Genomic DNA, 140,620 nt, shown 5'->3' with positions numbered 1-140,620 from the left:
TCTACTCAAAAAAGTTTTTTAGTTTTACTCATTGATTCTACTTTATTTTACTTGTTGATCTGTTTTATTATTGTTTAAATGTTATATGTGTTACGTTTGTAGAATAGAACTGCAAATGGATGTTATATTCTTACCGCTTTACATGAACAATTGTACCTTGTGTTCACAATGTCAGTCCATATCCAATTTTAGTGCATATCCGATTTGACAGATTCACTGTCCATATTGTGCATCCTTTAGCATTCTGTCGTGTTGCGGATTATCTGCACTCTTTCTATGGCAATGACATCGAGCTGGCACAACAATCTGCCTCAACGTGACATTGTAAAAACTATATTTCCAATACATGGACTTTCCCAAACACCCCTATCATTTCGTCAGAAATGGACTGTTCCAGAGTTCGCGCTGGGGTTGCGTTTACCAACCCAGTCTCACCCCATGGCGTCAATATTTGACGACACTTGACCATGCGTCAATATGTTGACGCGGAGGGTATACCTTTCGCGTCATTTTTTGACGAACTGGGGACTTCAATACTATTACGTCCGTTGCATTATCTTTCCTATTTTCTTACCATTTTCGCGTCGGTTTAGGGTTAGATTTACATCCCTACCCAAACCTAACTCTAACCCCAACGCCAGGTGACAACTGTTTAATTTTGCGTACCTAACTCTAACCCCAACGCCAGGTGACAACTGTTTAATTTCGCGTACACTGTTTAATTTTGCGTAATCTAACCCTAAACCGACGCGAAAATGGTAAGAAAATAGGAAAGAGAATGCAACGGACGTAATAGTATTGAAGTCTCCAGTTCGTCAAAAAATGACGCGAAAGGTATACCCTCCGCGTCAACATATTGACGCATGGTCAAGTGTCGTCAAATATTGACGCCATGGGGTGAGACTGTGTTACGTTTGATATAACAAAAAACTTCACAAATTCAATCAAAGCAGTCAGACTTGCAGTCAGAAATAAAATTTGAAACAGATTTCAAACCACCTCTGGATGTAGCCTGAGAAAAAAAAGGGATTAGAAAAAAACGGATTTCATGCAGTTTTTGGCCGTTCACAAGTTCCAAATGTGATTGGATTCCAATCAGATATGCACCAAAATCGGATTTGGATTGACAGTGTGAACAAGGTCTTGGGCAGTGCAAACTCATCTGGATATGACAGACGTGCAGTTTTATAATAAAAGCATATTTTTTCTACAGTCGTCCCACAAAATATAGTATTCATTTTTCTAGAGCATTTATATCAAATCTAAACCCTTTGACCTTTGTAGTGATATATAGAATGATATGTTTAATGCCCTTCTTTATAAATATAATACATGGTAAACTTAATAAATAAAAACAAGTTGGCTAAACAGGTTAATATATGAGTCCGATTCTGGATCCACAGACAAAATTAAACTTGAGATTAAACATTTGGAAGATAAACACCGGATGACTTTATCAGATGAAAATTCTCTCTTTCTCTCTCTCTCTCTCTCTCTCTCACACACACACACACACACACACACACACACACACACAAAACACAATGTATCCCTGTACACCAGCATAACAATGATCCAGCTATTCTCCAACAAATGCTTCACATTTATTATTAATAGAAACATGAAAGAGGTGAATTATTCACTGTGATTTTTCTGTAGATAACAATTACTTTAAATGTATAACTTCCTTGGTCTGACAAAATGCACGCTTACTGAAAAGCCATTAATAGAAGTGATGCTGGCTGTATTATTTTGTATTATTTCTGACGCATTTGCAGCCATTCTGCCTTGTCTCAGTATACTCAACACATTTTCCTCAGAGACCTTGAAACAGGAAAACACTTAACCAATTGTGAAAATCTGTACATCCTCCCTCCAGATGGAAAAAGTGTCCGTTAATTGGACGGTAAACATTTCACAAGCTACTTAGTCAGACAGAAAGGCGAACATGCGCAGCTTAAAGATAATTTGACAAAAAAATCCATCCACAGATGGAAGAAGACATGCCGTTTAATTGGGCAGTAAACATTTCACTATGTGGAAAAGTTGAGCTGTAGGCGTGAGCAGCAAACTGTAGCATACAACGTGATGTCTGGACTTGGTGATGCATTCGAAATAATTTGAAGAATTCGAAGAGGACCCTTCCTGTGCCCAGCGGGCGACATCCACCCTGTGGATCAGTACGCCCACTTAAGAAAGAGACCGGCTGGGCACAAACACGCCCCAGGATGAGCATTGTAGGTTGAAGCTGGTTATCTCAGCTACAGTGTTGATCAAGAGGAGAGGGCTGTTAAATAATGCATGCTGAACCAGACAAGATCAAACGTGGGTCCAAGACCAAACTTGGCTCAGTCAGCCTGGCTACTGGATCGATGAACTAACACATTTATGCACACACAGGTGAGGTATACGTTTTTTACAGATTAACACAAAAAGTCTTTGATCCCTGTCTAGATAAACCTGTGTGTATCATGTACACATCCACAGGCCATGGTGAATCTAACATAAGAAGTAAAAAAAGATTTTTTTTTTATTTGCAACACTTATTATATCTATTAGGAAATAAAAATCTTTAAATAATTAAAAGAAAAAAACCATAAGATTAGAGACACAATAACCGTTCTAAAAGATGTTGATCTTAAATGACAAACACAATTTCATGGCAATGCGTATGCATTCTATGGGGTGGGGTATGAATTCATATAATCAAATTTTTTTGTACAATTCGCTTTCGCCCCTGTGATGCTGGTTTAGGTGGGCGTTTTATTTAGTGGCCGATATGTTTTTTTTTTTCAATGGCTGATGCCGATTCCGATATTAAGAAAGTTGTATGGCCGATATGATGCTGATATAGGGGTCAGTGGCAAAAACGGTTTGGCAAGATGAGAAATTCAAAAATCTTAATAAAAAAAAACTTGTTTTAAAAGCATGCATTAGGTTTATTTTAAATGCAAATAGTGTATATTATTAGTGCAATAAAAAATTAGTTAGGACTGAATGGACCTGAAAATGTCAAATGGTGTAACCGCCAATAGGCTTTATGCCCAGCTGCACTACTTCCTGAACTTTCCTGTCTGCCATTATTGGACAAACTGATTAATCCAGGTGTGCCTGACCTCAGCAGTCACAACAACAATAATCAGACACACCTGGATTAATCAGTTTGGCCAATAATGGCAGACAGGAAACAAGGAGCTGGCTGAAGTTCAGGAAGTAGTGCAGCTGGGCATAAAGCCTATTGCGCCAAAGAATGAGAAATATAAAATATTTTATCCACCTTGATGGCATGTAAGCGTAATCATCAAAAAAATTATAATTTTAAAATATAATTTTATTAGTTATTTCTAAATAAAAAATTTAATGCGCTTAGGTAATATTTGTCCTGACATACGCTGAAAACAGCTCTGTTTTCTAAATAATCTTTGACAAATTATGTAAAAAGTATGTAAAAAAATCGTATTACACTAAACTAGATGATTATATATTATTCCACATTTTTAATAAATATATTTATAATAGAATTTCATTTAAAAAATACTAGTTACACCACATTGACATTTTTGCAATTATTCCCCAAATATTCTGTCAAAATGAAATAAAACCAGAAATGTTTGACTTGATCCTCAAAAAAGAGAATGTATGCAAGTAATCTGCAAATTTATTTTGAAATTTTAACCCTTTTAGATTTAACCATACGGACACAAAATAATTAGTGTCACTTCACTGACCCACAACACAAATGTTATTACAGTAAATAAGAGACAAACAGAAAAATACATTTGTTGTGCATAACATTTATAAATATACTATTTTAAAGTAAGATATTTACAAGACATAATTAATGTGGATCTGATATCTCACGGATAAGTGTGTTAAACTACACTAACATCATGTTAAAAAGTTAATAATGATTGGTCATTGTACCATCTATCAGACCTTGGGTTTACATTGAGTGACACTGAGTGTCTTTTTAATTACAAAGATCAAATTTAAGTAATAGAGAAATGTATTGGCCAATTGAAAAACAATTATCAGCTGACGCCAATAACAAAAACAGTCCAAATATCGTCCGATATACCGGCATCTGCAATATATTGTCCTATTATCACTAGTTTTATAAAAAAAATTATTAATGTTTTATTCATTAAATTTTTTTACGATTCACTTCGTATAAATTCATACAAATTTGCCATCTCATAAAATATGGAAGGTATTTTTGGACTTTTTTTAATTAATTAATTACATTTTAAAATAAAAAATAAAATCGCAAAATATGTCCCAAATTTGAAAATGAAATGCTAAAATAAAAATTAAAACATTACTGAACTTTACATTTTAATATTGTCCCTATTATTGCTTGGGCATGAATAAAAAGCCTTTTAAAAAAATTATTTACAGATTCCTTTTCAAGCTTGCCTTTTTATTTTAATATTGTCAGTCTTGACTCAAGATTATATTGAAAATGAAATGTCAAATCATCAATTTAATTTAATTTTTCAATTTGGCTGGAATGATGCTTCATCATTTAAAAAATGATGAATGATGATGCTTCATCATGTTAAAAATGAAATAATTTAATATAATGTTTTAATTTTTATTTTAGCATTTCATTTTCAAATTTGGGACATATTTTGCGATTTTATTTTTTATTTTATAATTTAATTAATTATTTTATAATTTAATTAATTAATTTAAAAAAGTCCAAAAAAACCTTCCATAATAAGATACATATGATAGGTCAAGTTAAAGGGACCTGTGATTATTACAAACTCCCTTAAATACAGAAGAAAAAAAGAGGTGCGCAAACCTACGGACCACATCTGAAACACAAACATCAGACCTCGTTCCTTTGCCAAGCTTGAAACCTTCAGCGTTTCATCTGCATTGTCAAAGAACATCACAGGGGTTGGGAGTGAGAAGTCTGATGGTTTCTGTCTGTTTGTGTATGTTAGGATGGTGTGGTAGAGCGAGAGAAAGAGACAGACAGAGACGAAGGCAAGAAATCCTAAACCAGTCTTTCATTCAATCAACTAAACAGGGCTCCAAGGCAAGCTGAAGCGATGTCTGCGATTCAAATTTTCAGCAATCAAAAGACACAAAGAGGGAAAAGCACATTTGCATGTCCTAAAGGAAATACCACTGCTTGCAATGCAGCAGATGAATGGTGTAAAGCTTTATGTAAGCTTCAGCATTTAGTTCAATGTAAATAAAATGTCACATCAGAGCTGCTTTGCTGTTTTCATGAGACTTAGCACGCATCTTTCTTTTACAAAATGCTAAAATGTCTTTAGCATCTTTGTTAGAGCATCGGCTAGCATACTGGACCCATCACTGGTTCGTGAAGGACTCATGATTGTTAAAGCAATAATTTACATACAGGTAGGCAACTTTATCAAAAGTGACTTATTTTTATCAGTATGTGTGATCTTTGGGATCGAACCCATTGTATTTTTATGGGTTTTTATTATTATTCTGCCGTAAAACGAATCGTGCAGACCAAACCGTAAGACCTAGAGACTTGAAACTTGGCCAAATGGTAGGTCTCAATTTGGGGAGAGGTTGACAGAGTATGACCCCAATCGGCCTATGGGGGTGTTACAGCGATGGCAAACGCGTTGATGCTCATTACTCCCACAATTCTTGTCCAAAGAAATATTGTCTGGAGAAATCTGAGATATACGTTTTGTTTGTCTTGATCCAAGGATTCCAGGGATATAAGGCACTTGACATATCCCTGGAATCCTTGGATCAAGATGTATATCGTATATCTCCGATTTCCCTGATTATAACAAACTAGTCCAAGGTTTTTCAGCAGGTCGGAACCATTCCAGTGCTAAAATGATCCTTGGAGTTCGAATATCAATAATTATATAAAATAAGTTGAACTTTCGACTCACGGTTGACATGCCATGCCCAAACGTTTGAAGTGTGGGCAGCCACTTGGACTTTATTGGCTATAACTGGGGACAGGAATGAAGTATCAACAAGACACTTGGTTCTTGTGATGAGAGTCATGACCTGAGGTTGCATGCATAATTTCGTCTCAGCGCCACCTAGTGTCAGACAAATCATTTAAATATTTATAACTTAGGCTGAGTTTGACATATTTTCATGCGACTTTTTCCTGATATGTTGCCGAGTTCAACGATACCAAACATGCCAGGTTTCGCCTTACGGTTAGTTCTGCACAGCAAAAGAGCGCTTAAAAAACAAGCGTAAATAACTCCGCGAGGATTATTCCGATCGACTCAAAAGGACCATAGGAAGAACAATACATTACCTTCTGAACAAAAAACTCTATTTGCGTTATGTTTAAATTTCCATCAGAAATGGCCAAAAATTAAAAAAAAAACTAAAAATTACATTAAAGGTGCAGTGTGTAAATTTTAGTGGTTTCTAGTGGGGAGGTTGCAAATTGCAACCAACGGCTGACTCCTCGCTTTTGAAATGCATAGAGAAGCTACGGTAGATGCCACATGACAAAAATGTCTACATCAGAGGCAACTTATTAAACAAAGTTTGTCCGTCAAGGGATTCTGTAAAAACATGGTGACACAAAATGGGGACCCGCAGTGTATGTAGATAAAAACTTATTATGCTTTGGAAATCAAAACATATTTGTTCATTATTTGAGGTCTTTATACACCCCTGATAATACAGTTACGTAGATTATATTGCATTTCTGTCAAGAGATTCTTCTAAAAGTTACACACTGCACCTTTAATTTTTTGTGTTTTTTTACATAAATGGTTATAACTCCGCAACGAAATGACAGTTTTTCACCAGATATGAGACGTTGATGTCTGAGGCAATACAAAAAAAATTGTATGCCTGCACTACTAGTTGGCCTCATAATTGAACAAAACCTTTGACATTGAGCAAGCCCAATGGTCATACAACTGTTTCTTCACTAAACTTAAGTGTATAGCCAGAATACTAGCTAGATGTAACACAGTCATGACCTGAAATTGCATGCACGAGTTTGTCATAGCGCCACCTAGTGGTTATTTTAACTTAAAAATAATGCAACCTTACATCTAAAATCATGAGTCATCATGGATTATTCCTTTCATTGCTTTGAGTATAATCATTGGTGGATTGAAATTCACTCCCTAGCAACCAATGAGAATACCCTAGTAACCGTTTTGCAAGAGGTATATCTCTATCAGAACATCGTAGAGACATGGGGTTCGACTCTTTTGACTCATTAACACGATTCTAGCATTTTGTGACCCGAGTTTTACCACTGCAAGCACCACTCACATTTCCTTCAGTGGTCTATTTGTCAATGCTTCGTGAAAAGAGAGGGAGAGATTTCACTGAATGAGAGCAGGTTTTTTGCTGATAACTTTGAAAACGTGTGTGTCTGGTAGCTTATTTTTCATCATGTATTTTGAACAATGCTGAATATCTACACGGGCATGACCTTAAAGGTCTTGTAGTCCAAAAGGATTGAACCCCGGTAATCGCTGCTTGCAGCTATATTTAATATTGTTTTTTTTATGCAACATAATGATTCAAAGTTTTGCTCGCTCCATCTCAACACACTACACAACATAACAACAAAATAAATGTGGGAGGGGCAAGGAAAAAGGTTGGGAAGCACTCATCGATATCAAATGCAGAAAAAGAAAAGGCACTTGACTGTGCCAAAGTTATCATCTCATTGCTAGGGTTTTACAATAGGATGGTCAGCATCTTTACAAAGAATTGCTGTAAGGTTGTCAGGTTGCTACTTGTTGACCCATTTCATCATTACCCAGGCAACCAATCAAATAAATATCCTAAAAAATATTATTTTGTACCATAAGGGATGTGCAAAAACATTAATACTTCAAACTTTTAAGACTGGACTTGTAATGTATCTGTTAAAGTAAAGTACGCCAAAGCCAGCACATCTAAAAGAAAAATGCAAAACTAAAGAAGAAAAGCAATCAACACCATTTGCACAAATAGTCTCCACACATACTGTACGACAGCACAATAGCACAACAACTCCTCATTAGTGTCTTAGTAAATAGCTTCCTTGTGGCATTTCCAAGAAAAAGCATCAATAGCCGGTCTTATAAAACCAGCGCTCCATTTCTGAGAAGTGTTTTTAAAACACTTCAGCCTGGTCTACTCTTCCTGTCGTCATATGTAACAATTTTGTGTGACAAATGGTGAGATAAAAAAGATTAAACCACGCATTTACATCAATGTGGCGGCCTGAGGGACAGAGAGAAACAATAAAAGAAAAGTATGTTACAGAGACATTAAAAAAGCAAGAAAACTGTCAAAGGTCTGTCAGTCTGCCACTTGAAGACCAAGAACACCTGATTGATGGTCTCTCTCTCTCTCTCTCTCTCTCTCTCTCTCTCTCTCTCTCTCTCTCTCTCTCTCTCGTCTCCAGAAAGACAACTGCATTATTCAAACAAACTAATACAATCATTACCTCGACAGCCTTTTGACCACTACCGAGACTTCAACAGCATGTTAATGGACCCACAGCCAGACAAACCCCACACATACATTGTGAATGCCAAACACCTCCAGGTCGGCAGGCTGGCACCAGTGAATCGGGGGAAAGCCCGGCACATCTGCACCTGGAATCTTTCAAAGGCTGATAACAATTAGAACCTGTTGGCAATGGCATCCATCCATCGCTGCGCCTAGCCAGCTGGCATGTGAGCTTGCACACAAACAAACAAACAAAAGTCCTGCTCAGGTCAGATGCAGGGCGGTATGAGCACACATGAGAGAAGATGCAATTTTTACTTTGCTTCCCATGAGACATTACTTTCAAAGACAAAACTGCTCAAAACAACAACTCTTGTTTGGATTTAGGCATTCGGCAGATGATTTTATTCAGTATGTTTATTCCTTGTAATCAAACACACAACCTTTGTGCTCTCAGAAATAAATGTACTAACTGTAAAGCTGTAACTGGGACGGTACCCTTCAAAAAGGTCCTAATGTGCACCATTTAGGGACAGATATGTAGACATTTGGTACGAATATGTATCTTTGAGGTACTAATATGAACTCTTTGGGGCGGTTTCCCAGACAGGGATTAGACTAGTCCTAGACTAAAATAAATGTAAGAGCTGTCCAAACTGAAAACAACTTGCACTGCCATATCTTAAAATACATCCGTGCGCTTTGTTTTGCCTCAAAATGCACACAAGTTATGTTTTTAGTAAGGTATGTTTGTTAAAACTAGTTGTATTTCCTAATTAAACTAAGATCTAGTCCTGGCTTAAAGGGACACTCGACTAGGGTGGTCATTCGATCCAGTTCTGCGCGACAGGTCCCGAACATGTTTTCTGGTGCGTTCTCCGGAAGTCGCATTGCCTGACCGCATACGTCATCGAGGTTCTCACATTTCAGTTAAAATACATAAGAAAATTAAGATTTTTTCTTTTAAGACATATAATCATTGTAGTTTCATTCTTACCCTGAAATGTAACGGTTGCTTTTCTGAAATTGAACCCGAAAATTACACCTTGATGATGTATGCGGTCAACCAACGTGACTTCCGGAGAACGCACCCGAAAACATGTTCGGGACGTGTCCGGCGGAACTGGCACCAATGGCCACCCTACACTCAACCTTTTTGAAAAATGCTAATTTTCCAGCTCCCCTAGAGTTAAACATTTGATATTTACCGTTTTGGAATCCATTCAGCTGATCTCCGGGTCTGGTGGTACAATTTTAGCAAAGCTTAGCATAATCCATTGAATCTGATTAGACCATTAGCATCGCACTTAAAACAACCAAATCACAGGCACAATGATATTACGCACTGCCCGAAAATAGTCCCCTTGGTTACTTACAAAAGCAGGGGACTATTTTCAGGTGCTGCGTAATATCATTGCGCCTCCTGCAGCCATGTTACAGCAGCAAAGTCCTTGATTATTACGCCAGAATGAGAGAATAGTTCCTAGCCATATCTGCCTAGAAAATTGCAACTTTTAATTTTCCGTCGGTCTTTGTACACAATGTAATCACAGAAGAGTTGAATTTTAAATAGGAAAAATATTGAAACTCTTTGGTTATTTTTTAGCGCGATGCTAATGGTCTAATCAGATTCAATGGATTATGCTAAGCTATGCTAAAAGTGGTACCGCCAGACCTGGAGATCGGCTGAATAGATTCCAAAACGATAAAAATCAAATGTTTAACTCTAGGGGAGCTGGAAAATGAGCATTTTTCAAAAAAAGTGGAGTGTCCCTTTAAACTAATCCCTGTCTGGGAAACCACCCCTTTAGGAAAATCTTTACTTAACACTGCACCCGTGACAGCTTTTGTACCTTTATTCTTAAGAACGTCTCAACTAAGCTTGTTTACATCTTTTTTATGTTGGAGATGATAACTCGCATCATCGTTTACTTTGGGATTTGTACCTTTGCATATTGTTAACATGTACTTAAACACACTTACACACCAAAGGAAATGTAAAATGGTTATTCGGATGCTCTTTAAAAAAGAAAAAAACTTGGCAAACACAAAACATGACAAACATTCAAGGTTTCGCTTCACTGCTTGCTCTAGGGGTGTTTACTCTGTGATTATTAAATAATAAAAAACTGTAATACATTAATTTACAATAGAACAGACCTACAGACCACATCTGTTGTTTACAATAAGAAAGCATGCATGTAGTGTAACTGTCCATTAGTCAGTTTGTTTATACGAGGAATACGTTTATGGAAAAGTTTTGTCTTACCTCAAGAGCTGCGGCTCGCTTCTTTAAAAAGTTCTCGATATTCCTTGCTGCCGATTCCACGAGCAGTGCTGCATTATTGGATTCCACAGTGAAATAATTTTGATTCTTTTCAAAGATCTGCAATAACAAAGGCCGAACTCATTAGAGAGTAACAAAAATAAAAGTTTAATGCCAAATGATTGTTTTGCAGGATATTTCGATAGTTAAGTTGAGTTTCATTAAATTTCATTTCATTTAAGCATCTGGCAGACACTTTTATCCATAACGACTTGCGGTGTATTCAAGATATACATTTTATATCAGTAGCGAGTTCCATTTCAATCAAACCCATGACCTTTTGAACGGCTAACACAATCCTTTACCAACTGAGCTAGAGGATACACATCAATACATGCATATATCAATATATTCAAACAGTGGGTGTGATGAGGTGTAAATGCGGATTGACCTCTGACCTGTGTTAGATCGCTCCCAGCGCTGGCCGTGCCCACTAAAGATACCAGCTCTTGCTGATGTTGATCAACCCAGTCTTTAATCCTGCAAACACAAACATATTAAATATACAAATTCAATCTGTACGCATACTTAGGGGTCGCTAAATATGATTTCCCATAAGCAATAATGTCTTTGTGAAATAACTAATCATCGTAATGAGGGCAGCTCGCAAGTCAACCACATTATATTAAATGGCAGTGTGTGCCAATGACAGGTGCTTTTGATATATAATGTTTAAAAATAGCATGAAGCAACAGAGTTTCAAATATAATAGCCTGTTCCCAAAGTGCAAACCATATCTGTTGAATAAAATAACCTGGTGAGCTCACCAAATCTAACTTAGGAAAATACAGGTTGTTTGTTTGCTAGAAAGAGTTTTGGGGATTATTACGTGGATTTGTTTCCTTTCATTTTTAAGTTTTTCTAACAAGCCATGAATTATATTCAGAAATTATTTTTTTCTTCAATATTTGATAAAACACAAGTACGCAGACAACTCAAACAAGACAGTACAGCTTGTCTACCGTAACAGCATTAGACAAAAGACAAGAAACATGAGAGGTAAAATACACACCTGGAAAATATCAGTCATCAAAGCAAAGAAAAAAACTATCAACATAGAATTTCAAAATAAAAGCATAACTGGAACAAGTATTTCACAGTAGGTTAACAAAACCACATGAAAAAAATGATGAATAATACCAACAATTTAAAACAACATTTCACATCAATATTTAAGATTGTAAACACTATAAAAAGTGAAATGTTTGATCAACTTAAAAAAAACTCATACATTTTTCACCTAAAGTCAAACTAAATTTAATTTAAAAAATCCAGTTTAAGTGATTTTTTACAGTGCATGCACACAAAACATGACTGGGTAATTTGTATGCCATGCTGGGTAAATATTGGACAGAACACACCACTGGGTGGAAATTGATGCAATGCTGGGTTGTTTTAACCCAACTGCTGCATTATTATAACCCATGGTTGCAAACAACAACCCAGCATTGGGTTATTTTAACCCAGTATGTGTTAATTTTTTAACCAGATTGTATTCTGTCAAATATTTATGGGTTAAAAACAACCCTGTGTGTTTGACAAAAGCCAAAACAGGGGCCGGTTGCATAAACCTTTAAGACTAGTCTTAAATAGTCATACATTTTTTTTCTTCAAGACTGATCATAACTGTTTTAACTATGTTACATAGAAAGGTAGATTGGTCTAATTTAAATCCAAATAATAAGACTGATTAGCCCTAACTAATTGCTAGAATCATTCTTAAGATGCGGTCTTAAAGTCACAGCTATGTTTATGCAACCGGCCAGAGTTGTTAAACCTACAACACCTCCTGCTAATTGGTAATTAAAGGGTGGATACAGATAAACTACAGGTATGTAAAGTCACTCGATCCAATGCCTCAGCATAGCCAATTAAAAAATTAAATTGAATGCTAATGTCCTGTACAAGACCTCCTTGGGTGGAAACACTGTTCAATCCTCATCACCCTTTGAAGTCACCATATGTGCTGTAACAGTGACTTCATGAATACCAGGATGAAGTCACATGGCTTTCATGGCCTTTGTGATCATCACACATCTAAAATTATCCAAAGCAAGAAATTCAAGGAGGGGTGTGAAGTCCATCAAAGCAATAGAGGAAAACTTCTTGAGGAATGAATAGATATTAATGGACACTTGTGACCCTTTATTAAACAATAATTATTATTTACAGTAATGATCTTTATTATTGACAGTAATACTGTACATTATTTACAGTAATATTGACAATACATCAGTGTGCATTATATCAGGTCCTAAATCAAGCAAGACATGGGAGAAAAATGCAGCTGAAAGTAAGTTCTTGATATTTCAAATATTTATCAAGATAAAAATTTTATATAAAAGCAATCAATACTTATAATACCCACAATGCATTATTTAAGATAATATGGTTTTTTTTGCAAGTCTCTAGTTCAGTGTGTTTAAAATGGCGTATCCCTTAAACAATAAACAGCCTTTGTGTACCCCTGTGTCTCTCTGTGGACTAACACACATACAGAACAAAGTACACTGTATTGATATACAGTAGCATATAATCGTACAACATTATAAATAGTGTAACATGCAGTTTTTTGTATAAAAAAAAGTCTTATATAAAAGCAATTTTGCATTACGGAAATTAATGGGGTCCACGAACGGTTTGGTTACAAACATTTCTCAAAATATCTTCCTTTGTGTTCATCATAACAAAGAAATGTATACAGGTTTGTAACAACAATATAAAATGTTCAATTTTTGGTTAACTATCCCTTCAATGGGAATGGGCTGGTTGAAGAGACTTGCATAACTTTCTGATGTTTGTTGATGTGTTGGAGAGTTTGAGTGATTTTATATACTGTATGTATTCTTCCCTTTCAGGGTATAGTTAATAAAGTCAGTAATGTTTTTACAACACCATTTGCCAAAACACATAACTCAGATTTGCTGAAGTCACATGAGTCGATTTTCAAAAAGTTGCTTGTAGAAATGTCAATAGCTATGTGTTTCATTGGCACGTTTCAAGCGAAGGTAAGCAAGTTTATTACCTCTTTATTGGGTTTAAACAGACAACTAATCATTGCTATGCATTACGTTACAGTAATATGTTGGATGTTGTTAAGTTAACCATAAAATAATGGCAAACTTTTAGGACAAAATTAAATTATTTGCTCAATACTCCATCGTATTTGAATAAACTATGGCAAGTCGGATCATTCAACTAATAAAAAATATCAACAATGTCAAGGAGGACTTTGTTTTAAACAAACGCATAATAAATGACCGCACCTGATGTTCTTATTTGATAAAAAAGGATCTTCGTAATGAGCAGATGAGTTTGCCTATTAAAGGGCACCTATGGTTCGATTCATGATTTCCTTTGGTGTGTAAGTGTGTATTAATACATGTTAACGATATGCAAAAGGTACAAACCCCAAGGTAAACGATGACATGAGTTATCGTCTCCAACATAAATCTCTTTTCTTGAACTACAACAAACACACGGATTGTAGGCAACAGTTTACTTCCTGGGATTGGTGACGTAGACAAGACCGACATTATCATAATTCCTCCCGCTTCATGAATGTAAGTTAACTCCTGTTAGCATTGCATTGTGACCGAATCTTTTAAACATAGTAAGGAGCGTCACATTTACGGCTGACGTCAGAGGTATTTAGGCCAATCAACACATACAGATTAGCTGGCCAATCAGGGACACAGCATATTTCAAATCGATGAGTTTTGTACAAAATCTGTGCCTTTCAGGAAGAGAGGGAAATCTGGAGTTACAAAAATGTACGGTATGTGGAAAATAATGTGTTTTTTAACCACAAACCACGCGAACATATTGTATTATACCAAATACACAAAATAACGTTGTTTTTAGCAATTAAATAGGTGCTCTTTAAGTGACATGTGACAATAACGTAATTCCTGGCAGTGACTAGAGAATAGCATTTTCAAATCAATACGGCAATGAATGTAAATTAGCGCAGTGCTCTCGAAGTGGATTGTGGGATTGACAACTCCCTAAAGTAATGCTTTTTCGTAGCCTAGAAATCTAGACGCACCCTAGCGGCCGCAAAATATATTTGCTGCCAGGGTTTAGTCTAGGCACTCACAATACACTTAACAGCTCCAAAAACCAAAATTTGGTCAGGCCAATCACATCGTGTGTAGCGTCTGTGGGGCGGGCTTAACATGATGACGACAGAGCTGCGACGGTTCCTACTTGAAAACTTCGTTCTTCGTTGCTCTGATTGGTCATAGCGCTATCCTATTGCGTGCAGAGGTATTTGAGGGACAACCTTATATCCCGCCCCTTGCATTGAGCCGTTTGTGTGAAGAGTTGCCAGACCTTACATCTTGATGTAGGTCTGGCTAACCAGGCTAGCTTTTTCGCATTGTGAGTGACATTTCTTCCGCTTCAGTTGAAACAAACCATAGACTTTCTCGGTACAGAAATTGGCAAGTGATGTGCAGGTGTTCGACCATGTATATAAAACTGTACATGTATGTAACAGTTAATTACACATTAAAGCTATTGACTGGCTAATTTCATTTATCATTAAAATATGTATGGCATCAAAAGTCTTCTCAGATTAGTTTTTGTGCTACCCATCATGATTTGCAAGTATAATTGAACAATCTAGTTGAATCGTATTGGAGGCAGAACTGAATTTGAAAAAGCGAGTAAAAATGATGGTGCGCAGAAGAGTTGTGAATTTAATATCGGCTCTTCCATTCCCCTCCAGTCTACATCCTATTCTTTCTTCAGCCTGTTTTGTCCTCAGGGACTAAAAACACAGATGTAGGTTGCAATGAGACAATCTGTTGGCCGAGGTGGTTTCTAATGAGCAGTGGTAGACAGATCTGATCATACCAGCTCACTTTGTGCTATAAGTCTTCTGAGTCAAAATATCCTGATTGCAAGTAGATGCCTCCAGCAATGAGAAATCTCACACGCTTTTTAAAATCCAGTATGAATAAGTCATTACCAGTCAGGCTACTTTCACTTACACAGATTTTGCTGGCTCACAGGATGTTACACACTACCCTGTAAAAAATGTTGCTGTAGGAGATGCAAAGTTTCTCATTTCCAGTTTCATGTCTTCCAGACATTTGTATAATGCATTATAAAGGAATACACATATTACACCTATATTAATAAATAAAAAGATTGATTTATTTTATAATGTAAGAAGATAGCGCCTGGCTGAGCTGCTTATAGGACAATTGTTCAATTATGACCAAGTACGTATAAAATCACCTGGGTGCTAGTATGCATTATGTATTACAGTAAAGTATGCTTCAAATTCATTAGATCTAAAAGGCTTCAAGTAAAGAGTTCCCCTACTCTTCATTTATATTTCATTATTTTAAACTTTATCATAAAAGATTATTAAAAGATGTCAGACTATCAGAGAAGTCGTCAAAGTGGAAATGCTTACAGCTCTATAAATGAATTGACTGAAATGGTAATTTGTCTATGATCATAATATGTTTCATTTTTTCCAGTAAATGTAAGATTTCATTTACATCCATTTTTCAGGTCCATTCGGAGCTTTCCCTCCGCTCCTCTATAATAAGCTACTTAATCCCTTTAACAGGCTAAGGATTAGAGCTCTGCTGACAGGAGAACAGTGTTGTTACTCCAGACTTTTTAAAAAGAAATCTTGTCTAAGCTCCATTACACTGTACACTAAACGCTGGAGCAGAATGGTTTATGGTCCTATGAGGCCCTGGGCACCTCATCAGTTCTCCTTTATTTATCACCTGTATTATATATCACCTTTGTTATTTGATTTCATAATCCACATTTCATTGTTGTAAATGTGATATTATGTTTTGTATATGCAGATGGTGCCAGATCAAAAAGATTTATACAATGAATGGTACACCTAAAATAAAAGCCATAGGCAAGTTTGCACTACAACAATGTAGTGAAAAATGAAAGGTTTTCATTTGTATTCATGAAAAGTTCACGTACACATAACAAAGATGACTAAATCTGCTGTATTACGTGTGCCAGGCCAGTAGATGGCAATGTTACCTTGTAAAGAAACGCTACACGGCTGTGCACATACACATTCTTCTACAGAGCCTTAAATACAAACAATCAGCTTTCTGTAGACCGACGATGGTAGGTTTTAATACTAGACATGAACCGGGACTATAAAAAGGCAAAATTTTGGCCATCCATCGTTCTTTTGGTGATAATCGCGCATACCTATAGACATTTTTTATCGGACACATGTGCGTTGTCGTGGTAACGGGTCAAGGCAGAAAGGTACATTCACATTATAAGCGACTTTGTCGCTGTGTGTCTCTCGTCTTTTGCAAAAGAGGCGTTTCTAAATCTAGTTGTCATAAACACATGAGTACTGTCCACTCCAATAACTGATGAGAGACGGATGAAGTGAACTCCACTGCTTCGTTCTCATTGGTGGGCGCTACGGAAAGTCGCTCATAATTTGCAGGACTGGACACGCCCCATCCAGTCGCCAACGGTCACTGTCGCTCGAGTTGCCGGAAGTCGCCAAGGTTCCATTGAAATCAATGAGATTGCGTCGCTCTGCTACTGCTAGTCGCTGCTAGTCTGAATGCAGCTGAACTTAACTTCAGGTCTCTGTTTGTTTAATGGTATGACTGGTGGCTAAACTAAACTCTGGAACAAATAGCTCATTGAAAATAACAAATGTTTTGGTTTCCTAAAGACGAGGGGAGATGGCGAACATGGATCACCGCTATGTAAAGGGAGGTTTGGCAGCCGATCTTTAGTTAACATTGTATACATTACATTATATAGTACACATTTACAAAGTAATGTTAGCTCAGTGTAGTTTTTGATACGCTTTAGCTATGATTTGAACTAAGGTAATCTACTTGTTATTAATTTAGCTTGTTATTAGAAATAAACTACTTTAAAAGCCCCCTATTGTTATTGATTCTTTGCAGAGTTTCCCAGAAGTTACATTGTGTTCTACAAAAGCTGTTTGTTTATGTTGTTACGTCTGAAAACGTCTTTGGGCTGTTTCTTAATCCGAAGTCTTATTTTATAATATTAATATTAAACATTACAAGCTGACTATTATTCTAACTAAATTGTAAATTGTTGTAATATGCTTATGAGTTGCAAATGTTATGCTCATTAAACTTAAAGGTCACGTTCTTCCTGATCCCATTTTTTAAACCCTAGTAAGCGTGTTATGTTGCTGTAATAGCATAAAAAATAATAGTAAAATGATAAAGCTAAAAGTTCAAAGCCAGGCGATATATTTTTTAACAGAATTTGCCTTTCAAAGTCTACAGCGAATGGCCGGTTTGGACTACAGCACTTCCAGGTTTCTGGGTTTATGACTTCAAATTAAGAAGTTTTAACTAAACTCCGCCCACATTCATAATATTTTTTGGATTGGTTGAGTAGGGTTTGATTGTGTGTTATGTTGTTTTATAATATTTTATTATCATGATATATTTGCTAGTTATTGTGATTGTAATTACTGGATGTTGTATGTATACATAAGTCGCCAGCTAAGCTAACAGCAAGCTAAGCTGCTGTCGAATCACAACACACTAAACAAGCTACACAATCAAAACTCGCTACGTATTTCTAAAGGAGGGACTTCATTGAACAAGGAAAGCATCAGCCCGTTTTGAAGAAAGTAAAAACAGCGGTATAGAGATAAGTAAATTGTGTGGAAAAAAGGTTTCGCCTTTTTTTACACGTGAAACATGAACACGTGTTATATTGAGCACTGTAAACACAATCAAAGCTTCAAAAATACAGAAAGAATGGGACCTTTAAATAAACCAGGCTTGATAACGTATGCAGCTTGCATACGCGACCTCCGAAGGCTGCAGCCCTTTCAGAAACAGCTGTAACTTAATTAGCACATGCACATGATGTCACCATTATCACAGATTTGTGCTTACATAGTTTACATGGAGACGTAAAAGTTTTTTTATCAAAAACTTTGCATTTTCAGGGCCACAATACGGTGTTGTCTTGTAAACAAACAACCAAACCACATAAAAACGTTCCTGTTTACGGTGTAATCTATTAATTCTATAATAAAACTGTTAACATGTTTTCATGTTGTTTTTAAAAACTGAGGGACGAATCAATATTACGATGCGGGAAGCAGCAGTGTTGAATGTTACCCCACATAATGTAGATCAAGTCACATGAATGGGTATAAAGTAGTTGTAATTATTGTGGGAAAATATTTGTTTAGTTAGAAATGGCTGTAATATTGCTTTTAATTTAAAGGTACTCCTACATATTTGCTCAAATGCCCGCTTACCCAAGCTCTCCCATACTGACTTATGGTGACCGGTCCATTAAACAGATTAAAGGTCGCCAACCATCTTGTGTACATACAGCACCTAACAAAATTTTAAACCGATTGGAATTTTTACAAATCCTACTTTAACATAATAATTCAACTAAATTTTGGGAGGTGAACAATCCCTTCAAGATGCCACATATTGGACTCCACAACTGCATGTATGTGGACCTTCTAAAACATACAGCCTAGCCTATTAAAGCACATTGTGTATTTTTTCTCTATATACAGGTGAGACGTGTGGCATCTCTGTGCCAGTAAATGGGCCAGTGTGATACTAAGGGGCAGGTGTTTCTGACTGTCAGACGGAAACACTGATCACCTGCGTCATATCTCTATAGGGGTCCTATCCTACTGTACATTAGATCTCACTTGAAAAAATGTTCCGGTGCACTAACTAGTGACTGAAAAAAAGCACAACAAAGTGTCTTATGCTGCTAAAACTGAATGAATTAGGTCACTTCCTTTTTAAGTATCTTTTAGAGTAAATGGACGGGATGGGCAATGCTGTTCCAGCGGTAGCATTATGCCCATTAAATATCCCAAGGGCAAAATATATTTGTATCTAAAAATGTTATTCAGAATGCAAATAAATAAAACAGACTTTAAAATACAATGCTTTACACTGTAAGTTAGTTACAGTGTACAACTTTTTTTTGCTCTGTATTTAAGGCACAAGCCTACCAGAAGAAAATGCTTTGGGTGATTTTTTTCATTACTTTCATTACCTTTCTATTATTTAAAAAAGGACAAAGTCATGTAATGGTTTCTACCACCATAAAAACCATTATTGACTCAAACTCTCAGAAAACCAGCGGAAGAGGCAATTTATCAAAAACACGTTTATAAGTCCATTACAAATGGATCAATCTACGTTACCCACCACCCTAAAGTATTATTAATTCTTACTAAATGCATGTTTTAACAAACAGGTGGTCAGATCAAAAGGATAAACTTAACTTACATCAATTTAAAAAAAACAGAATTTAAGTGCTTTAAAAAATAATCAATTTTGTGCTTTTCTAAACCCACGTGACTTCATTTCTTCCACAGAACACAAAAGAAGATGATAGAGATAAGTAGATTGTTTGTGACTGACAACTTCAGTCCCCATTCACCTTCATTGTACTGTATGGTGAGTGTTCGGAGGACGATATGCATTATTGTCAAATGAGACATAAAATATATCACAATGCATGCAACACTAAGAAATACAGCACACATGTGTGTAATGCTTGTAGCAGTGGCATATATCCATTTAGGCATACATTATGTTAAACCCAACTGTTCAATAGGTGCAATTCATCCCTGTATTGACACAAACAACCTGGGAAACTGTGAAGGACTTAACTAGGATATTATACTGCAGTCAACTGAAAATCAGTATTCAATATGAATCCATGAGCTGAAAAGCATTTCCTATATTTTAAGATAAAAAAAGCTAAATGATCCACCATCTGCCCAGACACACACAATAAATGCACAACCAAAAATCTGGACACCTGTAAACAATGACGGATTATATTTGTATTTTTTGCTTGTGTCCCTTGTACCAGGTGAAGAAATAAAACCTGTTACATACATAAAAGTTACATACAGTGATAATGAAATGGAAACCACTACTTGGTAAAAAAAATGCATGAAGCAAAATACTGTCAAAAGAAGAATTTGTCATTAAAAAAAAAAATCTGGGAAAAACTCCAAATGTGTCAATGCAGAAAATAAATTGCATCCAGATTATATCTCATTTTATGTGCGTTATGATTATGCATAGTAGAAAATGAAGTAATATGCCATATTTATAAACATTAAATAGACCAATATAGTCTGCATTGTGCATACAGCAAATCTTACGCACTCAGAAAAACTTGCGCGTAAACATTCACACATCCTGAATGAAATAAAGGTTTATTGGAATCGATCGTTTTAAACACTGGGGCTTTACTACACGCCCATAAACAAACAACAACATTACTGTACTTACATGAGTGGACTGGGAAACTGCGATGGGCTCGATATATGAAGAGATGAAACGATGAAAAGCATCAAAACGGACCTTCCGTACCGATTCATGATCAGACCTCCTGATCCCAGGCGCACCTTCATTGATAAATCCACAGCAGATCCAGGAACAGTTACTTTTCTCCACAAATACAATGTGTTGCTGGGCTGTCCTGCTGGCTAATCTGATTATTAGTCGTCATCAGGTTAGAGACAGAGACGGATGGGATTGGTGATAGGTGTCCAGTTGGAAATCTCGGTACGCATGGCACAAGCGCGTGTCGCTCTTCTGTATGATCCTGCGCGCTCTCTTATCAAACTACTGACCCAGTGTGTAAATGGGAGGGAGAGATCAATAAAGCCGAAACAGCGACATTGTGCCCCCACCCCTCTCTCTTACCATCTCATGGCAAAAGCCTGCTATCTTTCATCTGATCGGTGCAATGCAAACCCCCCCCCCCGTCTCTCTCTCTCTCTCTCTCTCTCTCTCTCTCTCTCTCTCTCTCTCATGCTTCCTTAAAACATTAAAAACAAAGGGCATTTTACACTTTAGTTATTATTATATTCCTAACGGAAATGACCATGGTAGTAACTGCAGTTTAACTTTAGCATTTCTAGTTAAATCACCACATTTCTCTATTGTCTGAAACACAGTTTTACCATGGTATAGGATAATAGAAATGGCAACCATACTTTTGATATAATGAAATTATTGATCGTTAGGAATCTTTACAAATACGTATACTAATTTTACACATTTTAATACAAATAATGTGATTAGTAGCGGGTAGGCATCTGGGCGGAATTTAACTTCCGTCTCTCTTTTTTTACGTGAACGTCTGACTGGCTAAACTGAACTCTGGAACAAATACCTTGTCGAAAATAACTAATGTTTTGGTTTCCTAAGGAGGGTGGACGGAGATCAAGGATCACCGCTATAACATATGTAAAGTTGGCAGCTGTAGATTGCTAGTATTTTACACGTGAATGTTTGCTCAGTGTAGTTTTTGTTACACTTTAGCTATGATTTAGAATAAAATAACGTTAATCTACATGTTGTTTCATTTGGTTGTAATCAGTAATAAAATACTTTAAAAGGACTCTGTTGTTATTGAGTCTTTGCGGAGTTTCCTTTTACCGGAAGTAACGTTTGTTCCACGAAAGTCGTTTGTTTGTTATTATTGCTGAAACCGTCTATAATACTATAATATAACAAAAGTAGCCTAGTCGAAAATCGTGGGGTGAAATATGATGCACTGTTGTACTTTTGTTTACACATGATCAATAACTTAGCAAATTACACCAGTTCGTTTTTTTCTCGTGCATTATTCATTTACCACGTCACTGAATGATGCATCACAAACACGTGCACCCCCCAGCCTTTACATCACGTTTTCTATTATTCAACGACTTTCTCTCACAACAAAAAAGCTGAATTTTAACGGTGTAGCTACGTTTCTTTTTTAATATCTAGGCAACGGTGCAAACACTGTAAATGTGCGTGCTTTCACACCATCCGTTCGTTCAAAATGAGATACTTTTTCCTTCGAGATGACATAAAACTTAATAAGCACGCGAGCAGGGATGAGGCAGGTCGGGCCGGTTACCCAGGGATTTCGGCTTTCACCCGTCGCCTAGCAACCGCGCTCTCCGCGGCAACGGCTCGAGTGGCGCGTGCAACAGGGCGCGAGCTCTATAACATGAGTAGCGCGCGGCGTTCTCTAGCTTTGGCCTTGTCCTTTTGTTGCCTGGTCTGTATGCATGTCCATTAGCACGCATCCATCGAACCGTCGGTCCAATAAAGCCTCGAGGAGGTTTCTTTTCAACGATGCACCACCACCAAAGAGGAGCAGCAGATCCTCTGATGCAAAAGAGATACAGCATGACCCTGTGGTTGCATGAAGAGCACTATGCTCTAGACCAGGATAAAAGCGCCGCTCGGCTAAATAAAAGAAGGGGTACCATCATCAAAAAACACACTCTCTCATTAAAATCCCCCATGGATCTTAAATAGAGAGTACTGCTGTGACCTCTTTACTTTTCAACATGGCCCAAACTGATGATTAAAGGATGCTGGGAAAGCTGAGTTCATGTGCACTTTGCTTGGATCCGGTTTAATGCGTATACCCAACTCTTTTCAACAACTCGGCATATGCAGGGTCACACGAGAGACCCTGACAGCGTGTTAGACATCGATGTGCATTAAAACATATTACGAGGACCTTCGAGGCCCATTTGCTACTGACGCTCTTTATGTGAATGTGTGTTGAAGCAATGCTGTGTTTGCGCCTGTGGCCTGGCCCTGAGACGTTCAGTAAAAGCTAATGACCAAGCTCATTAAACGTCTGTGAGTCTCTAGCTGTCCATCTAGACTCGGAGACCGAAGCTTTACTGTGCATATTTATTCATAGTAGATTTGTTTCGATTACTTTACCCATGACGTTGATTAAGCAAGAAACAAATAACGCTGTGCCTCTAGGGACAAGTTATGAGGAAGCTAATTTACTTCAGATATACATTTGTCATCCCTGAAAAACAGTACAGCGACGCCTATAGGAACCAAGTTTGCTTTTAGCTACTGTATATGGAAGGGAGGGATGCTCAATTTAGAGGAAAGCGTTTTCATTTACAGAATATTAACAAGTGATGTTGGCTGATGGGAGGCATCGAAAACAAAAATGTATCATGCTCCATGGAACTGAGGATGAGGGGTATCACATACTCTCCAGCACATCCTGCTCTCCAAGCTACATGGCTCCCCTGGGCCCTCCTACCCCTGTATCCATGGTCTCCATGGCAACTCGCCCTGCCTCACATCACCAGAGAAAGAATGTATGTTCATAAACACTCCTCTCGTAGTCTGTTTGTGGGCTCTTAAAGCAAGCCTTACTGGTATTTGGGTATGGTATAAAGCTGGAAGCATTTGGTTTGGATAACTCAGCTTCTGGGCTTTAATTTAGCCCTGACAAAGTACTGGAAAAATATGAGATGAGGATGAGTCACAGATTTTTTTTTATTGGCTTTTTAGAAAATGTGGATGTTTGCTGCAGTTCCTTGATAAATGGTTCATAGTTAACTATTCAATTAATTGATGCTTTATCCTGTCTGACAATCATTTTGATCAGATGTACACAGTCAGAATTTTTCTCCAGAAATTGTCCCTAGCTTTCATTGGTGTGGTACCCTTTCATGCACCTAGGGAGTTCAGTTTAATACTTTAGAGACATGGTACCAAAGGGTGGATATAAGGTACATATTGGTACAAATGTATACATATCATATTAGGAACTTTTTAAGGGTACTGCCCAAGTGACAGCTTGGGATCATTTTTTTTCTGACAGTGTAATAGAAAGTTTTGAACTGTTAAATTTGTATATGACCAGTGCCTTTATTTCCTTTGTGTAGACACTAGCTCCCTCTGGTGGCCAATTAATGCAAATACATTGAGTACATTTTAACACTTGATTTTCACCTAAAAAAAATTAAGACATTATTCACTAATTGAAGAAACTGACTATTAGCTATTATGGTAACACTTTACAATTAGGTTCATTAATTTAGTTAGTTTACTACATTAGTTAACATGAACTAATAAGGAACTGCACTTATAAAGCATTTTTTAAATCTTTGTTAATGTTAATTTGAACATTTACTAATACATTATTAAAATCTTGTTATCATGAATAAACTATGAACAGCTGTATTTTTATTAACTAACGTTAACAAAGATTAACAAATACAGTAACGAATGTACTGCTCATGGTTAGTTCATGTTAGTTAATACATTAACTAATGTTAACAAATGAGACCTTGTTTTAAAGTGTTACCGCTATTACTGACATTAGCAAAGCCCCAGACTTTACTCATTACTGTTATGTCAAATAAAAAAATGGTAGTTTTGTACACTGCAAAAAAAAAAAAAAATTTAAAGAAAAGAATTCTTAGTATTTTTGTCTTGTTTTCAGTAAAAAAAATATAAAAAAAATTCTTAAATTAGGATGCTTTTTCTTGATGAGCGAAACAACCCAAGAAAATTAGTCTAGTTTTTAGACCAAAAATGTCCAATTTAATTGATTGTGTGCATAAAACAAGCAAAAAAAATCTGCCAAAGGGGTAAGCAAAAAAATCTTGAACATTTTTCTCAAACACAAAATTCAAGAAAAAATTGGTAGATATTTTTGCTTGTTTTATGCACAAAATCACTTAAATTTGATATTTTTGGTCTAAAAACAAGAGTTATTTTATTGGGTTGTTTCCCTCCAAAAGCATCTTAATTTAAGAATATATTTTTTATATTTTTACTGAAAACAAGGCAAAAATACTAAAAATTATTTTCTTGAAAATCATTTTTGCGGTGTAATATATGCACTGCAAAAAATGATTTTTAAGAAAAAAAATTCTTATTAATTCTTGTTTTAAGTAAAAAAATAAATAAATTAAGATGCTTTTTCTTGATGGGCAAAAAGACCCAAGAAAATAAGTCTAGTTTTTAGACCAAAAATATCAAATTTAAGTGATTTTTGGCATAAAACAAGCAAAAAAAAAAAAAAAAATCTGCCAATGGGCTAAGCAAAAAATCTTGAAATTTTTTATTAAACCCTAAATTCAAGAAAAATTCTAGAAAAATTAGCTTACCCCATTGGCAGATTGTTTTGCTTGTTTTATGCACAAAATAACTTAAATGTGATATTTTTGGTCTATAAACTAGACTTATTTTCTTGAGTCGGTTCGCTCATCAAGAAAAAGCATCTTAATTTAAGAATTTTTAGATAATTCTACTGAAATACTAAGAATTTTTTTCTTGAAAATTATTTTTGCACAGTGTGCAGAAAAAATATGTACGTTTTATTAAGTTTGGTTTTATACAACAATACGTAGATTAGATAAAAAAACATCCTATATGTAAATGTATGTATAATCTCCTTCAAATTGCAAACAGATCAACAGTTCAAAATAAAAACGTCACACATTTTCACATTTGAAATAGAATCTATTCTTTATTATTTAGACGCAGGGATAAAGTTTTTATTTATTTCTTAGTCTTCATATATTATTTTCCTCTACTGCACAATTTGCATAATTTCATGACATCCTGTGGACAACCACAAAACCATAACATTATTTTTTTTCTTTTTTACACGAAGTGAAAAACAAGACTCATATTACAAGCATTTTTACAGTCCGCATACAATTTCAGATGACGTGTTCAAAATTTCTCTCTTTTTTAACCCAATCCGGAGTCAAAATATATCAACAGACATCTAGCGAAACATGCAACATCTATGTAAAAACATAGAAACTGTTTGACAACCATTCAATTTGAAAGGAATTTTTCTTTTGTCTTTTTCGCATTTTTTTTTAAACCTTGGCATTCTGAGAGATGTTGCTGATTTTGACAAACATATTGAAATGGGTTGATTGAACACTTGTTTGCACCAATCGAGTTATTACTTTCTTCCACATATAAACAAATACAACATATGTACAGACAGAGTTTGATCTCGTGATTACAATCACATGCTCAGACCAAATTAATATTCAGACATCTTGTAGAAAATATATACATTTACAAAATCAACAAAAATAACCAAATCACATTCACACACCTAATCTCATCCCCAAACTAAAAACAATGGGGTCATAATAAACTGCAATAGAAGTTTCGATAGCTGTCAAATAGATGTGCTTTTATAAAGGGAACAACAAAAACTCTCTCATAATATAATATAATATAATGCTCTGGGTGAAAACACTTATAATTGGCCATCATCATAGTTATTTTATTATATATTATTGTTTTGCAGAACTTTGCCAACATTTTAGTATTTTATGCAGCAGTGACACTAAAAGATAATACACAATTGATGATGGTATTTGGAAATCTACAGTATGAAAACAACAACCTAAAGTGCATATTTACTGTACCATAAAAGAGGAGTAAAAAATAAATAAAAATAAACACTATACAATATACTTAATTTCATTTTTTTCAACATATACATGTATTCATACTCTCTATGTTATATGTTAAGGTATATGCATTCAAAGAACATAATCCATGTTGCATAGATTACCCAAACTGAACCAGTGGATTTGGTTAAAACATCAGGTTGGCACACAATAGTTTATCTTACCTTTTATTAAGATACCTCCATGCACGACTGTGCAAGGTAAAGATTAAACAAGAAAACCTTGTGTGTATTCGATTTGCAAAACGTTATAAGTAAGATGTCCACTGATATTGATAAGACAGACAACAAATGTGTGCCTTTATTTTTCAATGGCACATTGTGTAACTCTACACTGATATGGTGAAGGGTTAAAGAGGCAGTGTTTATGTAGAGATAATGAGTTAACCGAGTTATCCTTTATGACTGATCGGATCAAACATTACAGCGGATGAAACATTTTTTGTGCACCACTATGAAACAGAGTAACACATGACAGAGGACAGACACTTGCACCAAAATAAACACGAACGTTACATCCGGATTTCGACCTATCGTGTCAGTTGAGCCAGAGGCCTCGCCCAATAGGACTCTCAAATTTCTCAAATGTACATTAGTTATTATTTTTTCTCATTGCATATTTGTATTCCACACAGAACGTCACACATAACAGAGACTATTAATGACGACATTTGACCACCGACATGACATGACAGTTACTTCAAAATGCTGCTGGAAACAAACACATTGTGGACATACATCACACAGTAGACAATTTCGAGGGCTCGAGATGCTAAACACAAAATACGGCCTCTTTTATTGTCCATGCTATTGTCCGTAATATTGTTATCGAATGATATTCATCAGTTACGTCCTCTCCAAATCCAGTCGAAAGAACCAGACGTTTCAACATTCAGCATTAAGGACAAAAACAAACTGGTGCATTCAACAAAGACAGCGGGACCCATTGCATTTAAGATTGTCTTACTTTCTCAATTCAGTGCATATGGTACATTATGTATCAAATGATTGTGTCATTTGTGTATCTTTTAAATAATGCTGTTTTTCTGACAAATACACATATAGGTACGTAACATTGGAAATGGGATAGAAACAGCAATTAAATTCTCAAGTAATAAATGACGTACGTCTAGATATTGTAGATTCAGTATGCGATGGACCAACGGGAATGATGTTGCAGAAATGATCAAATAGATCATAACAGCGTTATGCATTTATCATCCTTTTGGACTGGTTTGGTGAATCATCTTAAATACACTTTTGGGAGGACCCGGATACATGATTCAGTTCAGACTAGACGCACCTGTCAGTCTTTCCAAATTCACAAACCCACCTTTGTTTCACTTTGATGGGTGATGAGTTCTGATTGGTTGATTATGGTTGAGTTTGATTGGTGGTGGCGACCAGTTTGTGCCAGCTGACGGCACGTTTACGCATGTCTACTTTGTCCAGCCAGATGTAGGCTTCACCAATCAGGGTCTTCTTCACGAACTTTCCTCCATTTGATACCAGGAACAGCTGTAAGAAAGAAGACAAAGAGAGAGAGAGAGAGGATGTGAATACTATTAATGTATTACATCTTGTGTAAAACCTTTAATTTGTATGAATTTCTAGTCTCTAACCTGAATAGAGTGGCCAACTGGATTGAGGTTAAAGCGAAAGGTCTCATTGAAGGATGGCTCTCTGTCATGACGACACACTCTCGTCTTCTTCTTTATGATTTTCTTCTGAGTTGCCACATTCACCACGTAGAGTTTTACATAAAGGTCTAGAAGAACAGATAAAAACATATAACACCTCAAACTCAAACAACAACTTAAAGGAGACATTTCACAAGAGTTTTTTTAAGATATCAAATAAATCGTCGGTGCCCCCAGATTACATATGTGAAGTTTTAGCTCAAAAAACCATATATATAATTTATTATAGCATGTTAAAATTGCCACTTTGTATATGTGAACAAAAATGTGTCCGTTTTTATATACAAATGAGCTGATTGGTGCAGATTAAGGTGCAGTATTATCCCCTTCTGACATCACAAGGAGAGCCAAATTTCTATGACCTATTTTTTTCACATGCTTGCCGAGAATGGTTTACCAAAACTAAGTTACTGGGTTGATCTTTTTTATATTTTCTAGGTTGATAGGAGCACTGGGGACCCATTTATAGCACTTAAACATGGAAAAAGTCAGATTTTCCCCTTTAAGGTTTTGTGCATCAGCATCATTGTTTTTCCACAGCACTACTACAGTACTACTTGTTATTTTGTATGCATTTGGCAAATTATTTTATCAAAAGTAACTTAAAGGAAAACACCACCATTTTCAATATTTTACTATGTTCTTGCCTCAACTTAGACAAATTAATACATACCTCTCTTTTTTAATGCGTGCACTAGTGTTGGGCGATATGCCCTATTTTCAGATCGTCCTATCGTCAGCCTGTGAGATCGGCGATACACGATATTATCGGGGGGCGGGGCAGACGTTTACTCATTTTTTTATTTGTTAATTTTTTACTCATAACAAGTCACTTGATGGGTGGACAAAAAAAACAAGAGCAACAGCGTCATGACCGCAACCTTCTTAAACCTAATGCCATTAATGCGAGCGCGTCATTAAAACCCTATCATGATTACTTAACTGTAAAAACATGCATCTGCGCGCGCACACACACACACACACACACACACACACACACACACACACACACACACACACGTGCGCGCACATACAAACAATTCAATGCATTGGTTTAGTGCTGTTGCAGAAAACTACACGTGTGAAGCAGTGGTGCTCTCATGAGGTGCCTTTTTAAACGCATCGGTCCAGCGGAACGCGATCATATCTTAAACACAATCATATATTAAACACGAGGGACGTGTTGCTACAACTCCTTGAAATGCATATCATAAACAGGATTAATACCTAGTGATCTGACTTCGGACAGAGCGCAGCTTTCAGCACGTACACGAGAGTGAGAGAGAGGCGCTAATATGCAGCGGGTCATATTTTAAACAAAAAGTAAAGTTTGCCTCAGCTCGCATGAAACGCATTAAACTGAACAAATACATAAGGATTACTACTTTAGTTTATGTTTAGACTTCGGACAGACGCGAGAGCGCGTGCACGTGTGACAGAGAGAAGCCCAGCTGCTAATGACGGGGCGCGCTGGATTTAGTGGAAGAAGGAGACCAAGACGCGCGCATTAAGTGCAGGTACGTGCAAGAAGGAATTCTCTCTTTACAAGCTCTCCACGTAAAGTGAAGCCCACAAACCCTCATGTGAGGAAAAGCATGAATTGTGGGTGTTAATATAAAACTATGATGATAATAATAATAATAATAATAATAATAATAATAACCATTCGCCAACTATCGTCATGACTATCGCCATGAAAGCCTGCCATTGCCGATATGTCTGAAGATCGTCCATACACGATACTATCGTCTATCGGCACAACCCTAGCGTGCACTTAATCTTTTTATAGAACCTTGTGAATGTGTTAGCATTTAGCCTAGCCCCATTCGTTCCTATGGCTCCAAACAGGGATGAATTTAAAAGCCACCAAACACTTCCATGTCTTCCCTTTTTAAAGACTGTTACATGAGCAGTTACACAAGTAAGTTAGGTGGCACAAAATAAAACGTTTTTTGGAGCCCTAGTAATGAATGGGGCTAGGCTAAATGCTAACACATTCAAGAAGCACTGTACAAAGATTAAAAGTGCACGCATTGATGATAGGTATGTATTAATTAATCTAAGTTGAGGTAAGAACATAGTAACATTTTAAAAAATGGTGGTGGTGTTTTCCTTTAAAGTGCATTTAAAGCCATTTTTCATGTTTATCAGTTTGTGTGTTCCCTGCGGTTCGAACCCATGACCTTTGTGTTGGTAACGCAACACTGTAACAAACTAATCTACAAGAATGGTACTTCTGGTATTTAAAAAACGAAAATACTGAGGATGATAACATTACCAGGTAGATGGTCTGGAGATTTGAACTTGTAGGTAATATTCCTGCACTGCAGAACCTCAAGAACCAGCTGTTCTCCTTCAGTCTTCATCTCCTTCTTCAAAGCCACCTTGATCTCACCCATCATCTTACCTGCAGCACACAAGTAAGTCAAGGACATATAGGAAATGTCTTTGCCCTGTTAACTGTAGTCAAAACAAGAAATACATTTTTTATTTTCTCTAAGATGGGCCCAGTTGTTTAGGAATGATCCTGATTTGGAAATCCCATAATTTGCTATCCAGGATCAGGTGATTCATCTTACATTTCGTCATACATTCAGTTTCACTATTTAAGCAATATTGTACTGGATCAATCTTAATCCAGATACACACTTTTTCAGATCACCATTCATTCAGTGCTCTAAATGAATACATTGGTGATATACTGTATTCAATGTGTGGGCACTAAGTGTTTTTACTTGAGCAGACAATAAAATAATACAATTTCATTTTAACATTCAGACCATTCATCTGACCCACAAAATAAAAAATAAAAATATGAATTATACACAAATACATTGCAACATGCATTTTACTCTACATTTGACTGGTTGATCTCTGATTATAATTAGCATAATGACAAATTATTTAAATTATATTTTTGCTATTGACAGCTATTTATGGAATTCACTGGGAGTGTAGGGCCTATAACAACTAAACGCAACTAATCGACTAATCGTTTACAGAATAAAAGTTTTTTTTACAACATGTGTGTGTATTGTGTATAATATATATATATATATATATATATATATATATATATATATATATATATATATATATATATATATATATATATATATATATATATATATATATATATATATATATATATATATAAATACACACACATGCATGTAAAATTTTAAGAAAAAAATATTTGTATATATTAAGTATAAAAATGTATATACACATGTTAATATTTCTTATATATATATATATATATATATATATATATATATATATATATATATATATATATATATATATTTTTTTTTTTTTTTTTTTTTTTTAGAAATATTAACATGTGTATATACATTTTTTGTATATAATATTTTTTTATATAATATTATACACACACACATATATGATGTAAACAAAAACTTTTATTCTGCAAATATAACGGTTAAACTAATTAAGAGCAAAAACGTAAATATAAATCTGTGTATATTACATGATAGAAATAGTGCATTTTTGATTAATTTGTAAAGTTTCATTACATTTTTGTTCTTGAAATCCACCCTTCTGTTTGGGATCAGAAAATGCTATTGTTTTGGATCAAATATATCCCAAACTAAAACATTTTGCACCCCAACTGATGATTTGATCTGGTTCCAAACCTAAATAGGATTTTGTTATCTAATGCGAATTCAGAATCATCCTATATTCTTTAATTTAACAATTCATTTTGAATATTTGAGCTAATACTTTTGAACAACTGGGCCCTGAATACTAATGTAAATAGACTGAAAAATATTATGGAAAATGGCGACCCCTAATGGACAAATGGCTAATAGCAACATACAATAATTTGAGGTGAAAAGAAAAAGCTTTCATAAATGCTAAAGATGCAAAATTGAAGAAATTCTTCTCTTGTAAAATGTTCTGTTATTTATTAAATTATATTCACACAACATAGAAACAGATCAATATCCTTAAATATATTCAAAAGGGTCTGTCAAACAATAAATGTATTGCAGTATTGATTTTATAAACTGTGTCAGGGTTACATTCCAATTCTCGGTTATTTTTTGTTGCACTCGCATCTATCCACTTTGACAGCGAAAAAAACACAAGCTCACAAGCACACAAACACACCGTCCGCTATGATGAATTATTCAGCAGTGTATAGCTGTGACACAGTGGCACGTCTCGTGTACAACAGAAGGGTATGACTGCTGTTTTCCTGTCTAACAGCTTTCTGACATGTGCTAATTCAGCCTCATGTGTGAACACGACCCCATTGACTCCTCTGTACACCACAGAAAAAAGGCTATTATTACTCACAGTTTGGTGTGTGATTGATACGGTTTACCGCTATGAGACTGAAAAGTCTGGAACCTAACTGTGTGCATGTGATCCCAATGAACTGAAACTGGAGTACAAAACTGACTCTTACCCTCCGAGTCAGACCGGTTCACAGATGATTCAAGTCCTCTGCATTTATCTGTTCCATTAGGGATGTTTTTCCTGATGGAAATACAAACATTTATTTGATTTTTGCTTATTCTGACAGTCTCAAAGCCTCGAATATTCATCAAAAGTACACTTTAGTTTTAAGTAACATTCCTAGATACTATGGTGTACCTTACCATAGTAAATATTAAAGTATACTACAGTACTTACTGCAATGTATCAATATACTAGAATTAATACTACAGAATACTATAGTATACATGAACAAACTATTTAAATTACTATAAATCAGTACAATACAATTTACTATAGTAAAACGTAAGGTATAAAGTATTTTAGTGTCACCACCAATATAACAATAAAGATACAGGTGAACAACATTATTGGTATCACTTTCCAGCTGTAGAACAACAAAACATTGACAGCCAATCAAAATTGTGCATTTAAAATGTGAAACTGCAGCATGCATGCTTAAGAAACATCAATGTTATTATTAAAGGCAGGGTGCATGATTTTTGAAAAACACTTTGGAAAAGGGAGTCAAGCCGAGTACCAAAAACACACTTGTAGCCAATCAGCAGTAGGGGGTGTGTCTACTAAATGACATCAGTGCCTGTGTTGCGTATGTGTTGGGCAGGTCTATCAAAAGAAGGTCCAGATTCTATTGGGGTAGGGGCGTGTTTGTTTAAATGATTCCAAATGTCAACATTGGCTTTCAGAGATCATGCACCCCTCCTTTAATTGATGTGGATGTTAGTTATCATCTTAGTGAGCTTTATAGTTATCTTTTTTTTCTGAATTTCTCTTCTTGTTCTTCAAAAAAAACAGAAAGTCATACAGGTTTGGAAAAACAGCATTTTAATTTTTGGGTAAATTCTCTTTTTAAATATTAACTTACACAATATTATCTCAGAATTTGTTCAGATTTGTTTAGGGAGAGAATGATTAAAAAGCTGAATAAAGGCAGGCAGTACTTACAGCTGAGGAACCTGAAAGATGGCACTGTCCAATGCATTAGGACCTGTACCGTCCTCACTCTCCAGAGTGTATTCAACACCATCAGCCATTCTGTGATTTGTTTTGTCTGTAGACATGCACAAACACATCCATACACACAAACACAATACAGCAATTAAACACAGCCATATTTAGCAACCCACGTGAAGAAAAACTGTAGTATTCTTTAGCATTTACTATAGTAAACGGTAATAATATTCGTAGATACTATAGTCTACCTCAAAGTTACCATAGTAAATATTAAAATATACTACTAAAGTATTTACTATAGTTTATCAATTTATTATAGTTAATACTACACTGTAAAAATTCCTTGTTGCACTTACATTTTTTAAGTTTAATCAGTTTGAAACTACAATTGTTGATGAATAGTTATAAATGATAAAAATCAAGTTGAAATAACTTAAGCTAATTTAACTTTATTTTAAGATACAGCAACTCTTAAAACAAATAGTACGTTAAAATGACTTGTAAATTAACACTAAGTGCAACATAATAAGACTTTACTTAACAGTAATTATTACTGTATAATATAATACCTTATACTTAAATTTACTACAGTTTAGTATAGTAAATACTAAACTATACTTAGTGAATGTTACACTGTAATTTGTTTTGTACTTACAATTTAAAGTACAGTATAATCAACTTTTATTTACAAGTTATTTTAACTTTTTATCTTGACTAGTGATGAGTTGCTGTAACTTAAATAAAGCTGAATTAACTTATTATTTTAACTCATTCCCTGCCAGTCTGTTTTGTAATTTTCACAAAAGTAAAAAAAAACTTCCAGGAAAAATTTCTTCTAAAAATATGTAAACATAAAAATATATCAAATAAAATAACAGACCCTCTGCTATCAAACAACAAACAAACAAAACAGGGAAAAAAAAATTCATCATATCTATATATTTTTTCTCTGCTTATAAACAATTAAATATGGGTATTTTTCTTAAAAAAATATTTTTTTCTAGCAAAAAGCTGAAATAATTGCATTTTGTGAAGGAATTTTGTTCAGAGATCAGATTCAGAATGATTATCAAAACATAAAAAACACAGTGTAAAATTCATAAATAATGTTTTGCTTCATGTTTTGTAATAATCACGGTATTACAGATTACCCTAAAAACTCATCAGGAACATGTTTTTTTCATGCAAATGTTTTCCCATGCAAATAGCAGGGAAAGAGTTAACTTTATAAGTTATAACAACTCATTGATAGACAATATATATAAAAAATGATTTGTAAATCCAAACTAAACATACTTAAAAATTTAATGTGAGAAGAAGTGACACATTGTTTTCAAATTATACTAACATCAACAATATACATCACTTCAACATAAACTTCAAACATAAAGTCATATAAGAACAGGAAAAAAATCAAGTGAGAAACAAAAACAAAATAGCACAGTGAAATGAAGGACGAAAATAACATTTTGCTTTAGGGTCTCTATCAAATTTTAATGCAAATATCATGACTTTATTAACTTTGAAAACACATTTTGCTCTCGTGCTTTTATAATAGATGCGTGCTGATTTTGGGTCTTATATTTAGAGAGAGGGAGGAGTCACATGCCTCTCACCTCCTCTAGCAGAGATCCCTCCATGAAGGTCATCTGACTCGATACTTTTCTCTCATTGGCCAGAAGGTGGGACCAGTTCTGCCTCTACACGAACTCCCTCACATGAAACCAGCTCATGATATTTACAAACCACAATCATGCGGACATAGATATGGGTTTGACCTGGGGTAAAGGCCTGGGGTTTTACTGGCGAGGGGGGAATGAAGTACAGTAATAGAGGACCATCATGCTCTGTGGGGTTTCCGGGTAGATGTGTGTAGATATTTCACGTGACTTCTTAAACTACAATTTGGCATTAAGTAGCCTATCAATTGTGTTTGTAGGACTATGACAGATTGCTTTTTTTGGAAAATCTATTTAGGTGATGTGCGTCTAGGGATTTATTCATGCAGATAATGTGATTTCTGCTGCAGGATTACCCTTTGATTTTTGCCTGAATGTCCGCCACATTAATTTTGCATGCATAATAAAACGTACTACTGCCTCACCTTGGTTTTATCTAGGCTTTATGCAAAATTGTGATTGTAGATTTATGAACAAAAGTTAGAAGTTAAACAAACGTTTACTCAGTGTTTTACAGCATTTGTGAAGAATTACATTTCATTTCTATTTCATAATATAAATTGTGGTTTTAAAGTAAAACCAAAGTATACTGTAGGTCATTTAAACACTAGGTTTTAAAAAGCACTTGCTATTTTATGGCCTATTATGTAAATGTTTTTGATTTGTGATAAATCAGTTAGCGACACTTTAGGTGTAACATAAACAGAAACAATGAAAACAACAACAAAAAAAGATGACAGAAAGGGGAAATTGAAAGGAAATGGAAACAAAGAGTTTAAGAATGAAGATAGGAAGACAGAAAGAAAGCAGGACAGATTAACAGATGCTGTGAGCTCATGTGAAGTAGTAAAGATTACTTGGCTGGAATCGAGCCTGATGAACGGCGGCTTCGGCCGCAGCGATGGCGTTCCCGGCCTCTTCCAGATGAGCCTGGGTTATGCTGCCTTTACTTTGACTGCGTGAAGGGCCGTGGGAGCGTAAGTGACCCTCAGAGGAGGATTTAGAGCTGCCGGGACTACTGTGAGACTTTTCTATGGTAGAGACCTGTGTGTCTAAAAACATACAGTAGGTGCTTTGGATTAATACAGCCATGAAATGAAACATATATACATTTATAAAATTAAATCTGAAAAATCACAAGAATGTTTTTACCACAACTGTACCATTTTATGTGATTTTATTAGTCAGATAAATAAAAAAGACATAAAGGCGATGTGCACGATATCTGAAAAAACGCTTCGGAAAAGAGAGTCGGGCCGAATACCAAAACACACTTGTAGCCAATCAGCAGTAAGGGACGTGTATACTTACCGACATCGTTGCGTATGTGTGGGGTGGGTCTATCAAATGAAGGTCCAGATACTATTGGGGTAGGGGCGTGTTTGTTTAGGTGATTTCAAATGTCAACATTGGATTTCAGAGATCTTGCACCCCGCCTTTAAAGGGATCATATGATATTGCTAAAAAGAACATTATTTGGTGTTATGCAATGTATTTACACAGTTTAAAGTCAAAATGAAATTGAAATGAAGAACTGTCATTTTTTTCAGAATTACCTGTGAGCTTCATTATTTTAAAAAAACAATCATCTCCCTTATAATTTTTTATCAAAAACACAAATGTCCTCGCAGACCTACTTTTTTAATTTCAGAAGCGATATACGTCACCACGGGGAAAATAAGACAATCGCTACTTACGTTTCATGGCGACTTTAAGGTAAAAAAAGCTTTACAAACCGCTAACGTTAGCGTAATTCTTGCCCTTGTTTTAAATAGGCTACACACGAATTATTGCTGGCTGTGCCTGTCTTATCAAAAATCGTGTCAAAACATATTTTTGTTCATATCTTTAATATTGATTGAATAAGGTCACGTCAAAGATTGAAATCATAATGAAATGAATGGCTAAAATCAGAATTTTATTTTGAAACTGTAGTATGGTTTTTACAGACTGGTTCACATATAAAAAAATGTTTTGTCATAATTGTGCTGCTTTTTCTCACATATTTAGACATTTGTATCCATTTATATTTGAACTATTATTAGAAAAGCGTTGGATGAATGAATACAGTGTGGATACCTGTCTATTATAGACAGATATATAAACAATATCCACTTCAAGTATATAGACAAAATAGTATTGAAATATTTGCCTGCAAACAAGCAAGTGTTACAACTAACCCCCTGCCTGTTACAATTAACCCCACCTATGGGGTAAGTTGTAACACGTTTGCACTTCTGTCACGTTTGGTGTAATTGTCCAAGCATGGTAAGTACTAGAAACAAACTTTTAATGTTCATTTGTAGCAGAGATGTGTGTGTTGCTTGTGTAAAAATATAATTAATCAAACTCAAATATTTTTTGAATGATTGAGCCAAAACCAAAAAGTTAGGTTTTGCCCCGCTCTCCCCTAAAAGGTGCTATAAAAATAAAGGTTATTATTATTACTGACAGAAGGAAGGAATTAATTTTACAAACAAAATGTGTCAGTAAGTCAGATGTTATAAATATAAAAAAAAAATATTTACAAAGTTATCTGATATAAAAGTCAGCATTTATAGAGTGATTAATACTTGTGATATGCAAATTAGTTTTTTTTGTCAGCACTGTCTGTGAGCAACTAAACCGGAATTTTGGTGGTGACAATTCAATAGATTAAGATCATGACTGAAACTTATATTATCAAAGTCTTAGTCAACGTTAATGGTTAGATTTGTTCACAAGTACTGAGTGATAAAAAAAACCTTATCTAAATAATAATATCCAAAAGTATTTCTTAACATAAATATACTTTTATTTTTATACTTCTTTTTTTTTAAAGTATTAGTTAAGAATTAAATAATACATTTTAAACATTAGTGGAAAAAACCCATCTGAAGTTTTTAATTTTCTGATTTTTTCTGAAAATTATCCTACATAAGGTAAAGAATATTCAGTGAAAATATAACCTTGATATCTTTACTATTGAGTCTGAGTATGACCATGTCAAAAATTTAAATCAATGTAAAATCAATGATTAAAATCAAACTTTTGATTCTCCTAATCTCATCATTAGATCATGAGACTTTAAACACAATTTCACAGAAATGGGTCACATTTATGTTTACATTTACATATAAAGTGACTTATGGTGATTTCAAGCTATATATTTGATCATTATGTAAATATCCTGGAAACATCTCTTAAAACATTCCTAATCCTCTTTTTATTTAATACAGTAAAACCGCACTAGTTACCACCTGTGTTCATTCTGCATTTATTTGTACTTAGTATGCATGACCCACCTTTAGCGGGGTCAGGGAAGATGCCGTGACTTCGGCTCTTGATGACGGAGGTTTTGGGTGATTCCTGGTTCCCCGGTTGCCCTCCCTGACCTCCAGAACCTCCTGGTCCTCCAGGGCCCGCGTGACCTCCAGGGCCGCCCTGCCCTCCCAGGCCTCCAGATCCTCCTGGTCCTTGTGGAAGGGGAGCTCGTCCATGCTGGATACTCTCACTTTGCTCCTTTAGGGGGTGCCAGCGAGGCGTGTTATCCAGTTGAGATGTGTTGGAGAGATCAATGAGCACCTACAAAAAGATATAAACAACTTTGTGTCAGTATAAAAATCAAAGATTTTCCAACAAATCAAATGTAATGAATGTCAGCATGTTATGCCTGGGTCTGTAGATGACTAATGTATAATAATGCCATAACAATAACATCAGGAAAAAAACAAAAAAAACATACTTTAAATTGAAATTATGAAAATGATATTTGTCTCTGTCATCAAAAGTGTTTTTTAAAGTGAATTAAATTGCTGTGTTTGTGTAACACTCACTTCTCCCAGAAAATCATTTGAGGAATATCGGTCATAGTCCCACACAGTTACCTCCAGAGTTTTCTTCTTCAGCTGTTCAAAACAAACACACACATAAACACACAAACACAAGATTACAGTCAGGTATCGGAAACATATACTTTCACAACAGCTATTTAAACCTAAAATCTGTGACTCAGTAAACAGCACAGCAATGACACCAAAACTAGGCCAACCAGAATTTTTAAAAATGGAAAATCAAGTTTGTATGAAAAAAATGGGACATGTCATAGGAGACGAAGCTATGATGTAACTTCCCTTGTGTCTTAGACTACTTTGATTACATGTAATGAGTTCTGTGCATATGCCTTTGACTATTTATAGCCAAATATATATACTGTAGCTGGAGAGAGAGGAATACAGAAAACAAATAAATGTTGCACAAGAGTCTAGGATTAATCATATTTAGGGAGCAATGTAAAAAAGAAAGATTTTTCATGTAGATAATATCTTATTGGGAGAGAGATCGGTTTACTAATGTTCACTAAACCTGTTTACAACTTGGTCTCAAAATAAATAATACTTTTGAATATATAAAGAGAAAATTAAACTTGAGGCACACTTTTGACAAACCTGCATTTATTAGACGCCTGTTCGCTTTCATTCTCTCAACTATTTTTATTAGGTGCATCCTGGGATGCTTTTTAAGCCTTTGGCTATTATTTCTTTACAGTACATATTAGAGATACACACACAGAGAGAAATAAAATATTGACAAAATCCTTTATTATGTATTATAAAAACATTGCAATTACATCATTAAAATGAAAATCAGTATTAAAGGGATAGTTTAACCAAAAGTGAAAATTCTGCATCATTATGCAACCCTCATGTTGTTGTAAAACTGTATGAGCTTTTTTATTCTGCTTAACACCAAAGAAGATATTTTGATAAATGATGGCAAGTACACAGTTTACAGTACCCATTAACTTCCATGGTAGGTAAAACAACTACTATGGAACCCAATGGATACGTCAACTGTGTATACCATCATTTATCAAAATATCTTCCTTGATGTTCAACAGAATAAAGAAACTCATTCAGGTTTAGAACAACATGAGGGTGAGTAGCCTCCTAAATGATGGTAAAATTTTTGGTAACACTTTACTCGAAGGGGTGACATAAGACTGACATGACACCTTCATAATGACATGAAGGAGATTTTATGCACGTTTATGACAACTGTCATTAAGTGTCATTTTTAATGCAAATATGACATTGTTTGAAATGTTTTTTTTATGACAACTTGACATTAACCAATATATCATAACTTGTCATGACAACTTGACATTACCAAGACAACATAACTGACCACTTTTTACCAGACATAAATATAATTTGTCATTTAAATGTCATTAAGTGTTAATACTCTGTCAAATTGTTTTATAACAGCGTCATGAATATTTTTCTTGACCTCAACTACAGTGGTACAAATATAATTTGTCATTTAAATGTCATTAAGTGTAAATACTCTGTCAAATAGTTTTATAACAGCGGCATGAATATTTTTCTTGACCTTAACTACAGTGGTACAAATATAATTTGTCATTTAAATGTCATTAAGTGTAAATACTCTGTCATATAGTTTTATAACAGCGTCATGAATATTCTTCAGTTCATAATGTTTTTTTAAGTTTCCGCGAGGTGTTAAATAAAATCAATAATAAAAATTATAATAATAATAATAATAATAATTAAAATAGATAAAATTTAATTTTATTGCATTTAGAGACAGATTTACCTAACATTAAATGAAAACGGGTTAAGGATTAGCCATGCAGCTTTGGATCCATATTACTGCAAAAACAGTTAATTACATTAAAATAATTCATTTAATTAATTACAGTTTTTTTTAGTTTTTCCATCTATGTCAGAACCCTCTGTGTGGGGACAAGTTCTGATAGTTGTCGTTTTTTTTTAATTTATTGTGCACATACATAAGTTAAGTTTAATCTTTTGACGTGTCTGTTGCATTTTGTTAAGGTATTTAAAAATATTTGACATAGTATTAACACTTATTGACATTTTAATGTCGAGTCCAAATTGTACCACTGTAGCTGAGGTCAAGAAAAATATTTATGATGCTGTTATAAAACTTTGACAAGAGTATTAACACTTAATGGTTGAGGAGATTCCCCCGTTCATATGTAAAGCGCTTTGAGTACTGAGAAAAGCGCTATATAAATGTAAGGAATTATTATTATTATTAATGGCATTTTAATGACAATTTCAAATTTTACCACTGTAGTTGAGGTCAAGAAAAATATTAATGATACTTTTATAAAACTATTTGACAAAGTATTTACACTTAATGACATTTAAATGACAAATTCAATTTGTACCACTGTAGTTGAGGTCAAGACAAATATTAATGATACTTTTATAAAACTATTTGACAAAGTATTTACACTTAATGACATTAAAATGACAAGTTCAATTTGTACCACTGTAGTTGAGGTCAAGAAAAATATTAATGATGCTTTTATAAAACTATTTGACAAAGTATTTACACTTAAATGACATTTAAATGACAGTTTGATGTAATGTTAACCCATAAAGCTAGGACATTTCTTGTTTGATAATTATTCTGCTATGTCATGTTTATGATTTATAACAAAATATAAGTTATGATGTATTGGTTTAAGTCAAGCTGTCATAACAAATGCATCTCAAACAATGTCAATAAAAATTACATAACTGAATAAATGACACTTAATGACAGTTGTCATAAACGTGCATAAAATCTCCTTCATGTTCATGACACGCGTCATGTCATAATTATAAAGGGGTCATGTCAGTCTTATGCAAACCCCTTTAAGTAAAGTGTTACCGAATTTTGGGTGAACTACCCCTTTAATTCAACAAGTTTACCTGCTCCAGATGGATGTTTTTATAAATGACAGTCTGGTTCCACTCCGGGTTCTGAGTCTTCTGGATATATTTAGTCCTCCTTTTGTTTTCAGCACTGTTGAGGTTATTGTGACAAGACACAAGGAGCACTATTACAATTATTTCAAATGGAGATGCAGAATTTCTCCATCAACACTTGGCAGTGCAGAAAGATGACCTCTCAGGATGCAACAATGATGCATCTACGGTTCATGCCACCAATGATGATGATGACATTATCAGATCACAGTGTGGAAAAATGTCCATGTCTGCATGAGTTTATGGGCATACACTGTGCAAGCGAACAGCAGCACTAGACTCATATACCTCGAACCAAAACATGAATGATCTGTTTACAATGATGCCTGGGCGAAGACGGTTCCCAATGACAGGCGATGAAATATTATGTCTTTAGATAACTCGCTATAGTCTGATTAAACTGTATTGCACATATCCTTTACAATGACATCAATCCCAAAATGCATCACAACAAGCTAGGAGAAAAATTGAAATCCAATGGCAGACAAGATATACTTAAATTTCATTCAGTACTAAAAAGGACTGATAAAAATAGCTCAGTGTGTATAAAGAATTATGTTAGCCAACATTTCTGTGCTACATATATTTTGGCATCAATATAATGTAAAAAAATCCCACTGCCTATTATAGTAAGGATGCAGCTCACTAGTTTTGTGAACAGAGCCTTAAAGGATTAGTCCAGTAAATCCAGATAATTTACTCACCACCATGTTATCCAAAATGTTGATGGCTTTCTTTGTTCAGTCGAGAAGAAATTGTTTTTTGAGGAAAACATTCAAGGATTTTTCTAATTTTAATGGACTTTAATGGACCCCAACACTTAACAGTTTTAATGCAGTTTAAAATAGCAGTTTCAAAGGATTCTAAACGATCCCAAAAGAGGCATAAGGGTCTTATCTAGCGAACCGATTGTCATTTTTGGCAAGAAAATTAAAAAATATGCACTTTTAAACCACAACTTCTCGTCTTTCTCCGGTCCTGTGACGCCTAATACATCATCACGTCAAGAGGTCACAGATGACGTATGTGAAACTACGCCCCTGTGTTTACAAGTGTGCCGAAAGAGGACCGTTCCGACGTTGTTGTATGTGGAATGATACTAATTAATGTCTTTGTGTCAGTTTATTGTTTAAAATGGTTCGCAAATGTGCGTTTCATATATGTAACACGTACCCTTTCAATGTCCTTACGCAATTACGTGAGGTCGGGCTGGCTCATCACACAGCTGGAAGAAGACGAGAAGTTGTGGTTTAAAAGTGCATGTTTTTTATTTTTCTTGCCAACAGTGACAATCGTTTCGCTAGATACGACCCTTATGTCTCGTTTGAGATCGTTTAGACTCCTTTGAAACTGCAATTTTAAACTGCATTAAAACTGTTAAGTGTTGGGGTCCATTAAAGTCCATTAAAATGAGAAAAATCCTGGAATGTTTTCCTCAAAAAACATAATTTCTTCTTGACTGAACAAAGAAAGACATCAACATTTTGGATGACATGGTGGCGAGTAAATTATCTAGATTTTTTTTTTTTTTAAGAAAATGGACCAATCCTTTAATGTGCTCATATGAATTGTATGGCAATCAATGTCCATGCTGCAAAATCTCATTTGAAACATATTTAAAATTGGTGCCACCATTCTCACTTTTGCAAGGATGGTTATAAGAACTATTTGATCTTTACATATATCAAAACCAACTTCAGAGGTAATGTGAACTTCAGAGGTAGAGGTTTGCTTTTGAGGTAGATCTGAGACACACCACAAATGAGGTTCACCTTGTATGACAGCTAGATAATGATAAAAGAAAATCCAAAGACAAGACACACACACAAACACACACTAATGAAACAGCAAAAATGAAAAGAAAAAGAATCGCCACGCTACCTTGCGTTCTGGACAACCATGACTTGGCTGAACCAATCCAGAGATTTGTACGAATGCAAAGTAAAAGCATACAGACAAACAGACAATGGTCAGAGAATCCAAAACTGGGGAAAACACACACCCTCCAAACTGGAAAGGAAAGCTTGCCCCTGACGATCTGGGTGGATTCCAGTTTTTAGCATCAGACGGAAAGATCATCTGCACAGGTAATATGGACTCATAATCTCATAAACATGGCAGATATGGCCATTAGGAGATGGTAGATATAGGATTACACACCCCATACCGGTGGAAGCCATACTGATCGGCCTGTCTCCACACTTTAGTGATTTCAGTCCGAGACACTGAGCTTGATTACTAGGTGCATGTTAGGAGAGGAAGAGTAAGCTAATAAAAATTGACTTCTCTTCCACTTTAGCGTTCCAATAAGTCAGAACTAAAGGAGTAAGGCTATAGAGAAGTTTTTAGCCTAGTGGATGAGCATGTTATCATTGGGAACATACAGTATTTGTATGCCTAGTGTTTCACTGGCTTAATGTTGTACTTTTGTATCCTGAATTATCCTCTTACCACCTAAATCTGACTCTTTGACTCAAATATTCCACACAAAGTGGGGTGTTTTTTGGAAAAAGGAGGGGCCTAAAATAAAAAAAACTAAAGTCAAGATTCAGAAAAATATTAGACAATAAATTAACCACAATACAACACTTACAGGGGCGTAGCAGACATTTTTAATAAAAGGTAATTATGTCCCTAGCACTTTTTTGACCCAGTTCCAAAATTATTTCTTGTGTGGTTTTTTACCTAAGCAAACTAACACTCAGCCAATCATACGTAAGTAAGTGTCTGCCATGAGCTCCAAATCTCCTATTGCTATTGTGATTTATTTCACGTTCGACTTCTCTTCGCCCTTTTGGCGGTTTTGGGACATGTTACATGCATCCCATAAAAAGCAGAGGACAATAACATTCTTATTTCAAACACACCCTGTACGTATGTGTTATGCTATGGTGGAATTTCTATGTTATGATATGACCTTACACCGTGTTTACACTGGACGTGAGTCATGCAACAAAAGTCAATGGAACCCATTAAGAATGAGGCATGATCATAAAAATATTATGTACACTCACCTAAAGGATTTTTAGGAACACCATACTAATACTGTGTTTGACCCCCTTTCTCCTTCAGAACTGCCTTAATTCTACGCGGCATTGATTCAACAAGGTGCTGAAAGCATTCTTTAGAAATGTTGGCACATATTGATAGGATAGCATCTTGCAGTTGATGGAAATTTGTGGGATTCACATCCAGGGCACGAAGCTCCCATTCTACCACATCCCAAAGATGCTCTATTGGGTTGAGATCTGGTGACTGTAGGGCCATTTTAGTACAGTGAACTCATTGTAATGTTCAAGAAACCAATTAGAAATTATTTGAGCTTTGTGACATGGTGCATTATCCTGCTGGAAGTAGCTGTCAGAGGATGGGGACATGGTGGTCATAAAGTAATGGACATGGTCAGAAACAATGCTCAGGTAGGCCGTAGCATTTAAATGATGCACAATTGGCACTAAGGGGCCTGAAGTGTGCGAAGAAAACATCCCCCACACCATTACACCACCACCACCAGCCTGCAGTGTGGTAGGCTGATGGATCCATGTTCTCATTCTGTTTACGCCAAATTCTGACTCTACCATCTGAATGTCTCAACAGAAATCGAGACTCATCAGACCAGGCAACATTTTTCCAGTCTTCAACTGTCTAATTTTGGTGAGCTCATGCAAATTGTAGCCACTTTTTCCTATTTGTAGTGGAGATGAGTGGTACCCGGTGGGGTCTTCTGCTGTTGTAGCCCATCTGCCTCAAGGTTGTGCGTGTTGTGGCTTCACAAATGCTTTGCTGCATACCTCGGTTGTAACGAGTGGTTATTTCAGTCAAAGTTGCTCTTCTCTCAGCTTGAATCAGACGGCCCATTCCCCTCTGACCTCTAGCATCAACAAGGCATTTTCGCCCACAGGACTGCCGCATATTGGATGTTTTTCCATTTTCACACCATTCTTTGTAAACCCTAGAAATGTTGTGCGTGAAAATCCCAGTAACTGAGCAGATTGTGAAATACTCAGACCGGCCCGTCTGGCACCAACAACCATGGCACGCTCAAAATGGCCTAAATCACCTTTCTTTCCCATTCTTCAATCAGGAGATTGTCTTGACCAGGACCACACCCCTAAATGCATTAAAGCAACTGCCATGTGATTGATTGGTTGATTGTATAATTGCATTAATGAGAAATTGAACAGGTGTTCCTAATAATCCTTTAGGTGAGTGTATATTATGTCCACAAAGGTCTCAAAGTGTAAGTCTTACAAGGTTATTTAAATTTGAGTATAATATAAAAAATTGGTTCCTGAAAGCCAGTCTCAAACAGAGAAGATTTGTTACTTCCGGGTGGGTACTTGGATAGCTGTTACTCAGAGAAAAGCTGCAGCGGGGTTAGTTCACATCAAGTCACAGCTTCTAATGGAAACACCGGATAGAGAGGCAGAGTGGTAGATCTAATGCAACACATATTAAACTACAGATAAGAAAAAGAGCCATCAAGTGCCTAGGTTAAGAAAAGAGGAAAGATGAGGAGAAACGTACAGAGGATAGAAGTATGTATACTCCTTTATATAATGAAGTATAATATGTTATTATCTAGCTTGCTATGCAATTACACATAGAGCAGCATTATTATTTTTTTCTGTCCAACTAGCTTATGTAAAATTGACTACCCATTCAAAAGTTTAAGGATCACTTTCACATATTAATATTTTTCCACATTTAATAAAAAATTGTATAATAGTTAATAAATGTATTCAGAAATATATTTGTTAGTTTAGTGCAAGGTTTTAATAGGCCTTAGTTATTTAAGATAAGGTTAAGAAAATATTTACTTACTTTTATAAAATAATGCATACATTAAATAATAGAATTTAAACAGTGCATTTACAGAAATATTGCACTTTTTTGAACGCTAAAATAGCTCTGCGGTCTCCAATGAAATGTCAGTCTCAGAAATGGCACAAAGACATTTTGAGTTTGAGACCCCGGCTGTAAGCTATCATGGCATATTCCCAAACCTACCACTGGGTGCTATAAAGTGGCAATTGGTATATAGATTGTATTATGTGAATATAAATGTATTTACTTTGTCCATAACATACATTTGTTTGGCCTTTGAGGGTCACTTCACCTCAGAGATGCCCCCCCCCCACACACTTTTAAAATGCCTGCTAAGCCCCTGAACACTTATATATGCAGACAAAGACAAACATTAAAGAATTTGAGGTAGAGATTTGGTACAGCTTTCACATCTCTCTCTCTCTCTCTCTCTCTCTCTCTCTCTCTGTGTTTCTCTCTCTCACACACAGTTGCTTGCACAAACACACAGAGATGCTACAGAGATACTCACCCTCTCCCTGGTAGAAGATAGACTTTAACAAAAGGATCTGTGTATCCGTTGTTTTCTCTAGGTGCAAGACTTCTTGCTTGTAGCACATGAACAATCAAGTTACCCATGTTCTTGTCATAGTTGATTTGAAGCTGAGAGAAAAACATGAATATGGCATAACAGATAACATTCAGTGCATTCAGCTTTTACTCTTATACAAGTTTATGCACTGCAGTATAAATCCAATCGTTTATAAAAAAAAGTGGAGTGTCCCTTTAAATAAAGGTTAAAATTTGGTTTCTTTGCAGCAATGCAATAGTAAAAACATTTTCACAAAAATATCTGTGTCAGAACATTATCAGTAATTCTTCCCTTTCTTGTAAAAAACACCAGAGTGAAAAAACTGAACAGATGATGTGAGATATAACACACAGACTCACTTGTATTTCACCAGTGATTGGATGTGGTTGTGACTTCAGGGCCTCTGTCGACTGAAACACGAAAGAAAGGAAATTAAACCCAATCCGCTTTCAATCTAATTTGCAGTAGCCTTTAGACAGAACATTTAATATTCACTCTACATAAGATTTTACAGACGCACACACACAGTGTGCAATACCTTGCTGCTGTGGCGCTTTTTGCTAACGGATGGGGAGCCCGGTTGTCCCGGGCTGGGAACACCACTGGAGGCCCCAGATCCTGTGGCTGAATGCAGGTGTCCGGCTCTCTCCAGTGCAGACAGCACCGAGGTCGGAGCCTGCTGTTGGGAAACCTTCTGCAGCTCTGCGGCCAGCTGCTTTGGGTCAACACCTGGAGAACGTTGACGTTCACCTTCACAGCATACAGTATGAATGTACAGTTGTTGTAAATAACACGCAACACTCTCATATCCCGGTTGATTTCAATTTACAGATCAATACAAACACCATAAACTCAAAGTAGCAAGTGTAAATGACTATTGAGCAGCTTTTAACGTTTTTTATGTATTTCCACCAAAGTGAACAATAAAGCACATGAATCAGGTTTGTGATAATAGATTTAAGTACTAAAGTAGAGTTAAGTACAAAAGCATTAAAACACGTCACACTTAAACTTTTTTAATACTAGCTGAACATAATCCAGGGTTGCTTTGTTCATATTTTACTATTCAGAAATAGAAAATAGCAGCCTAACATCAAAAGAATAGTTCACCCCAAAAATAAAATTTAGCAATGGGTTTTTGTAAGGAAATATCTTTCAGACTTTATTAACTACAGCTGTACGCCTGTTCAAGGGAGAGTCGGTCCGACATTACAAAAACCCAGCTTCTGAAGACATTTAAAGGGCACCGAAGAAAATCAAAACGGCATGTCTAATGAGACTGCTTTTGTTTAATGTGGATTAAAAAACAAAATGTTTTTTCATCGTAGGGTGAAATTTGGACACATTATGTCAAAGTGGATTTTGCATTATAGGTGCCCTTTAATAACAACATGGATTAATTACTGATGGATGTATGCACTTTACAAAATGGGGCACTATTGTAAAGCTGAAAAGAGCCAGGATTATTTTTAATATAACTCACATGACTGTGTTTGGCATACCCCTAGGATGGCTTCAGAATTAGTAAAATATGGGCTAATTTTCAAATTTCTTTCAAGGTGATTTAATTCGATCCATTGATGTTAATGCAAAATGTTGGAAACACTCACCAGCTCTCAGCTGTGTATGGAGGTCTAGTTGTTGAGGATGCTCGATGTCAGACAGCATGTTTAGGTCCCTACACAGCAACAACAAAAAGCCATGTTTGCTTGAAGACAACAAATGAACCTTTCATTCATTGATGTGAATCTTACAAAAAATACTGCTGCCCTGACATTGTACAGATTGTAGCAGCATGGTCCTTTTACTGTATATAAAATATGTGACATGGTTAATATGGCACTCAAAGGTATTTTAAATAACGCTATTGTATAACAGTAAATGCCAGACATACATAGTTTTACTATAGTATCTTCTGGTACCATTTTGTAAGATTGAAAGCTTTATTCCCAAACATCAGCGTAACTTACAGGCGCACACATATTTCTGCCTCTCCACATTGTTGCCCCACAATGCTTTGCACCTCTTCATATGTTTTTCCCAACAGAGAGATCCCATTCCACTCCAGAACTTGCATTCCTGAAGAACAGAGTAAAATATTTAAGTATTTACAGACACTCGCAAAACAAATCTTGGCAAACAGTAAACTTTTTAGACATCCCTAAAGATATCATCTATATTTACTTTTCAAAAGCCTTAAATCTAAAACTAAAGCTTTTAGGTTAAAAGTACCGATGTCATAAAATTATTCAGCCAGAAAAAAAGAAAGACAAATGTCAGGAATTTTTATGACTGACTCATACAGAGATAGAAAGTTAAAAGTGATTTTTTTATCCCAGAGGGGAAAACAATCACTGAATTACCTACACAGACACAGACGTCTTCACATTATTATGCCTGTCTAAACACTCCACTTACTACAAGAAAATAGTTTTGGAGCTTCAGAGATGGAAACAAATGCAGAAGAGTAAAGTCTTTTTAAAGCGACACTGCAAACTCAAACCCACTCCAGGCCACAGCTTCTGCACTTACACAAATGAAAGCGAGTCTTCAGATAACCCCTCTGCATTCGGAGCGCTTCAGTGGATGATAACAACAGAATTAAATTTCAATGTTTTTCTGCTCCGCACAATCAGTTCCCACTCAAAAGCCTTTCATAAATGTTCAGCAGGGACGTTATTCATATCTTCACTTATGATATTAGCACCACCAGTCGGAAATCATTATTTTAGCTTTGATGCTTGTAAGTAAAAGATTTAAGCGTCATTTGCTATATTTTTACTTGGCCAAACAAATGAGCTTTCAAATCAAATCAGATCAGATCATATTAGATAAAGCTTGAATGTAAAAAAAAATTATAACACATAATACATATACACTCTCAAAAACTGCTTATTTTATCCCAGCATTGGATCATAACAGGACAAACCCAACCTTTTGGGTTGTAATTATCCAACAGTATGCTGGGTTGTTTTAACCAATTGTTGGTTCAAATATACATGTAAACATTTGCTGGGTTAATCAAATCCAACAACTGGATTTATGTTAAACATTTATTCATGCTTATTTCATGTCCTAGGATATGGAAATAATGTGTTTAAATTATAAATATATTATAATATAGAATTTTGTGAATAAAATGATTAATAAAACCCTTAACAAATAAATCATTTTATTCTTTACATGTTGCAAAGTAAAGGTATGCATGTATACTTTGTGCATTTCTGGGTCAAAAAATAAATAATAAATCCATATCTATCAGTGTTTTTTTATTCAGCTACATGGCATTTGCTTTAGCGTGGTAGCAGAAACTATTAAACTGTATCAAGAAAAGCACATACTAAAGATAACAGATGCAAGTAATCTACCAGCAGATCAGTGCTTTCATATCTAAAAGACAAAATAAATAAAAAATACAAAGACTTTTACACGGCAAAGGAAACATATCTGTTTCAGTTATGTTCTGTCACTATTTACATGCAATTTTAATGAAGGCATCATCATATCAACAAGAATGAAACGATGTATAATAAAACTTTGATCCCAAAATTGCTACCACACTATCAAGGGTTAAATGAGAATGCTGAGTGTTTACTAAATTGCATGTTTTGAAATCAAACCCCCGACTAGGTTTTCACCCGAAGCTAAAGCGTGTGCAGGAAGCTAAGCTTGTATCACAAGAGCTCATTTAAATTGACAGTGCATGCTGAACCAGCACCTGTCAACAAGAAGAGCAATCAGAACACAACAACTGCATCCGTACTGAAATATTAAAAGACAAAGATACTTTAAATGGTTATTTCTCAGAGTACAACATCGCACAAACACTTTAAACCAGCAAATTAAAATGCTTATGCTTGCTATAAAGACTTTAGCATAAAGTACATGGGCAATTTCAGCATTATGGATGTGACTTTGCACTCAAAATTTTTTATAGAATTTCTTAGGGAATGCATTTATTACCAATATATTAGACGATCTGTTTATATTTTCACAAACCCTTAATGATAGAGTTGAAATCAGAAAATATCAGTTTATACTGATATTGGAAACATGCATGTGTTATGGATATGACAAAAAAATTCATTATGCTAATTAAAATGCACAAGCTAGAAGCAGTAATACCCAACAAATGAAGATGGAATGGCTTTTCAAAAAAACATTTAATACTTATTTAATTTATTTGAATTGTTCCATTATGGACTTAACTACAGAGTATAATAAAAAAACCTTTTTTAATGGGTATTTTGTAACTTTTTAAATTTTAACTTCCAAATATTTACATTTGAGTACGGAGCCCCTAAAGGGGATCGCACACCGGCCGCACCGTTCAAAAAAAAATCGAACACATTGTTTTCTATGAGTATACGCACACCGGCGCCGCCAGGTGGCGCCTGTCCGCGCCGTCCAGCTGTGACTCAGGAAGTTGCTCAAATCCCTGTCACACCACACAGCGCCACTCACATAGTTTAACATTAAATAACATCATATTTGTCCCAAATCATTAACGATTAACATTGGCTGCTAACGTATATTTTGCATTTTGAAGTAGACGCTATCTGACAAAGCTCGCGCTATTTAACGTGCACTTCCGGTTTACAATACCTCCGAGTTGTCCTAGACGCCACTAGACGCGGCGCGACGCTGAGCTGCGCGGCCGGTGTGCGATCCCCTTAAGGGGACATGGAGACAAAATTAAATAAAGTTTAAAGCGAAAGTTTCATGTGTGCACATGAAACTAAACTTTAGATTTTTTTTACTCCAATGTCACCTTAGAGGCTCGGTATCTGAGATATCAGTATGGTTAAAAACTTTCGGTAAAAACTTTACTTTTCATGATAAGGTTGATATTTTCATGTAATTGCCCATATATGATCTTTAAGGATCAAAATATGTACCCATTGGGCTCTTCACTTTACTGTGAAAACCCAGCCAAAGTAAATTATGCGATTTACTGATCATATCTTTAAATAATTTATTATAATGCAAACAACATTATATAAAAATACAACCTTAATATCTTTAATACTTACTAATTAAATCAATTATTGAAATCAAACTTTAATGTAACTAATCTCATAATTTGATTGAATTTCACAGAAATAAAAACTTTATGTTTTTTTCCCATTTATTACCAAATAATTGTTTCTTTGTTACACTGAAAAAAAAAAGATTCATTCAATTTACTCAATTTGTTTAAGATAATAAGTGGTTGCAATCAATTTATTTAAACTACATTTAAACAAAAAAATTAATAGGAAGGCAAAAAAAAATAAAAAAAAATCTTTGTTTTAATGCAGCTTAAATAAATTGATTGCAACCACTTACCTTAAAATAATTTAGTAAATTGAATGAATATCTTTTTTTCAGTGTAAATACTGAAATATTTTTTCATTTAAAATATTTAAAAATTGAGCTTTTTTTCAAAAGTTAAAATGTAGCATAAAAAATAAATTCTTACCTTCAACAAGTTTTCCCGACTGCTCTGCAGATCCTCCTGCTGAAACCCTGGCAATATATGCTCCGATCTCTCTATTGGTCCCTGGAATCTCTTTCCCACCAACAACTCTTATTCCCAGACCACTCCCTGAAAACATATAAATTAAGTTTAGCTGATAATTGAATCCTAATTAAAGCGGCTTAGTAACACAAGTCCTTAATTTGATCTCTTGATCAATACAGAGTACTCCATTTTCCATACAGTAATTCAGTTTTTTTGGCCTAATTGATTACACTATGGATCTTGTGGAGTTATTGCTGTGTGTAAACATACCTGAGACAGTGTGGTCTTTGGGGTCCCGCTGTAGTTTGATGCGAGTGTGTGGGAAAGGGAAATGACTGCCTTTTACCTACAACAATGAAAACAATACACAGAAATATATTAAGAGATATTAATAAAGGTTCATTATGGAACCATTCAGCCAAAAATGGTTCTTCTACACCTTTATTTTAAAATGGTAACCTAAAATTCACACCCATAATGTTTGTCTAACATGAACATTGGTGGAGGACTCACAAAATAGCGTAATGTAAAACCACAGTAACCCATTGGGCTTCAACCTCACCTGTCTTCTGTCCAGGGCCTGGAATGCCTCTGGTCCACCACGGCGAGGTTTGTCAAACCAGTCCGTCTCTTCATGCTGAAGGTGGTATGCTAGAAGACAGGAAAAAAGCCACTGTACGATCACAAGTGATGAAACTGAGGCACGTGTCCCACTCCACCACTTTTCTTCCAACCATCCCTTCACCACCCCACAGTTAGCGAATTTCTTTGCTAGAATCACTGACTACTTGGGTGAGGGCTTCAAAGAACAACATCCATGTTTCAAGCTGACCTATATATCACAGGATGTGTTTGTTTAGGTATCCCGACCCCAGTGGAGGCAGTGGAAGAGTCTGGTGAATGTAGGAAAAGTAATGATCTGAGACATGTTGAAGGCATGCACACATGAACATGCATGCTGTGTCTCTTTAGGTCCGAGCTACACATCATGCGCTGAACATTTAATAAAGAACTGCTGTGGGGTCTTAGCCACAGCAGATATACACACATATCATACAGTGTGAAGATGAGATGTCTCACCACATTTTTGATGTTTAGCACTATTATTAGTGTACTGTATTTAGCACACTGTAATCTAAATACTCCAACTAATATGACTACAGCTTCTACAAAACATACAGAACTGAATTTACATATACAGCGGGGAAAATAAGTATTTGACACATCAGCATTTTTATCAGTAAGGGGATTTCTAAGTGGGCTATAGACACAAAATTTCCACCAGATGTAGCCATCAAGCCAAATATTGAATTTATACAAAGAAATCAAATCAGAACATTTAAGTATACAAGTTGAGTCATAATAAATAAAGTGAAATGACACAGGGAATAAGTACTGAACACACTTTATTTAATACTTTGTAGGAAAGCCTTTGCTAGACGCCTCTTGTATGAAGAGACCAGTCGTCTGCATTGCTCTTTAAATCTGGAAGGTTCCTCAGGCTTTTTTTATGAACTTTGATCTTCAGTTCCTTCCATAGATTTTATGGGATTTAGGTCAGGTGATTGACAGGGCCATTCAAGCAACTTGATTGTGTTTCTTTTAAACCACTTCATTGTTTTCTTGGCCTTGTGTTTGGGATCACTGTATTGGTGAAATGTCCACCCTTTTTTAATTTTCAGGTTTCTGGTGGATGGCAGAAGTCCAAATGTTTGGGTACATTTCTCCATTCATCCTGCCTTTAATAATATGAAGTCTGCCAGTACCCCTTTGCTGAAAAGCAGCCCCAAAGCATGATGCTTCCACCCCCAAACTTAACTGTTGGTATGGTGTTCTTGGGGTGATGGGCAGTGCCATTTCTTCTCCAAACATGGTGTGTAGAATGACTGCCAAAAAGTTAAATCTTCCTTTCATCTGACCATACTACTGTATAGTCTCCCAATAATCCACAGGCTTCTCCAAATGCTCTTTTGCAAACTTTAACCGAGCCTCAACATGCTTTTTGTTCAGCAATGGAGTCTTGCGTGGTGAGCGTGCATGGGTGCCATGGGGGTTCATTGCATTGCTTATAGTTTTCTTTGAAACAACAGTACCTACTGATGCAAGGTCTTCCTGAAGTTCTGCCTGGGTAGTTTCTATGCCATTTTGCACCTTGTTCTCTTCATGTTTCAATAATATTTCCCTATGTCGTTTCACTTTATTTATTATGACTCAACTTGTATACCTAAATGTTCTGATTTCTTTGTAGGAATTCAATATTTGACTTGATGGCTACATCTTGAGGAAATTTTGTGTCAATAGCCCACTTAGAAATCCCCTTACTGATAAAAAATGCTGATGTGTCAAATACTTATTTTCCCTGCTGTACTTCAATCTGCAAACTACTTACTATCACCTTCTGACACAATGTTAATATGTAATATTTGAATTATTCTAGAGGAGACTGCACTGTGAATAGTCTTAACGCCCCAACTAGGTCCAAAGGGGATGAACCAAACCCACTGCGTTGTAATTTAACCTATACAGTGTTGTTTTAATACAAATGCTAGGTTGGTTTAACCCTTTATTGAGTTAAATATTAAAAAATTCTGGGCAAATTTAACCAAACAGCTAGGTTTGTCCCAACGCTGGATTCAAAACAACCCCTATCATTTGTATTATACCTAGTGTAACAAATCATAACACCCACCAACTACCCACCATGGTATTTTGCATATTATACACTTTCTTTAAATACTACAATTTCCCTGAATACTGCAGAAACATCAGCACATACCCAAAATACATTGGGTGAGCGTGTCTTCTGTTTTGTGTACTAGGCATCTTGCACAAACCTGCAGCTGTCTAGATTACAATACTCTGTAAGCATTTTTTATGCTGCACCACTCTTGAGATCCTAATCTGACTCCTAACCAAGTAAAAAGAAAACTGATATTCTGTCCATCAACAATGCAAATGTCATAAATCAACAATGCATTAACTTAAAGGGACACTCCACTTTTTTAAATACTGTTTGGTCATTTGATTTTTACCGTTTTGGAATCCATTCAGCTGATCTCTGGGTCTGGCGGTACCAATTTTAGCATAGCTTTGCACAATCCATTGAATCTAATTAGACCATTAGCATTGGGTATTAGACGGAAAATTAAAAGTTGCTATTTTCTAGGCAGATATGGCTATTATTATGCCAGAATGAGAGTATAGTTCCTAGCCATATGTGCCTAGAATATCGCATCTTTTAATTTTGTCGGTCTTAGTACACGATTTAACTATAGAAGAGTCAAGTTTTAATTAGGAAAAATATTGAAAATCTTTGGTTATTTTTGAGCCCAAAGCTAATGGTCTAATCAGATCAATGGATTGTGCTAAGCTATGCTAAAAGTGGTAGCGCCAGACCCAGAGACCAGCTGAATGGATTCCAAAACGGTAAAAATTTAATTTTTAACTCTAGGGGAGCTGGAAAATTAGCATATATTTTTTTTTTTAAAGTGGGGTGTCCCTTTAATTACACAAGCGCAATCTTCCAAGTGAATGATGCGGTACCTGAGAACGTAACTTTGACACAGCAAAAACTGGCATTCTGGGACACTCCTGCTACAGTATGCAAATATACAGTATCGACATGTACGTGCCCTGGTTGATATAATCAGGCCATGTCAGAGACATTGAGGAGTGTAGTGATCATGAATACCAGGATGGGTCTGATGTGCACCACTGAGAAATGCCCATCACTCAAGACTATGGCACACATGAAAGTAGGTTTATGCTTAATGACTGATTTGAAGGTTGTTGAACAGCAGTTCTCACCTTTCACATTCCAGCTAGGACCTCCAGCTGTAGTGCAAACATTGTGTTTCAAAGAATTCACAGTAAAATTAGCCTTTATACAGAGATTTGAGCTAATTTGTGCCAATAAATACACATCTATATTTACTGCCCGATTGTGATTACTAATACATGCAATTATCTTTAAAACAGTCATTCCCAACCAAAGCCATCTGTAAATCAGAAAGTTCTTGGAAACATTTAGATTTTGCATTGTTTACTAATAAACCTGAAATGATGAACTGTGCATTTTTAAGTAGGCTAATGTCAATTTTCTTATTAAAAAGACTGATAATGCCATCTCTAATCTTGTATAAAATGATTTAAAAGTAACACATTTCTGTCGATAAATGGTATTTATGGATTAAGGCTGACACACAAAAGGTTGGGAAACACTGCCATAAAGAACATACAGTAAAAACACATTACAGTCCTGTTTGGGATCTAAGATAATAGTCTGGTAGTTGTAAGATTTATAGTACACAACTTTTAACAGAGTTGCAATTACGAAATCTTTGTGATGCTAATTTTTTAAACAGTGTTACAAACATTCTTAAATGAATAGTAGATTATTGAAATATAGTTAATGCAAAACAACAAAATGGCTAACTGTTTAGCACAGACAGAAATGTACCTGTCACTTATGAACAACCAAAGTAAAAATCGTGTTTACAGTAGTGAAGCTCTAAAAGTAAATGTAAAGCTTGCATTGCTGTTAAACAACATTGCAAGAAAGTTTATCACACTATAGTCTCAAATTAAAATTACAAAGTCCTGTGGAAAAACATTCAAAACTGTGTATTTTGGTGTTTATACTGTCATCCCCCAAATACTTAAATTTTAAGTGCATCACTGCAAACACAGTTTATGCTTAAATTTGTCCTTAAAGTTATGCATGCTGTTATTACAGTACTGACAGCACCCAAAACCTACACTGTAAAAAAATATTTTTTTTGTTTAATTAACTCAGCATTACAAGTCATTTTAACTTTCTATTATTTATCTTGAATAGAGATTAGTTGTTTTAACTTATAAAATATAGTTGAAATATTTTAGTTGTAGCAATTCATCTCTTGTCAAGATAAATAATAGTAAGTTGAAATGACTTGTAAATTTTTTGTTGATTAAACAAAAAAAAATGTAAGGCAGCAAAGATTTTTTTTACAGTGAGAACTTTCATTCATAAGGCAGGATGGATTCTACAAGCAAAAGCTAAATAGTTGCTTTGAAAACACAAATAATTTCTGATAAACTCACAATAAAGCCTGGGGTCACGTCTGCCCCTTTGTTTTGTGGCAAACAATATATATACATTTTATTCAATTTTTGCACTGTTTACTTGCATTGATTTTTCATCATCTTTATGCTAAACTTTCCAAATGGCTTGCGAGATCTTACTCCAAGAGATTTCTAAATCTGTTGCAACATTGGCATTACAAACAAATTTAAGTATTTAATATGCATGTTTTAATGTCTACAAAACAAATGATCTATAACGCAAACCTTTACAACACACATTCACTTCAAGAAAAGGTATAGTAAATATTTAGTACAAAGGCATACATGAGAGAATTCACTGTATACCAATTTAATCTGAAATTAATGTTCATGTAACAAGTGTTAAAAATGATTGATGATGAAAATTAAAAACATTCATGACAGACAGTAATGTGACATCATTAAAAAGGTAAATTAAGGCTTGAATAGGAAAATTTAAGGTATGAAATGAAGCACTAAGTAAAAAACAGCTTATAAACTAAAAATATTTTATAAATGATGTCAAGCGCTAAAGACACATGACACTCATTTAAATTAAACACCTCTAAAATTAAACACACGTCAAATGTACAAAATTTTCCATTCTAGTGTCCACAAGGACAGCATGAGGAAATGTGCATTCAATACATAAGATTTGTCCAATCAATGTGATGGCACATTCATTTCTACAGCCTGGAATATTCTATTACTGGATTAATGAAAACCAACCAAGCTGAGCCAGGTACTTCCATGAATACAAAATTTGAAAATGTCTTCACCAAAAGATAGAAGTTTAATTATTACTTAAGTTAATGCCCTTATCAATAGCCCATAGCTGCTGGAAAAAGTACCCTGGGAACATTTATATTCTACACTCTAAAAAATATTTAACTCAAGGCTGGGTAACTATAGGACAGAACACATTTCTGGGTTAAAATGACCCAAATAATGGCATTTCCTTTTTGGTATCTGAGAAAAATATAGTACAATGCTTCCTAAGATAACTAGTCACCACTTTCAGTACTATGCAATACTGTGAAATAAATAAAATGCAGTCAAATTTAGGGCTGTAAAAATATTAGAGACCCATTGTGTATAATTAAGGATAACTAAATAAACAGGTGTGTTATATACCAAAATCTTAAATGTAACAAAAAATTGCATTTTGTTTGTTGCAAGTTGCAAATTTGTATTTTTCTAGCATGCATTTGTACATAAAAAGTGTACATGTGCATATGGAAATTTAAAGTATAAGTAAAACACAATGGAAAACATGGAAACAAAAGTAAGTAAAAAAGTAAGTAAAGATAGATCTCATAACAAATTTACCTTCACTATCAGACATGGCCCCTTGAAGGTCATCCTTTAAAAAAACAATGTCTCGTTCATATCCACTTGTCCTGGATTCCTCTCTCATGTGCTGTTGGACTTCTGGAAGAGAATGACTGGAGCCGTACTGGTCCCGTGAGTCTGCTGAGATAGGTGGAAGTGGGCCTGCAGATGCCCTGGCCATTCCCATGGGCTGACCAACAGGGCTCAGTGGACTCTCCTCTTCAGAATTTTGTGCAACAATGGGAATTCGACCCCTGCTCTGACTAATCGGCAGACTTGTTGGTTTAGCCCTTGCTGAAACATACTGGGAGTCCATACCCTCCCCTTCTGTTTTCAGTCGTAGTGAGGAATTTGAGAGGTCTGTTTTGATAGACAGGTCCAGTCCATATACAGAAGAAGGTCTAGAGGAGGGCCTTGACCGATTGCCACTGGGGTATGTACCATCCTCATGAAGGGATGACCTTATGGTTGGTCCTAGGTGAACAGACTGTCCAAAGTTGAGTGATTGAGCAAGGTTAGCACCAAGTGCTGAACCAAGATATTTCTGTTGTTCAACAAGGTTCTTTCGAAGACCAAATGTGATCTCGTCCTGCAAGAGCCTTGCTCTGGCAGACAGTCCACCTACTGATGAGCTTGCAGAGGCCAAAAAGTTGCTGTAGTCTAACTCAAGGTCCCTGCTCTCTTGAATGGGTGAAAACTTTATTATTTTAGGGTCAATCAATGCTTTCTTGTTCTTCAGCTGTTTCTGGTAAAGAACTGATGCAGGGAGTTGCTTGGCAGCTTGTTTCTCTAAAGTTAATCTCCCTATGCTATATTTTTCAGCTTTTGGGAAATGCCTAAGGCTAGTGTCAGAGTGGAGGTAGTGAGGCAGTCCTGCGAGCTGCTCAAGACTTTCTGTACCTCGCCTAAACTCGTGCTTAATTTGCTGTTTTAACATTTTTAATTCATATGGCTCCTCCATTGAATCTTCTTCTGCTTTACCATATGAATGCAGTCGGGATGCAGCCTGAAGAGGGCCAAGAAAATCTGCCACATCTGCCGCTCGGCGAACATCAGCAGTCCGGAGCAGTCGTTCAGCTTTGCCAATATCCTTATCAGCAATGCCGAAGCTTGAACCAAGGCTTGAGGACCCTTTGGTAAGTTCTCCGATGTCATCAATCAGGACATAGTTTCTGGCATTGTGGTGATCCAGGTCTGCATAGAAGGACTCAGCTGATATGCTAGACATGGGGCTGCTGGCCATGCTGGCTCTCTCCTCAAGGCCCATCCTTAGGTCAAGGTTACTGTATTTACCGCCAAGATGGGAAACTCCGTAGGCACTCTCTGTGGACGTAGGGACAATTAGGATGGGCTGGTTGCGTACAACCTCATAGTTAGTTGTAATCTTTGGCTCTAAATCAGACAAAGTAGTCTGACGAGGTTTCTGTTGCATCAGTAGGAGTGAGGAATGGTCATAGCCAGTCTGCTGGGACTGCTGGTTTAGTGAGGGCACAGATGAGTAGATAGATTGGTAAGGGGACACCTGCTGATGATAAAGAGACTGCTGGTATAAATTCTTTTGTGGATACTGACCTGGTGTTTGGCTTTGGGAATCATACTGATAATGGGAATATGGGCTTGTAAGTGAAGCATACTGAGACTCAGCCTCACTCTGTGGTGGGATGAACTGATCTAACTCAGACTGTGGTGCAGTCCGTGGCCGCTCTACTCCATGACCATTACCTCGTGCCTCTCTGATGTTGCTGACCTCACTATCTGACATGTAGTCTCGTTCCTCTGCCACACCTTGTAAGTAGGCTCTCTCTCTCTTCTCTCTCTCTTTCAGTAAAGCCTCTTTTCTTCGATTTATACCCATCTCCAGATATCTCAATTTAGCATCTATCTCTTTCTCCTCCTCATCAAGTTCTGCCTGTATCTTACGGAGTTTTGAGGACTCACGTTCCACCAAATCCAGCTCTTTGTCTATGTCTTGCAGGATTTTGGCCCGTGCCATAGTGGTGTTTCTACACATTCGCCTTCTGGCAGAACCAGAGGTGTAGCCAGAGAGGCCGATAATGGTGTCTTCTTCTGGTGGTGGATGAGGTAGTGTGCGTTTAACTTTTTTCTGAGAGCCAACTGGAGTAGCGCTCTGAGAACTCTTGGTCTGTTGATGACAAATAGAAATGCAATCATACTACCAACACACAGTAACTTGAAATGTAAGTAATAATAATAATAAGGGTAATTTTGTGCAGTACTTACTGTGTAGGTGTCTGAGTACTGGTACATCATTCTGTTCTCTGTTGTTGGACTATGTGACTTAGGGTCACACAGAGATCGCTGTGAAGTCTGTAGTGATCTTGGGCTACTCAGATGTTTTGACGATTCAGCAGTAAGCATTTTCTGTGCACTTTTGCCAGGTGACACTGGAGAATGTGGAGAGCATAATACCTTTGGAGATTTGGTAACTCCAACATTATCAGCAATAAGGTGTGTGCTAACACTTGTCTCGGTGAAAACTGAACGTTTTTTGTCTTTGTCAGATGTAATATCTGAGTCACTTTCTGTTTGGCCATCCCTGTGAAAATTGACTTTAGTGTCCACCTGAGCCCGGACCGGAGATCTCCTAATAGTCCCTGAATGTTCTGTTTGAACTGAAATCTCTGCTACAGTCTGAATTGCAATACTTGACACCTTAGAGCTTTTACCCTTCTCTCCATCAGTATATCTACTAGAACGAGACCTGCGTCTGCTCCGAACAGGGACGTCCCATTCATCCTGATCCTCATCATCAGTTTGCGCACAGCTGTCTGTACTTCTCTTACATCTTCTTCTTCTACCAGGAGGAATCCTCTCAACATCATCTTCATCATCTGTTTGAACACCACTTTCAATGAATTTCTTCCCACTAAAATCTACATTTTGATGTTGCTTTGCTGTATCAGGCAGGTTTGTAGACATCTGCATTTGCTCTTTTGTCTGAGCACTCACTGACATTGGAATGTTTGAATCATACTGAGTAAAAGCACCAGAGGTGGTTGTTGGCCAGTTATGACCAAGTGTAGTGTCATTAACTGTCACTGCAGATGGCATGGAGTTTTCATCCCTTACTGGCAAGTACTGTCCATTATCTTCACCAGCATATTTAGACTCAAGTATAATGTCTGAGCTGGTAGGTGGGGATTTCACTTCACTTTGTCCAAACCCATATGGATATACCTTTTGCTCTTCTAGTTGTTGCTGGAGTTGTTGCTGCAATCTATGAATTTGCTCCAACTGAACTTGCTGCTGTGCAAAAGTTTCTTGTTGAAGAATTATATGGGCTTTTCGTTCCTCTTCTTGATGCATTAGAAGGTGTTGCTTCATGTTCTGAAGCTCTTCCAGCTCTTTCTGAACAATGAATTGTTCTTGCTCACGGTAGCGCTGTATTTCTTGTCTTTCCCATTCAAGCTCTTCAGCGAGACACAGCTGCTTTAACTTTTCCAATTGTAAAAACTCATGTTCAGCCTTGTACTGCTGGCTCTTGCTGTCATCCAAATCAGGAAAATTTGGAGATACCAATGTGTCTAGAGAGGCTGCTATTGCCTCAAGGGTAGCATCAGAGTAGAGCTCAGGAAAGACTGTCAGTGAAGGAAGGAGACTGGCCAATGCAGAAGGTAGACTATCCTTTGATAAATCAAATTGTGGAAATATTGATTGGTCTGTGCCTGTGGTATGAATAAAGTCATATGGAGTATGCTGATTTTGACTATTGTACGTTGTGCTAAATATTGAACCTGGCTGGGTAGTAACTGCATATGTGGATGGCACAGGGGCACCAACCGATGAATAAACAATGCCATTTGAAGATCTTAGCAAACTATTCATGCCAAATGAGGTTCCATCAGAATGTGTAGCAGCGGTGATCCCAGTAAATGCCAAAGTGCCTTTCTTTGAATAGTCTAAAGCTTCATCTGTCAGGTCAGGAAAAAGAACCAACAGCAACATCAGTATTGAAATTAACAATTGCTCTATTTCCCAGTGCTGAAGCCATGCAGTATTAACTAATGAACAATGAAATGAAAACCAAACAGCATGCAAAGATCTTGTCAGTGTCATCAGATTAGCAGGATGCAAAGCCAAAACACTGAGGGACAACACGGAGGCAAATGCATGCATCTGTTTAAAAAACAAGAACAGAAAAATACAAAAATAAAGACCAAGATATTCATAGAGTGAACTACAATTTTTTTTATTATTAACATTAAACTTAAATTAATAAAAAAATAAAAAAATATACTTAACATTTAACATTAAGAATACATATTTACTGATACACTGACCTGTTGATAGTTTGGACGATGTCAAATCAACAGCCCCTTCAGATGCCCCATTCTTATAGGTGAATCCATTCTTTCTTTTATAATCAATGAGTTCAGTCTCTTTGAAGTTACTGTCTGATATTGACACTTTCATGGTACTGAGATCTTCAATGACAGGTGTTGTGGCATTATGATACTGATCTTCTCTGAAATCAGATTGGTTGTCTGGATGTGTGATCACTGGTGGCTGTGTTCTGCAGCTCCCTGTGAAAGGAAGCTTGTAAATGACATCACAGCAAACAGTTTGTCTTCCTGATGTAAGATCCACTGGTGTACCATTATCCTCCACAACAGTTGTGACCACCCCAGAAGAGGATGACAATGCAACCATGGTTCTCAGTGGCTTAGAAGTGGTAAGGTCTACAGGTCCAGTTGCAGTTGGCTCTAAATGCATTGGTATACCAACAGCGCCATTTGTGAAACTGGGGGCTACTGTAACAGGCATTAGAGGAGTGGGTGTGCCTGCAGTTCTGTATGACAGGTTAACAGGGATCTCTGCACAGGTTATGGGTTTAGGTTGACAATTTACAGGTCTATACACTATCTGTGCAAGTGGCACAAATGGGCTGTATGTGGTAAGTGGAAGAGGTACTGAAGTAGCATTTCCAAGGTCCAAAGGCTTCTCTACTATGCTATTGTTAGTGTAGGTAATTGTAGCTGTGCAAGTGACAATTGTTATGCTATCAGTTACAACAGAGAGTGTTGTAGTAGGAATAATTTCAGCACTAAGATTCACAATTTCTGGCTGTACAACAGTAGCCTGTCGCTTGTCACTTGATTCACTTGACAAGGATGACTTACTTGAATCTGGCGCTGTGAGATCCATTCCTTGATCAGTCATTGTAACATTGACTTTAAATTTTGTAAGATCTATAACATCACTAGGGTAGTGTACTCTTTCATTTTGTTTGGGTTTTGGGTGGACTTCTGGTTGAATTAGGACTGGAGCACTCATAGGTTCAGGTATTGGCTTAACCGGTATCCTCTCCTGAACAACGGACACAGTTGTAGTTCTTTGCACTTCAGTAGTGACCACTTGAGTTACAAGTTTAGGTAATTTCTCAGGATGCTGCTCAGTTTTTGAGACTGCAGTATAGACTTGGCTCATGCTTGATACAACTTTATCTTGTCCATGTATTTCTTGACTCTCAATTGATTTTGTAAATTGGGTAAATGTGGCTGGTATTGATGTCACAGCAGCTGCACTAGACAATGCTTGGGGTTCTTGTTTTTGCTCATATAATTTATGCTGTTCTTGGAATGGTGTTTTTGAAACCGCAGATGAACCCAGCCTATTTAATTCATCCTCTGCAGCTGAGACAATTAATACTTCCTCCACATCCAAACCTTGAATGCCTTTATTTTGAGTTGAAATTGGAATCTGGGTTATTGTTATTGGTGCAGAATATGTTGTCTGCATTTGTTGTGTTTCGGGCTCCTGACGTACTTCACTCACTGCATACTGTGCAAATGGTTCAGACAGTGGGGCTACTATTGCCTCCTTAGATGGTTTTGTTGTAAGCACCACTGATGCTGAAGCAACTGGAAATCGAGAAACCATAGTAGGCGCAGTGTATTCTGGTGCTGAAAATGTTGTCGGTTCCATGGAAACATGTGGTGCTGCTGCAACAGTTGCTGCTGAAACCATTGGAGGTGTAGCAATTTCAATTGGTGTTGAAACCATTGCAGGGGGAGCAATGTCAGCTGGTGCTAACAACATTTCAGGAGGAGCAATTGTAACTGGTGAAGTAAACATTGGAGGTGGGGCAGTTACAACTGGTGCTGAAATCATTACAGGTTGAGCAATTGAGGAATCATATGTTGTTGTAAACAGTGCAGACTGCATTTTTTTCTCTACTGTGGCACATGGAACAGTCATTGTTTGTGCTACACTTCTTGATACCACTTCAAATGGTTCTGAAAACACTGTTTGTAGAGCAGAAACTGGTGCCACTGGAACAGTTATACAAGGTGCTAATATATTTTGTGTAATTTGTTTAGCTGCTGTAGGGGGAACTAAGGTTACTTCTGGTGGGGCTGCAATGATTTGCTCAGAAAGTGCTGTCACAGGTGCATCCACTACAGCAAATGGAGCAAACATTTGTGGAGCATCACAAGGAACCTGCTGCCTTGGAGTTGGTAATGACGATCTTCGCGTCGGGGCTTGGGTTGTAATGCTCTCCACAGGTGACCCTGGTTCTGAGGGTAATGTTATCACCACATATGTTTCCAAAGTTCTGGCAAATCTAGGGGACATAGGTGATTTTGGTGATGAAGCACTATGCTGACAATTAACAGGGGCAGTCAAACTTAATGACAATGCATTTGGGGGTTCTTTTGTTCTTGGTAAAGTTGCAGCACGAACTGCATGAACAACTACTGGATCAGGGCTAGTTGGTGGTTTTACACTCTCTCTTGCTCTGTGATTAAATACCAATCCTGGTGGAATACAGACTGGTTTGGGTGGAACAGGAGGTGGGGATTTGTGTGTTGGGGTCACAGTTGGTGAGGGTTCAGGCAGAGTTGCTGTAACTGATGAAGAAGTGCAAACAGTCATTAGCTGGTTCAAATCCAATTTGGGTACAGTGCTACAGGGCAATTCTGGTGGGGAAACTGTGGGTGGAGGTGGGAATTCAATGACTGGTTTATCAGTTCTTTCTTGAGAGACAGCAATTACAGTAGGTTTCTTCACAGTAAGTGGATCTGTTGAATCAGTGACAAAAGCAGTTGCCATTATAGCACCAGATGAAGGTGGAGCAATGGCTGTACATGTTAAAGGAGAAACACTAACAATAACAGGGTGCCCTCTACCATCACCAGTAGTTGTTTTAACTTCTGAGTTAACAATGATATTTTGAGCCGTCTGGTTAATCATAGACACATTTTCAAAATTTGGCAATACATCTACAACTTTACCTTGCTGTGTCTGCACAGCAGGAGAAATGGTTTGTGAAACTGGTTGTAATTGAAACACTGTAGCTGATCTATCATCTGGCACATGCTTTTGCTGTATTTCCACAACCACTGGCTGAAGATCTAAAATTGGTTGAACTGGTTCTGAGAGTGAGGCTCCAAAAGCATAAGTTGTTGTACTAGTAGGAGAAACAACAGAGACTGTTTTTGCAACAAAAGGCTCTATATGACCTGCCAGGGCTGAAATAGGTGGGGTTTTTCCTGGTGGGGGTGCTGATTCTGATTTGCTTTCCTTTGAATAATGATCAGGTTTTTGAACACAGCTGGTTTGGGCCATAGAAACAACCATTTCTGGTACTGATGCTGATGCTATTGATTGGACAGAAATTGCCACTTGATCTACTACCGAGACTGAAGCTGAAACTGGGGCATAGGCTAGAGGACGTACTTGACAAGCCACATGATGTGGAGACTGAGATGAAGATGTAACCAGGGTTGGCATTTGAACAACAACAGTAGTTTGTATACAATGTGTAGCAGTAGTAGTTGCAGGATAAGATGGAGCTGCTACAGATACTGGAACAGTACTATGGCTTGAAATTAGAGTTTTGTTTTGTTCTATCTGTGAATCAGTCACTGGTGCAACTTTTTGTTTCTCTATAGTGGCTGATTTTGAATCTGGAGTTGGTTCAAACATGTGAGTGGTACAGGCTTTTTCATCTAATTCTTGAGAAGTTAAATCAAAAGTATATTTTTGGATTGTTTCCTGGATAGTTTTTTTAGGTTTGGGAGCAGGGATTGGTTTTGGACCTAGTATTCTATTAGAAACAGGAACCTCAGGAGTTGCAGCAATTGCTGAGACACGGGGTGGAGTTGTAGTGACTGGCAATGGGGCTACAACCATTTGTGTGGAGGAAACAAGGGGAACAGTTCCAGGCGATGTGTCTGGCTCAGAAACGTCTGGCATATGAATTACAACTGGAGAAGAGATTTCAACAATACTGGGGCTTGCTGGAGTAGTTGGTTCAGGTGTCTGGCCAGAACTTGGAGAGGATGGTGGTGCCATTGTTGACTCTATATATGAATCTGGTGATGAAATGCCTGGAGATGTTGGTGGAGATAGTGGAGATATTCTTGAATCACAAACTGGAAGATTTTTAGCTGCCTCGTGTTTTGATAAAGGAATTTCACAAATTATAGAAATGGGATCACCCTGAAATGATTCTTCTGAAGCTTCTGGTTCTGCAATTTCACCAGTTTCTTTTGGCTTGTCCTCATTCTGAGGAACATCAGTGGGCTCAGATATTACTTCTTGTTTGAAACTGTCTTCCTCATCGACTTCTTCTTCACCAGAGGAGCACTGAGTGATTTTTAGGTCAGGAATGGGATATAAAGCTTTTTTTTCAGATTCATCTTTAGTTGATTCTGTAATGTAAGGTTCCAAAATGCATTCAATAGGTTCATCTGCAACATCTTCTTCCCCACTTGAGGGGATTAATATCACCTCAGGAGATTCATATGATGACTCTGATAGAGATAGAGGAGAGGCTGGAGATATGGGTGAAGATTGGGTTGGACTTGTTCCTGGTGTTAAAACATCTTTTTGTTTGTTCAACAGATCATCATAGGCATCCTCAGCCTGCAACAATGGCTTTTCAGTTGAATCTGTGGTAAGTGCATCAATTCCAGCAATAGTTACATAACAAGTATCACTGACATCAAGTGGCAAAAATGTGGAAAGTTTTGTTTCTTCCACTTGCTTAGCTTCCTGTTGTTTTTGAAAGATGTCTTTCCTTTTATGCATCATCTCCTCATAAGCCTCTTCTGGTGCCATTAGAATTCTTACAGACTCAGATACTTTTCTTAAGTCTTGATCCTGAGTGACTGTACAAATAGCTGGTACAGTCTGTTCATGTTCCTCAACTAAAGTATCATAAGCATAGTCCTCTATCAACATACCCCCATATAGTGGTTCAATATCAGGTGGTGTAAATTTTTCTAATGTTTTATATTCCTGTGCTTTCTGCATCATTTCCTCATATGCCTCCTCTGCACTTTTTAATGGCTTTTTTCCAACATCATGCCTCTCGTGTGTTTCCGATGATAATGTTCTGTATTCCCATTCGTCACTCTCTGGTTCAGATTCAAAACTTGGTGAAAGGTCAGAGAACGATGAAGACTTCAGTTCCCTCATTCCTGAAACATGCTGTAACTTATTAGTTTTGGTCAAATGATCACTCCTTCTTCGTACAGCTCCATCAACCCTTTCAGTCTTGGATTTTTTCGTGACCTTTCTTAACTGTTGCTGATCAACATCTCCAGCCTCCGCCATTAGCTGATATTTTTTCTCACGTACCTTATCATCCTCAGATGAGTCCTCTACGATTGGAAGGCCCTGGCCCTGTGGTCTGTGTTTTGGCCTTTTTTGTTGCTTACTCTCTGCCCTAGCCTTTTTTTGACTTGGGCTACTATCACTGTCTTCATCAATAGAGGACACGGAAGTAGGAGAAGCTGTTCCTGGTGTGATGCTGGACACCTGCACACTAGAAGACCCATTGCCTTTAGACGAGTCTTCGATTAAACTCTCATCTGTAATCTGTCTAATGGGAGATTTTTGCACACTGGCAACTGCTGTGGCATCAAAGTCAGTAGATGTTATCTTATCATTGTCATCTGAAACATCTATTTCCACTCTGGTTTCTTCTAATGCTTCTGAGACAGGGATGAGCTGAGCAAACTGATTCTCTTGGACATATGAATAAAGACTATTATCAGACCACTCCTCAGGCTCTACAGAGAGCTTCTTTAATACACGTTTTGGCTTCTTTTCATCTCCATGTTTAACCTCTCTGGTTTCTTGCTGAGTTTGTACCTTCTCACTTACATCTTCTATGATTTGGTTTTCCTCATCAGATAGTACGAAGCTCTCATCTGCCCCCATGTGCATAAGTTGTCTTCGAATGAATTCTTCATCATCTCCAGAATTAATGTAGTCCTCACTGCTGGAGGAAGCAGGCCTTACTCTTCGTCGCTGTATCTGAGGGGAAGATTCACTTCCACTGCTGTCTTCATTGTATTGTTTTATGGTATCCGGTGATTTGACAGCCAACAGTTTTGTACCTGTTTCTTTAATGGATATTTCACCAACTCTCTGTATTTCCTTGAGCTCCTCTTCAGCCGAGCTATACGATTCTGCTGAAACTGATAAGATGTCTTGTCCATCTTGGTCTTTAATATCTGCAACTTTTAAGGTCTCTACTTCAGCTAGCTCACAAATTTTGGGAAGACTTGTATCCATTTGTATCACAACACTGTCCTTATGTTCATCAATAAGAACTGGAGTAGTTTCTGTAATCTCTTTAACCTGCATTTAAAAAAAAACAGAACAACATTAAATAATATGCGGTCACCTGTTTATTTTATGCATTTTTTATACAACATAAAGTACCATAAAACACAACACAATGAAACCATGTATTTAATTATAGGTCAAAAACTGCTTCCTGTATGCAATACCTTTTCTTTATCAGTCCCAATTGGCAATGGTGGATGTATCAAAACTGATCCTGGTGCAGGTTGTTTCTCACCAGGGCCTTCAATGTTTTTGCCTGTTTCTTTTAAAATGACCTCAGCACCACTAACAACAGATTTCTGAGACTCTGCAGTTTGTATTGGTGCCATCACATCTCTTTCCTCTACAGCTGTTGCCGGCATACTCAACATACTCTTGAGAGCTGTATCCACCTTCACTTTGATGTCGGCAATAGGGACTGGAGCAAGAACAGACTGCTGATTGATTGTAGAAGCAGCATTTGTGATTGAAGCCACAGAAGGTGCGTGGACAGAAGAAATCATCACTTCTGCTGCAGATGTAGGAGCAGTTTGCATCTGCTCTACTTGTTTATCAGGTGATGGTTGTGGAGTGGGTGCAGTCACAGGGGTCTTGACCAACTCTGTTTTTGGGGTGACTGTTGGCTTGGTTATTGTGGATGCCAAGTCTCCCAGCTGTCCAGCTAGAGCCCTCTGTGTTTGACAATTCAAACACAACCACTCACCCTGAAAGAAATAATTAAATATTAAGGTAGATATACCAACTGGAGAAATTAACAAAAAAAGATCAGGCTGAAATGTAGTTTATAACTATTTTTATTTTTCTAAGGAAATCATAGCAAAATAGTGCCAATCAATTTTACACAATCTACATTATGTAACTTTATGAATGATAAACATTGAACAAACATAAAACACAGTCACACCAATGTCACCAAAAAATATGAAAGCACTTATTGAACTGGCATTATTATTATTTATCTCGTAAATTAATTAAACATGACGGTATAAGCATCAAACTATTTTGGGAAAACATGCATCTCATTTATAGAAAACTACAAGAGACTGCTAGAAAAAAATGACAAAGGCTCCTTTTTATTATTCTGGCAAGGAGCACCTGCAGTAAAACACCTGTCACTGACCCTACAGCATCAAAGAGGACCTGCAACTGAGACTCTTACTGTGTGTGTACTGTACATGAAAGGAAATAAAAAAAATTCTTTCAAAGTTGTGGGGAAAAATGCTCACACAGAGGAAATAAAAAAAATATGATCCAAACACATGCATGTATTTATATACCAAAAGTACAAATTCCCACACACTTTGTCCTAGGAGGAGATTATGTTTGACACCAACACCCAGTGATGCAAACAAACTAAATAATTAATAGGCACTGGACTGACTTAAAGGAGCAGTATGTATTATTGATATCTATAGGTTGAACTTGGTACCGCAGTCTAAATTCAAAATATTGTAGATGTTTTTTGCTCAATGCTCGCATGGGTTGCCAGACACCTACAGAAGCGCAACTGACTATGGAAAGAATCATGCTTTGCATTGTCAGTTTATCTTTTATTTTTTTTTTCATTACAATCCCATGGATTTTTATAACTCAATCTGCAGCTCATTTCAGAGGTCATGTCCTCCGGAGGTCACATTTATGGACCATTGCAGTCTCATTTCAGTAACCATAATAATTGCAACCGCAAGCTGTCAAAATACACTACTGGGTAAATTGTAGGGCCCTATAATTTCCGCGATCACGGAATCACAGACGGAATGCGGAATTGGCGAATTAACACGGAATCTAGTGTTAACGCGGAATTTCGCGGAATTTTACATATTTTGAATAAAATTCTGTTTTTGTGTGGGAGAAGAACGTATGTCTGGGGGAAATGCATGGCGAAGAGGGGGAGGGCGAAGCTGCTCTCCACGACTCTGCTTTCGTCAGCAAAAAAATAAGAAGTTTGCCGCTAAGCACTCAGTTCCTAGCAATTCCCACATGACTTTTATGTGACCGGAGAACTGTTAATTTTAAGTTTTGTCAACATTCCGTTGACTGGAAGCGCAAAGATACATGCACTCTCTCATCCAAGTCTCTCTCACGTGCACGCGCTCTCGCATCTGTCCGAAGTTTGAACACAAATCCTCATGTATTTGTTCAGTTTTATGCGTTTCAAGCGAGCTGAGGCAAACTATCCCTTGCGTTTAAATAATTATCTGCATCAAGACCGCTCTCTGTCTCTCTTTCATTCGCATGTGCAGAGAGTTGCGCGCTCATGCTGTCCGATGTCAGATCAGTAAGTAATAATCCTGTGAATTTTGTAAAGTTATATGAATTTCAAGCGATTGTGTTTAAAATATGGATCACGTTTCGCTGGACTGATGTGTTTAGCACTTCTGAAGGCACCACTGCTTTGACACGCGTAGCCTTCTTCAACAACACTAAACAATGCATTGAATTGAGTAAAGCATGTTTTTATAGTCATTAAGTAATCGTGTTATCCCGTATTCCCCATAATCGAGCAGCCCTACCGCAAACAGGGAATGTGAAAAAGTGTTACCTTAATCAAATTTAAGGCAATTCCTATTGTATTTGTGTCCATATAATCATTAACATTAAAGGCACAATCTTTTTATGACTAAAATAACAGTAAAGGGCCAAAAAAATAATTGCCAAAAATTTAACACGGACAAAGCGGAATTTGCTTAACTCTTTCCCCGCCATTGACGAGATATCTTGTCAATCAAGAGAAAACGCTTCCTCGCCAATGACGAGATTTTTCATCTTTCCGCAATACTGCTATTATCCACTAGGTGGCTTCTGCAACTTTTTAAACCAGGAAGTATTGCCCTATGGCAAGCTGCTGCATGTCCGTGTCTGTTTTTAAGATCGCTCTGAATGGAAACTCTATGAAAAGCCCGTCACTAAAATGGAATTATCTCTGCTTTTTGCTCAAAATGTGGTGTTTTTGCAGAAACCTACCCATATTCAAAAGCTGATTACAAAAGAACTACTGAAGGTAGGATGAAACAATACAGGGTCTGTTCTTTCATTTGGTATATTTTATGTTTATATATTTGAAGAAGAACATTTTCTGGAAGGCATTAAACTGTTGTGAAAATCATGAAAAACGCTGGTGCTGGCTGGCAACTTTTTTTAAAAACGCTGGCGGTGAAAGAGTTAAAATAAAACCGACAAAATGGAATTTGGGAAAAAATAAAACGGAACTTGGGGAAAATAAAACAGATTTTATAGGGCCTAAAATTGGCAGTGGGCGGGATCAAAACAAAAACATTTCGACATTTCGACATGGTGAATGCATTTCAAGAAGAAAATAACTACAGTGTTGTTTTTCAAAGAAACAGATATGTGAACTTAGCATTCTTCCTAAATATCTCCGCATATAATTTTTTAATTTATTACAGTCAAAAGCCTACATACAGCTCCATTAAGTCCTGTTCTTTATGGTGTAATAATCCCAAAGTAATTTTTTCATCATATTCAATGGCTTATTCACCAAGCTGTGATTATAGAAACATGATTTCTTAGAAATTGCATTTTAAAGGCATATTATTTTAAAAGCAGGGGATATGCAAATGCATTATGACCGGAAAGAAATTTAAAGACAAGTCTCAAGAACAAGTCTAGACTGAAATAATTTCCAACACAGCCAATTCTCCAACTAAAATGTCCCCTTATTCTTTCTCTGTCTCACTCCAATGACATTTCACTAATGACTGCATGAAAAACAGATGCATTATAGACTTTTTCATCAGTGTTATCAGAGCAATGAAAGCAGACATAGTCACTTAATAGTGCAATCGCTGACAATGAGGCTAAATCAGGGGAACATCAGAACATCCTCCTTCTTCAGAATTACAACAAAATCCCAGACTACAGAACAAAAACTTGACCAGCTCATTGCCAAGTGTCACCACAGAAACCAAATGAGAGTCTGAGCCTCTGCTGCAAGGGCGTAATTTTGATTTTGACATTGGTGGGGACGTAAATAATGTCATTATATTAATTTTAGGTGACTCATTTATTCAGGTTACACGTGTCAAAAACAACAAATATATGGGCAAGTAAAATACCAAACCATCAGATTTCTTCCCAATCTGCTCCAGCAGAAAAAATAGAAGACATTATCCTTATTCAACAGCCTACATCAAACATTTTAGCGAGTAAAGACAAAACCAATAGTAAGGCGATGTAGCTTAGAGAAGTGGGATATTTGGTGTAGGGACATGTCCCTACTGTCCCTACCCAAATCGACGCCCTTGCTCTGCTTCTTTTGAGGCTGACTAAAAGGCAGATCACAGCAAATGTGTTTTAAAAGCATGGAAAGGCACCACACAGGCTTTTTTTGGTCACTTTAGAGCAGTCCAGCGCTGATTTGATGTTTCTAGTCAACCATTGTATCAACTATAGAGCGAGCATTTGAGAAATTTAGTTTGCTCCAAGTTTGTTACAAATGACGTCGGGCACTTTTCCATTCAGAGCGCTCCTTCAAAAACTTGTGACATGGGAGGCTGCCAAAACGCGAGGTATTTGGTGTGGATAAACAGCGCACATAATGCTCACTGTCCATAGAAAACCATAGAAAAGGAGCATGTCCCTGCCATAAACGCGTTCTGTGTGATCGGCCCTTAAGAAGTCACCTTACTAGATTTTAAATAACAACAATTTACCCTGGAATGAAATGAAAACAAACTAAAAACAAAGACTGTTATCCTAGGAAAAAGACTCTGAATCTTAATTAAAATGGAAACTGTTTGAGAGAGCTTTGCAGTTCTTTTGAACTTGGGCTTTAATGCGTAAATTAATTGCAGTAATGGAGTAAACATTGGTGAGACAACAGCTTAGAGTTTATAAATCAAGAGAAGCACTCAGGGCAACTGCTGAGCAAGTGAGGCTTAAAATTTTGCAAATAAGGTTCATGAAGAAATGAAACACCCTGTGCACATAAATATGAACATAAATATAATTATTTTGCAGATGCAAATTTCCACATTAAACTCCTATTTACGCAGCCATAACATGACCATAAATAAAACAATTGTAAGAAAACAACTGAGACGTTATTTCAACATTGACACATTCAAAAACAGGGTTGGGGATTCAGTTAAATATGCAATGATTACCTCTAATCGGAAATTTGACTCTGACTCATACATATGCAAATCAGGAGAAGACAAATTTGCATCACAAGACCATCAGTGCGCAAGGACAAATCTAAAGATTAATTAACAATAAAAGGAACCAATCATCCTCTGTAGCATCTATGACATTCTGAAAGGATGTTCCCTTTCAGTCGGTCACTACGACGTCACGTCGTGACCGACGAATTGGGAACTCGCTTAGAGAGACCAATCTGCTTCGAATACTACTAAAACGCCAATGAACTTGGCATTGAGATATTTGCATAATGCTGGCGCCGCCCCGCCAGGTGCGTATATAAGCAGCAGGTGCAAATAAGGAAATTAGCTTTTTATCGCTTCGAAAGCCGGCAGTATCTGCTACTGAGAAGCTACTCTACTCTGGTGGGATTCGATTGCTGAAGTTGGTTGGACTAGCAGTACCACAGCGGACGCTTCGCTTAATTCCACGACTCTACACCTGTTTGTTGTTTTGAGTTTAGTGTGTGCGTTGCCTTTCCCTGTGCGCATCATCAACTGAGCATCTGAGTGAATTTCCCTAAAAGAGTGATACGAGAGAGCTTTGTGCCTTGTTAAAGGCAGCCACTCTCTCGTATATCCGGACATCAGCGTCCTTTTCAGGATGGCTTTTCGTCCGTGCGATCTTGGGTGCGGCAAATACATGGGTCCGAAGGACGGTCACGAGCGTTGTCTTTCGTGTTTGGGCATCGAGCACGCAGAGGCAGCGTTCGCTGGGGGTAAGTGTTCTCACTGCGAGAACATGTCCCTTGTGGATTTGCGCAGACGGTTGTCTTTCCTCCGGGAAAAACGCAACCCTCGTCATGCGAGTGCTGAACGCCGCCACGGTGCGGCTGTGAAGCTCTCTAAAGACGACCTGCGCATCACTGTGCTGAGCCGAGCGGGGGATTCGTCCTCAGGCTCTCAGCCTCCTCATCCACAGCCGGTTGATGTGCCGATGGAGACTTCAGCGTCGTGTTCTACGATGTCTCTAGAATCCATCGTGCCGCCCTCCGGGTCCACCGACGCCGCAGCATCCGAGGGTGGGCCTCCTCCCCCTGACGTGGACCCCGACGCCCTTCCTCCCTCTGGTCGGGTTGGGACGCCGGAGTTCGATCCAGAGATGGTGGCCGTGCTCGCTCGAGCGGCGGAGACCGTAGGGTTAGAGTGGGTTCCCCCCCCTCAGCCCGAACCGTCCCGCCTGGATGATTGGTTCTTTGGAGCTGCCCGGGTTTCACAACCCTCTCCACCGGTGCCTTTCTTCCCCGAGGTGCACGAGGAGCTGACTAGAACCTGGAAGTCGCCGTTTTCCATGAGATTACGGCCGTTTCAGCCCTCCCCCCTCACCTCCCTCACCAGCGGAGCCGCTAAGGGTTATACGGGGATCCCTCCCGTGGAGCGTGCTGTCGCGATGCAGCTGTGTCCGGCACACGCTCCCTCTTGGAAGGACCGCCCAACCCTCCCCTCTCGTGCCTGCAGACAGTCCTCCGGTTTAACGGGCGCTGCCCACCAGGCATGTGAAGAGGCGGCCTCAGCCCTGCACGCAATGGCGTTGCTGCAGGTTCACCAAGCCAAAGCCTTGAGGGATCTGCACGAGGGAGGACACGACTCGCCTGTCCTTTCGGAGCTCCGGGCTGCCACTGACCTGGCTCTTCGCGCTACGAAGGTGACAGCGCAGGCGATTGGTCGTGCCATGTCCACGATGGTGGTCCAGGAACGCCACTTATGGCTATGTCTGGCCGACATGTCGGATGCGGAGAAGAACAAGTTCTTGGACGCTCCAGTGTCGCAGGCTGGCCTCTTCGGTGAGTCGGTGGAGTCTTTTGCCCAGCAGTTCTCCGCCGCCCAGAAGCAGACAGAGGCGATCGCTCAGATCATGCCCCGGCGCAAGCGACCTGCATCTCGCCCTCCAGCGCCGGCGGGCCCGTCTGCTCCTCGCCGAGGGCGCCCTGCGGCGGCTGCCTCCACCCCCCCCACTAGAACATCTTCCAGGCCACGGAGGGGGAACAGCCGTCGGCAGCCCGCCCCGCCCGCCCCACCCGCTTCCCGTGGTAAACGGAAATCGAAGCGGCCCTGAGACGGGCGACCTGGAATCGGATGGGATCACTCTTCGGGAGACGGTGACGGCACCGCTCCCTCCACCGGTAGAGGGCCGGATGGAGAATCCTTGGTTTCGTTTTGTTTTTGTTCCGCCGGCTTCTCAGCCGGCACCCACAAAACCACAAAAAGAGTGCATTCCTATTCCTTCTCCAGGTCTTCAGAGGATCGAGAGAGATGTGAGCGGGCATTCACATGCTCTTCCTCCCTCTCCTCTATCGCCAGCGGGTGTTCTGAGGAGTTCCAGCTCTCCGCTGAGGAGACGGGACCACCAGCACCCTCTTCGGAGTCTGTGCTCTCCGCTGAGGAGACCAGACGACCGTCACCCTCAGCGGGCTCAGGTCAGTGTCACACACACACATACTGTAGATACTTATGCTGTCCCAGCAGACGTACCGGCAGTACCACCTGTCCCGCTCCGCCGCCCCCCCGCGGGTACCCCGGTAGTGCCGTTAATTCCCCTCGTACGGTCCCTGGGGGCTTGGCTTCAGCTTCCCAGCCCGTCTCGTTGGGTTTTACGCACTGTCCGCCTCGGTTACGAAATACAATTCAACCGGCACACTCCCAAATTCTCGGGCATTCGTTTCACCACGGTGAAAGCGTCCGATGCACATGTACTGCGTGCAGAGGTCGAAGTCCTGCTGGCGAAGGACGCGATCGAGCCGGTCCCTCCAACCGAGATGAGATCGGGCTTCTACAGCCCGTATTTTATAGTACCCAAAAAGGGCGGGGGGTTACGACCGATCTTGGATTTGCGCGTTCTGAACAAATCTCTGCAGAGGAGGTCTTTCAGGATGATAACACCGAAGCAAATATTCAATTCAATTCGCCCCCAAGATTGGTTTGCGGCTATAGACCTGAAAGACGCGTACTTTCATGTGTCCATTCTCCCTCGTCACAGACCGTTTCTCCGGTTTGCATTCGAGGGACGGGCATACCAGTACAAAGTTTTACCGTTCGGGCTATCCCTCTCTCCCCGTGTGTTCACGAAAGTAGTAGAGGCGGCGTTAAAACCCCTCAGAGAGAGCGGCGTTCGCATATTGGCTTACCTCGACGATTGGCTTATAATAGCGCATTCTCGACGGACGCTTTGCGAACACAGAGATTTAACGCTTCGGCATCTCGCCCGTTTGGGTCTTCGGGTCAACTGGGAAAAGAGCAAACTCTGCCCCACGCAGAGGATCTCTTTTCTCGGGATGGAACTGGACTCGATCGATTTATCGGCGCGTTTGACAGAAGAGCGCGTCCAGTCAATTCTGACTTGCCTCGGTTCATTCCGAGGGAAGAATGCGGTCCCGCTGAAACAATTTCAAAAGCTCCTGGGGCATATGGCAGCAGCAGCGGCCGTGACACCGCTCGGACTGCTCCATATGAGACCGCTTCAGCGTTGGCTTCACGATCGAGTCCCGAGGAGAGCGTGGCGCGCCGGCATCCATCGTGTAACCATTACACCTGCGTGTCGCCTAACATTCCCCCCGTGGTCGGACCCCGCGTTTCTCAGGTCCGGTGTGTCCATGAGACAGATCGCTCGGCATGCTGTTGTACATACAGATGCGTCCGACACGGGCTGGGGTGCCACGTACGACGAGCTTACGGCTTCAGGGGTGTGGACAGCACCCCAGTTGCACTGGCATATCAATTGCCGAGAGTTGTGGGCAGTATATCTGGGACTTGTACGCTTCGCTACGGAGCTGCGAGGGAAGGATGTACTAGTACGCACCGACAACACTGCGACCGTTGCGTATATCAACCGTCAAGGCGGTTTGCGCTCCCGTCACCTGTCGCATCTCGCCCGTCATCTCCTCCTTTGGCGTCAGAAGCATCTGAGGTCCCTTCGTGCCATTCACATTCCGGGCTCGCTCAATACAGCGGCGGACGCGCTTTCTCGAGCTGCGCGCCCCGGCGAATGGCGACTCCACCCCCAGACGGTCCAGCTAATTTGGAAGAAGTTCGGTCGTGCGCAGATAGATCTGTTTGCGTCGCCGGACGATACCCACTGTCGCCTATTTTATTCACTAACCGAGGGCAGCCTCGGCGTGGACGCATTGGCACACAGCTGGCCTCGGGGGATGCGCAAATACGCATTCCCCCCAGTGAGCTTAATCGCACAGACACTGTGCAAAGTCAGGCAGGACGAGGAGAGCCTTTTACTGATCGCCCCATATTGGACGAGCAAGAATTGGTTTCCAGAGTTAATGCTCCTCGCGACAGCCCCTCCCTGGCGGATTCCCCTGAGGAAGGACCTTCTTTCTCAAGGAGGGGGCACATTATGGCACCCGCGCCCCGACCTGTGGGATCTCCATGTGTGGTCGTTGAGCGCGCGCAAGGTTTAGGTGATTTACCGCAAGCGGTATCTAACACAATCAACGCGGCACGAGCTCCGTCTACGAGACGGGCTTACGCGTTTAAATGGAACCTTTTCGTCACCTGGTGCTCTTCGCAACGCGAGGACCCCAGAGAATGCCCTATTAACACCGTGCTTTTATATCTTCAACATAGGTTAGACGGTAGGCTGTCACCCTCCACCATTAAAGTTGATATCGCTGCTATTTCTGCTCATCACTCACTTATTAACGGCAGAACAGTTGGCCAGCATGATTTGGTTGTTAGATTTCTAAGAGGCGCTCGTAGGCTAAACCCCTCGCGCCCTCCTTCTATTCCTCCCTGGGACCTGTCCATGGTGCTGAAAGCCCTTCAGGCCCCCCCGTTCGAGCCTTTGCAGTCTGTGAGTCTGAAGCTTTTATCAATGAAAGCTCTGACCCTGCTAGCATTGGCCTCAGTGAAGAGAGTAGGGGATTTACATGCATTCTCTGTTGACGACTCGTGCCTTCAGTTTGGTCCTGCTGCCTCAAGCGTAACATTGAGGCCCAGACCAGGCTACGTGCCCAAAGTTCCCACGACTCCTTTCAGAGACCAAGTGGTGAGCTTGCAAGCGCTGCCTCCGGAGGACGCAGACCCAACCATGGCTTTGTTGTGCCCCGTACGCGCACTGCGACTCTACGTGGATCGCACGCAAAGCCTCAGGACCTCAGACCAGCTCTTTGTTTGTTATGGTGGCCAGCAGAAAGGGAAAGCTGTCACTAAGCAGAGGATGTCTCATTGGATAGTTGATACTATCGCCCTGGCTTATAATCTTCAGGGTATTCCTTGCCCCTTTAATTTGAGAGCGCACTCCACACGGAGCGTTGCCTCATCTTGGGCTCTAGCTCGTGGTTCCTCGCTAACAGACATCTGTAGAGCTGCTGGTTGGGCGACACCTAATACGTTCATTAGATTTTACAGTGTTCGTATTGAGCCTGTATCCTCTCGTGTTCTTTCCTCACCAGGGGGAGCACGGAGAACAGTCTCACAGGTCGGCTTGCAGCCTCCAACTGATGCTTCATAACTGTGTCAGTATGGAAGGCCTTCAGAACAAAAATGCGTAATGGTTTGAATTGTTCTTCCTCCGCTGCCCTGGCAGCCTTTGTTGCGGAGCATTGGCTGTCAGCCTTTCACTAGCTGTATCCTCGCGAACCTACGTGTCTGGCTCGGGCTCCACATTGTGTCCCACCGGGTTCCTTTGTGAGTATTTTTCCGTGGGGTTAATCCTACCAGCCCACGTTTCCCTTAGCAGAGCACTGCTTTGCTTACACAGCCACGGCTGTCTTTATTCCTCAACTACGGTTGACTTTCGCCCACCATTAGCCCTTAAGACGGGCGGTGGCTTCCGCAGCGTTCCTATCCCGCTCAGGTAGGGCGCTTCCCAGTCGCTGGCACTTCTGTGGGGTTAAAGGAACATCTAGTGCCCGGCCTTCTGCCCTAAAACCTACCTCCTCCTCCTTAAGTGGAACCGGAGGGCTTTTACGCAGTCACTGGAAGAGGTCAGCCCCTAGTGGCGTTTTGATAGGGATTCCCAATTCGTCGGTCACGACGTGACGTCGTAGTGACCGACTGAAAGGGAACGTCTCGGTTACGGATGTAACCCTCGTTCCCTGAAGGAGGGAACGGAGACGTCACGTCCCGTCGCCACAGGTGCTGCCACCTACTGTTACGGCCGGTCACACTTTCCGGCTTTCTCAGCGAAAAAGAAGCTAATTTCCTTATTTGCACCTGCTGCTTATATACGCACCTGGCGGGGCGGCGCCAGCATTATGCAAATATCTCAATGCCAAGTTCATTGGCGTTTTAGTAGTATTCGAAGCAGATTGGTCTCTCTAAGCGAGTTCCCAATTCGTCGGTCACGACGTGACGTCTCCGTTCCCTCCTTCAGGGAACGAGGGTTACATCCATAACCGAGACGTTCTCATCACTGCTTCTTGCAAAGATTGCAATGCAGAGTGTCGATCTCTACCAATAAAATAAGGCTGCGTACTCCACTGCAGTTTTTAAAAGAAAACCAGGAAGATTTCCCAAAAGTGCTCAGTGGATGTGATCAATGTTTTATGCTTGATTCTGTCCAGATTTTTAAAAGCAGGAAAAATATGCCACTTTTAACGAACATGGCTTTCAGGTCATGGCTGGGTTTCACGACTCAAAACTCGATATCCTGAGAAAATTACAACGCAGAAGTATGCTTTTCACAATTCAGATCACTCTAAAACTGTATGACACGGTGATTACATTCATTTTACAATGACCAGTCAAGGAGAGACGTCATACTCCAAGATCAATTACAACAGCTCAAGCATTTAGAAATTTCAAATGTCGGCGCACCAGAATAATAAATCTTTTCACATTTTGCAAAGAAAAAATGGCTTTTTAAATTTGTTAGTTTCACATCTGTTAATACCGCAATACAGGGATCAGGACTGATTAGAAACCAAAACAGTCCACTTCACTATAAATGAATTGGCTAATAACGTTTGTTTATTTTCAAGCTCTCTTTAAAAGTTTCAGCACCCAATTCACTAAAGGAATTATGCAAATCGAGTAACGTTGTACATACTCTAAAGGGATTCACTTTTAAATGCAATTTGCACAGTGAAATTTCCCACATTGCAGGCTGGTTTCAAGATAATGATGGCAAACTCCTTTGCAGAAAGTATGCATGACTACATCTCATGTCTGGAAACATGTCCAGTTATACAGTAATGTTTTTCCATCCTTTGTCATAATCACAAAAGAAATTGTACTTGAACATCTTTAGGTAGAAATATAATACTACTATATTTAATACTATTTAATACTACTACTATATAATTAATACTACTATATACTGTAGTTAGAAATTTGAATATAACATACTACACTGATCTATTACTGTACTAACAAAACTGAATACCTCATTGTACTCCTTCCTAGACTATATTCATAATATAGCTTATGGAGTACTACAGTACTTATTATTTGCCATGCTTTGTTTTTCTTTGCTTTTCTGTGTTTTCTTTGTTTCTATTTCATGTGAAGCTGCTTTGGTACGATGCACAATTGTAAAATACGCTATATTATCAGTAAATATTATATAATTGAATTAAAATTACACATCACCCACTTTAGGGGAAAACAGAAGAGCAATACAATAAGATACTATACAGTAGTTTGCATTGAAAGTAAAATTTGTTTTGACAATAATTACTTAACACACAGAAATAGCGTTGTGCTGTACTTCAGTAAAAAAAAAACACTGAGATCATAAAAACATTATAACACTAATCACCATTTCAAAATGTTCACAGATATTCAGCACAATCTAGCTAACATGAAAACCGCAGCAAAAATGTTCTGCTCTCCATTTCATCACCCGCAGTCTTCTGAGATTCATAGGAATGCAGGAGGTAAACATGGTACATTAGCCAACATCATCACTTCCAACCTCACAGTGTTAGTACATGACAGAAATGGCATAACAAGTACCACCAGCTATACTATAAAAAAAAGTTGTACTGGAGGCAACTGCAATTCTGAATTTGAATTCTTTAAGGTCTCTGAAAGCCAATGTTGACATTTGAAATGACCTAAATAAACACGCCCCTACCCCAATAGAATCTGATAGGGTTTCCAATTCCAAACGATTCTCCAAATCCTCGATTTGATTACACTTTTGATTCTAAGGTCACGGTTCGGTTCGATTCTCGTTTTTTTTCCTTTTTTTTACCTGGAAAAATATGGTTCACACACATACCTGATAAAACTAAACTTCCTGTCATTTAAACGCGAGCGTTGACGAGTTTATATGGACAAAAACTTATATTATGTCAGAGTCCGCTGCTTGTGTTGTAAGTAAACATGCTGCAGGGGTTTTTGTACATGCATATGTAAGCACTTTCTCTTAATTTTCAGCGCAATTGATGAAATAAGATCGCGCAACTTTCACACTCTTTGCAAATGAAACTGCGGAGATCAGCAGCTTTAGTTTTATCAATGAAAGGCTAAAGATAGCGCTGTACACGTGTGTTCACACCAGAAGTCAGAAAAGATGTAAAACATTGTGTTCAGTACCTCAGATTAGATAAATGGGCAGAGAGAAGGCGGTCTTGCGTGGCTATTCGAACACATTCAGCCACATGTGCGTTTACACTACAAAAGCTTTGCAAGCGGACCGGACGTGACATGGGGGCGTGGCAGCATCGGCAATTCCATTTTTTAATTCGAAGTTCGAGGTTGTGACTTAATTTCGTGACACCCTTAGAATCTGGACCTTCTTTTGATAAACCCGCCCCACACATAGCCACACACACGCAACCCAGTCAATGATGCCATGTCCCTGACTGCTGATTGGCTAAAAGTGTGTTTTGGTACTCGACCCGACTCACTTTTCCAAAGTGTTTTTCAAAAATCATGCACCCTTCCTTTAATTGCGTCTAATCACACCAGGTTTTCCCGCAGCACTTTGCAGTTCAGGTGGCCCGCCTAAGCTGGGAAACCCTACCGCCTTAACTAGGTTGTCCAAAAAAAAATTTGCTGCACAAAAGGCCATCAAGTGCATCTCGGAGAATAGCACGGACGCGCTGCGAGCGGGCATGCGTGCCACACGGCCAAATGAGAGAAAGACGTGGTCCGTCACTGTCTGGAGGATAATTAGTAGCCAGTTGATAAAACATCTCGGAGAATAGCGCAGAAGCCCTTCACACCGCGAGCGCGCACGCACGCCACACAGGAGAAATGGTCCGTCAACTGTCTGGAGGATAGCCAGTTGATAAAACGCGTGTCCGTGAGAACTGTAAGTGGACTTGTGTTACAGGTTTATTTAAGCCTGTTATTGTAATAGTCTATAGTTCTTGCAAATTTAAAGTAGGTTAGCTGGTGATTTTGTTGTTTGAGCAACCTGCTAGCTAGGTTTCACGTGCCTGTTGATTTGATATATGTTCATTTTCTGTCATAGTTTCTTCCAAATTAAGTTTTATTTAAATGTTTTAAAATAATATATTTTCATTTTTATCATGACGCGTACGCCCACCTCTTTGATTGCCACGCCCCCGCCCATTCCCACCCATCCAACCCTACCTCCTTAACACATTTTCTGTGGGAAACCCTGCACACAAAGTAGGTTTCCTTAGAAATGTCGTCTCAGGGCATTAAAGCGACAGTTCACACAAAAATTAAAAAAATCAATCATCATTTAAGACTGCACATTAAACTAAAAGTGAAAAAAATAAAATAAGCACTAGAATTTGTCTCCAACACTGCTTCTCGGTTAGACATTTCAACGCAATCAAATGCAATCCCATGTTACTCCTATTACATCTAATATTGCAATGATTACCTAATCAAATATGGTGTTGTTAGCATCTGACACAATGACCGAAGGCTGCATCATTAGCTGGTATTTCCTGTTGAATAAATGCATCTGTGTGACCGCCACAGCTGGTTCTGAATCGGCTGAGCCTGGCTACCCACCATGCAAAGTCTTCTTTAATTACAGACAAACGGCATAAACCAGCGGGCCCGGAGAGAGGACTCACATGGCCCTTGTTTTCTGTGATTAACCATAGAACAATAAACACCAAATCTCTGGCGATAAGAAACAACAAGCTTTACAGCATCTCAATGAGACGACTGAAAGAGATACCTGCTTTTTCATTTTTTAACATGCTCAAATCTGTTAAATCACCTCGTCTTTTAATAGCCATAAAATTTATTAATTCAATACTTGAAATAAACACCAAGTCTCTGGTGATATAACACAACAAGCTTTACAGCACCTCAATGAGCCGACTGAAAGAGATACCTGCTCTTTTCATTTTGCTCAACACCTCATCTTTAAATAGCCATAAAATGAATTAATTCAATACTTGAAATAGTGCTCACAATGCTGAAGCTAGATCTACAGCAAACTGTTATGCTTCGGAGATCTGCATTCATTTTTAAGAGCTACTAGGGGTCTGTCGCTCCCGTTCATTTGCTAAGAGCAGCAAATGCGCATTGCCAAAATCCATTAGGATAATAACACTTTGTATTCCACATGCAAATCTCCTGAAATGAGCATGCATGCTTGTGAATGCATACTAACAGCTGCTCCGATTAGTCAGACTACACTAAAAAACATATTTGATAGTGACTTGTCACGAGTTTGCATAAAATTCATAAACCTTTCACACAGGTGAAAAAAAATTCCTTGTGAGCATCAGCCAGGATTTGTTTCATTTTGTCAGTATGCCCGTGCTACAAAGCGGGAACAGATTTGCATTTGAGTAATAGGATGAATTTAAAGCCAAAGATATATATTAGAGGTGCCGTGCCTCCCCGGCATTGCAGAGCTCCGTCTGACACTATTGATTCCTGGCAACTGCCTTTGGCAACCGTTGTAGCTGGCTAATATAGTGAGCTTTCAACCACCCCCACAGCGGTACAGTCTCAATAAATCATGTCTATTGATAATAGAGAATCTTGACCTACTAATCTGTAATAAGCAGAGTGCTCGACACCGAAGGCTCACGGCCAAACCATGCCGCCCCATTGCAGTTACAGACAGAAAAAAGGATGTTTTTCAAACGATTTCTTACTCGAATTCAATTCTGCCTCAGCAAAATGTAAAATCAAGGGTGCAATTCATCTAGTTCGACTCTTGTTGACGGTACACACAGAATTTTTTCCACATCTCCATATAAAAAAATATAAAACACTGAGTGCTTCAGCAGACGCTTTGTCCCTGACTTAGTGGTGTTCATTTGACTGCTTTCATGGAAAGAGTGAAACATGCAGGTACACGCTTGAGGCATTTATCGAGCTCACTGCTTTAAAAGCATCTAGAGAAGAAAAGAAGAAAAAAGGTTAGGTACATCTCTCTTTCTGTCTCGCTAGTCTCATCTCAGACTATTTATACACTCAGCGTCTCCTCCAGGAAAGCTCTCCTTTGGACTTAGCAACAGTTGCCGTCTGGATTTCACAACATTTAAGACCTATTCCTGCAGCTGTCTGTGATATTTGCTGCATTTGGGATGGGGCAATATTATACATTAGGGTGTGTGCAACCTATAATGTCATTAAGATGCTGACACAGGCCTAGCTGCAGATATGAGATGAAAGGTGGGCCATGTTATATTCCAGGTGGACGGGTCGGATTGGGGGGGTTCTTTTAAGGGATAGTTCGGCCAAAAATGATATTAAACCCATGATTTACTCACCCCTAAGCTGTCCAAGCTGCATATGTCCATCGTTTTTCAGATAAACACATTTTCGGATATTTTAGAAAATGTTTTAGATCTTTCAGTTGATTAAATGTAATGTTACGGGGTCCACGACCTTCAAGTCCAAAAAAAGTGCGTCCATCCTTCACAAAATAAATCCAAACGGCTCCAGGATGATAAACAAAGGTCTTCTGAGGGTAATCCGTGCAGTTTTATTGTAGAAATATCCATATTTAAAACTTTATTAACGTAAATAACTATATTAGCGCCGCCATCTTAGACTCCTCTGTATTCAGGAGAGAGTATTAGCGTAGTGTACGCACTTTTCTTAGTGACGTATGACAAATTCGGAGGGTGGGGGCACAGAGCAGCAGCAGAGTAGCCTCCGTAGGCTGCGTAAGCTCTCATCCTGAATGCGGACGCGACTAAGATGGCGGCGCTACCAGAAGGTAGTTATTTACGTTAATAACGTTTTAAATTTGGATATTTCTACAACAAAACCGCGCAGATTACCCTCAGAAGACCTTTGTTTATCATCCTGGAGCCGTTTGGATTTATTTTGTGAAGGATGGACGCACTTTTTTTGGACTTTTTTTGGACCCCGTAACATTACATTTAATCAACTGAAAGATCTAAAACATTTTCTAAAATATCAGAAAACGTGTTTGTCTGAAAAACGATGGACATATGCAACTCGGACAGCTTGGGGGTGAGTAAATCATGGGTTTAATATCATTTTTGGCCGCACTATCCCTTTAACAAATCTTGTATCAATTAAGTAACTTTAGATTTGATAAAAACAGCATACGGCTGTACTTGCGCTTGCAGACAGGTAGACGTGACGACGACGTACAAAAACAATGCGACTCACAAGACAAAAAACACGAAAACACCGTTCTGTCGGGACAGAGAGAAGCCGCTGCGTGTGGTCGCGCCGCCATCTTGGATTTTTCCCAGATGCTTTATTTAACTATATTTTTTATTTTATTTTATTATATGCCTTTGTTTTCTTCTTTTCATATTCCCTTATTGTATAGTTGTTTCTACAATTTATATTGTTCTAGATTTTTAGGCTTTAATTTAAATGTTATCTGTAAGCACCGGGGTCTGAGAGTAACGCAATTTCGATTCTCTGCATTTATGTACTGTATATGTGGAAAATTGACAATAAAGCATACTTGAACTTGAACTTGAACTTGAAGAAAAGTGCGTACACTATGCTGATACTCTCTCCTGAAAACAGAGGAGTCTGAGATGGCGGCGCTACCAGAAGCTAATTATTTCAGGTTATAAAGTTTTAAATTTGGATATTTATTCAACAAAACTGCATGGATTACCCTCAGAAGGCCTTTGTTTATCATCCTGGAGCCGTTTGGATATCTTTTGTGAAGGATGGATGCACATTTTTTGGACTTGAAGGACGTGGACCCCGTAACTTTACATTTGATTAACTGAAAGATCTAAAACATTTTCTAAAATAACTGAAAATGTGTTCGTCTGAAAAATAATGGACATATCTCAGACAGCTTGGGGGTGAGTAAATCATGGGTTTAATATCATTTTTGGCCGCACTATCCCTTTAACAAATCTTGTATCAATTAAGTAACTTTAGATTTGATAAAAACAGCAGTTCTTTTCAAATAACTATTTACATCAACTAAAACAAACTTGATACAAACTAAAAATGTTAATTTTATCTGAAATGCAGTTTTTCTTAAGAATTATTCTTATGTCTGTTAATATAGTATAACATTACAGATTTTTGGCCAAAAGATTGGCTGTTATGTGGTGTGGGGCAAGGGTGGGCCTAGCCTCTGATTGGGTGGGCCAGGCCCACTCTGCCCCCCGTGGAGCCGGGCTAGTGCTGACAACAAGCGCAGGTGAAAGATTAAGAGAATAAAGTGTCTTGTACATACATCTTACGTAAAAGCCCAAATTAGATCTGTTCCAAATGGTGCGCTGCTTGCATCTTTCCAAAAAAACAACAACAACTGAAACAACTTTTTATGAAAAGAACTAAAAACAACAGATGCTCATCTCTGATCTATTCATTTAAAAGAAATCACTTGACTGTGGCCCCTATCAGGCATGTCAGGCTTTACAATTTGAGCTGGTTATACTATTAAATTAGTCCAGTGGGTTTTGCGTGCCTATTCGAGTCCCAGTCTAATAAACATCTTTATTGACAAGCACAACACACCTTAAACTCTTCTTCCATATGCTGAACACAATTCTAAAGTACACTGGGATGATCACATTACTGCTCATAAAGAATGCAGGGTACAAACAAAACACACCCAAACACATCCACAATCAAACAGACAAAGAAGAAATAGGTAAATAGGAAAAAAAATAGGTAGAGACAGGCAATGTTTGCGCGCAGTGACAATAGCCATGTTGTATGTCATCAGTGAATTGTTTTTTTTTTTTTTTGTTAATGAAAAGCCATGGAAAGACCAGTCCCACAGAGAGGATACACACTGTTTGGGCACCAAAAAAACAGCGAGGAAACACAGCGGACATTACCCACTTTTGCTCCAATACTGCACAGATGGCAAAATATAAATGCACTGTTCTTTACGATTAACCGATATGATTCATGATGGTATGAAAAATACTGGAAATCTGCTTTCCAAACACTGAAAAAGCCTCAATAATAAAATCATCATTATAAACACATGACGCCCATATTTACAATGTTTACATAAAGTGAAAGCACACAAGTCAAAACTAGCATTGTCCATACTTCCCAACCACTGATTTTTTATGTGTATAACGCACTGTCATTTAAAGGTGGATTGGGTCTGTATTTTCCTATTGACATTAGATACACAGGGTCCTTTCTCCTGTGACAAGGTGCCGGATCTTAGAGGTTAAGGGCATTTTACAAGAGGTTCCAGAATGTCATATCCAAAAGGGCAGAATGACAATGCAATGTCAAACATGATTTAGTGCATAAAATGCAAGGCTGTGTTTTACTAAGTGGGTCATTTTCAATGAAACTACCCTTCTACCAGAGGACAAACGATATGTTATATATTCAAGATAGTGCTCTTTATGGATAAAAGGACTGAATAGCAAAGAAACACAATTTAATATCAATGCTTTGACACCACAGGAACAATGTGTCCTTTTCAAGTGAAACTTTGTGTTTTTTCTTTTAAATTATCCATATATGTTGCCAGAAACATATACAGTACACCAAGAGAAAAGCAATGCCCATATGTCCATCAACCACTATTACCAAATCTTGCATTAAAAGATATGGAACCATCAGACAGTTTTGTCGTACTTATCTTGTGATCTTACATTACTGTAACTAAAAACCCAAAAGACAATAAATCTACACTATGAGCAATGTCCTTCCTTGTGCCAAAATAATAAAAAATAAATTCATAACAGCATTTGATTTTCAATTTTTGTTACCAACAACAGCTCAGAAGTATCCAGAGAACACAGATGGTAAGGGTCACAACCACAGGAAGTCACATTAGCATTAATGATAGACGGCTGTGTTTCAGACTGACATGCTGCTCATATGGCTGTTAATGAACAGGACATGATCACACTGCAGATGGTGTGAGAGACTTAGTCCATCAGTCCACTTGGACAAAGTTAAAATCTGACTACTCACGCCCCTACATTCGCCACCTTCACATATTGGCATACCATGTTTTAAACCAGCTTTCCAAACCTCTATACTATCACATAATGCTCTTGCACAACCCTCAATCTCTTGAACAGACTGGACTGCGAGCTGTGGCTTTTACAATCAGCCTGTTACATAATCACACTTTTGTTCAAACACAGATATTTTTCTGCTTAGAGTCAGCATGTTTCAGCATTAGCATGAAGCATAAATACCACTCATACAGAATATATATCTCCTCTGCACTTCATGCATAATGTTTACTCAAGGTCTGGGCAGCTCACCAAATAAAAGTTTGTCCACATTTCCAATGCAAAGTACATTCATAAATTTCAATGTTTTTAAAAATGTCTTTTATTGCTCACAAACTGTGGTTTTATATCACCATAGGGATTTAGTGCTTACTTTCAGTTTTTAAGCTTCAGATCCACAATTTACTTAAAAACCCAGCATGGTTTTGTGGACAGCATCTACATTGGCTGTTACTGGATGAACCTGAAATAAAGCCAGCCAGTTATCGGCCCCCGCAGAACCCTAATGTCTTTATTGGCTCTTTTACTGCAATCTCAGCCCTTGTAGAGTTTTAGTAAAATTACAATGATTTAGAAAGAGCCATCTGGAGAATGATTGAGCGTTACAGAGGTTACGAACTACGCAGTGAAGAATCTACCAGCCCAGATTTCCTGTCTGACAGACATCAACTGATTAGTCACCAACATATAATAAGAGCTTCAGTACGACTTGAAAGAAATCAACCAGAGAGGAGTTTATTATCTAGACACAATCAGACTGCATTCTTTGGAAACGAAGCCAGAGTTTGATGTATTTCACTAAGCAATTAAATTAAATTAAATTGAATCAAATCAAGCCAGCTTTACCAACCTCCATCAATACTTGCAATATCTGTCCTTATACTTCTATGTGTTTATTTTTTTTAATGTACTATTGCATTCAATTGTAGTATTGCTAAAGAAAAACATCAAATTTCTAAGTAATTAAAAACTGAAGTACTGAAAAAAGGAATGAGATAGTAGTTTTATAACTCTCGAAAAACAAAGCTTTAGCAATCTTTAAGGAAAAAATATTATGACAAATAGTATGACTTACCTCTGCAAGGTAAGGCATAGGGTTAAATCCACAAAGCTGACATACTAAATTCTTGCATTCAGTGCAGGAGTTGTAATTTGGTGGATCCTTGGAGCCCATGTTAAGCTCTATGTTACACAATGGGCAAGTGGATGCAGCTAACTGAGGTTTACTTTCAAGAGGTTTTATTATTTTATCTTGCTTTGTTTCAAGTTTATCCTTCACTTCAGTCAATTTTGATACTTTGGCTTTATCAAACTTCTCTGGTTTCTTCTCCTCTGGCTTCTTTTCAATGGGCGCTTTGACCTCTTTTGGAGGAGGTGTCTTATTGGAGTCTTGTGTTGCAACAGATCCCTTGCGAGATGTTGGAGGTGTACCCTTGAAGGAACTTTGAGAAGTCACAGAGCCTTTGCGTGCAGTTGGTGTTGGTGAAGACTCACTGGAGCCTTTTCGAGAGGTTGGTGGAGTTTTTGAAGAGTCGTCCTGAACTGCTGAGGAGATCAAAGTAGATGCTGAGCTAAATAATGAGGATCCAAAACCGAGGACTTTCCCCGAGACAGCAGAAACAGACTGTGGGGAAGGTGATCGAGATCTAGCTGTTTCGGTCAGGCCACCAAAACCGAATAACTTCCCACTGGTTGATTCAGATGGTTTATTACCGCCTAATCCAAACCCGAAGAAACTTGATTCCTGTTTTGGGGGTTCTGTTTGTGAACATGGAGCAGATTTTGCGGGAGAGGTTGCATCGTTGGTCGCAAGCGGTGGTATTTCTGCAGGCTCTGGTTGCGGATTGTTTTTCTTAGGCTGTTCTTTATTTGACATAACTGATTGAGTTGCATTAGCATCTGTAACTGACTCTTGTTGTGGGCCTGGAACTAATACATCTTCATTTATATTTTTAGTAGGAGGCACTGTCTTTTCCGCAGCTGCAATGTTGGACTGCTCATCAGGATTAGGCTTAACTGTAGGTACTTTGTCAATTTTGGATGGAGTTTGGTTGTCCTTCACTAAGGGAACCGACTGTGCATTTTCAGATGTGTCTGTTCCTGTCTGTGCTCGCTTTACCTGGCAATTCAGGCAGAGCCACTCCTTAACCTGCAAAGATTTTAGATTAAAGATTTTTAGAGCAATGTCAATACAATAAATCCTCCACAAACAGTCTTAAGTAAAACTTATTACTAAAGGCACATTTTTGAAAACATTAATAAATGAAGTTATCTTAAGGGACCCCTTATATTTATGTCTTTAATGCTGGTTAAAGATTTTAACACCTAGAGAATACACTGGGTTATAAATACATTTTCCTGAATACTGCATTGTATATTCTGCACTATGCTAATAGAAACAACAAGTTTAAATGTATTTAATTCATAAAGTAGTTCACATATTAACAAAAATATCTCTGCCTTCTATAACTATAATGCACTGCTAATGATACAATTTGGGTACTCTAACTACTTTGAATAAAAGTTAATTAAATAAAGAACAGTACCGATAGATCTTAAAAATAGTGAAAGATGGTGAATATCTAACCTCTGTTTGATGAGGCATTGGATTAAATCCACATTGGCTGCACACAGTAACCTTGCATTCAGTGCACATGTTCAAATTCTTGGCATCTTTGGAACCAAGGTTAAGTTCCACTTTGCATAGCGGACAGCTCTTTTGAACAGGCTTTTGAGGTAATTGGGGTGCTGAAACTGGCTTAATTTCTGGTTTTCCCTCATCATGCTTTTGTGCTGCTTGTGGTTTGATTTTACCAACTGATAAAACTTTAGAATCTGCTACTGTTGTAGATTCCTTGAGAGAGGTGGGTGGTGTAGTTTTTACTGTTGTCTGTGAAACAGCAGAACTCTTTCGAGAAGTGGGTGGTGTGGTGGACGCCTCATCATGAACAGCTGATGAGATCAGATTAGATGCTGAGCTAAATATGGAGGATCCAAAGCCTAACACCTTTCCAGAGACAGCAGAAACAGTTTGTGGTGAGGGTGAACGCGATCTAGCCGTTTCGGTAAGACCACCAAAGCCAAAACGTTTTCCAGTGGTGGACTCAGATGGCTTAGAAGCAGGTTGCACTTTAGGACTACCAAACCCAAATCCGAAGAAACTTGATTCCTGTTTTGGAGGTTCTGCTTGTGGAGGTGAATTAGATTTCCTGGAAGACTTTTCAAGCTCTTTCTCTTTATTTGGTTCTTTTGGATTTGATATTTCTTTTTTCTCAGAAGATGCAGGTTGTGGCTTAATGATACTCTCTACCAGTTTTGGAGAAGCTGAGCTTGGTTCCTTCCGAATATCTTCTGAAACAGGAGTCCTTTTTTGATCAGTGATGATTTTAGCTTGAACTTCATTTTGTTTAGGTATTTTTGTCTCAGGCTGGACTTGTTTAACATCTTTCTTTTGGGTTTCAATAACATCAGGAGCTACTTTGGTTGGAACTAATGATGGTCCCACTTGTATTAGAGGTGGTGCTGACACAGCCACATTTTCAGGTTGTTCATTGGACTTTAATTTGGCAGGCCCTTGTTGTCCCATTCCATTTAAGGCCCGCTGTGTTTGACAGTTCAGGCAAAGCCATTCGTTAACCTGTAATAAAAGTTCCAAGTATTTAATTCTTTATCACAATAAAAATATTTTATTTGTTTGGAATAAAGATATATTGTTTGGAAAAATGCTATAAAAATATTCAATTTGTTTACCTCTTTTTGATGGGGTGTTGGGTTGAATCCACAAAGATTACAGACCACGTTCTTGCACTCAGTGCAGGTACTGTAGTTGCTAATGTCTTGTGAACCCACATTAAGATCCACTTTGCAAAGAGGACATGCTTTGGTTGGTGCTTTAGGAGCTGTCAAAGCTTCTGATATTGATGTAGCCTGTTGCATTTTCTTTTCAGCTAGTTTGTCCTCCTTTGGTTTGTCTGTTACAGATATTTTTGAGTCATCAGTAGGTGGAAGTTTTGGAGAGGTCTGGTGGGCAAAAGATCCTTTGCGAGAGGCTGGTGGTGTTGGTGTGGTCTTAACTGAAGTTTGGGAAACTATAGAGTCCCTACGAGAAGCTGGTGGTGTTGTAGTCTTGACAGAAGTTTCAGAAATTGTGGAAGCTCTACGGGACCTTGGAGGAGTTGTTGAGGACTCATCTTGAACAGCCGAGGAGATTAGACTGGATGCAGAGTTCAAGATGGAGGATCCAAAGCCAAAAACCTTCCCTGAAACAGCAGTCACAGAAGGCTGAGGTGACCCAGATCGAGCGCTACCAAAACCAAGACTAAACAAACCTGATTCTTCATTGGAAGGTTTACGTTTCGTTGGTACATCAGATATTGTAGGAGATGCATCACGTTGTGCCATTTCAGAGGGTTTTGTTGTAACTGTAGTGGTATGTTGAGAAGATTTTTGTCCTGGATTATCTCCAGCAGCTATTGTCTTGTCTTTCTCTATGACATTCAGTTTCTCTTGGGGAGAAACAGGAAGCGGAGTAGGCATGGGAGCCTCCTTGTTTTGCTGAATTGTTGGTGGAGGTTCTTTGTTAACTAATGGCTCTGGTTTGGCAGAAGTAGATCCTGGAGCTCTCTTCATCTGGCAGTTTAAACATAGCCATTCCTTGACCTGCACAATTGGAATCATAATTGGAAATTAAAATTATTATTAACTTAAAATGTGAAAATATTAGATTGTAGAAAAGCACGTTTAGAACAAATTAGTGTGCAATCTACACAGATACAATTGACTGAAATGAAAAAGGCCTCCTTACCTCTGTTTGATGTGGCATGGGATTAAATCCACAACTATTGCAGACAGTATTCTTGCAATCAGAGCAAGTATTGTAATTTTGTGGTTCCCTCTTTAAGTCCACCTTGCAGATAGGACAGGCTTTCAATGGCTCTGGGACTGATTTGATGCTTTTCACATCAGCGACTGGTACCTTGGGCATTTCATCTTGTGATTTTGTTTCATCTGTGATTTCCTGCATTTTCTTTTCATCTGGTTTCTGTGCAGCAGTACGCTTGGCCTCTTCTGTATGTGTAATTTTTTGTGAGGCTTGTAAAGCTTCTGAACCTTTTCTTGAAGTAGGTGGTGTTGGGGTTGTCTTAACAGAACTCTGGGAGACAGTAGGTCCCTTACGAGAACTTGGTGGTGTTTTGCTGGATGAATCATCATGAACACCTGAGGAGATCAGATTAGATGCTGAGCTGAGGAAGGAGGACCCAAACCCTAAAACTTTTCCAGATACAGTAGATTGAGGGGAAGGAGACCGAGATCGAGCCCCACCAAAACCAAAGCCAAAGAAACCTGACTCTTCCTTAATCTGTTCACCCTTAGGTGGTGCAGCAGATTTAGAAGGAGACACATCACTTTTAGACTGAGCATTTGGCGTTGTTTGAGTAAGCATGGGTGTTTTGCTCTCTGATGGAGGTTTCTTGTCCTGCTCTGTATGAACACTCTGCTTCTTTTCAGAAGGTGGAATTGGAATTTCTTTCTTTTGTGGAGATGCTGGAGGGTGCTTGTTAGATTGTGGAGGATGCTGAGCAGGTGGAAGCTCTGACACTTTCTGCATTTGGCAGGTCAAACATAGCCACTCTTCTACCCGTATATCATCCTTAAAAATATAAACACAACCATCTTGTTAATTTCGAAACTTAAGAAAATAATATTTTGAATGTAAATATATACATAAAACACACTGATTTACCTCAGATTTAAGTGGATTGAATCCACATAGATTGCAAACAATTATTTTGCAGGAAGTGCAGGAGTTGTAGTTCTTTGGGTCATTCTTGAGGACTTCTTTGCAGAGTGGACAGGCTTTTGGATTCTCATATGAAGCATGTGGAGGTTTGGTCAACTGAGGATCTATGGTTTTATCCACTGGCCTGTTTTGTTCTTGAGGTGGTTTTGCAAGTGGCTTTGATTCTCCTGCAGGAGCTTTTTGTTTATCGTCCTGGGGGGGTAATGAAACTTTTCTAGAAGTAGGTGGTGTTAACACGTTCTTCTCTGAAGTCTGGGAAACCGTAGATCCCTTTCTAGATGTTTCTGGAGTTTTGATGGATGACTCATCTTGAACAGCCGAGGAAATCAGGTTAGATGCTGAGCTGAGGAAGGAGGACCCAAAACCTAAAACTTTCTCAGAGACAGCAGGTTGTGGAGAAGGAGACCGAGATCGAGCACCACCAAAACCAAAGCCAAAGAAACTTGACTCTTCTTTGGTTTGTACACCTTTAGGTGGTGGAGCAGATTTGGAAGGAGAAGCATCACCTGTGGGTTTTTTGGTCGACACCGGAGGTTTCTTATCCTTCTCAGCAAGAACATTTGCACTCTTCTCTGGAGAAGGTGGAAACTGAGAATCTTTCTTATATGGAGATGCTGGTGGAGGTATTTTGTCAGACTGTGTTTGAGGATTTCCTGGGGGAGGCTCTGGCATTTTCTGAATCTGGCAAGTCAAACATAGCCACTCCTTCACCTATAGATCATAAGAGAGTGAAACATTTGTTTAAAATAAGCATAAAAAGGTGGAATCTGCAACAAACCTTTTAAAAGCACACTGTATTTTCAATGACACATTATACAGTGAACCATATCAGATTGCCAAACTTGAGATTTGTATATATAAATTAAAACTTTTTGACTCACCTCAGTTTGATGTGGATTGGGATTAAATCCACACAAATTACAAAATGTGCTTTTGCAAGAAGTGCAAGAGCTATAGTTTTGTGGATTCTCCTTAAGGTTCTCTTTACACAGTGGGCAATTTTTCAAAGGTTCCTCATTCATTGGTGCTTGTGCTGGTTTAACTGTTTGAGGATCTGAAGTTTTCTCAGCTGAGATTAGGTTTGTAACTGTGTTTGTTGTCGAGGCCATCTTTGATTCTTGTTTCAAGTCCTGAGTAGTTACTGATCCTTTTCGAGAGGTTGGTGGTGTTGGCATGATCTTATTCAATGTCTGGGAGCAAGTAGATCCCTTGCGAGATGTTGGTGGAGTTTTCGAAGTTTCATCCTGGACAGCTGAGGATATTAGACTCTGAGCAGAGCTGAGGAAGGAGGAACCAAAACCTAGAACCTTCTCAGAAACAGCAGACACAGCTGGCTGGGGAGATGGTGACCTTGAACGACTAGAATCCTCTTTAGAAGGATTAGATGGCTGATCAGATTTGGCATCTGTTTTATACATTTGGGTCTCTAATTTGTTAGAAGCAATTAAAGGTTGCTTGGAATCTGACAGATTGGACTTGCCTTCTTGTTTCCCAGAGGCAGCCAGATTCTGGTTCTCTGTTAGAACACCTGGCTTACCCTGTGAAGGAATTGGAGGGGCTTGTTTTTGTGGTAATGCAGGTGTAGATATTTTGGTTGCCTGGGGCCCAGCCTGCAAGTGGGGAGGTTCTGGAGCTCTTTGCATCTGGCAGTTCAAACATAACCATTCACTTGCCTGCAGGATGATGAAAATGGTTAACTATACAATATCCAGACAAATAAAAACCAGCTGTATTTTCAGAATGTAAAGGTTTTCATAGAGGTTTACTAACAACCAAAAAAGGATTACCTTTTTAAAAAGTATTGCAAAAAGACTTAGACTGAATTTTTTAAATTTTGTTTTCATGTTAAGATAACCAAAAAGCATGATACAGTGCACAGTTATAGAAAGATACAGAACATTTTCTTACCTCAGTTTGATGTGGCATTGGGTTGAATCCACAAAGATTGCAGACAGTGCTCTTGCAAGAGGTGCAGGTGTTGTAATTTGGAGGATTTTTAAATATGTCCGCCTTACAAAGTGGACAGGTTTTTGGAGGCTCTGATTTCTGTTCAACCTCTTTTGGTAAAACGTTTCCCTGAACTATCATCATCTCTGGCTTCTTTTCTTTTTGTTTCTCAGAATTCGCACCATGTATAGGTGGCAAATCAGCAGATCCTTTCTCAGAAGTAGATGGTGCTAATGTAGTCTTCACAGAAGTTTGAGAAGCTGTTGACATCTCCTGAGTGGCTAGTTGTGTTGTGGAGGATTCATCTAGCACAGCAGTGGAGATAAGATTGGTTGCAGAACTCAGTAGAGACGAACCAAAGCCTAGGACCTTTCCGGAAACATTGGAAACAACAGGTTGGGGGGATGGTGACCTAGAACGTCCAAAACCAAAAAAGCCAGCCTCTTCTTTTGTGGACCCAGTCTTCGGTGGTGTAGATTTTGCAGATACAATATTATCCTGCTGCTGGGGGGACTTCTGTGTTGGTGGAACTGCACTTGGCTTTTTAGACCCTGGTGTCACACCTGCAGAGAGTTTCTGATCCTTTTCTGTGACTGTTGAGCCAAGTGGCTTTTTCTGCTGTGTTGCTGGGAGAGGTACTTTGTTAGCTTCAACCTGAGCTCTTTGCACCTGGCAGTTCAAACACAGCCACTGCTTTTTCTGGAAGATCATTAAAATAATAATTTTTAGATTAGGGACAAATGTTGAATAATTATCAAAACAAATATGCACTTCAGAAATATAAAGCAAAATCTATCAATTTTATTTAACGTTATAGCTAATCAAAAGGTTTAAGCTTAAATGTTTACAAATGTGCAAGAGAAAATACACTTAAAACAAAATGAATAAACTAAACATTGTGACAAATACAAATAACTTAATTTACAAAAACTTCCTGTAAAATTATTTTACAATAACTTTAATGTTTAAAATGAAGTACGACACAGAAACATTTTAAACATCTAAACAGTAGTGCGTCATGTTTATAAAATACTTTTTAAACTAACAAGCAAAAAAGGTTGCTTACCTCTGCCTGATTGGGCATGGGGTTAAAGCCACATAGATTACACACAGTATTTTTGCACTCAGTACAAGTATCATAATTGGGAGGGTCCTTCTTCAAATCGACCATACAGAGTGGACAGGTTTCGGGAAGGGATTTTGTAGACTCTGTCTTTGTTTCTCTAGGTGGCGTATCTTTTATAACTAATGGAGTGGTTGGTTGAGTCTGACTGACTTCAGATTTTTTTCCCTCTGTTTTCATCTGTTCTTGTATATTTACAGGATGTTCTATTTTGTCATCTGAAAAGTGTGTTTTAGGAGAGACCTCAACAGATTTGGATTCCTTTCGAGAAGTAAGAGGTGTGTTTGTCTTGATGGATGTCTGAGAAATTACAGATCCTTTCCGTGAGGAAGGTGGGGTAGTGATCTTGTCTGAAGTCTGAGAAACTGATGAGCCTTTACGAGAAGGTGGTGGAGAAGACTTAGAAGATAACTGAGAGGATACTGAACCCTTGCGAGAAGTAGGTGGTGTTGTAGTAGTTTCGCCCGGAGCTGTTGAGATGAGATTACTTGCTGAGCTAAAAATCGAAGACCCGAATCCTAAAACTTTGCCAGAAACACCGGACGCAGTAGGAAGATGTAAGGGAGACTGAGATGTACCAAATCCAAAAAAGCCAGACTCTTCATGGGATTCAGATGAAACATGAGCAGCTCCATCTTGCTTGCTTTGTTCTTCTTTGGCATCCAAATTTTTAATATGATCTGTTGTACTTCCTTTGACTTGTCTTTCAGCAGTCGTTTCTTCTTTTTTCTCTGCAAATTCAAATTCAGGTTTTGTCTCATTTGTATATTGAATGCCTTTAGTGTTCAGTGCAGCCTCTGAAACATTGTGTGAGGTAGGATAAGATGTTTTGACAGATGTCTGTGAAACTGCAGAACCTTTTCGAGAAGTTGGTGGTGTTTTATCGGACATTTGAGACACCACCGAAGCCTTGCGAGAACCAGATGGTGTTGTAGAGGATTCATCTTGAACAGCTGATGAAATTAGATTAGATGCTGAGTTTATAAAGGAGGAGCCAAATCCTAGAACCTTCCCTGAAACAGCAGAGCCAGCAGGAGATGGTGATCGAGATCTAGCTCCACCAAAACCAAACCCGAAAATAGCAGATTTGTTTTGGGGCTCTGTTTTTTGAGATTCTGAAATTGCAACCTGATGAGGTTGTCTCATTTCTTTTTCAGTTGGTTGTTCAGTTTTTGTTAAAGTTTGCTTGTTGTCTTCCTGTTCTGTTTCTGATTTCTTTTGAATAGATGCTGGCTTTTTCTGTGAAGTGTACAGATTATTCATTTCCGGCGGTGCAACATCCTTAGTTGGTGGTTGAGGATGCAAAGGGGTAGGTTCTGGAGGTTTCTGCATCTGACAGGCCAAACAAAGCCATTTTACCTGTAGTTTGTAAACAAAACAAAATTAAGCAACCAAAATAATATGTAAAATGCTATTCAGTTTATATATATTTGCAATGTTTTAGCTGAGCTCAAACTCTGTAAATTTAATTCAATGAAACACATGCCATGACCTGTTTACGAAAAAAAAAACATGTCAAGCTTTTTCTCTTAAAATAAAACTTTTTTTCATGAGCAAAAAACTATTTTTTCAATTGTCAATATTATCATTAAATCATTTTATTAACAAACCAAATAAACAAGCAACTACAATAAAAACTTTAAAATAAATAATTTAACACAATAATATTTTCCTACCTTACTTTCATGTGGCGTAGGGTTGAACCCACACAAGTTACATACAGTATTTTTGCATTCAGTGCAGCTGTTGTATTGATCTTTTTTAAGGTCTTCTTTGCAAAGTGGACATAATTTGAGGAGAGGTTCAGACGAAACCTTTGGTGTCACTAATTTATCATCTTTCACATTATTTGATAACTCCTTAGTCTGCTGAATTAATGGCTTGTTCTCTAGTTTCTTTTCATCTTCTTTCTGTGGAATTGATGGCTTAGTATCTTTAGTAGGTTCAGAACCCTTTCGAGAACTAGGTGGTGTTGCGTTGCTTTTGACTGACACTGAAGAGCCTTTACGTGAGCTTGCCGGAGATGTGGTTTCAGAAATCGATGAACCTTTGCGGGAGGTTGGTGGTGTTGTAGAAGGTTCATCCTGAACAGCTGATGATATTAGATTAGAGGCCGTGCTAAGGAAGGAAGAGCCAAAGCCTAAAACTTTCCCAGACACAGCAGAAACTGCAGGCTGAGGTGAAGGAGATCTGGATCGAGCCCCACCAAAGCCAAAACCAAAAAATCCAGAATCCTCTTGACGATTATCAGCTTTTGGTGGTGGTGCTGGTTCTTTTTCTTGAAACCTACCAGACATCATCTGCTGACTGGGATGTTTTGTTCGAGTGTCGGTGGGTTCCTTTTTACCTAAAGCAGTTTTCTGACCAGTGTTAGTGGCATCATCTGGATTTTCTTTCTTTTGTAAAGACTCTGGAGGTGCCTCCTTTTTGGGCACTGGTGCTACTTTCTTTGCTTGTTCTTGAGGCTCTACATGAGAAGATGTGGATGCTCGTTGCATCTGACAGGTCAAGCAAAGCCATTCCTTTACCTGCAAAAAATCAGATTTTTTGACAAATCTTAGATACAGTGATTTTCATAATGTCCCTGTTGACAACTGAATTTAAAGAACAAACTCTAAACTCAAAATGAGTACTATAAATAATAAAGTTTTATCTGTTAAAAGTAAACCAAGCAGTCTGAAAACACCAAACATAATTATCTTACCTCAGTCTTATGAGGAGTAGGATTGAACCCACAGAGGTTACATACAATAGCCTTGCATTCAGTACAGGTGTTAAAGTTAGGAGGATCATTCTTGAGCTCTACCTTGCAAAGTGGGCATTCTTTAGGGACAGATTTGGGTGACTTAGCAGTTGCTCTTGGCTGTGACGGTGAAGTATCCACCTTTGTATCTGCAGTTGGTGGTTTAATAGGTTGAGTTGGGACAAATTGCTTGCCCTCCATTAGTTTATGAGAAAGTGGTTTACTTTCTGGAGCCTGCAGCACACTTGGAGAGTCCTGAAGTGCTGTAGATGGTTGTAGCGTGCCTGTTGATAGTACAGCAGTGTTTTTGAGAGAGGTCTGTGAAACCGATGAACCTTTACGAGATGAGGGTGGTGTTGTAGACTTTACAGATGTCTGAGAAACTGCTGATCCTTTACGAGGTGTTGGTGGTGTTTTGGAGGATTCGTCCTGAACTACTGAGGATATGAGACTAGATGCTGAACTGAAGAAAAAAGAACCAAAGCCTAGAACCTTCTCAGGGACAGCAGGTTGAGGAGAAGGTGATCGAGATCTAGAACCACCGAAACCAAAGCCGAAGAAGCTTGATTCTTCTTTAGAAGGCTCTGATTTTGTTGTGTCTTCAGTTTTGTCTGATGTTCTGGTATCTTTTGGCAATTGTTTATTAAGATTTAAAGTGTCCTGCTGTGGAGGGTGTTTTTCCATTTGAGGCTTCTGTGCTGTTGAAGTTGCAGTGGTGTTTTCCATGGCAGTTGTTGATGTATTTTCAGTTTTACCTGCTTTTTGTTGAATTGGAGATATTTTGTTTTGTTGTGAGACCATATTAGCCTGCACCTGGGGGTTTGGGGTTGAAGGTACTGGGGCCCTCTTTATTTGACAATTCAAACAAAGCCATTCCTTTACCTGTATGAACAATACAGAACAACACAAGATTAGCATAAATGCCTTTTACTGAATCTAAAACTAACATTTTTTTCATACATTGCAAAAAACGAATGAAATGAATGAATCTTATGTAATCAACTCTTACCTCTTTTTGATGAGGCATGGGGTTAAATCCACAAAGATTACACACAGTGTTTTTGCAATCAGTGCAGGTGCTAAAGTTTGGAGGATCAGAGATAATAATTGCCTTGCAAAGTGGACACGTTTTGGGAAGTGGCAGGGTTTTATCATTTGTAGACAGTAATGATTGATCTATTTTTGCTTGCACAGATGATTTACTTGCTAACTGAGGTGACTCGCTCATCTTTGTCTCATCTTTCTGTGCAGTAGGTTGTGTTATGTCCCCAGTGTGTTTGTCTCTGGATGTAGACAAAGTCTTGAATGCTGGATTTGTGGTCTGAGGAACAGCAGAGCCCCTTTGGGGTGTAGGTGGTGGTGTGTTTTGCTGTGAGCTGTCTTTGCGAGATGTTGGTGGTGTTTTAGAGTCCTGCAAAGCTACTGATCCTTTTCGAGAAGTGGGTGGTGTTAGCATTGAGGTTTGGGAAACTGTAGATCCCTTGCGAGATGTTGGTGGGGCATTGGAAGTTTCTTCCTGCACAGTGGATGATATTAAACTAGATGCTGAACTGAGGAAGGAGGATCCAAAGCCCAAAACCTTTCCAGAAACAGAAGACACAGCAGGCTGAGGAGAAGGAGACCTTGACCTAGCACCACCAAAACCAAAGAATCCAGACTCTTCCTTAGGTGGCTTGCCAGGAGCTTCAGATTTGGTTTCAGTATTTTGCTGAGCTTTATGCTTTGGCAGGGAGCCATTTGGTGCCTTGGTTTGTTGCTCCTGTAATTTCTGAGAAGGGTCAATCTTCTTGTCTGTCTTTTTCAATTCTGAAGCATCTTTCTTCTGCATTGAGGGTGAACCCAGTGGTTGAGTAACAGGGATTTTGTTTGGCTGTGCTGACATCTCAATCTTTGGAGATCCTGGTGGTTCCATTCCTCTGAGAGCTCTCTGAGTCTGACAGTTCAGACAAAGCCACTCTTTCAACTAAAAATAAGCAAATAGGGTAAGGTGAGGATATAGTCAGTGAGAAAATAATGATTATTTATGTGCAAATACTGAAAAAGGCAATACATTCAAATGTGCAAACCCTTTCTTACACAGTAAAGCTTAATCTAGTAATTTACCATAAGTATTATTTTTACCTCTGTTTGGTGAGGTGTTGGGTTGAATCCACATAAGTTGCACACAGTGTTCTTACATTCTGTGCATATGTTGTAGTTGACAGGGTCCTTCTTAATCTCAACTTTGCAAAGTGGGCAAGATTTGGGCAAAGGCATTGTCCCTTTGTCTGTTTTCTGGAGAGAAGGTTCAGGTTTTGTAGCTTGAGATAATGGTGCTTTGTTCTTCTGGTCAACAGTTAGTTCTGTTGTGCTCTCTTTTTGACCAGTTGGTTGATCAGCTTTTGCTTCAGACACTGTCGTAGAAGCACCTTTGGATGTTGTGGATGCTTTACGAGGTGTTGGGGGAGTGGTTGTGGTCTTAAGGGTGTTTTGGGAGACTGACAATCCCTGGTGAGAAGTTGACTGTGCTGTAGATTCATCTTGAACAGCGGATGAAATGAGATTTGATGCTGAACTCAGGAAGGAGGACCCAAATCCTAAAACTTTTCCAGACACAGCAGAAACAGCAGGCTGTGGGGAAGGGGATGGTGATCGTGATCGAGCACCACCAAAACCAAAGCCAAAAAATCCTGCCTGTTCTTGATGAGCCTGGGCCTTTGATGGTGGCTCAGACAGTGGAGGAGTGGGTATACCCTTTTTTGACTGCTGCTGAAGAGGTTTTGGCGTGGGATGTTGTTTTGCTGCTACTGATGTAGTCTGTTGTTCATGCGTTTCTTTTTTCTGAGAAGCTGGTTGGCTGGCAGGACTACTATGCTGTTTTGCTCCAGAATCAACTGCAGATTGCACCTTTTCAGATTTGGGGGCCTGTGTTAGGGACTTCTTAATAGGCTGCCCTGAAGATTCCATTCCTTTCAGGGCTCTTTGTGTTTGGCAGTTTAGGCAAAGCCACTCTTTTGCCTGTGGAAACAGCACAACTAAGAATAAAGTAATTTTAACATAACCAATTTCTTTGTCAGCTTCATCATCAAATGAAATATATAGCACCACAGAGCAATGTTGTTACATATTTTAGGAATATCTATCAATGGTTTTCCTCTTCACATATTTAGCTGGGGCAGCAGAACAGAATTAAAATGTAAATAATTTAACTAAAATCCACTTACACATGTCACCTCTGACTTTTAAAGGGGACAGAGAATGAAAAACCATTTTTACCTTGTCTTTGTTGAATAATGGTAGTCTACCCGCATTCACGAACATACAAAAAGTGCTTGACATGCTAAACATCTTTTAGAAATGTCAGCCAGAAAACGGCCCAATCTGAAAAACTGATGTTTATAACATTACAGGCATCTCACTGTCCCTCCACTTTAAAATAATTGGCTACATTTTTTGAGTGGCAGCAAAGTCAGCCAATCAGTAATGAGATTGCAAGTTAAGCCAGTAGGGGGAGCCAAATAGGTGCAAAACCACTTGTTTAAAATCCCCCACCCTAATAGAGCTATCTGAGAGAGGTTTTTAGGAAGCTTCTAAGGCATTACAGACCCAAACAAAAAAAAATTGTCTACATGTCACATCACAGAACAAGGATAAATACTCTGTTCAATCATTCTATGTCACCTTTAAGCAGATATTACTTGAAAAAAATATGATTAACTCTAATTCAGTTTTCTAATCTAACTAACTCATTCAGTCTATTTCTTTTAGAAACACTTTGCCAACTTTGCAAAACTGAGAAATCCATTTCATACCATGAATCATTAACTGTTGCTATTTTTCTATTACACATTGACTATGCTCTACGTCGTAGACTTAATGATTAATCTACGACTTGTGATTTGTAGACCTTGTGCAGTTTAAGTGAGTTTAAAAGAGCCTGGTGGGTTTTTGAGGGGCAATGCCAATACAAATATAAGGGAGTAAAAAAGGCCAAAGTCAATATATCTGCCGATATTCTTTATGTGTATATTATAGGACAGTACACATATACTACAGTACTGTATTCTTATATTCTGTATATAGAATAAAATACATAAAAAGAATATACTGTATATACATATACACATTTATTTGCAATTATCACTCAAATGTGGTTATCAAACACTACCAAAACGCGTCTCTAAGTTAAATTCACAGTGTTTAGTCTCTAGAGAAAACCATCAGCACTCTACTTAGACATAAGCAAATCTGGGAAACCAAATCACTGATCAGCATGGACTAAAAATGTGGTCCACATATTTAATGAAAACAACAAGCCACAGATTTAGCTGACCTTTATACCCAAGACAATATTTTTACTACTAGTAAACAACCTTCACTTGACAATAAGCACAACAGAGTAGCAGATGCCACTGTAATCTACACCTCATCATTTTGAACTCTCCTGGAAGAGTCTTAGATGCTATCTCAGAGGGCTACCATTGATCCTCTGCCAATCAGCTTTCGTCACACATGAAAACCCTGTGATGCAATGGCCTTGGAATCTCCAGGCTGCAAGTTAATTACATCGTGCCATGTGCTTAACACATCTTAAGATAAAATAGCCATTTACAGGCCAGGCCAGTATGTTTAGGGCCTCTATATCATGACAGCAGAGGTGGTAAGGACTCTCTAGGGGACAAACGTTATGACAGCAAATTCACAACTACTAAGACTAAGCACCATTAGGGTAAACTGCAGTACAACTAATAAAGACATTCAAAAAATGTTTTGTGAAATTTAAACTTACTTAATGGTTTGTAGCAAATACCTGACCGTTCTATTGAGCTCATATTTGTCAATATGTCCTTTAAATCATAGCAAAATGTAATGTGGAAAAGTACACTGTAAAAATGCTGGGTTATTTTCACCCCAGCCTTGGGTCAGAAAGGGATAAACCCAGCCACAATGGGTTGGGTCAAATATAAATTGAGTTTGCTTCAATGAATTACGGTGAAATGAGGGCACTCTGGGCATAAACTCAATATGCGCTGCAGAAGAAGTACCATTTACCTGGTTCTGAGGGGATAGAGGGGATATAGCCACGGCCAAATCTCAGATGTTGGGATTAGGGTTAGGTTTGACGGAAGGATTAGAATGAAAAACAGCAGATCTGGCTTGATAGGATACAGCTACGGCCTAAATCCTGTGAAATGTTGGGTTTAGGATTAGGTTTGGCGTTAGGATTAGGATGAAAAACCGCTCTCAGCCGGTGAGATTTCACAAGATGTGGCAGTAGCTGTATCCCTTCTAGCCACATCCCAGGAGCACATCCCACGCAGCTCCAGAAAATGCCTATAAGAATATTTATATCGCTGGTCTAAAATGTATAATGACTTGGTTTGACGAGTGTTGCTTTTTTCAAATGCATGTTATAAATGACACAAACTCAGTGATTTTAGATTGATAAGTACCTCCTATAAATATCAAAGAGCCATAATACAGGAAAGACCTAAGCAAAACATCGCCTTTGTGATTCAGAATCGATATCCGACAGGCATTATTAGTATGAATCGCGATTAATCGTCCCAGCCCCCAAAGTCAAGCACTTTTTTTTGTTAAGGCAGGGAGCAGTCTTGAGGTAATTGAAAATCGGGGCACATTTTGTCTCTTACACACATTTAAAGCCTGCCTTCCAAACTCTGCTGCAAAGCAAAACAAAGAGATACTGGAAATACATCCATCTTTTAAAAAGAAATTACTGAAATCACCAGGAACATGTCCTTTGAAATTGCTCTTGACATTTTCTGCCCACAGTTCATTGCACAACCCATAATGTGCAAGAAAATGCATTCATCGGTTTCTTACCTCTGTTTGATGAGGCACAGGATTGAATCCACATTGATTACACACAGTGGCCTTGCATTCAGTGCAGGAACTATAGTTGGGTGGATCTTTTTTCAGGGTCGCCTTGCAGAGCGGACAAGCTTTGGGAAGAACTTTGGAGCTTTGTTCAGGGTTAGTAGCCTGAGCAGATGAAGATCCATCCTTTTTCTGGACTGCGGTTGTTTTAGCTTGCCCTGTATCCTGGGATTTCTGTTGTGGATTATCTTGCTGTGTTTGAGGTCGATGAAGATCGGGGGAGCCCTCAGAGGTCCCTGACTCTTTTTTGGGTGGAGGAGGTGTGGTGGTCTTGGCAGAGGTTTGGGAAACAGCAGAACCCTTCCGAGAAGTTGGTGGTGTTGTGGAGGGCTCATCCTGGGCAGCCGAAATCAAATTGGAGGCTGAGCTTAGGAACGAAGAACCGAACCCTAGAACTTTTCCAGAAACAGAGGAGACACCAGGTTGCGGAGATGGTGAGCGGGATCGAGCACCACCGAAACCAAAACCAAAGAATCCAGACTCTTCTTTAGGGGGTTCAGTATGTGATGGTGGTTCATTTTTGGCTGGAGTAGTACTAACTTTTACTGTCTGTTGCGGGAGAGGTTTTTGTTGAGCTGTCTGTGGTGATGGATGACCAGCTGTGTTGGTATTTCTTGTACTGGGGCTGGGCTGGCTTGAAGCTTTTTGACCCTCTGTTGGTTTGTTTGGCTGGCTGGTAGATGGAGGCACCTGCTTAGTATCTGGATTATCTTTCTTTAAGGGGGAAACATTGTGCATTCCAGGGTTCTGTAAAGGTACAGAGCTTTTGGGCTGTGGCTGGGCTTTTTGGATGGATCCACTACTCTCTGCCCCTCCCAGAGCTCTCTGCATCTGGCAATTCAGGCAAAGCCACTCCTTAGCCTGCGTACATAAAGGACACAAAATCTTTATAATATAACTGTTAGTTTTAAACTTAAGGAAAATAAAAGTCAACAGATCTCATTGGGATGCATGAGACTAATGTAAATGGATCGGGAATTTGGATCCTCATGTTTTTGTTTTTAGTGGCTTATTGAGAGGAATATTAATTCCCTCATGTCACTTACATCAGTAGGACAGACTATAATTTTCAGAATTTCATTTGAAGCATGTATCATGTTGCAGCTTTTTGTAAAACTGCCAGGAAATTAGTAAAATAGTTTTTTTTTTTGCTAAAACAGTTTTTGATATAATTTTGCACTTGGCAGGTGATAATTTTTGGAGCCTAAGTCAAACACGACCCTGCCCACATGAGTAAATATTAAAATGAAGGGCTTTAAAAGTTGCTCATTTAAAATCACTGTTTCATAGAGAATGCCAATACTCTCTATTAGTGTATAAGTGTATAGTGTATATTTTTACTCACAGTTGCATCCGGAGGACTGAACCCACACATATTGCAGACCACTAATTTACACTGTGTGCAGGTGTTGTGATTGGGCGAATCCTTGGACTTCATATTGAGTTCTGTGTTTTTACAAACAGGACACAGGGATTTCACTCCTGGGTCAGGTCTACCTTTCCCCTGGGGCTCCGCTTTACGTGCCTCTGTTGATGGAGACCCAGGTTTTCTTGGGCCTTGTTGCGGAGATCCAACTTTGCCTACAACCTGCTTAGGAGATCCACTCCCACCTGCTCCTTGTTGCAGCCCTCCCCTGCCAGCTCCTTGTTGCGGTAGACCTCCTCTACCAGCTCCCTGCTGTACAGGTCCTCCGCGTCCAGTTGCTTGGGGTTGAGATGCACCACGTCCAGCTCCTTGGCTGCCCCTGCCCACACCCTGTGGCTGTTGTCCACTTGGTTGGCTGTTTCCCTGCTGTTGAGAATCCTTCTGCTTTGTAGGTCCTGGGGGCTGTTGCTTTTCCACACTTGTCTCATCCCCAAAAAGACTGAACTTGTTCACAGCAGAGGACATTGCACTTAGGGGATTGCCCCCACTTAGAAAATTAGAGGAGAACATGTTGGCTGTAGGGATAGGGGCTCTGAAGGTGTAGGACGGTGCTGGGGAGGGTGGAGCCCCCTGGAGTTCTTCTCACATCGGTTGTACTTACCCCTCACATCTACATCTAGTGCCCTAGAAGAAAGACAAACAGAATGTAAACAAACATAAAGGCGAGATATTACACTATCTATCTACATTAAAGCCATTAACGCTGGTCTCATAAAATTGATACATACCAAACTTTTTTCAGTGTGTGCACTTTTAATCTTTGTACAGCGCTTTGTGAATGTGTTAGCATTTAGCCTAGCCCCATTCATTTCTATGGCTCCAAACAGGGATGAATTTAGAAGCCAACTTACACGTCCATGTTTTCCCTATTTAAAGACTGTTACATGAGTAGTTACACAAGTAAGTATGGCGGCACAAAATAAAACTTTTGTTTGGAGCCATAGGAATGAATGGGGCTAGGCTACATGCTAACACATTCAAGAAGCGTTGTACAGAGATTAAGTGCACACATTGAAAACACATAGGTATGTATGAAGTCACCTAAATTGAGGTAACAATATAGTAAATAATTGAAAAACAGTGGTGTTTTCCTTTAAACCTTTGACCTCATGTCACGTTCAACAGAAACAAAGAAATAAAATTGAAGACGGAAGACGAGGTGCTGGAAAATTAAGGTTGGGAATTAACATAATTTAAAAGAAATAGAAGGTCAAGCTTGAAAATTAAGTTCTCAACAAGTTCACAACAAGTAATAGGAAACTGGCACACAGTAAGTGAAGTGCAAAATGCAATGGTGATCAGACACAGCTCCTAAAAACTTTACTTTGCATAAACACATTCATACAGTACATGCACACACATTAATATTGAATTTATTACAATAACAAGTTTGACTACACCTGTTATACTGTACATCAGACCACCACATACAATATAGTCACTAAGCTACTTATACAACACAGACTGTTTCAAAGCAGTGTCACATTAACAAACCAGTTATGGTTGAGTTGTTCAATTTGAACTTAGTGAACATTTTAAGCATTTTTCCAATTATACACACAAAACTGATGTGGTCTACATATAAACCGAAAGTCTTAAAATCTGTAATATGTAATCTTGACCATTTTTAGGAACCACATACGACTGCATTCCCCCTCTGAGAGCGTCTTCAGCACTGGACAGCTCCCCACGCAAGCCTCGTGCATCAATGCCTTCCTTTAAGCGTGAAATACAATACACAGCAGTAACTCTATGCGTGACATTTATGATGTGACACTAAAATCTGTGGGGTTTCCGCGTTTATTTATTCGCAAATAAAACGTCTCAGTTGAACGCACGCCCTCAACATTTCGACCCCATCAGAGCTCATGTCACGCGCCGCACATGAAACATGATCTACACTCTTAAATATTCACATTAACGCTGTCACAATACTCAATATTATATTTCTGCATTGAAGGCTTATTGCGACAGTAACAAGTTCTCTCTTTTAGGTTACTAATCAACCAAATCCAATATTGGACCTGTATTATCATACCCTTATTATCACCCTTAAATTAAACATTGTTCTATTATAGTAAAAGTGACGTAACCATTTTTACCATTACGATTTGAATTACTTTGTTGATGTATACTACAATATTCTGTACTATAATGAATTGACTCTAATATTTACTATGGTACGGTTCAAAATTAATATAGTATCTACGAAATTTAACACAGCTTAATAAAGTAATAGCCTACTTTAGAATACTAAAGTGTTTCATGTGGGTTTTCATAATGGAATGATGTCGGTCTATACAAATCCTTCCGCATAAAACCTCAACTATTGCATGTGGAATACACACCGTTTTATAGCGTAAAGTGCAACAGTAGTTGTCAAAAATAGCTGATACACACTATGTAAAGGCTTGTCATACATTTTGTTCTAGTTTGAATGGATCACTCGCGCAGACACCGTGTACTATGCTGGCTGGTAATTTGATATCTACCTCTCGGTTGTAGATGATAAATATGAGAGTCACGACATGCGGTGATATTACTATCCTAATTTAACATCAATTCAAAACGGAAATAAAATCGCAAATGGTGTGGTAAAGCCGCAAATCAAAAGGATGAAGGTTCCCTCGCCATAACGCGTTCGCCTATCATCAAACACTGTCGGAGGATTCTCCTTTTCCTCACTACTACAACCGCATGCAGTAAAACAGCAACTACAAGCCGAAAGCATCTCTCCTTCAGCAGACCTGAAGTATCTCGCTACTATCACAGACGACAAGCACATCATCTTTATCCAAACCTGCCGCTATTATCACATGACAAAACATGAATTTTTCATCCTGATTGACAAGATGACCGGAACAAACAGCAGCCTACCGTGCGGGGTGCGAGCATCCTTATTTATTTCCCCATTTTCTCTGGGTTTTTGGTGATCGTTTGGTCGGTGTCTAGGATGGAGGTTACGAGAATCTGAGGGCATACCCGCTTCCACGATTCTCTCGTCTGCGCATGCGCGGAATAGGACAGGTGATCAGCGAATGCCCGCTTGAAAATTGCATTTAATTTAAAGCGACAAAATCGTTCGTCTTTAAAAAAAAAAAAACTACTTATAAATATCACTCATCTTTTTGTTGATTTGTTAATTTTGATTACTTGAATATTGAGGCTAATTTGTTTGGACAAAAACGAACGTTTTGAGTAAAATATAAAGAAACGTGACGTAAAATAAAATGAAATTTATATCTAAAGAGACATTTTGTGACAATTTTTGACATTCACCATTAAATCAACTCTCTCAAATTATGCTGTGATAACATGGATCATAAGGTTTTGTGAGTGCACACCCTGCTGAAAAATCCAGCAAAGACCATATGCTGGTAGCTGGTTTTAGCTGGTTTAAGGTAGCAGTAGCTGGTCTAAGCTGGTCCTCTCAGCCTGGCAAAACTGGTCATGCTGATGGGTTAGCAGGTCTTCCAGCCTGACCAGTGAAGTCCAGCTAGCCAGCCTAAAAAGTGACCAAAAGACAGCTAGACCAACTGCTAGACAGCAATACCAGCTAAAACCAAGCTGGAAGACCAGCTAAAACCAGCTCACCAGCTTATGCTGGTTTTAGCTGGATTTTTAAGTAGGGTACCACCTCAGTTTTCACCGAATACAACAAAAAATTGAAATGGGATGGACTCACGAAGCTCAAAAAACGTTATGGTCCATGGGGCTGAACAAACATGAATATGAACAAACATAATTGAAAGGATATAGCAAAATATGTAGAGAAATGTTAGCAGGCGTATACATGCATTATTTGAAAATATTTGTAATTCCAGACTCCATAAACAAAAAAGTAAATGTCACATTTTAAATATTAATCTGTAATGTTTTATATTTGTACACAAACCCTGAAAATGTTTAAAAGTCTAGAGCATACCTACTTTGACCTTTATATAAAAGATTTCACAGTAAGTTAAAATGTTTATGTTAAAAACATGCATTAGGTTTGCAAAGTGCTGAAATTATATATATAATCTGTATGTTTTATAAGTGTTAGATACAAAAAATAAAAGACAGTATCTTGTGAGATCAGACTTTTGGACCCCTCTGTTTTCCTGCTTGCATGCTGCTACAACCTGCAGAGCATTTATTAATTTACAAGGTCAACTGGAGCCATAAAGACAGAGCCTGTGGCAATGATATCAATCAGTTTGTTTTCAAATATATAGTAAACATTGTTTGTGCATCTGTTTTTTATGCGCACACTTCACTCACATGCAGCATCATTCAGTTCAGTGGGAGAAACATGTTTGTTCTCTGGTTGCGTTATAGGTTTTGCCTGGCAAGGCTATGATATGGTCCTAAAAGGGATCTAATGTGTTTCACTCTACTGCTAATGGTCAATCCATAAAAGACCATCAGTGCTGTAATGCCCAGCACTATTACCTGTGTCCTGCTGGTCTATCCCTCTTCAGAATTGAGTTCTCAACAATCATGAGACTTCAGATATTTCAATAAGCAGCCAATAAAAATCATCCACTTTTCCATGTAGCGTCTGGAACTACATGTCATCTAATATCTAAAAGATGTTTGGCTAAAATATACCTCAGACTAAACATCATAAAAATTAAATATAGGGTAAAATGTCCTCCAACTCTTTTTTACAGAATGACTCTTTACGATGATATTAGCTGTAAACCGTAAACTGTAAAATGTTTGCAGTTCGTGGAGACCCCTAAAATGTGCATCTTATTTCTTCTACCCTCACTTTTTCCTCTTTCTCCCGACATTTCTTTAGATTAGCTACTGGTGGACACCCGCTCTGTAAGCCAAGATGAATTAAGAGCACATAAATCTGATGGGTTTGGCTAGCAGTCCAGGTAAGTTTTCCACAAGGAACATTTGATTTAAGACTCTGAATGAAGCCTGTCACCCTGCAATGCGCTGAAAAAGAGCAGTCCAAAACAATCTGCCAGCTAGTTACACCACAGACTGCAGAAGCGGCATTTCACTGGGGATTAAGGCCAAACCATAACTGCCATTTATTTATTTCCAATGCAAATTAATTCTTAGCACTTCACAAAAAGCTCTCAATCATTTTGAGTCAGTATGGTGGTTTGTGGAATATTCATACATCATCTCTATGTAATGTAAAGAGTCAATAAATGGGAGAATGTGTCTTATAGCACTGTCAGCATGTTTAGAAAGCATGCTGTTGGTTGCCAACGTATAAGGATTTAACACTGAAAAATACTTAAAAATAATTAAATGACCCTCATATTACCCTTCAGGTAAAAACAAAATATTAATTTTATTGTGTCTAGGTACATAACAAAATACAAAAATCTTAAAACTTGAATAGAAGCATAGGTTACATTTCAACCCAAGGGCCTAGGCTCGTCCCTTTTTTGACCCAACACTAGGGTTGAAAATAACCCAACATTTTTAGGGTGTATGCTTCTTATGTATGGAAAATAGGAGCAAATATATACTGTATTTCACAAAGCAAATGCTAACAGAATTTCCATTTTGCATTTTAAATTAAACTTTAAATCCAATTGGAGTCTTGTGCATTGGCATGCAAAGTGCTGGTTTGTTACTAAAAAATGCTTTATGACTAAAAAATGGGTTATCATTTTTAACCCGTGGTTGAGTCAAATATGGACAAATCCAACACTATATAAAAGCTGGGTTTTTGTTATTTTAACATTTGCTGTGTTGTTTTAAATCATTTATGTCAATGTCATGATTTTGGGTTAATTTAACCCAACAGATTGGGTTTGTGCCTTTTTGACCCAGAGCTGGATTGAAAATAACTGAGTTAAAATATGCTGGGTTACTTTCAACTCACATTGGGTCTAAAAGGCATGAACCCAATCAGTTTAAAAAATGTAGCACATGCTGTGTTGTTTCAACCCATTGTTGGGTCAAATATAAATTTTTTGGGGGTTAATTTCAACCTAGCTGCTGGACTCGTCCCGTTTTGCCCTAATGCTTAGTTGTGTACAGTGTCATGACAAATCAAGCCTTGGTTTTAAATTAACCCAGAAAATGTTAACATTTGACCCAACAAGGGGTTAAAACAACCCAGCATAGGATAGATTACAACACAATGGGGTGGGTTCATTCCTTTTTGACCCAACAACAATAACTGGGTTGAAAATAACTGGGTTAAAAAATGCTGGGTTATTTTCAACCCAACATTGGATCAAAAAGGGCCCGTTGTGTTGTAGATTAACCCATGCTGTGTTGTTTCAACCCGAAATAGTTGTTTTAACCAATTTTTGGGGTTAAATATAAAATTTCTGTTTATATTTTCGGGCTTGTCCCTTTTTGACCCAAATATGGGTTGTGTACAGTTTCATGACAAACCAAGCCTTTGTGCTAAATTAACCCGGACAATTTTAATATTTGACCCAACAAGGGGTTAAAACAACCCAGCATATGACAAATTACAACACAATTGGGTGGGTTCAATTTTTTTTTACCCTACCCCGAGTTGGAAATAACCCAGCATTTATGAATAAAACTCAGAAATACAGCAGGATAACAACAGATTGTCTGGAAAGACTTTGTTCATATTTTAGATCCACCAATGGCCATTAAGAATTTTGCCCTTGAAATACAGAAAGTAAGACAGTGAAAGAGAGTCACGTTTTCCCAGAGTCAGTTCCTTTGAGAGAGCAGCAGTGATCGTGTGTATGATGAGTATGCGAGCGAGTCGTGCCGGGCTTCAGTCCCCCACGCTTCCCACATGGCCCGTACGTCATGTGTTGGGGGAGGGCCGTGTGTGTGTGTGTGTGTGCGTGCATGCATGGTTATGATTATGTGTTGCGTCATGCGTGGGGAAGTGTAAACACTAGGGAGCTGGAATCAGTCTCCATCTCACACCAATTGCAAGTGGGTGGGTGTGTGTCTGTGTGGGTACAGATGGAACGTAATATTTTCCAAGCCATCATTAGAGTACCATTCTCAGCACTTTGAGCGGACCCAAAGGAAAACGTTATTGCTGAGATGATGCTCTTTCATGGATCTGGATACTCACTCAGCATCTATAATGTTTCATCTGAGTAGAAACTTTGTGTCTGATTTTTTGAAAGGAGAAATAAAAATAGACTTAAAGAGATATAATTTGGCCATGGATGAATGAGATGTTGGAGTTATCATCTGTTTCTATAAGCACAGTTTGAGATTGTTGAGGTCTCCAAAACTCTAGAGGCGACAAATGTGACATTACTGTGCAGTGTTTTATGCAAAATGTTAATAAAATTACGGATGCAGTGATATATCGGCCGATGATGCTTGCTATGCTTCTCAGTGAATTAAAGTGAAATGCCGCTACATCCAAAAGCCAGAAGGTGCTCTTGTGCAGAAACTCAATATGTGCTGCAGACGAAGAACCATACACACGTAGCTATGACACGCAGCTCCAGGAAATGGCTTAAAGGGATAGTTCAGCCAAAAATTATATTAAACCCATGATTTACTCACCCCCAAGCTGTCCGAGTTGCATATGTCCATCGTTTTTCAGACAAACACATTTTCGGATATTTTAGAAAATGTTTTAGATCTTTCAGTTGATTAAATGTAATGTTACAGGGTCCACGACCTTCAAGTCCAAAAAAAGTGCGTCCATCCTTCACAAAATAAATCCAAACGGCTTCAGGATGATAAACAAAGGTCTTCTGAGGGTAATCCGTGCGGTGTTGTTGTAGAAATATCCATATTTAAAACTTTATACATGAAAATAAATACCTTCCGGTAGTGCTGCCATCTTAGACTCCTCTGTATTCAGGAGAGAGTATTAGCGTAGTGTACGCACTTTTCTTAGTGACGTATGACAAATTCGGAGGGCGGGGGCACAAGGCAGCAGCAGAGTAGCCTCAGTAGGCTGTGTAAGCTCTCATCCTGAATGCGGACGCGACTAAGATGGCGGCACTACCGGAAGGTAGTTATTAACGTTTATAAAGTTTTAAATATGGATATTTCTACAATGACACCGTGCGGATTACCCTCAGAAGACCTTTGTTTATCATCCTGGAGCCGTTTGGATTTATTTTGTGAAGGATGGACACACTTTTTTTGGACTTTAAGGTCGTGGACCCAGTAACATTACATTTAATCAACTGAAAGATCTAAAACATTTTCTAAAATATCCGAAAATGTGTTTGTCTGAAAAACGATGGACATATGCAACTCGGACAGCTTGGGGTTGAGTAAATCATGGGTTTAATATCATTTTTGCCCGAACTATCCCTTTGGATATATTTATATTGCTGTTCTTCAAATCTTTTCAGGTATTTTTATGATAATAAAGAATATGTATAAAGATTATGTTTGACGAGTGTTGCTTTTTCAAATGCATGTTATAAACGACTCAAACTAACAGTGATTTCAGATCGATAAGGACTTACTGATCAAAAGCCGTAGTACATGAAAAAAAGCTGTGAATAATATAGTCTGTGCGATTAAGAATAGTTAACGGCCACATATTATTAGTGTATACTGGCATTTATCGGTGCACCCCTAAATAAAATGACTAAACCTACAGCACATTTGTTCAACTGATTCCAAATAATTGCGTTTAGGTAGTTGATGAGATGGCTAATTTGTATAAATTCACAGATCACATTTGTACGTTTTAGTATTACGGCTTTCGCCCCAGTGACGTTTAGGGGATTAGGGGTGATGTTTCATTATTGCTTTTTTCTAATAATTTTAAATTTTTGAATGAATCACATTGTAGCCTATGCGTTCTGAATTCATATTATCTGTTCATAAAACAGTTATGATTTCGCATGAGATCAAGCTGTAATGATTATAACATTCATTTTTAAATGCATATAATGGACAACAATGATATGTTTAGAAGTCATTATATAAACATATGCAACAAAATTAATGCCACAATTCACCAAAATCAAGTGTTTCTATTAACTGGTGATGTTTTTGTTTCAGTTGTCTTACTTCCAAGCCCAGCTGTTTCTTTTTTTGGGTATGTTTAAGGGATGTTTGGGGATGTAGGTACATGTCTTCTATGTCGATAAGCTTCACTGCTCCCCCGGCCCTGACATGTTGTTCTATCAAGCATGAATAAACCTTTCGACATTTATCCTGAAACAAACTTTCCTGGTTTCTGTCTCTAAATGCTACACACACATTTACAAAGTACATTTACATTGAGCAGTTAGCAGATGCTTGTATCCAAAGCGACTTACAATTAAGTCATTCTGTATAGCTCAGTGCAGATCCATTGCATTAGCAGTGCAAAAAAGTGCACTGTAAGTCGCTTTGGATAAAGGAATAAATGCGTGAATGTAAATATTAAGGTGCATCACCTATATTGTGAAACACACATAATCTCATCCTGCAGGGAGTTAAATAATCATATTTAAGTCAACATTATTCATTTAATATGCTTAATATTAAAAGCACACATGCTGATATGATTGGTTGGATGTTGTGATCTGCTTGCTGTCCTGCTGTGGTCATGTGTGTACACACTCACGCACGCACGCATGCACGCACACACACAGCATGCGAAGTACAGCACAGGGGTCAGGCTGTAATCTATACTGTAACTTGATCACACACTGTTTGCCAGTTTCATTAAATTTAAATATCTGCTCTGGGGAGGAAAAAGATGGAACAGGTTGTTCAACAAGAGAAAAAATAGCTTGACACAACTCTCTCATTGATATTGATCAATATTCTCCCATCCGGCATCAGAACATTATTCAGTTTTTGCAAGCCAAGCGTTATGCATATGTACAGTATGTATAAAAGTGTGCGGTTATTATTCATTAATATATACTTTTACTTTATGGCACTCTGTTGAAAAGCATACAGATGAAGTAAGCAAAATATACAGCATATTAATAACATTTGAAATTACTTACCTAACCAAGGTTAATCCAAGCAACCAAAGGCAAGTCCAGTGTGTTAGATGGCATTAGGCTGTGTATGTGAGAATCCTTAAAAAGCTTTTAAATCCAGAGCACATCAACATCTCATCATCCATGTTCGCATGCTGTCGCCGTATTGCCACCACTGACTCTGATTTTCCACGCGAATGACCATCATCAACTCGCAGCCTAAAAATACTCTTAAAGACACAGCATCACTCTCTCCCCCTGCTCGGTTTGGTCACCCTTCCAGTTGACTAGAGACGGCCCTTAATCTCCTCCTGCTTGCATGGACCAATCAGAGGAAGATGGGAAAACAGGAGTGAGAGAGAGAGGGAAAAAGGCAGCTGTGGATGATAGATATGGAGGGACCAATGACAAGAATCAGTAGGGGATTATGTGCTTAAGGGATTCAGCCCTTGTATATGATGGCTTTGAGAATGATGTGGGTGGGTTTGTACTACAGTATCACTGGTCCTGGGTACAATGACCAAAGGTTACAATGACTTTGGATTTGAGAAAAATACAATACGACAAAAGTTGTTTTTGTTATATTGTATTTTTCTCAAATCCAAAGGATTCAAATATATCATACGAAAGTCAAAAGAAAAAAGAAAAGTGAAAGAAAACATAAAAGACTAATCTTTTATATTCATGCATATTTAGGGTTTGAAGAGTTTAACTATGTTTTGCTCCGGTCAATTTTAAACTATATACAACTATATACTTTTCATATATTTAATCTATTAATTGCATTTGATCTATTAAGTGTGTTGTATATGGTTGCCAAGTACCTTGCTGTGTTTTACCTAATGGTGTTGTGTATGGTTGTCAGGTCCTTGTTGTGTTTTTACCATAGGGTGCTGTGTGTGGTTTCCAGGTCCTTGTTGTGTTTTTGCCTAATGGCGTTCTGTATGGTTGCCAGGTCCTTGTTGTGTTTTAACTATAGGGTGTTGTGTGTGGTTTCCAGGTCCTTGCTGTGTTTTTGCTATAGGGCATTGTGTATGGTTGCCATGTCTTTGCTGTGTTCTAACTGTAGGGTGTTGTGTGTTTTTGCATAATGCCATTGTGTATAGTTGCCAGGTCCTTGTTGTGTTTTTATTATAGGGTTCTGTGTGTGGTTGCCAGGTCCTTGCTGTGTTTTTGCTATGGGTCGTTGTGTATGGTTGCCAGGTCCTTGCTGTATTTTTGCCTAATGGCGTTGTGTATGGTTGCCAAGTCCTTGTTGTGTTTTTACTATAGGGTGCTGTGTGTGGTTGCCAGGTCCTTGCTGTGCTAAGGCTATAAGTTGTTGTGTATGGTTGCCAGGTATTTGCTGTGTTGTTACTGTAGGGTGTTGTGTGTTTTTGCCTAATGGTGTTGTGTATGGTTGTCAGGTCCTTGTTGTGTTTTTACCATAGGGTGCTGTGTGTGGTTGCCAGGTCCTTGTTGTGTTTTTGCCTAATGGCGTTCTGTATGGTTGCCAGGTCCTTGTTGTGTTTTAACTATAGGGTGTTGTGTGTGGTTGCCAGGTCCTTGCTGTGTTTTTGCTATAGGGCGCTGTGTATGGTTGCCAGGTCTTTGCTGTGTTCTTACTGTAGGGTGTTGTGTGTTTTTGCATAATGCCATTGTGTATAGTTGCCAGGTCCTTGTTGTGTTTTTATTATAGGGTTCTGTGTGTGGTTGCCAGGTGCTTGCTGTGTTTTTGCTATAGGTCGTTGTGTATGGTTGCCAGGTCCTTGCTGTATTTTTGCCTAATGGCGTTGTGTATGGTTGCCAAGTCCTTGTTGTGTTTTTACTATAGGGTGCTGTGTGTGGTTGCCAGGTCCTTGCTGTGCTAAGGCCATAAGTTGTTGTGTATGGTTGCCAGGTATTTGCTGTGTTGTTACTGTAGGGTGTTGTGTGTGGTTGCCAGGTCCTTGTTGTGTTTTTGCCTAATGGCGTTGTGTATGGTAGGCAGGTCCTTGTTGTGTTTTAACTATAGGGTGTTGTGTGTGGTTTCCAGGTCCTTGCTGTGTTTTTGCTATAGGGCATTGTGTATGGTTGCCATGTCTTTGCTGTGTTCTAACTGTAGGTTGTTGTGTGTTTTTGCATAATGTCATTGTGTATAGTTGCCAGGTCCTTGTTGTGTTTTTACTATAGGGTGCTGTGTGTGGTTGCCAGGTCCTTGCTGTGTTTTTGCTATAAGTTGTTGTGTATGGTTGCCAGGTATTTGCTGTGTTCTTACTGTAGGGTGTTGTCTGTTTTTGCCTAATGACATTGTGTATGGTTGCCAGGTCCTTCCTGTGTTTTTGCTATAGGGTGCTGTGTGTGGTTGCCAGGTCCTCCTGTGTTTTTGCTTTAGGGTGCTGTGTGTGGTTGCCAGGTCCTTGCTGGATTTTTGCCTAATGGCGTTGTGTATGGTTGCCAGATCCTTGTTGTGTTTTTACTATAGGGTGCTGTGTGTGGTTGCCAGATCCTTGCTGTGTTTTTACTGTAGGGTGTTGTGTGTGTGGTTGACAGGTCCTTGTTGTGTTTTGCCTAATGGCGATGTGTATGGTTGCCAGATCCTTGTTGTTGTTTTATAATAGGGTGCTGTGTGTTGTTGCCAGGTCCTTGCTGTGTATTTGCTAAAGGGAATTGTGTATGGTTGCCAGGTCCTTGCTGTATTTTTGCGTAATGGCGTTGTGTATGGTTTTGAGGTCCTTGCTGTGTTTTTACTGTAGGGTGTTTTGTGTTTTTGCCTAATGTCATTGTCAGAGGCGTCATGCCCATTCAAACTGAGGGGGAACGTGCCCCCTTGTTTTTTTTGAGCCAATGGATTTTGCATCCAACCTCAAAATAAGCGTCCATTAACCTGTTATTTGACTTTTAATCTTAATATGCACAATATTATACATTCTGTGCTGCATCCTTGTCACTTTTCGGAGATTTTTGCCGTTTTGATAGTGTTTTGATTATGTTACATTACTTTTATTCTGGCGGCAGCTGGCGCTGCAGTCAGCACGCAGTTGCAGACGTCATCAGTGTCTGGGCGCGCTCACGAGCTCTCTGCTGTTGCTGGCTTGCTGCTGCATTTGGCTATCTGAGGAATTAAAACGTGTTAGAAACGCTCACAACATTTCCAAACCCCAGTACGGTAATGTGCAGTTAACCTCCTCTGTGTAGAAAATGTATGGTTTTAAATGTGACCGTCTCAACGTTATATTAGTAGAGATTCATCTTCTTGGCACAACGCCAAAGTTCGCCAGAGTTCACGCGGGCGCGGAATCTCACATGCTCACATGAGGTAAAATTTAATGCAAAAATCCGTTCCTCTAATAATTTTATCTAAACATATTTTTTAAAATCATTATTGAACATTAAAATCAATCACGTGGCTACAGCTTATGTCATTTTCGTTGTTTATATACTTTATGGATTTAAAATTACATAAATTTTATATGATAATGTAGTTGTTGTGCAAAATGCATTTATGACACAATTAAACAAGCCATTAAGACTTAAATAAAACATGCCGTTTCAGATGTAAATATGATGCGTATGTGTCATTATTCCGATTGAATAGTATTTGATATTAAAGTTAGTCATAACTCTTATTTTGGAGGTTTTTGCATGAAAGCAGGGGTTTTCAGATTGTTAGAAATGTAAGTGCCATGGAAAAGACTGAAAGCTCTAAAATATTTCGTTTGATGTCTGTGTATGCACAAATTTCTGTGAGCTGTTGACACTGTGCCCCCTTAAAAAAAATTGGTGCATGACGCCCCTGGTCATTGTGTATAGTTGCCAGGTCCTTGTTGTGTTTTTACCATAGTGTGTTGTGTGTGGTTGCCAGGTCCTTGTTGTGTTCTTGCCTAATGGCGTTGTTTATGGTTGCCAGGTCCTTGTTGTGTTTTATCTATAGGGTGTTGTGTGTGGTTTCCAGGTCCTTGCTGTGTTTTTGCTATAGGGCATTGTGTATGGTTGCCATGTCTTTGCTGTGTTCTAACTGTAGGGTGTTGTGTGTTTTTGCCTAATGTCATTGTGTATAGTTGCCAAGTCCTTGTTGTGTTTTTACTAAAGGGTGCTGTGTGTGGTTGCCAGGTCCTTGCTGTGTTTTTGCTATACTGTAGGTCGTTGTGTATGGTTGCCAGCTCCTTGTTTTGTTTTTTACTATTGGGTGTTGTGTATGGTTGCCAAGTCCTTGTTCTGTTTTTGCTATAGGGTGTTGTGTGTGGTTGCCAGGTCCTTGCTGTGTTTTTGCTATAGGGCGCTGTGTATGGTTGCCAGGTCTTTGCTGTGTTCTTACTGTAGGGTGTTGTGTGTTTTGCCCTAATGTCATTGTGTATAGTTGCCAGGTCCTTGTTGTGTTTTTACTATAAGATGCTGTGTGTGGTTGCCGGGTCCTTGCTGTTTTTGCGCTACAGGTCATTGTGTATGGTTGCCAGGTCCTTGCTGTATTTTTGCCTAATGGTGTTGTGTATGGTTGCCAAGTCCTTGTTGTGGTTTTATAATAGGGTGCTGTGTGTGGTTGCCAGGTCATTGCTGTGTATTTGCTAAAGGGCATTGTGTATGGTTGCCAGGTCCTTGCTGTATTTTTGCCTAATGGCGTTGTGTATGGTCCCTGTTATGTTTTGCTACAGGGTTTTTTGTGTGTGGTTGCCAGATCCATTTTGTGTTTGTTTGTGTTTGTGTCGGTTATGCTATAGACGGTTTCATTGGATATACGCATATTGTTGTGGTTATGCTCCTGGCCCAAAGTTAACTTTCGGTCTGTGTTTGTTTAGTGGTTTGTGTAATGGTAAAACCAACCTCTCCAACAAATCCCTTGTGGAAAAGTAACATTTTAAATTAGTTTCCTAAAATGAGGTGAGATGGCGTGCATAAATTGAAGGTTAAAAGAGGTTTGGTAGCCGATCTGCCCTTGTGTTTTTTCTTTAGGGATTTGCGTATGTGTTTTTGCTATAGGGCGTTGTGTATGGTTGCCAGGTCCTTGCTGTATTTTTACTATAGAGTGCTGTGTGTGGTTGCTAGGTCCTTGTTATGTTTTTGCTACAGGGTTTTGTGTGTGTTGTTGCCAGGTCCATTTTGTGTGTTTGTTATAGAGCAGGGGTGGGGAACCCTGGTCCTGGAGGGCTGTCCTGCAGAGTTTAGTTCCAACCCTAATTAAACACACCTGAAAAATCAATAAAGTCTTCAGGATAACTTGGAAATGAAATTCAGGTGAGTTTGATTAGGGTTGGAGCTAAACTCTGCAAGACAGTGGCCCTCCAGAACCCAGGGTTCCCCCCTCCTGTTATAGAGCGTTGCGTATGGTTGCCAGGTCCTTGTTGTTTTTGCTTTAGACGGTTTCATTGGATGAACGCATATTGTTGCAGTTATGCTACTGGCCCGAAGTTAATTTTCGGTCTGTGTTTGTTTTATGGTCTGTGTAAAGGTTAAACCGACCTCTGCAACAAATATCTTGTGGAAAGTAAAAATGATTTATTTTCCTAAAATGAGGGGAGACGGCTTGCATGGATCACTGCTGTGTGAAGAGAGGTTTGGCAGCCAATCTGCCCTTGTTGTGTTTTTTCTTTAAAGATTATAGGGTGTTGCATATGTTGCCAGGTCTTTGCTGTGTTTTTACTCTAGCAGAGTTTTGTGTTGTTGCCAGGTCCTTGCTATGTTTTTCTGCTATAGCGGGTTACTGGAAGTAACTATAAAAATGAAAGGACAGGGGTTTAAGAAATACTGCAGCTTGCCTTAGCAAACTGAGGCTAACAGTTGATGTTTACACCATGAAGGCCTGACTGACATGCCTTGTTGATGAATTTTCATGTGTTTAGCCATCCTTCTGCCCCACTGTCCTTGATAGAGTAATGCAATATCGAGGTCTAGACACTAAGCTCTCTATAATTGACGAGATGTAAAACAAGATGGGCATAAAACCTAACTTAGGAGTCTTGCCCTCGACTCTCAATGTTGTTTTAATGAGTCACACTCTCACCGGACCTCAGGTGTATCATTTTGTAAATGTTTTTTTTTTTTTTGGACTGGGTTGCAAATATGTTTTTAAGCCCAGGACAAACTTTCTGTTCAATATGTGCTTCAAATTAAAAATGTAAAATTTTTAGTAGTAAATTAAATGTATGGGATTGCAATGGGGCGGTTTCCCAGACAGGGATTAGCTTAAACCAAAACTAGGCCTTAGTTTAATTAGGAAATATAACTAGTTTTAACAAACATGCCTTACTAAAAACATTACTTGCGTGCATTTGAGGCAAAACAAAGGGTACTGATGTATTTTAATATATTTCAGTGCAAGTTGTTTTCAGTTTGACAGCTCTTACATTTTTTTTTAGTATAGGAGTAGTCTAATCCCTGTCCGGGAAACCGCCCCAATATGTTTTACAAAGCACTAATCAGCATTCAAAATTTCCCTTAAAATCCTAGTATAATCCTGTACACATCATATCCGTCATTTGTTTTGATCAGGAACTTTGAATATGTTTATCATCTTTAAAACATATGAAGATGTAAAGCTCAAATAATGCTTTGTGGCATTTTATAATTTTCCATAAATAGTTTAAAGAGAAAAGTAATAAATATTGAATGATTTGAATGTTTGCTCTAAATAAAACCATTTGCTAAACAATAAATGTAAATTTAAGTAATTAATTTTATATAGTATGATTGTAATATTTTATTAATTATTCTGCAAATGCAAAATCTGCAGTTTAACATATTTTTTTCTATTTATATATTAACATACACTGTTTATGGTACACCAGTAAGACTTAAAACTGAAAGCAGCTAAACTTTGTGACCCCGAGTTTCAGGTCTCGGTTGTGTATGGAAGAGAACGCAGAGAAAAATAGCATCACTTTTCAGGTGTAACTTTCATGACCGGGGAGAAGTTATACTTCAATATCACCTTCACTGAGCCTTCATGCACACAGGGGTGTAAAGTAAGGGAGGTTACTGTACTCCAGAGCAACACTGAGAGATCGAGTCTCTTCTCAAATATTTATGGGCCATCATTGCCACACAGCTGTCGCCGGTGCTGCCATCCAAATGCACGCTAACTGGTCCATGGTCATTGAGAGTTTGCCTGTCAATCACCACTTTGATGTTATCACATAAGGCCTCTTTCACATCACACACACACATATGCAAGAATAACTTCAATAGCAGGCTAATACTGTGCTTTCATGATAGATCTGCAGCTCTAAAATGATTTCTGTGTTGCTACATGAGTATTTCTTTTAAAAGTGCCATAAATTATACAATGATGACTGGGAGTTGGACATTAAAAACTATTACCAATTTGATTGTCAAGAAATCTCATTTACATGATGAGGGGGAGAACATTTACATCCAAATGGCAATTAATCTACATGGAGCATAACCCAAACTGCAGGACATAAAATGTTCTGGATTCAGTTTGATTTATTGAATGGAAAAGCTCAGGCTACACTGTGGCAATGTCTTTTTTTCAAACAATAGATGAGTAATTTCCTCCATTTTTATGTTTTTTTTTTTCATAAAAGACTGTTACGAAGCACTGATGAAATAGGTTTATAATGATTTTTTAATGTGATTAACTCTACTTGCAGTTATAGCTACCCCTTATGAAAGTTTACTATGGTTTTATTAAATGCAGATAAACTAAAAAAAACATGGATGTGACAAAATATCCATAGTTTTGCTACAAACACAGGAGATAAACCATGGTTTCTGTAGTAAAACCATGCTTTTACACTTTAAAAATGGCTGGGTTATTTTTGACCCATGTTGGGTAAATAAAGGACAAAACACATGCTGGGTTAAAAATGACCCAGTGCTGGGTTATAATTGACCCAATGCTGGGTTAAAAATGACCCAATGCTGGGTTATAAATGACCCAATGCTGGGTTATAAATTACCCAATGCTGGGTTATAAATTACCCAATGCTGGGTTAAAAATTACCCAATGCTGGGTTAAAAATGACCCAATGCTGGGTTAAAAATGACCCAATGCTGGGTTAAAAATGACCCAATGCTGGGTTAAAAATGACCCAATGCTGGGTTAAAAATGACCCAATGCTGGGTTAAAAATGACCCAATGCTGGGTTATAATTGACCCAATGCTGGGTTAAAAATGTCCCACTGCTGGGTTATGAATGACCCAATGCTGGGTAAAAAATCACCCAATGCTGTGTAAAAAAATGACCCAGTGCTGGGTTATAAATGACCCAATGCTGGGTAAAAAAATCACCAAATGCTGGGTAAAAAAATGACCCAGTGCTGGACATAAGTGCTTATAATAGTTAACTATGGTTTTATTAAATGCAGCTAAACTAAAAAAACATGGATATGACAAAATATCCATAGTTTTGCTACAAACACAGAAGATAAACCATGGTTTCTGTAGTAAAACGATGCTTTTACACTTTAACCCTCTGGGGTCTAAGGGGTTTTTAGGGCCCTGGGGAAGTTTTGACATGCACTGACATTTGTGCTTTTTTCAGTTGCTTGAAAACATATTAATGGCAAAAGTCTCATAACACTGTGTTCATCACAAACTGGGCTACAATATCATATAATCAACATGTATGTACATGTTTGTATTTTTGAGAGAAAAATGTTTATGCGTGGTTTTTGAAAAAGCAAAATTTTTAAGTCACTGATATAACTCCACAAAACTCATTCTAAACATGTTTTCCCAAGACTTTCCAAACAGGATCTAGTAGTCTAGAGTTTATTCTTCAAAATGATGTGAAAATCATATGGCCTACTCAATCACATAAAGCAATACATTGATTTACAATTTCTAAGACACTTTTGCTTGGGAAAGCTGTATGCGTGGAGGCGGGAAAGCTCCTGAATAATCAGTGATTGACAGCTGAGAGACAAAAGAGTTGAATAATGATCACTAATGAGCCTTGTGGGGATGTTCAACAGGAATGTAACCCTCAGTAAAACCATGATAAGGTTTACTTTTCAATACAATGTAAACACACACACACACACACTATATATATATATATATATATATATATATATATATATATATATATATATATATATATATATATATATATATATATATATATATATATATATTTATTTATTTATTTATATTTCTATTGAAATATTTTCTATTAATATCACAATTATAAGTTACCTTTTAAAAACCATAGTAGCCTAATCATGGTAAAGGTATTGTTTGGCTATCATAAAGTGAACACAGGGTTTGTGTTTGGTTGGCCAGCGAGAGGTTTACTTTTGTGCAGTAAAAAGCTCAAAAGAACAACTGCCTATCGTTGTCTGGACTCCTATTTGTGTTTTTGTAATCATTATAGTAGAAACACAACCAGGGACACGCGTGATAAACTTATCAATGTTTGTTTACAGCCGCCGCCATTACCTCACGTGTTGATCATGAAAGCAGTGAATGTGTGCACATGCGAGTGATCCTGTGTTTAATAAACTTGCTGTGCGGAGATATGCGCTTAGACGCAACTAAATAAGGATTGTACTGTTTGCAATCGCGTATTTTATAAGAATACCAAAAAGCGCGTCGAGTTTCCGGACTCGCGTGTTTGTGTATGTGCGTTCCCGTCGCCTCAGCTGTTTGACGGAAGACAAAGAAAACACTCGCGTCTGGAGAAACTGACACACATCCGCAAGTAATAAGGATTTATATGTCGGACATCGATCCCGTCACACTGACCAAGCACACACACTCGCGTCTGTCTGGAGATTTAGGCGCGAGTAAACAAGTATGTGATGTGTGCAATCGCATCTTTTATAATGATACCACAAAGCGCTTCAAATATGAGGCATTGTGTGTTTGTGTGTGCGTTTGGACGTCGATCGAGTCACACTCGCGTCTGGAGATAACTTTAGTTACAGTCACGAGTAAACAAGTAGATGTCATGTTTCCAGCACTCGGATTAAAACTTAACACAGCAGTGAATGGTGTGGAATGTCCATTGACTGTCAATATGCAGAGACGGAATGTCCATTGACTGTGGGGTTGACTAATGAATATGGATGATCTCTGCTCTTTTCTTCAATGGAGCGGGGCGTGGCTCATTATAGATAATGAAGCAACAGAAGAAAGACGGTACATCTCTCTCTTCTAATACAGTTAACAACGAATTACAATATTTGTTTTCGATTTCACTTACATCTTCCAAAAGCAGACATTCCAAGCATTATGTAGACATTTATCTTTTGTTTATATGACAAATATTCGTTAAGTTAGAGTTAATTTTTCTGACGTGTTTCTGAAAGGACTTCACTGAGGGAGAGAGAACAAAACGCGCATCATGTTTATTTTCTTAATTTTGCGAAAAGCACAACATGCTGTTTTTATTGGGAGTGGACAGAAAAAAACTAGACAATTTAACGTTTTAAATGATGTATAAATCATATCTGTATGTCAAAAATCAGCAGAGTTATCTAAGTCTCTTTGGGGAGTGATCGAAAAATAAAGAGTTTGCGGCGCCCGCGCCGCAGCCGACCCCAGAGTGTTAAAAATGGCTGGGTAATTTTTGACCCATGTTGGGTAAATATAGGACAAAACACATGCTGGGTTAAAAATGACCCAGTGCTGGGTTATAAATGACCCAATGCTGGGTTAAAAATGACCCAATGCTGGGTTAAAAATGACCCAATGCTGGGTTATAAATGACCCAACGCTGGGTTAAAAATGAACCAATGCTGGATTAATAATGACACAGCATTGGGTCATTTTTAATCCAGCACTGGATCAATTTTAACCGAGCGGTGTGTTCTGTCAAATATTAACAATATTGTTCTGTCAATTTTTTTCCTAGACAGGAACTATGCAATTTATATGGACACCAAAACACATACAGTACTGATATACCCAAAAAACTTTTCACTGGATTCAAAATGATACAAAGAGCTAAGATCAAAGGACTTCATAAAAAAATTGCATGAACCTTCTCATGTCAGGTGAGTGAAGCAGAAGTAACGGGACACTCGCTCTGTCGTCGGGCAAATTCATTTCCCTTAGGTCACACACATATCTTGTCCAAATGCTTTTCATCACTTGTATCACTCGATATCCAACAACCCAGGATTAAACCTTAAGCAAATAAGTCAACCAGCGACTCGGTTTCCTAAGAGATGTCGTAAACACACAATGTCTTTGTGACAAAATCCAATTTCAGCTCTAATCGTGATTAATGATTTTACACTGTGCCAAATAAATTTTAGAAGTCATGCAAATCATCTGTCACAAACACTCAATGCTATCGAATAAATAGAAATTCTGTTTGTGTAGCTTGTGTACAGTATTTCCTTTTACAGAACAGTGCAAAGGTTGTTATGTAACGTGTGTATGCGAGTATAAGAGATTACAGAGCGGAACTGAAGACATGAATATCTACACTGAGGCCGATTATACGCTCAGATTAAACACCATTTTGTTCTCATACGGGTTTGGTTAAGCTTTTCCTACTGTACAAAGTGTAACAGAACAGGGATCACGCATGGAAGCAAAGACATGTGGTTTGTGATCTACAGTATTCTGAAAGAAGCCATTTAATCCTTCAAAGTCAAAAGTGTTTGTATTTATAGAAGACTGTTTTCCACCAATTCCTCAATTTTGTTAACTCCAAGGATTTATTTTCAATACTAAGCTCCATCTTATGATCTTGGTCATTATCAGCCTGCCAGTGTGTGACATATAGATCCTGAATGAAGTCTCCCATTTCCCTCTAGTCTAGTATAGTCTCTCTATCTTCTCCTCATCTGAAGGTCCAGCTTGGTCTCACTGTTAATATGTAGTAACTTTCAAAAACACAAATCATATTTTTGCATGTTTAAATTGATGCTGAAGCGTACATTTGCAACATTTAATCAAAGCATTATTACGTTTTTACAGCTACAAAACGTAAAACATTAACAAATCTTGCTATAATTTTGCCTTTTTTACCATTTTATCAATAATGTTACCTCCCTACCCCAAACCGTACCCTAAACCCAAATCCTTTTTATAAAAAAATGTAATGTATTCTTTTTATATTCTGCAACGTAAAGTACCAAAAATACGTAAGAAATTTTAAGTAACAATATAGCATTTAAAAAATATATTTTTTGCCGCTAATACAGTCCTATACAGAGCCCCTAAGGGGACATGGAGCAAAAATTAAATAATGTTTAGTTTTGCGTGCGCACGTGAAACTATCGCATGCTCACGTGAAACTATTGCATGCTCACGTGAAACTATCGCGTGCCCATGTGAAACTTTCGCCTGCCCACGTGAAACTTTTGTGTGCCCACGTGAAACTTTCGCTTTAAATCTACGAGAATGTAATCCAAATTCTCTCTCTTAAGGCGTGCATTTCAAATTGCAGTGTCACAAATGTGTGACATAGCACGCAAGAGTCAATGAGAATTTGAGTAAAATTAGTATATTTTCAAAAAAGTGGAGTATGCTCTGCCACTTGAGCTACAGGAACAATTTAATAAATGTTTATTCATATACTTCACTCCTAGATGTCTCATTCCCTTATCTGTGCCTCTCATCTCTCTCTCTCTGAATTAGCATCTAAGTTATATGTTATTCTCACTGTGTCAGTGATGAATTGTGGGTAATACTGTACCTTTTACATCATGAAGCGCGGTTGTGCAGGAGGACTGCGAGAAAGCTAGAGTAAAGCATCGCAGTGTGTTCACATGCCCGTGTTTGATGTATTATATGGTGCTGACCTCTGTTTATGACAGAATACAAAGCAGCTATTGGTTTCTGTAAAACAGAAGATTGGACAGTATAATGAATTTAGATCAGCTTAACTGCATGACACTGTGATAAACAACCTTAATGCAATCTTGCGTGTCTTTATCATATACGTTAATCTCACCAAACTTCTTGGAAATTTATTATACATCACCTTATCATTAAAAGAAAAAAAGGTCACTAGCTGTCACTGGGGCATTTCAAAAAGTACACCTTTGCATGGAGATCTGAATTCAATCACTTCAAACATGCAGTGTAAATGAAGCCAAAGAGGTCTTATCAGTACCTTAAAGGTACCAAAGAGTGCACATTAATACCTCAAAGGAACCTATTGGTAACCAATGTATACATATATGTACCTAAATGGTACATAATAGGACCATTTAAAAGGATACTGAACTAGTGACAGCTTGGGACCATTTTTTCTGACAGTGCATAAAAATGTTACATAGTTTCTATTTATAATGCAAACATTTAGGCAGACATTTTCTCCTTTCTCAACTCTTAATGTGAGATGCTCACAAGGCTTATATGAAACTGATTTAGGCTTTATCTAGAACTGAACTGCTTCTTAATGGATGCAAGTGAAATGAGCCTAAGGCTTCAGACCGTGTTTGCTCAGCCTCTTCTGGCGTCATTTGGAAGTCAGAGCCAAGCGTTTATTTGTGAGCTGATGAACTTTGATAAGGAACAGCGCTGATATCAGCGTCACGTGCGGCCCTTTCAAAGGATTTAGTGTGTCTGAGAGAGCTGATAAACCCAGAAGAGAACGTCAACAAAGATTACAAATAATTACAGGTACTCACAAAGTGTTTAAGCTGCACAGTTATTCACCGTGTGTAAGTTATTGGATTTTGGTGCTGTGTTGACATCACGGATGCCAAAATAGCATCAGTCCTCTCTCCATCTCATGCATACGGACCACAACATTTCTGTTTCACTGAAAAGATGACCGTCAGCAGGATTATCATGATCTTAAGGGTGAACTATTTGCATTAAATTATAGCGAATCGATTACAGCTCAATTGGTAGAGTATGGCATAGGTCATGGGAATCTCGCAGGAAATACACACAAAAATTGGTCAATAAGAAAGCTGGGGCAGTACCCTTCAAAAAGGTCCTCGTACTGTTTAAGTACAAATATGTATACATTTGGTACTACTATGTATGTAATATTCAGGTACTTTTTGAAAGTGTAACACCCCAGTCACAGCTAGGGACCATTTTTGACCATTTCTTCTAACAGTGTACCTTTAATGCACCGTAAGTCATTTTGGATAACATCATCAACCAATGCCTAAATGTACACATAACTGCCTGTACAAATATGATATCCAAAAGAATCTCTTTATGGTCAACACATGTGTCTAATTAATACTGTAATATATTAATGGTAACATTGACAATAAACACCCAGGTTTCATCATCATCATCATCATCATCATGGATTAAGAGTAAGAGGCACAAAAACGAAGGTCTGGTGTATAAGATGAATATTAGGAGTGTGCTTAAATGTTCTTACCTCAACTTGAATAAATACTCACTAAAAACAGTTGGGTTAAAAATAACCCAATAAATAACCCAATGGTGGGTTACTATAGCACCGACCCATTGTTGGGTTATTTTAACCCAATGCATTGGGTAGAAAGTTTTACCCAATTAGTTGGGTTATGAAATAACCAATTTGTTGGGTTATTTTTGCAATGCTGTTTTAACCCCATTATTATTATTATTATTATTATTTATTACTATTATTTGCTTTATAAATAAATAATTCAAAACTTACAAATACATTTATAATGCTTTAATTTCATTTAGTCATTTGCACCTGCATTTAAATGTATAAATACATACATGTATAGAAGCATAAATACATACACACATACATACATATATACATACATAAATAAACAAAAACATAAGAACAAAACAAATCTACTCAATCTTATCCAACTAAAAACTGCTTAAAAGCATAGTTCACACATTTTGTCATCATTTTCTCCCTCTCATGTTGTTATAAACCTGTATATAAGTCTTTACTTTGATAACCACAAAGGTATATTTCAAAGAATGTTTAAAAAATAAAACCGATCATGAGCCCCATTCATTTTCATAGTATTCTTTTTTCCTACTATGACAGTCAATGGGGCTCATGATCTGTTTGGTTTCAAACATTACTCAAAATATCTTCCTTTGTGGTCATCAGAACAAAAAAATGTGTACAGGTTTGTAACGACAGGAGAGGAAGAAAATTATGACAATTTTCATTTTTGGGGGAACTGTCCCTTTAAGCAGGTGACAGTGTGTTCAGGAAACATCACATGGTACAAAATGTATTGTGTGTTACAGAAACTACTTAACAGTAGTGAAAGGCTTGGGATACTCTGTATAAAATGTAAAAAAAATATTAAAGCACATGTCAACTGCTGGTCTTGCTCCAGGGCCATGCCTCCCCACGATAACAAAGGCTTGTGATTAGTCAAATTCATCCCATAGCAGAACATGGGGTCTTCGTCATACCTCCTCCTCCAAATACTGAATTATGTTTGTTTTCTGACCTGAAGACAGAATTTTCACAATGTAAATATGCACACATAAACAGGTAAAAAAAAACAAGTGTCATAAATGATACTTACAGGTTGCAAATTAATAAATGTTTGCTTTGCCTCTTGGTACTGTAGGAAGGCTGAATCATCTTGCTGGCCATTTTGTAAGGTTTTTAATGCAACATCTCCAAGAATGTCTACATTTAAAGAAAAGGATAATTAATTAAATCTCAAAGCAAACACATCTGGCACGCTGAATAAATACTCTACTTTGACAGTAGATGGCGCTGAATTGCAAATTTAACCGTTACTGGGGTTACAGTATACAGTAGTAGACGTGCAGCGCTTTATCAGGGATTATACTGAAGTAAGACGACAATAAAATGCCATCGAGTCATTTCTTAAGACATTTACATTCAGAATGACATTTATATTACAGCTCTGTGTCTATAACACAGACCGGCTAAAAAAATATTTGGAGCAAAAAACAGCCGGTTGCATCCCTTACAAAAGTTAAAAAACGGTTTTTACTACACTTTAAACAAAACAACATTGTCTGTTACAGAAAGCATGGTTAAAGCAATATGACAATCAATACGCCATGAAACTAACGTTATACTACTAAAAAAAGAAATGATTCATTTTCGTAAGGGCTCATGCTGTTGGTGCTGTTTAGTATTAAAATAAATTGCAATGTCTCTCTACGTTTATGATTGCTTAAAAACGCGTTTGGCATCGATAACAGTTAATGAATGGAACAGGTGTAACGGACAAAAACTAGACAACAGCGTTTTTGTACACTTATTTAAACGTGACTGATAGTTTACGGTCTGTGTGTTAGAGCTTAAAGACACTTTGTAGCAAAATAAAACATTACAGAGATATATATTTTAAAACGTACCTCTCGTGTCTGTCCGCACTCAGCAGTGGCACCGGTCAACCGTTGAAATTCAAAATGCGTGACGTGAGCCCGATTTTAACCCAACCAGAGTCGTATAATAATAGAGTTACGACACTCACATAGACGTCCGTTGTAAGAATGGAATGCGGAAGTAACAGCGTTTCATATAGTGACCGGTAGTGACGCATAGTTCCAAACGCAGCACTAAAGCCCATTCATTTCAATGGCACCTGCTGGTAAATCGATGAAATTACCGTTTCTCTTTACATTTTCGGACATTTCATTAATATAGTCAACAGTGATATTTTATGAACTCTGCTGTAGGTAATGATTATCGTTAATAATAACTAGTAAAATTTTTATATTTCAATGAGTTGTGTATAATGTGTGAATACAGTTTTTTTCGATTGCTAAACGACAGTGGGCACAACTGGAGCTACATGTGCAAAACTCTAACTACAGTCTGCACTACCAAAAGTCACCTGAGCACAACTCTTAACATATGGCTCAAAACAGCTCCGTGCAGCCAAACACTAAACACAACCCTCACTGAGATAACACACACTGTCACTCACAACACACTGAGAGGAAAAACACTAACATCAAACACAATACACAAAATACTAACTTTATATCTTTACAGTTTTAACAATTTCAGTGATGTCACACCAAGTAATGTTTTCTTTAAAGAATGATTTATTTATTGATTTGTCACAATATTTTTTTTAGAACATCATAATTTTTTAGGGTAAATGAAAATTAGCAGTTTGCTTCAGTTGTCTGTAGTAATTTACGGAATTACAGTAATGAGAAAAAAGGTAGAAACTTAAAGTACATGAAAGGTAATATTATATATAAATGAAATATATATATGAAATTGGAATTTATATTTATATGAAATTGCAATCAGCAGTGTTTGAAAGGCACAATGCTGAAATCAATTGTGTTTTGAATGTGTGATTCACAGTTTTGACAGCAGTGTGTTAGCATTTGAACAAAGTGCTGTAAATCCACAGTGTTGTGCAGGTTGTGATTAAAGTCATGGAATAAGTGTGTAAAGTTTTGAAAACTGTGTTCAAGCAATGAAAAACGAACTAGAGTTTGGTCCACATGAACTGCTGCTGTGCAGACTGTAGTTAGAGTTTTGCACATGTGACTCCAGTTGTGCCCACTGGCGTTTAGCAATCGAAAAAAACTGTAATATAGATTTAATGGTTTAATTATTACTGGTGGCCATCTACTTTATACTTATCTTATTTATATATTACGAGTAACACTAGGGGGCAACAGCGACAAGCTAAATGCCTTATAAGAAAGTCACACTGCTTCACAATGCTGCTATGTGTTTGATTGTGTTTGGTAAGTAGCCTAATACGAGTGATGTATCCTCGAAAATCATGTATGATTATATTAACATTTAATGTGAATTTAAAATATGAATTTAGTGTGTTTCTGTTATGCTTCACTGTTACAAATAACCGCGTTGGCGATCTTTTTTGTGATTTTAATATAGTAAAAGTGTAGTAGGAATTATGTTTTTAGCAGATTGATACCTATTTATATAGCCATATTTTGCTACAAAAATAAAAGATAAACTGTGTTGCTGTAGTTGGTATAGATAACCACAGTTATATTTGGGTCACAATTAACTGTTTATCTTTATTAACTGATGTACTGTATTTCCATCACTCCCTAGTAAAAAAAAACCGTTATAAACACAGTAAGTATAGTGATCAATTCCCATTACAAGCTAATATTTACCTAAAATAGCTGAAAACCTATGCAAACAGATTGACAGCCCTGCTTGGTTTGGAACTGTAGAACGTTACATGAATCACGTGACCGCGCGGCGGCGAGATCAAAGCGTTTCGTAACTCTGTTATTATACGACTCTGAACCCAACTCTCTGGGTTGTTATGGAAATAACCCAATACAAGCTAGGAATAACCCAACAGAACAACCCAATACGTTTAACCCACCTGTTGGGTAAAACAAATAACCCAACGGTTTTTAGAGTGTACCAATCATATTTCATTGCGTAGACTTTTAATCTTTGTACAGCGCCTTGTGAATGTGTTAGCATTTAGCCTAGCCCCATTCATTCCTATGGCTCCAAACAGGGATGAATTTACAAGCCACCAAACACTTTCATATTTTCCCTATTTAAAGTCTGTTACATGAGTAGTTTCACGAGTAAGTATGGTGGCACAAAATACAACTTTTGTTTGGAGCCATATGAATGAATAGGGCTAGGCTAAATGCTAACACATTCAAGAAGCGCTGTACAAAGATGCACGCATTGAAAAAAGATAGGTATGTATTAATTCATCTAAGTTGAGGTAAGAAAATATTGAAAAACGGTGTTCTCCTCCTTTAAGAAGAGATAAGACACATTTAACAAGCAACAGAAAACCTTTCATCAGAAACACAACTCGTTCACTTTTACAGGAAATCTTTATAAAAAGAGTTCAGTGGGCGAGGTGAGTAAAGACAGGAGAGGCATTCTCTTCACGAACTTCCTCTGAATGACAACTGTGTATGAGTGTGCCGTTTCTTTCTGGAAGTTAAAATAAACCCACTGTAAATCTTTAGACACGACACCAATAGCTTGACTGCCTTTAATAAAGAAAAGAGAAACAAACTTTTATTTCACCAAATGATTCATACACTCTAAAAATGGCTGGGTTATTTTTGACCCATAATGCACAAATATTGGACAGAACACATGCTGGGTTAAAAATGATCCAATGTTGGGTTGTTGTTAGGCAACCATGGGGTATAATAACCTAGCAGTTGGGTTAAAACAACACAGCTTTGGGTCAATTTTAACCCAGCGGTGTGTTCTGTCCAACATTTACCCATTATGGGTAAAAAATTTTTAAATTGTATAAATAAAGGGAGAAGAACGGGGTGCTGATTTTCTCTTTAATACATAAAAAATAACCCAGCCATTTTTAGAGTGTAGATAATTTTCAACTTAGGAAATTTTAGTTTTAATCTGACAGACCATGTAAGTGAATCCAGTCGAAGAATTACAACAGATTGAATAAAAGCTCTGTGTGTTGCAGATTGATCTGTTGCAGAACATTATAATATATTATAGCATGTTAAAATTTCTACTTTGTAGGTGTGAGCAAAAATTAGCTGTTTTGGGTGTGTCCTTTAAAATGCAAATGAGCTGATCTCTGCACTAAATAGCAGTGCCGTGGTTGGATAGTGCAGATTAAGGGGCGGTATTATTATAATAAGATCCCCTTCTGACATCACAATGAGAGTGACCGATCTTTTCACATGTTTGCAGAGAATGGTTTATCAAAAGTAAGTTACTGGGTTGATCTTTTTCACATTTTCTAGCTTGATAAAAGCAGTGGGGACCCAATTATAGCTCTTAAACATGAAAAAAGTCAGATTTTCATGACGTGTCCCCTTTAAGTTCACCCAAATGCAAAAATTTATAATGCACTCTCATGTTATCCCAGATGTATACAAGCTCTTTTTTTATAATTAAACACAAATTGATAATTTGATATTAAATGCCATAATGTTATGGTTTTATTTAGGGCTAAACACTCTGAACCATTGTAAATTTAAATATGATGGCACATAGATAACCTTAAATTTCATTGGTTCTCATGTGGCTTGTGATTGGGGTCATATGTGACCCTGGACAACCATGGACCACCATAAGTAGCACAGGTATATTTGTAGCAATAGCCAACAATATATTAAACGGGTCAAAATTGTCAATTTTTCTTTTATTCCAAAAATCATAATATTATGTAATATCACATTCAATGAAGATATTTTGTAAAAGTTCTACTGTATATAATAACTTTTTTTTGAAAACTTTAAATGCAATTTTCTCAACATTTAGATTTTTTTCCAGATTGTCAAAAAGTCAAATATTGTCCAGTACTAAACCAAACATCAATGGAAAGCTTATTTATTCAACTTTTAGATGATGTATACATCTCAATTCAAAAAAGACCCTTTGCTTTTGTGGACCAGAATCACAGATGTGCATTTTGTTAATGTAAATACTGTTAAATGGAGCGAACAAAGATTTGCAGAAAAATAAAAACAGAAAACTAAAAAGTACAGAAAGATTCATGGGTAATCAGAGACTAATGTCTCTTATAATCAAATCATGTGAATAAAAATGATGTAATTTTAACATAAGCAAAGGGCTCTTGTGTAAAATGAGAGTTCTTTCTAAATGTGAGTAAAATTAAGTACCGAGGAGGAAGCAATCTTAATAGTGCAGTCTGCTGCATGTTTATATACTGAGACTTTATCAGCGATGTGCTCGGCTGAATCTGTCAGTCATAAATGAGATACATTATTTCCACTGCAGACACGCGTTCATATTGCTAATAAAGAAGCCGATCTGCAGTTACCACAGAGAAGAAAAGACCGGCTGTAAAAAAAGGCCAAAGACAGACAGCAAGCTCTCTGAATATTAATACAGACCTTCATGAATAAAAACTGCATTTATCTCTCATGTCAAAAACAACAAGGTACTTCCTCCATGCTCATCTTTAGATCTGAACCTAGACATGCAGAAGAGTCTGAAATAGGAGGTCTTTAATTTTCAATTTCTCCAAAGAAATGTACCCGACCCGAAATGACCTGAATCACTTTTT

The 140,620-nt window shown here is 38.2% G+C and overlaps 2 protein-coding genes and 1 long non-coding RNA gene across 7 annotated transcripts in view; all 3 read right to left on the bottom strand.

Annotated features, from left to right (window-relative positions):
* Positions 1-21,513, bottom strand: part of LOC135773761 (voltage-dependent calcium channel subunit alpha-2/delta-1) — a 128,327-nt gene extending 106,814 nt beyond the window's left edge. Inside the window, exons 1-3 of the mRNA XM_065283534.1 lie at positions 21,076-21,513; positions 11,164-11,245; positions 10,709-10,825 (exon numbers count right to left, since the gene is read on the bottom strand). Of these exons, the coding sequence (XP_065139606.1) occupies positions 10,709-10,825; positions 11,164-11,245; positions 21,076-21,197 (321 nt within the window). The 5' untranslated portion in view covers positions 21,198-21,513. The remainder of the gene's footprint in view (positions 1-10,708; positions 10,826-11,163; positions 11,246-21,075) is intronic.
* A 4,554-nt stretch (positions 21,514-26,067) lies between these two features.
* Positions 26,068-120,003, bottom strand: pclob (piccolo presynaptic cytomatrix protein b). Of its 5 annotated transcripts, none has more exons than XM_065283537.1 (38): positions 119,849-120,003; positions 109,881-110,585; positions 108,482-109,396; positions 104,777-105,652; positions 103,665-104,618; positions 102,617-103,537; positions 101,589-102,440; positions 99,856-101,271; positions 98,751-99,488; positions 97,724-98,515; positions 96,786-97,553; positions 95,847-96,692; positions 94,793-95,701; positions 93,630-94,679; positions 92,118-93,191; positions 70,746-71,285; positions 64,278-70,593; positions 62,218-63,908; positions 59,974-62,119; positions 57,370-57,396; positions 54,125-54,213; positions 53,833-53,908; positions 53,521-53,646; positions 50,030-50,138; positions 49,670-49,737; positions 48,598-48,809; positions 48,419-48,469; positions 48,000-48,130; positions 44,543-44,569; positions 42,605-42,698; positions 39,695-39,766; positions 39,164-39,443; positions 36,737-36,931; positions 34,192-34,297; positions 33,197-33,267; positions 31,040-31,168; positions 28,684-28,829; positions 26,068-28,579 (listed from the first exon to the last, which is right to left on the bottom strand). In XM_065283537.1, the coding sequence occupies exons 2-38, from the start codon at positions 110,469-110,471 to the stop codon at positions 28,436-28,438; spliced, it is 25,548 nt and encodes an 8,515-aa protein (XP_065139609.1). In that variant the 5' UTR covers positions 110,472-110,585; positions 119,849-120,003; the 3' UTR covers positions 26,068-28,435. The 5 variants fall into 5 exon arrangements, with proteins under 5 accessions (XP_065139609.1, XP_065139607.1, XP_065139610.1 ...); XM_065283535.1 differs by lacking the exon at positions 119,849-120,003 and adding an exon at positions 112,839-112,950; XM_065283538.1 differs by lacking the exons at positions 44,543-44,569; positions 119,849-120,003 and adding an exon at positions 112,839-112,950.
* Positions 120,004-134,081: 14,078 nt separating this feature from the next.
* LOC135773248 (uncharacterized) lies at positions 134,082-136,092 on the bottom strand. Its single transcript, XR_010543488.2, has 3 exons — positions 135,978-136,092; positions 135,167-135,273; positions 134,082-135,088 (listed from the first exon to the last, which is right to left on the bottom strand). It is a non-coding gene; the product is annotated as an uncharacterized lncRNA (long non-coding RNA).
* Positions 136,093-140,620: the final 4,528 nt, after the last annotated feature.

This window comes from Paramisgurnus dabryanus, chromosome 9, assembly GCF_030506205.2.
Source record: "Paramisgurnus dabryanus chromosome 9, PD_genome_1.1, whole genome shotgun sequence".
Classification (NCBI taxonomy): Eukaryota; Metazoa; Chordata; class Actinopteri; order Cypriniformes; family Cobitidae; genus Paramisgurnus; species Paramisgurnus dabryanus.
Note: the sequence above shows the minus strand (reverse complement) of the source record. Positions and strands in the feature narration are given on the sequence as shown.

Excerpts from the sequence above, each read along its gene's own strand:
- pclob (XM_065283537.1), bottom strand. The coding sequence starts at position 110,471 with ATGTTCTCCTCTAATTTTCTAAGTGGGGGCAATCCCCTAAGTGCAATG. Across the intron at positions 53,909-54,124 it reads AGGCCCTGGACAGAAGACAG|GTAAAAGGCAGTCATTTCCC; the intron begins GTGAGGTTGAAG and ends TCATTGTTGTAG. Across the intron at positions 33,268-34,191 it reads ATCTTTCAGGTTCCTCAGCT|GAAAAACATCCCTAATGGAA; the intron begins GTAAGTACTGCC and ends TATTTCCATCAG.